A 144,179-nucleotide genomic window follows, 5' to 3' on the forward strand; every position below is an offset into this window, starting at 1 on the left:
AATGAGCTAATTCTGTGTTTTCAATAGAATCAAAGGCCCTGTTGGTATGCAGGACCCAGGTGTGAGGCCCATCCTTTTGTGGATGGGTGTGCCCTTTGGTTCCTTTTCCCATGACAGTTTTCTGTGGAATGGCTGTCTCACTGGGGAGGGTGCAACCTGCCCTCACTTGAGAAAGAACAAAAAAGAACAACCCTGGGCTACAGTCTTGCTGTGCAGCACCAGCTAGCTTGGTTGGGGGGAATACACATAATCCTTTAACAGCTGAGATGGGCCGACAGGGCTGACACATATGTGATATCACATTGATTTGGCTTGGATAAATATGGGCACTGCTAGCCATCACACCTCAAACTCAGGTAGGTATGGCTTATATTTAAAGTTTAATGTGCCACTAGAATAGCATTTGCATAGCTATGTCATTTTCGGAACAAAGGTGCATATTTTATGTTCAGCCCTTGCACTGCAGAGACTTGGCTGTCACTGAAGCTGTCAGATATCCACCTGTGACCTCTGAACCTGTTCTGTACCACTGGGGACCAGGTGCTGCAAATCAGAATACTTATATAGCAGGACACAGGTGTATACTTTGCTTTTAGTATGGAGGTTATAAAAGGAGAATCTGATTAGCACATTCCCTGCCTGGGATGGAATTACCTGTATCATTTCATTAATTAATAAAAAATGAAAAAACAGGGCTTCTACACCCTTGCCAGATGACATTCCATTGGAGGGGGCGATGTCGTGCAGGGCTCGAAGTGAAGTTAGTTGTGGTTCAAAGCAATGCTTGCAGAAGGGCGGATCATGAGGGCCACCAGGGTCACTTCAACTGCGAAGATGATGGTAACTGGGTGTGTTTTTCTATCTGATCGGTTAACTGATACATATTTTGAAGTGCGGATAAAGAGGGCCAGTAGGGTCAGTTTAATGGTCAGGTCAATGGACGGTTCAATGGCGAGGATGCTGGTGACTGGATACGCAGTTCGAGTTTGGTGGTTCAATGCAGAATCTGATGGTCTTGGTTTGGTGGGCCATTAGGGTCGGTTTGACTGGTGATATGAAATGATATTTTATTTATATTGCTCCCATACACAAGACTTTCAGGGCACGACGAGGCAACAGAGGGGTGTTAGGGAGAATTCTCTGTTTAGGCTGAATTTCCTAACCTAGTGAGTCCCCCAGCAGCTTTGCTGGATTTCTGGAGTTTTTTTTCCGTCCTGCCAAGAGTGGGACTCTTTTTCTCCCACTCTTGGACATGAAACATGAATGCCGTTAATTCCTTTGAATGTCAATGTGTTCTATGGGCTATGGGGTCTTTTACTCCATAGGGTCTCATATGTTTTACTATGTGTGTTACACCGCACCCTCCGTGCCGTAACACTGGGGCGTCCTAGTGGATCCCCACCATAGACTCCATACCCTGGGACTGACTACTGTCTCCCAGGGCATGTAAAGTCACCATTGGCTTTACTAGACCTAAATTTACTAACAGAACTAGTACAAACCATCCTATTGTGGACGTACCAGTAGGGGTAATTCGATTCCCCCTGGGTCTGTTATTTGAGGGGGCACTGTCCCGTCCTCCCTCGTCGAGTTTTGGCTGGTGGCATTGGAAACTACTTGTTATATTCGACCCGAATATAATTCAATGGGATTCTTCCCATTGTTGGGGACTAATACTTTTTCCCGTTAGTCTCTAACATACCACCGGTTTATTTGTCTTAAACAAATCTATCGGTTGGTATTTTCTGCCAGAACTCGGTTTTTAAAATGGCGTCTCTGTTCGTCTCTGTAACTCCGAACCAAAGGTTGAGCCCTTTGTTCCACTTTTGGTGGGCTTCTACACAGAAGCCCTCCAAAGTGGTGCCATTCTGTCTGGGTACCACAGGGGGCGTGGGAGGGTTTTAGGCACCCTGGACTGAGTTGCCTTGCCAACTCAAGTCACACTCTGGTGTGATGGGCCCAAGTGGTGAGCCACCCCGCTCACCACTTAGCGTGTTTTGATTGACAGCTAGGCTGAATGAATGGGGGTTTTCTGCATAAAAGCAGGGCTTTTGGGACTGGATCTTCAGAAGTCGCCACAGGACCTAAGAATCCGACGAGGGTAAAGCTGAGCCGACCTGCAACGACGACACCTCCGGTGGAGCCCTGCTAAACTGACTCACCACTTCCCAACGACAGAGGAGTTCTCCCCGCCGGAGAATCTTCTTCCCCTGACTGGTGGGCACAACCAGTCCCCTTTGCTTTTTCTTCGCTTCCAGGGCGTAGTGTTCGAATTGCCCGTGCTGAGCACCCCGGCAACCGGATAGCCACTAACCCGTACTGCGACCAAAAGGTGGTGCCCTGTGACGGAGCACTCCGCGGCTGGTCTCTTCCCTGGTGGTGCAACGACCTTCAACTTTCCTTTGACGACAAGATCATCTCTTCTCTTGGCAAAGCCCCGACTTGCATCCACCACCAGGAACAACTGCCCCCGCCGGAGCTGTCTCTCCACATATAAGGTACCGTGTCCGCCTGGCTTCCCTTGTGACGGTTAGAGCGAGGTGTCTTAATCCTTGCCTCTCCGTTGGGTCGCCTCCAAGCCTTCTTAACTTTCTGTTCTGAACTGGTCCAAATTTTCTGAGACAATTTGCAACAAAGACTCAAATTGCATTTCCACTGTGATACTTTTGGGACATATCGCCTTGCCTCTCTCCGGGTGGGCCTGGCCTCTGAACTTTGCGATCTACAGTAGACCCTGCCTTACTTCCCTTGCATTTGTTCGTAAAAGTGTTGGTACTGAGTTGATTTCATACCCTGCTTTTTCTCTCCCCTCCTAACGAATACTAGAGTGCCATCTAGGTTAAAGCATTCACCTCTGTCTGCAAATAAGTGGTGCCGTTGAACCTAGACTTGTCGAACTATTGTTAGAGGATTGAGATACTTATAGTAATTGTGATTGAAGTTGTTTGAAGTATTAGTGCCAGTGTGTTTTTCATAGATGTGTTTTTATAAATAAATAAGTATATATCTTTACACCGAAGCTCTGTTCCGTGTTTGCTTGTTCTACTGTGTCGATTGCCCTATGTTGTATATTCCACATACTGCCTAACTCTTCTTGAGAGAAGTCTGACTGCTCAGCCACAGCTACCAAGTGAATCTGTGTGGTACAGACTGCTACCAAGTGGGTTTACTGCCAAACACCTGTAGTCCTAAATCTTTTGCAGTGGTCCCAGAGGGAACTGCACAGGTTTCCGCCTAACAAGGGGTACAAGGGAGGAACAAAATAATTATTGACATTGAAAACCCGCAAGTGCAGGGGAGCAAGTGGTCATGAAGATCAGCAGTGAAGGTGCCGGTGGGTTGAACAGAGGTTCAAAAGTGGCAGATGCAAGTAGGAACTGGTGTATCGTGGAGGCGAACTGGTTCAAACATGAGTGCAAATGGCAGTTCTCGGGTTTTCTGATGGTTTAATACACTTGAGAGAGCTCAAATTCATGGCCTTCAGCAGTTTGAGGGTGGAAAATGAAGTAATCCTAACTGCCATGACTCTCAGGTGCAGTGAGTACCTCACAGGGGCGTAAGTGACAAGTGTAGTCCTTGTTCTCTAGCTCCCAATGCAAGAGAGGCTAGTGCACATTTTCAGGGGTCCTTCACCAGGTTGAGATCCTAGGCAGCAGCGTGACTGGCAGAGATGCAAATCTTGTTCCAGCAGCAGGTCACTCGCTACCCATCTTGGGGAAGGGTAGGGAACAGAGCTCACCTCTGCCTTAGACACTCAGAATTCACCAACAGAGGCTCTGAGCTATTTGTTACAAAGTGAATCAGTGATGGAGTGGTGGACCCCTTATGACACTTCATATGACTGAAGTAAAGCAAGCCTGCGTGACAAGTGGACTGCTTTCTGACATTATACCCAAAGTACTTTCTGTTATAGGAAGACGAGGGTACAGGAAGAGATATGAAGTGACAGAACAAGATGGTGGAATCTTCCCCCATGCCTACACTACCCCCGCCCCTTCCCTTGTTAATAACATCAGAGGCCCTTTTGATATGCAGCACACAGGTGTGAGGCTAAACATTTTGATATGGATGTACCTTTTGATTCCATATCTTAAATACAGACCCTGTGCTATAGGGACTTGGCTATCACTGCAGCTGTCAAGAGGGCACCTGTGACCCATGAACCTGCCCTGTGCTACTGAAGAACAGGCACTGCAGTATACAGTATTGATTCAGCGGTGCACACGTGTACACTGTGGTTTTGGCATGGATTTTGTGGAGATGGTGGTCTGGTTAACAGACCACCCTCTCTGAAAGAATTACCTGCATCATTTATATTTAATAAAACATTTTTTTTAAATCCAGGGTTTCTACACCCTTCCCAGATGACAATCATTCATAGTAGTGGTTGTTGCAGACAGCCTACTTCGGGGGCCCTTCGAGCACCGAGCACCTTTGAGATGTATACATGTGTCCTGTTAAAGTGGGCTGCTTTTGCCCTGGCATGCATACACCTCCTAAATTTGGGGGTTAGGAAGGGCATATATATTTTGTATCTACTGTGCACCCCTCCTACATCCCAAGCATTTGCGCCACCCAGGGGTTTCCGAGGACCTCTGCAGAGAGAGAAGCCTGTGATGGGCCAGGGAGCTTCATATATGCCCTCTAGGAATCTTCATACAGGTTCGTCCTCAAGCCTTGTAGGAGACGTTGCCAGATGCTTCTAGCACTCATCACCTAGCAAGGTCACGATTTCTCTGTGAGTGTGGACCATACAGTGAGACGGCAACAGCGAGGAGGCGAGTCAGTCGACTGTGCATGGAGTTCAATGTTAAGCACCGCCCATGTAGAAACAGCTTGGTGGGAAAAGGCAAAGCCTAAAGGCCAGTTTCACAAAAACTTCAATTTTACCTGTAAACTGCAACCAGTTCAAAATGCTGAAATGACTGATCATGAAATGGTAAAGTGAAATCGGAGAGGAAGGAGAATGTATGCCTGCAAGTATGAACATTCCTAAGACTGCATACATGATTTCTTTATAAGCAATTATGTGAAAAATTAACAAAATGTGTTCTTATATTCACCGGAGTTTAATTCACTATTTCCCCCAGGTTGGCACAGGCACACCCAAACCCCTGGGTAAACAGGGCCCAGCATTGGGGTTGCTCCCCTATGGGTGTTAACCTCGTGTACACTGTCCATCCTTGACAACTGGCCAGCTGGACCATGCCCAGTGCTTCCTACAACCAGGGTTGGATTGGGGCATAAAATGTGCTCCGGCACGAATGAAAAAGTGTCCGCAGTTGCAAATGGCAATTCGTTACTTTCGTGACAAACTGAATAGTACCCAAAGGGGAATTTTTGGTAAAATGTGTTGCAAATAGTGCATTTTAAGGAATACTTGTTCAGTAACAACGCTCAAAACTAACATCCGCATGATGGAGTACTTGATCAAATGGACCCACTTTGTCCAAAAAATGGGCCCACAATAAAGTTGGGCAGGGACAGCGCCAAGGCCTTTCAACCTTTTCAGTTGAAAGAGGCGTTCAGCATCAGGGGGGCCCACAGCAACTGCCCCATGTTGCCAGTCAGCAGTCTTATATAACACTACAGCATATTCCTTTCTATATTCCTTTTGTTATGGGGCTTTAAATATGCTTTGCTGTGCTCGTCTTAAAAGCTGAGTTTGCTGGAGCCCTTCCGGTTGACACTTTCCTCGCATATACAGAAGTGTTATCCCCTCACTTCCTTTTAACCCTGGTTCCTCCACATCAGGCACTTGCTGACAAAGAAGGATTTATAGCTTTTCAGCGGGCATTTAGTGTTTCAGCCCCTGCCGGCTGACCGTCTCTTGATAATCAGCAGCTATTCACCTTATCTTTGTCTCCATTATAATGTATGCACCCCACGGATGTCTCAGACTGTTTTGCGCTCTAAGCAAGGGGGGCCCCAATCATCTTGTTGAAATGGCCACCCACACAACTTCAGCCAGGCCTGATGTTGGCCATTGCACTTGGAACATTGCTTCAAGGCCCTTCAGGCCAGTCTGAGCGTGCCTACAACCACACTTCACGCGCACATGGAGTAAGTGATTCACTTTGTACTTCCATGCGCGATTTCCGCACGGGCATGATGGCCTTTTCATGAACCAAGTTCATTTGCGACCCCACACACCTTTGCAACGCGAACCTTTAAAAGAATGCCTTTGAAATTGAACTCAGTTGCGCCAGTTTGCTGTGATCATTTCCTTACCCTGACCGCCCCCAAAATGGGGTGAGAATGAAAGGCTACCCCCTCCCCCCCATGCAGCCCCACTCCCCCCCCCCCCGCAGATCTCTTAAGAAACAAACATCATTACATCAAACAGATGCGTGATTTATTTGGACTAACGCCCACACGTGTACTGGAAGGAATATTGTCTTAAGGACGCAGAGCAACGCAGCAGAAAGAGCTGACTGTTCTGCTCGCCTCCTGCAGCCGCGTGTGGCTCTCTGCCGGTGTCCCTGGAAATGTGCTGAGGACGTGTTTACCTAAACCCTGGGTTTCTCCCTCATTCCTCGGGCCACAGATGGCTTGGCTGCATTCACCTTTCTTGCCCGCGCCACAAACCACAGCCCATCCGGGGGAGTAAAATAAACGGCAGTATAAGCATGTTTACCGGGCAGTGACTACACAAGGAAGCTGTGTGGCATGTCTGCCCCCAGGTGACTCACAGACCTGCTGTATAAAAGTGCCTCTGTGCAGCAGCCTGCTATGCCAGAGGTTCCCGGGGCTCAAGACTCGACCATGGTGCCCTCCACGCTTTCCTGCGCCGCCTTCCTCCTGAGCCTGGCCCTTGCATGGCCGCTCCCTGTGCCGCACGAGGAGGACCTTCATGTGACAGATAAAGACCTGCGCCTGGCAGAGGTACTTCCTGTTTGAGAATGCTCCGTGCAGCCGCAAGGAAACGTAGGGAAGCTGAAGCTAAAGTCTTTTCCCCTTTGTCTTATTCCCTAGAGTTACCTGAGAACCCTCTACGTTGGCTCTGACCAGCATGCGGGCATCATGACGAAGAGACGGGGCAACCCCCTGGCCGCCAAACTCCGAGAGATGCAGGCTTTCTTTGACTTGGAGGTGACGGGCAAACTCGACGAAGAGACGCTAGAGTTGATGAAGCAGCCCCGATGTGGGGTCCCTGATGTGGGGGAATATAACGTGTTCCCCAGAAATCTGAAATGGTCCCACTATAACCTGACCTACAGGTAAGCGCGCCAGTTGCGTGGCGTAATCATGTAACCTGAGATGCGAGGTGGGGGTAGGGTGGGCAATCTCTCGTGGCCCGAGGGACTTCCTAAGGGTGCCAAGTAGAGGTGCCGCCCATGCGGATTTAGACCGGACTCACTGTATTTCCAGAGCTCTGTCCGGTTGTGTGGTTTACTCGTAATACATATAGATGTATATAGCTCCCATGGGATGGCAGGCGATTTTCAAGACTCAGGAGCCAGGGGTGTTGGGCCTGTGGGCTTCCTGCTGTGTTCCAGGGAGCTGTGAAGTACCGCTGCATTGTCTGATATGAGCTGCCCAGCAGACAGCAATGAATGGATGAGGGACATGACCTATTCACCTTCTGTGACCCCTTCAGGTGCAACATTCCAACTCTTCAAGCAAAGAACTAATGTTAGGGCTGTTCACTCTAATGGCCCATATGCATTTTACAGCAAAGTCCAAGCAACTGGTCTCACTAGCTAATTGGTGTATTTGTGAAAAAAAGGTAAACTACATATTTAAACACCTTTACAAAATTGGCTGCTTGTTTGAAAGCAAAAAAAGTACGTTTTTGCAAAACTAAACATTTAATGTACACCTATGCAGAACAGGATAGTGGATGCCTGTTTAAAATAATGAAAAAAAACCACAAGCAATGTTTATTAATAATAAGACCAACCCACATCAGACTTCAGACACATTACAATGTTGCAGTCTCACGTGTGAATAGGTCACCCAAACCTGCCTCCTTCTTTCAGACCCGCAAAGAGTTTTCTGCATGAAATCGAAACTTTTACGACATTAAAAAGCAAATTTAGTGGCACAAATATGTATTTGATGTAGTCTTTTTGCTTTACATTTTGTATTGATGAAGGGCACTAGAGAACTAGATTGCAAAAGGGGTAGTGTGTGTGAGGCTGCAAAGGAGCCAGATTGGCATTATTTGCTTTTTTTGTACGTAGTTAATAGAGTCCCAGATGTCCCTGGCTTGACTGAACATTGTTTGTTTTGCTCTACTTCTATGGTTTATTGTATGAGCCTATTTTATATTAATATCTTTATTGATCGTTCTCATTTGTAATGGTGCACATTTTTCCTCTCCATATTCTTCAATCCCCTTGCACTGACGCACTCCCCCCACCAACACCTCTGACACTTACTAATTCTCCATCGTAACATACACTTCCAAACCACTCACTCTGCCAATCATGTTCATACGCACTTGCTCTGTCACACGGCCAAGCCACAAATCGTACTCCCTAGTCCCTGCTATACTCTTCTTAATCGTGCTCTCAACTCACACCTGACATACCCAGTTACTCCTGCAGTCTACAATCCTTTATTCTTTGTCACTCCTTAATCTTGCAACTTTTCTCCCAGTCTACCACGTTCTTACCCCATCCTTCCCCCCAATCTGCAGCTTGCTCCTTCCTTCCGGCCCACTGCTCCCCCGCTGGCCCACCCTTCCTGCATTCTGGCCGACAACTCCCCCTCTCTGCTTTCTGCCCACGGCTCTGCCTCTGACTCACCGCTCACTCTCTGCTTTCTGGCCCACCTCTCCACCTCTCTGGCCCACCTCTCCCTATCTACCCCACTGCTCTCTGTGCTTTCTGGCCCACCGCTCCCCCGCTGGCCCACCCTTCCTGCATTCTGGCCGACAACTCCCCCTCTCTGCTTTCTGCCCACGGCTCCGCCTCTGACTCACCGCTCACTCTCTGCTTTCTGGCCCACCTCTCCACCTCTCTGGCCCACCATTCCCTCTTGGGCCCACCTCTCCCTATCTACCCCACTGCTCTCTGTGCTTTCTGGCCCACCGCTCCCCCGCTGGCCCACCCTTCCTGCATTCTGGCCGACAACTCCCCCTCTCTGCTTTCTGCCCACGGCTCCGCCTCTGACTCACCGCTCACTCTCTGCTTTCTGGCCCACCTCTCCACCTCTCTGGCCCACCATTCCCTCTTGGGGCCACCTCTCCCTATCTACCCCACTGCTCCCTCTCTTTCTGGCCCACCGCTCCCCCGCTGGCCCACCCTTCCTGCATTCTGGCTGACCACTCCCCCTCTCTACTTTCTGGCCCACGGCTCCGCCTCTGACTCACCGCTCACTCTCTGCTTTCTGGCCCACCTCTCCACCTCTCTGGCCCACCATTCCCTCTTGGGCCCACCTCTCCCTATCTACCCCACTGCTCTCTGTGCTTTCTGGCCCACTGCTCCCCGGCTGGCTCACTGCTCCCCATATGGCCCAATGCTCCCGCACACAGTGACTAGTTTTTAATTTAAAAAATGCAGATTGGTTAATTATGTTAAAAATTGGTATTTTTGCAAAAACTGCCTTCTTTGTCTGTTTTTTCAAACATGGCTGATTTTGAGGGTGTTTTTGTAAAACTACTGATTTCACAGTATTTTAAATGATTGCAAAATTGCTAAGGGAGCAAGATATCTATAATAGTGTTGTATGATATGCTTGTCAAGTGCATCAACAAACATAACATGGTAAGATTTAATAACAGGCCAGTATCTGTGAAAGGCTAGGCGGAACCGGGAGAAGTCAGTTGCAAGTCAATAAACCCGATCCAGCCTCTTAGCTCATCTGTCAAAACGAATCTGATTCTTGTAGAGAATATTTTCTGGCTGGATGTTATGACTGGTTTCTGCATCCAAAGGTTTGGTAGTGGTTGGGAAGAACCATCTTAATGCTGGATGTGCCTAGGCTAGGTTTTAAACGTTCATGCTCATATAAAATGTATTTGGTTGGGCAATAATGGCAAAGTTACTTAAAAAGTGCAACAGAACATTCTGTAATTGGTGTGCACTTTATACAGTGGTTAAAGAGGCACTCTCACCTTTACTCCCCGGGAGGTTCTTTTGGAACGTTGGCTTGGTGCGTTAATGTGCCCGCCGCAGTGATTCATGGGAAACCTGCCGCTAGAGCTCTGTAGCAGGTTCTTAACCCACTGAGTTATTCCAAGATTCACTGGCTTTCAATTATTATAGGAATGTTTTTACAGCAGCTTTTAACATTAATAACACTTTCACAAATTAAATGATCTGGCAAAATGGTCAAGTGGGTTAATGCACACCTCGTTATACTCTTAACCGCTTGCCAGTCACTGGATCAATTTTGTCAGAACCAGCTCAGCTTTTCAACTTTTCTAGGTTAGAAAATGTGTGGTATATAATTGAATAAAATGTATTTTCCGCCTTACATAATTATTTATTTTAATAGTGCAGATTGCTATTTTAAAAAAAAAGAATATTAGTACACTAAAAGAATAGCTGCAGGCATGATTTCTTTCTCCCTTGCTATTATGCTACAGTTTTAAAATGTTTAGAAGGGGCGTGTCCATGGAGGGGCTCACGCAAAATGGGCACGGCCTGAAGTCCGGTGTTTGCTTCAAGCAAAGGTGGCAATCCCAATGCAAAGTTTACAAAATGATTGGTGGGGCCCCCATGATCAGATGGTGACTACTGGAATCCATGTGGAGTCTACCGTGGAGGCGCGTGCAGGACCCCTCCTGTGCATGCCTAATTATAGCGAGGTGCTCAGGCCCCCACAGTGGCTCTGGGTTGCCAGGTGACGCCAGCCTTGCAATAGAGGTACATTACTGTAGAATCTTCGCCCGGGGAAGCATCTGCATTTGCTGGTTGGGAATATTTTTAAAGGGGGTTTGAGCTCTGACCATGGCCAGTGCTACAGGAAGAAAGAGCTTCACCAGAACGAATACATGGAACCATGACGCAGTGGCCTCACTTTGGCAGGGGATTTCAGTTGCAGTGACGGTGAAACGTCCGTTTATTTATCTAATTAATTTAATTTATTGTGACTTAGTTTACAATGAAACTTTACACATTAAAATGTTACCTAAATGGGAACAAAATTATGATGAAAAAACCATCAATAGTTAACAAACATTACATAAGATATTAACATGAAAGGCAATACATTAAATTCTCTAAATATACATTTCCTAAAAACCATAGAAAACAGCTTCATTTTAAGTTCACATTTACAATAGTTCATGGACCAGATCTAACCACATCCTACCGTATGTTCTCCATAAAAAATTTCAGATGGAATATCAATCTAATTTCAGTGTTGTTACAGTTCCTGTATAAATAGGGGCCTGTGTTAGCCAACAGCCCCTCGTGGGTTTCAGCGATGGCTATACATCAACTCCTCTTTATATCCGCCTAAATGGTTATATTAAGTCTTGTTTCCACCTTCAGCCAAACGTTGTACAGCGCCATCATGAGTCTTATACTGTTGGAGTTGATACAGTGATGCCAAAATAACTCCTCTTTAATGTAACCTTGGTTATGCACCAGCTGACCCAAGCCAAGCTTTATGGTACTTAACATTTTGTGACATTCAGTCAGTACATGTCTGGCCGTTTCTAGCTGATTCACTCCTTTGCATAACCGACAAATCCGTAATTCTGGGGGGATCATGTCTCTTCTGCCTGTTATCATTAAAGTAGGTAGTTGTTCTAGCCTTAGAAGTAATATGAATCGTCTAAGTCTCCTATCCGGGCATAAATTGAGATAGTTCTGCAGATTTTTATAGTTATACAACCTATACTGGACAAACTGATAGCTTTTCAGCTTCTGGAGATGAGCGTAATTCTCCAGCCAGTCCCAGAGCTCTATGCGTTTAACCAGAGCCCTTTGCATGTCTAAAGTTACATTGCCCTCTCTTGTTTGCCACCCAATGGTCGTCAGGAATTTAGACATTTGCTCCTTCAAAGGGCACGGGGATTTATCCTTCGAGATCTCTAGGTAAGCTGCCTTAAGTAGCCCATTTTTAGTCTCGTCCCTCATTCTCAAATAGAGTAGGGCTCGCTTTTTTAGTACAATCGCTTTCAATGAGGTCAGCCCCAATTCGAGTCTTAATATTGCCATAGGGATTCCCGGTGGTAGGCCCAGAATAGCGCGCCAAAATTTCCCCTCAATCACCTGTAGCCATTTCAGGTCAGAGTTGAGGAGGGCTTCAAGACCATAGGTGATCATGGGGGATAATACCTGCATGTACAGTTGTCTCGTGCCCCATATAGTGAATCCCCCCTGATTTAGTGTGAATCTATAGAACAGTGCAGTCAGTTGGGATGCCTTTACAATGCGTGACTGCTTGCAGAGTTCATAGTCGCCAATACTCTCAAATTCTATACCTAAGTAGCGGTAATGAGGAGAATAGGCAATGGTATCTGGGCCAACTCTGAGCTGTACACGAGTGGTATTCTTGTTGGTAAATCTCATTGCCTTTGTTTTTTCCAGATTAATTTTGAGGCCATTCCTCTCGGCGTATTCCCACAGAGCGGTGGCCGACCTTCGAAGCCCACTAACAGTGTGGTCTAGTATGACCAGGTCATCCGCGTAGGCCAGAACAGGGCAGATGGAGTCTCCTATTTTCGGTGGACAATTTGTCGCAGCCCTAATGGCCTCCGGGATGTCATATACGTACATATTGTAGATCAGCGGGGCCGTGACACAACCTTGTTTGACTCCCCTATTTTGTAGCACGCTTCGTGTAGTGTGTCCTTCCTGATCTAATTTTACTTTAGCAGATGTGTTCTGATGGAGTAATCTGAGATAATAGGTCAGGCCCTCCGGGCAACCCATTTCTTTTAACTTCCGCCAGAGAGCCTCTCTGGGAATGGAGTCAAATGCCGCTGAAAAGTCTATATAGAGGGCATACAGTGGAGGTTGCCCTCCTGATCTGGCTCGTGTTCTTAAAAGATCCAGAACCATAATGTTGTGGGCCGTAGAATACCCCTGCCTAAAGCCACTCTGGAATTTGCAGAGTATGTCAGATTGCTCTACCCAGTGCTGCAGCTCCTTTAAGAGGAGAGAGGCAAATATTTTGCCTGTGACATCCAGCATTGAGAGCAGTCTATAATTGCTAGGATCCGCTCGATCACCCTTTTTGAAGACTGGTATGAGCACCGCTGTTTGCCAGGATCGGGGTATTCTCCCTTCTTTTAAGATCTTATTGAACATTATAGCTAACAGGGATGCCCAGAATTCAGGATGCGCCTTCATCACAATATTTGCTAGGCCATTAGGGCCCGGGGCTCGGGAGGATTTTAAGTCTGAGATTGTGTTCAACACCCTTTGATATGTCACATTAAATGGAGGGTTTAACGGCCTATTAATCAGTGTATGGGGATCCTCTGTGTCTGCCTTGGAATTCCTATTTTCAAGGAAGGCTATCCATGTTTCAGCTTTAATAGGGTTAGCTAGTTTGTCTTGTACAGTACCTCGCGCATCACCCAGCAGAGCCCAGATATTACGCGTTTTACCTGTACAGATCGTGTTTACCAATCTTTGCCAGGCCGTGATTTTGTCTAATTTCCGTTTAGCCTTGATCATAGCTCTATATTTGTTTTTTACACTCCTGACCTTAGTAAAATATATGGCTAAAGGATAGGCTTGTCTCTTGGCCAGCCGGAGTTCCGCTCTACGCTCTCTCTTCAGGTTTCTTATAGCTATGTCAAATGGTGGCTTTTCCATACCACAGCTAATCATAGACCCCGTACGACAGACCGCATGTTTCTTAGCAAAGGAACAGATCCAGTTTTCAATGGCGTCGCTCGACATCTCCTGGAAGTTCGATAGTAAGTTTAGATCAATGTTACCCGTAGCTGCCACCGCAAGAGCGACATTTTTATCTGACCAGCTGATCCTAGTACCGGCTTTATTTGGCACGATGTTACCCAGGTTGATACTAGGATGGGCTTTTGTCCCAATGTTCAATTTTCATATGAGTGTAGCATGATCACTCCACTTGTTAGGGGTTATTTGCATATCCTCCACTATCTCATACAGACTAGGGGAAACAAAAATATAGTCTATGGTACTTCTTGAGATGCCATTGGACCAGGTATAATTACCTGGAGAGTCGCTCACAGTTTTACCATTAAGCATTTCAATGTCCCATAGATCAAACAAATGTTTCCATCCTTGGCCTTCGGGATCATTTTTTTTGGTGTGTTGCAAATAGTTTTTAATTTTTAACTTAGGGTTATAGGACTTCCCTATGTTACCACTCATATGGCAGTTGAAGTCTCCAACCACTATTACCCCAGTGTTCCCTGGATCGTTCACTTATTAGAGCACCCGGGGGATTATATAGACTAACTAGTAGCAAGTGATCCATTCCTGTCTGGTTATTATAGTCGATCTCAACTGCCATCAAATTACTGGGACAGTCAGTTTTCACTAATTTAGAACAAAACCTGTTAGCTACCCCTATGATAAGTCCACCATAGGGTCTTCCCTTTGTACCTTTATTGGCTGCCCTTTGATAGATGACAAAGCCATCCAGAATCAATGGCTCCGTGGCCCAAGTTTCTTGAAGGCAAAAACAGCTATGTTTATCTAAGATTTTAATAGAGCCCTCAGCTGACAACAAGTGAGCAAAACCCCTACAATTCCATGACAGAATAGACATATCTCATTGCTTTAGCAGCACTTCAGGTAGTGAATCTGCAATCCATTTTAATGCTTGTTGTATGTTTGAGATGTCCACTTTTTTCCCTTCAGTGAAATTAGGGCGGGGGTTGGATTCAGCTGTCAGATCTATCTTAGCGGGCAGTTGTCTTAGATCTGGTTCATTGAGATCAGCGTCAACCTCCACATCAACCGCTTTCAGTTCGGTCTTGTAGTTCCTTAACAATGTCGCGGTAGATAGGAACTTGCAATGCAATGCTGAGACCTGAGGATTAGGGCCTTTTAGTGGTTCCACGAATTGGAAATCATCTGACTTAAGGACCCTCAGTTGTGGCACATAGCTCAGTCTAGTTAACAGTTCTGAGCGAGAGAGCCATTTTGAGTTTTCACTTAGATACAAATTCTTTATAAGACATATACGATTTCCTTCCATGGTAGGTGTAGATTCAGTGGGACGAGTTATGATAGGTGTTGCTGATAACTCTAATGGACGCCCGATATTGTCCTTGTCCACCATCTCCGGCTCTTCCCTCGGATTCTCCTCCTCACATATATCCTCTGCCTCCTTGGGCTCAGTCATTTTTTCTCTATCAGAAATTAGCCAACTAGTCAAGCAGCCCTCACCACAGTTCTTCCTTTTCTTTGCTCTGGCTGCCCGTTTTTTGGCTTTCTTTGAGAGATGTCCGGCGGAATCCTTGACAGACTTGGAGATGGCCATTTCTTTAGCTCTTTTAATCCCCGTTGCTCTTCTGGCCATTCTGCGTTGCTTACGCGAGAAGAATGGTTCTTCGTTTTCTTTGTCTGTCACCATCCCCGGGCTTTGTAGCTCTTCAGAATGATATTCTTCACTTATGTCCGCCAGTTTTATGGCTTCCGATAGATTGGACTCTGCTGATTGATCAACTTCAGCAGTACCCTTTACTTTCTCTCTCGTGGCCATCTCAAAGGTTAGGGCATTTGAATTATCCAGAATTCTCCCCGTCATTTTCAGTAAAACCTTAAGGGCGAATTGCAGTGATGCCACTGAGGACTGGATCTCAGCAATCTCAGTCGCTCCCGGATAGGTATCAGCCAGGCATTCAGTTTCAGCTATGGGGCTATCTTCCATAGAAGCCATCGCCAAATTTGGGGATGCTGATAGTCTGCCCATGCATTCCACTGGAGTGGGAGATACTAATGGAGTATTCCTCTGCTTGTTAGCATTGGCGCGGTCCATGTTGGTAGGTATCGATCCTGGGGCAGGAGTCATTTTCCTTTGAATATTAAGACATAGTTCCAATAGTGAATTGTTGTCAATATCATCGTAATTAGAGGCACATAGGGATCCTTCATTAGTGGGCACGAGAACCAAGGCTTCCTCAATCGTGGTAGAATTCGTTTCAGGAAGTGGGTTTTGTGGAAAAAACTCAGTGATCCTTCCCTGGTCTGCGGGTATTTCGTTCTTAGCTTTCTTTCTGGGTTTTGCCCGCACAGTAGGATTGTTCGAGGGACTCTTAGCAGTCTCCATTCCCTTGGCTCCTCTAAGATTATACTTTGACTGTGTAGATCTCTTCTTCGGAGGCATACGGGTTTTCTCAAATTAGCGCCCTCCGCACTTAGATATCACAAGGGACAATATTGCGACAAGGTATGGTGACTGCCGGAGAAAGATTATCAACCCCTTCGCCCCCGAAAAAATGGGGATGGATTGGCCTCCGTTATCCAGACAGTCCCTCTCACCTGGGGCCAGAGAGAATACTCAGCACTCCCAATAGCACAACACGCCCAGGATCAAAGGCCTAGGCCCGCAGTCTCCTGAGCGTATGGTCTTGAGGCCCGATTGCGTATTTAGGGCAACACTGGCCCCAGTACTCAAATTACCAAAAAATGGTATCAAGGTATGGATATGGGAGCCCAACAAAACTCCCACAAAAGCCCCACTGATCAAGGTAGGTGGGAGTTTGCGCTCGGCTAGAGGTTAATGGGGCGCAAATACTCTGCACCAGATTGTTATATTAACACAGTTAGCACTCTGGTTTTACTGTGCTGACAAACGCAAGCATGGCGCCCAATGAACCTCAATGCTGGATATATGAGGATCAGATGCGGAGAGCGTAAGGTGTAGCCCAGGGATATGCCTCACAGCTCACCACTCACCTCCAATGATCACAGCAAAGCCCTCAAAATGCTGTATCACCATGATCCATGTTCCATATGTATGGAAGTCGGCAGGAGAGAGCACGGTACCTCACCTTCTTAATCCGCTCCGGGACTCCCCTCGCAGGATACGTGGTCACCGTCCCCGTCCTTTTGCCTCTCCGCCTCTTTCACCTATACAGCGGCTCCCGTAGGCGTGGGGGGACCGAGGACCACACAGTGACTCCTCATGCAGTCACTTGTCTGCTGCCACGGGCTTCGGGAGCCCCCATGTAGAACCAGCCGCACCTCCGCACCTCCTTCGCTCTCCTTCGCTCTACCGCCGCTCTTCGTTCCGTTAGAGGAAAGGACCCAGCGGCGTGAGGGAACGTGCGTACTCGAGTAAGGAAATCGTGTCAAGCCGCACCTCGTATCGGGCTCAGCGTGTACAGTGCTGCGCTGCACTGCGTTGTGAGAGGCCGCTTCCGACACAGTCAGCACAGCATAATGCTGTGAAGGAAGAATAGCTCTAATGCTAAATAGATGTATGCATGCTTTTTATAAGTGCTAACAACGTACTTGAGACACATGGAGGGGAAACATTTTGCTCAGTATCACACAATGCGGTCATGCGTAGAAGCCATGATTAGAATCCGATTCTCCTTAATTTAAAGTTGTCATCAGGTATTAGACCACACACTTTTCCTGTGTCGATTTGATCAGCATTTGTCCACCTGCAAACTATGTTTGCACACATGCCCATGTGCACAAACACGCACAATGATTAACTTGACCACCTACATCCCCAGGTGCAATTTATATGTGGGGGGTGTAAGAAACAGGGACAAGTGAGGACACGTGTGTCCTGGGCCTCTCACACAAGAGTGTTCCACAAATTCTAGGTTTACATTTTCCATACAGGGGTCTTTCCGGGCCTTTGAACGTTTGTATGGGCCCCTTACAGCCAGATTAACTTAACTCCGATCGTTTTGGATTGCTTGCCAAGTGATATGCTGCCTGGCCCATTCGCTCTTGCCCAACAAACACACTGGCCAGTGGCTGCAGGGCAGTGGCGCCCTCAGAATGTTTACATAGGGGTGGCCACACTGGAAATCTTGGGGTGGCACACCAAAACAAACACACATAACAAACAGGGGGGGGGGGATTAGCATTTTTATAAGGGTGGAGGTGCCCCCCCCCCTTGGCCACCCCTTGGTGGTGCCCCTGCTGCAGCGATGCAGGGGGGCTGCTCCTTGCGAGGACCGTCACCGCCATTGAGCTGGCTGGGCTTCAGCCCCCACCCCCACCAGGCCCCTCGAATTTGAGCTGCGAGGCGGGGCTTTTTGTTACTCGGAGAGGGGAGAGAAGCCTTTCCTAAAACCGGCGGCTTTAAAGTGTTACTGTATTCTTGGACAAATGCAGCAAAACTTGAAAGCTGCTAGTTTCAGGAAAGGTTTCCATCACTGCACTGCCTGGCACAAAGGAAATGCACGCATCAGCTCCCTCCCAGCGGATGCAAGCAAACATACAAGCACGTTATGTGCTCTTTCACATCTGAGGGGAGGGGGCGGATGCGTGCACTTGCTTTTTGTTATGCACAGAGACGAGCGAGGCCTTTTTTGAAAGTAGCAGTGTTAAGGATGTTGCATGCTAGTTTATTGTGTATGGATGCATGTGTGTAAGGAGTGTGTATGTAATGTATGTGTGAATGAGTGCATGATGTATGGGGGCTGGGTGCGCATGTAAATGAGTGAGTGTATGGTTAATGGGATGTTTAAATGAGTGAGAATATGTGTAATTGTGTGTGCACGCTTATGTGTAATGATGGGCCGAGGAACAGATTCTGGCAGATTGAGGGTGGGAGGTGGCGGTGTGTGGTGGTTGGTAGGAGAGGGACGGTGGCGAAATGGGGATATATGTGCTCCCCGACAGGCAATCCTTGGAGTGGAACAGAGGGGGGAGCCTCCAAGTTTGCCGCGCCCAATTTCTGAAGTAGCCATCACATCACCAGTTAGCCCCCACGCCCCCAAAATGTAGGTTCCGTTGCACTCCTAGTGCCCACTGTTGGATAGTGAATAAAAAGGAGCCAGGTGAGCACACACGCCTGCCCCATGAGGATGACCGTGAGGCAGGTGGGTGAGCACACACGCCTGCCCCATGATGGTGACAGTCACTGCTGCGTGCCCACTCTTGGACAGTGAGTACAGAGGAGCCAGGTGAGCACACACGCCTGCCCCATGAGGGCGACAGTCACTGCTGCGTGCCCATTCTTGGACAGTGAGTACAGATGAGCCAGGTGAACACATACGCCTTTGAGGGTCATGGGGAGGGGAGTTGGGATACACACTCTTGAGCGAAACCAACCACTCAGGGAGGAACCAAGCACAGCTAGTAACTGCTGAACCCATATGCATGCATTAGTATTGGCCGAACCCCAAACCCTCTCCCGTAATGATAGGCTCACAACTTGTGTCAAGTGTCGGCAATAAAAGGCCGTAGGATTTTATTGTACAGATATGTGTTATGGCAAATACACAATATCACATATCATGATGGTATCATACTTTTGGGCACCGGCTCCTGAGGTTACCCCCTCTGACTCGTGCCACCTTCTTGTGTCCCATGACTTGTTGTAGGCACCGTACAGTGCCTTGTACTTCTTTTTGTTCTTCTCCCCTTTTTGTAGGGTGGGCGGGTTCTGTGGTAAAGAGGCAAGAAGATTTGGAAGACACTGAGTAAACAGTGAACCTCCTGTTTGCTTGGGTCCCCGTTCAGGGTCCATAAACAAATTGTGTTTACTCTGAGCATGCTGCTCTCACTTATAGGACCCAGGGAGGCCCTGGGACTTTGTTGTGTATGTGGTGGGGGCTGCTGTTGTCACAGCCCCCGGCCGGAGAGCCGACTGTCTGGCCCCCTGGTGGGGGCAGATCTTTTGAACCTGGGCCCTGCCTGACGGTTGTTTTCCTTATGGTGCTTAGCACCTTGCTGTTTGGAGGAAGGGTGAGGTGACAGTTCGCACCTTACCCTTCCGTGGCTTTGTGCTTCCGAGACTGCGTGTCTCCGTAGCTGGGAGGAGGAGAGGAGCAGACACAGAGAAGGTTGGGGCTGCCCCTCTCCCAGCTGCCGATGGTAACAGCAGTTACCCTGCCTCGCTTGTGGGATGCCCATGCAGCATTTCCCATAACTGCTGAACCCATATGCATGCTTTAGTATTGGCCGAACCCCAAACCCTCTCCCGTAATGATAGGCTCACAACTTGTGTCAAGTGTTGGCAATAAAAGGCCGTAGGATTTTATTGAACAGATATGAGTTATGGCAAATACACAATATCACATATCATGATGGTATCATACTTTTGGGCACCGGGTCCTGAGGTTACCCCCTCTCACCCGTGCCGCCACACACGGGCAGGTTGACGGCTGACCGTGTTCCCCCAAGACTATGCCCTAGAGACAGCCCCTGTGCGCAAGTGTTGCGTTGATTTTACGAAAGAAATGCTCCAAGCCCTGGTTAGACAAATGGGTGCCGTCGTGGAGGAAGAGGTTTGGGTTGCCCAGTGTAATGGCTGGGTGTTTTATGAAACCCAGTCCTCTTGTCATACAGAATCTCTGTATCCCCCTGTTCAATTTTCTTCTGGATATGTCTATAGATTTGTAGCAGTTGGCCCCTAGCCATTTCTTTCTTGGTAAGATGGCTGAGAAGTATATTTCAGTACCCCTCCAGTTGTGCGAAATGCCTCCTAGGGAGGAGCAGATTTCTTCGCATAGGATACATCTAGCCGTGTTGACTAGGTCGTTGGCCCCTAGATGAATGATCGGGAATTCAGGGGGGTCCCTGTATGCCACCAATTCTGCTAGTGTTTCGTGGACGTCGGCCCACCGTAGGCCTCTGTATCCCCACCATGAAGTAATGGTGTTTCTGAAAGGTGGCCTTTCTTTAGTCTCTTCTGCCCATCTGCCTGTCCGGAAAACGAATGAGTGGCCAACTATCCATGCTGATTGGAGTGTGGTCCTCGATTCGCCTGTTGTTTCTGTGGTGGTGGAAGAGAGGGGAAAAGAAAAGAACATTTGAGGGAGGATGACTATATCAGTTGTGATCTGATATATCTTTTATAAAAGTCTGACTTCCATCCCCCTATGTTTTTTAGTTGTTGCGGTGCTAGGCCTCCCTGCCATGCTGCAGTGGTGGCACCGCTCCTGAAGGAATGGGTGCCGAACTGTTTGGGGTCCCACCCTGCTTTGTTGTTTGCTTTTATCAGCACTCCTTTAAATTGGTAGCGGCTTAGAGCTGATGCAACCTTGTGGAATAAAAAAAAAACTCCCCCCCCCCACTTTTGGTCGTTGTGCGTAATAGAGGTTGGTGATGCAGACCGGACAGTTTGTTGCTTCATCAATGCAACAAATGTTGATGGTTCTTTTTGCACCCGTTTCCGACTGTTGCATTTCTATGTTAACACTCTCCTGTCTCACCCTGACTTCCATGACACCCAGGCCGTTTGTGGCCTTGGTGCTGGAAGCGATGAGTTCTCCTACCCGGAAAGCCCCAAAGTAGGCTAGGCAAAAGGCTGTTTTAAATAACATTATCTCGTATGGGTGCAAACATATGGCTTCCAAATGGCCTGCTATCTGCACCAGCTTGCTGAACTCAAGGGGTCGGCTGGTGTCCACTTGGGGACCCTCTATTCTGCCCCATCCCTTTGTTGCATAAGAGATGAGGACATTCTGGGTGGGGTCTGAATCGCCCCGTATTTTTGTAAAATATGAAGTTGCCACCAAGTGTCTTTTAGCTCAATCCCTTTTGAACCCTTGTTCCCGAGCCCATTTTAAAAATACTTCTATATCTTTAATCGTTATTAATTCTACGTGGTTTAAACCTGTGGCCTTAAATACTGTTTGCAAACACTTACTGTACTGTGTTGCCATAGTGCTTGCCACCGCCCTCTCTGCCTTCTCCGTTAGGAAGCCTTTGAGGTTGTTGGCACATGTTGATGATGTGCCTGATTCTTTTTGGGCATCCCGGCCTGGGCTCTCTGGCACTGGCATTGATGCCAATGTGTTGTTGGCACCCGTTTTAGCAGTGCCTGTTTTGTATTGGTCATCCTGGCCTGCACTCTCTGGTGCTGGCGTTAATGCCAATGTGTTGTTGGCACCCGTTTTAGAGGTGCCTGTTTTGTATTGGTCATCCGAGCCTGCACTCTCTGGTGCTGGCGTTGATGCCAATGTGTTGTTGGCACCCGTTTTAGAGGTGCCTGGTTTTCATTGGGCATCCGGCCTGTGCTCTCTGGCGCTGGCGTTGATGCTGTTATTTTTGTCTTCCCATTATTGTCCAGCATTCTGCTGGTATTTGCGTCATCTGCTCTTTGGCGTGTGGCGCTAGCTCTCGGAATCTTGTCCACTGGAAGCCAGATAAGGCATCAGCAATGTTATTATCTGCCCCTGAAATGTGCTTCGCTTTGACTACATTGTTTTCTTGTAGTGTGACTGTTGTAATGGCTCATAATACTTTCAGTACTAAAGGGCATTTCGTAGACCTTCTGTTTATGGAGCCCGCTACTGCCATGTTATTGTACCAGATCAAAAGTTCCGTGTTCGCTAGTCGCCTGCCCCAGATGTGTAATGTTAGCCAGATGGGAAATATTTCTAGTATGGTGATGTTTTTTGTCCACCTTGCTGCTTGCCATGAATTGGGCCAGTGTCCTGCCACCCATTTGCAGTCTAGTATGGCTCCAAACCCCTTGCTCCCGGCTGCGTCGGTGTATAGGACCCTGTTTGACCAGGTTTTTAAAGGCGTTCGCCAAAGTAAAGACCCGTTGAAATCTCTGAGGAATTTTCCCCATGTTTCCAGGTCTTGTTTCACCTCTCTGCCTAGCCGGATATGCAAGTGTAGTTTAGTGAATGATTTGATTTTGAACTCTAGGCTTCTGCAAAATATCCTCCCTTGAGGTATTATTCTGGATGCAAAATTGAGGCTGCCTGCTAAGGATTGTATTTCCTTTACTGTCCCCTTTTCTTTCGTTATCGGGTTTTATATTTTAAACGGAAGTTCTGCTATTTTTATTTTGGGGATTCTGCAGGGCCCCTTTGCTTTGTCTATTTTGATGCCCAGGCAAATTATGTTTGTGTCTGGTTTGGTGTTTTTTTCCTTCGCTAGAGGAATTCCCCAATGTGCGGCCATGTGCTCAAGTTTTGCTAAAGCCCTGCCACAATTCCTGGGAGTTTGGTGACCCCATGACCATGAAATCGTCTAGGTAATGCACTGTTTTTGTCCCTGGTCTCTGCTTTTTAGGAAAGCCCATTGGAAAAAGGAACTGAATTGCTCAAGTAGGGCACAGGATACTGTGCACCCCATGGGGAGGCATCTATCTACATAGAATTTGTTGTTAAAAGTGAAACCTAGCCACTGCTGTGAATCTGGGTGGACTGGCAAAAGTCTGAAAGCAGATTTGATGTCCAGCTTGGCCATCAGGGCATTTCTGCCGCATTCTTGTATGAGCCTTACCGCCTCTTGGAAATGTGTGTAAGGTACGGCGGATTCTGTGTGTGGGATGCCGTCGTTTAAAGACTGGCCTTAGGGGTAGGAGAGGTGATGTATTGGCCTAATTTTCCCGGGTTCTATTTTTGGGGACCAGGCCTAGTGGAGATATTAAATAGTTCTTTAAAGGCATGCCGTCCCAGGGACCTGCTATCCTGCCTTGTTGCATTTCTTTCTTGATTTTGGTTTCTACTACCTGGGGGTTATCCCTGGCTGATTGCAGGTTCATCGGGATGGTGTGTGACCCAGAGCCCTTAAATGGGATGGAAAAACCTTTGGTGGAAACCTGACATAGTATCCTGCTGGTTTCCTTGTCTGGGTAGTTGTTGAGGGCGTCTATAAAGTTGCCCGGGTTGATGGGTGTTCGTCCTGGTTCTAAAATTGGGGTATCATTCTTTCTTGGCTGGTAGTCTGGTGCAGTTGCTTGCTGCATGGTCGCCGTTTGCAGTTTGTGCAGGCGTGTTTGTACCAGCATTCTTTGCCACATGTACACTGGTTTTTCCCAAAATTTCTGCATGGGATGTTGGATTTGGTAGCCTGCTGTTTGTTCTGTCTTTGGGCATTATTTTTAGCCACCCGAGGCTGGTTCTTCCGAAAGGGCTGCTCCCCTTTTTTGGATTTATCATTGTCATTGGATTTGTTTCCTTGCACATTTTTGCTATTTTTGGAAGAAGAATGCATGGCATCTTCTTCCTGGGGAGGTTCGGCGTTGAGGGTGTATAAATCGTTCTGGACTTCATCCCACTCAATGGCCGGCCTTTCTGACATGCTCCTCCTAAATCTGATGTCATATGCTAGCCATGTCTTCCCCCTCTGTGTTACTTTTACTTCCCTTATTTTATCAACGTATGCCCAGAACCTCCTACCATCCATGGGGAATTTTTCTTCATATATTGTTGCTAAGATGGCAAAGGCTTGTAACCAGTTGTTCCAGTTTTGTTCGACCTGGGTGTTTCTGGCAATAGCTTTTTCTTCTATCTTTTTGGGGTCTCTGAAAGCGTCTTTCCCTTTGCGTTGGGCTTCTATTAAGGAAAAGATTTCTATAAATTCCTTGGCCCATATGGCTTCTTTGATTGTGGTATCAATGTTCCATGCCAGGCATCTTTTGTATCTATTTAATATCTCTGTTTGGAAAGATTTCATTTTTTGGTCTAACTGTGCATTACAGATTGTTACAATGTCAGTTGTATTGCTGTTGGGTGTCCCTGTCATGCCCGTGTTGTCTGCGCTGGGGGTTGCCCATGCTTTTAGAGCACCTGCTGAGTCTGTTGCTGGAGTTGTGGAGGCTGTTGTATTTATAGCTGTGGGTGCTACTGGCAACTGCCGTACTTGTTGTGGCGGGATTGCTGTCGGTAGTGTTACGGGTGGGTTGACAACCGTTATTGTAGGTTCTACTGCAATGGTAGGGTTTGAGGCCCAGGTTCCCTTTGGGCGGTGTCTGTTTCCCCCTTACTTTACCATTAGTTGCTGTAATTCAGCTACATTCTCGCATAGTTTTGACAATTTTTTGTTACCTTTTTTGGCACCTTCAGATACTTTTCTCCTTTTTGATGGTGCAAAAACCCTCATCTTGGCTGAGTGGGCTGGTAATTCCTTCCCTGGGTAGGCCGTACATGTTTTCTCTAACCCATGCCCATCCGTAGTGCTCTGCCGCTTCAATGGCTGCTAACAAATGTGGTGATTTGGGCTTTTGCACCGGTGTTGCGGGTGCCCGTGCTTTTCGTTTGGGCCCCATGATCTTTTATGCTTGTTATAGGAAAAGGAAAAAAGTTTTATCAAGGAGTTAAAGCTGTTGCTATCGGCGAGCTCTTTGAGTATGTTCTATTTGTTGCCCATGCTGGGTAACTGCTGGCTGGTGCCCTCTTGTTGCGGCCTGTGTTTTCCGCTAGCTTTTTGCTAAAAGAGATATATCTCCTTTTGTTAAGTCTATGTAGGGTTCAAAGAAAAAATGGTCTCCTAGTGTCCACCTTGTGCTGTGTTTATTTTAATAAATGGGCAGCCCCCAAGACTTGTTTTACTGGTATTTAAATAATTGGTTTTGCTGTGAGGGCGTCTATGCAAAATTACAGAAAATATTTTTAATCTGCAGTATTTGGGCCCACCGAGTTTGAAATTGCGTTCGCAAGCTCTGCTTGGATGACAAGAAACGAGCTCCCTGCTCGCCGTGCTACCAGGCTGGCTGTGACTGCCTGAGTTTAAAGCAGGCTTGTGTTATCTTGCACCGCCTGCCTTATAACGCCTGGGCTCCGGTCCACTGTAACAAATTGTATCTCTTCCCGGACACCAGTGTCTATTTTTCCTCCCTCGTAGTCCCAGCGCGGTGGCTCACCTGTAAGTTGTTGAATCGGACGCCGTCCGCGCTGGCCTGTTCGGGTGCCTCTTTCTCCTTCGTTCGCACTGGATTAGGATGATTCCCGCAGCACGCGTCTTTGTTTGTTTTGTTTTGGACACGCTCGCCGCTCGCTTTTCCTTTATGCCGAGACGTTGAAATTGACGCCGTCCGCGCTGGCTGTTTCGGATGCCTCTTCTTCCTTCGTTAAGGCTGCAATGCAATTGCTTTGAACAGTACAATGTTCAGGAAAGGAAAAAGACGCTGCGATGTACAGCGAACTTCAAGATTTGCTAAAGAAGCAAGAAGATTTGGAAGACACTGAGTAAACAGTGAACCTCCTGTTTGCTTGGGTCCCCGTTCAGGGTCCACAAACAGATTGTGTTTACTCTGACCATGCTGCTCCCATTTATAGGACCCAGGGAGGCGCTGGGTCTTTGTTGTGTATGTGGTGGGGGCTGCTGTTGTCGCAGCCCCCGGCCGGATAGCCGACTGTCTGGCCACTTGGTGGGGGCAGATCTTTTGAACCTGGGCCCTGCCTGAAGGTTGTTTTCCTTATGGTGCTTAACACCTTGCTGTTTGGAGGAAGGGTGAGGTGGCAGTTCGCACCTTACCCTTCCGTGGCTTTGTGCTGCCGAGACTGCGTGTCTCCGTAGCTGGCGGAAGGAGAGGAGCAGGCACAGAGAAGGTTGGGGCTGCCCCTCTCCCAGCTGCTGATGGTAACAGCAGTTACCCTGCCTCGCTTGTGAGATGCCCATGCAACATTGCCCAGCACAGTTCAAAAGCTGGAGACCACTTCCATTCAACACACACATTAGCACTCACCGCCTGGCGTGGAAACATGTGAAGCGCATCCCGGAGTCGCTGCTCCCCGCTTCTGGCAGGATTCACAACGCGTTTGTAAAAAGGACCTGTCAGCAATTCTGTTATTTCTTTTTATTTTTTATTTTTATTGTTTTATTGGTTAATCATAGGTAAACCTTTAACAAACCTCAAATAACCTCAAATAAGAGTCCAAGAAACAAGAGTCCAAAGTTCCTCTACTAAAGTATTTTTGAGTTCCAATCGGTTTAGTTATCCTTCCAATGGAAGCCTTTTACCGTAACAGATGCACCCAGTAGTCTTTAGGGCTCCTATCTCTCCTCCATTTCCGTTTCTTCCTGGTCCAGATTTAGGGATTCGACAAACTTTAGTGCGTCAATAGTACGACCCACCTTATCCGCTGTTAGAAGGCGTTCCCAGTATTCTTCTTCTGTTTCCATCGTGATGTTGTTTATATAGTTGCCCAAAAACGCTAATCGCTTTGGTATCAGAACCGGGCATGTTAGCATCACGTGTCGCACTGATTCAAGTTGGTCCTTCATTTTGCAGAACCTGCAGATTGCTGATGCTTTTCCAATGAGCCTTCTTCTCAGCTTAACCTCTCGGGAATGCCAGATATTTAATCTACATCGTAATAGCAGATCTCTATAATGTTTAGATGGAAACTTCTGAAGATATGGTGGGAGAATATTTAATGCTTTGCGTTCCCAGACGATGTTGTGAGCCCAGTTTCCTGCCAATTTAGTGACCTGGGTTTGTCCCAGTCTTTTTCCCGCAGGATTCTTTTGGCCTTGTCAGGATTGCACTTTAGAATTTCCAGTGAGATACCTAGATGTTCTAAGGTATCCTCACATCTCTTCTTCCATTCTTGAAAAATTATATCTTCATTGGGCATACCAGGTCTTGCTAAAACATTAAATGGCTGTGCAGGTTTGTCCAAAATACACTTCCGAAATAATGAAAGAGATTTCCACACCGTGATTGAAACCATAGATTGAAGTCTAAGTTCCGATCTTATCAGAACTAAGGGCAGTGAATTCGGAAGATCTATGATCCTTCGCCAAAAGTAGGCCTCGCACAGATTCCAGCTTTCCCATCCCAAAGACAAAAGTGCCTCAGCTCCATATCTGTTATTTCATAAAATATAATTTGCTTAAAAATACTGTATATTTGGCGATGTTCAGTCTAATACTACTAATCAAATACTACTTTTACCACCACTCATTCTGTTACAAATACTACTTTTACTACAGCTATGCTCCTCTACTGCTTCTCCTACTACTACTGCTGCTACCACTATTACTACCACTGCTGAAGCATTTCATCCTACCGCTGCTGCTACTATTATAACCACGGGTACTGCTGGTGTTCCTAATGCTACTAACATCACCACCCCTGCTATTAAACATTCTGCTACTGCTATTAGTATTGCCACTTCTGTTGCTACCAATACTGCTGCTTCTCCAACTACTAAAATGACTGCGACTGCTGGTGCTGCTGTGGATGCCACCAATCACAGTGCCACCATATTACCAGCACCACTATTACCAGCACCACTACTACCAGCACCACTACTATCACCACCACTGCTACCACCAACAATACTACCAGCACCACCACCACTACCACCACTACTACCATCACTACTACTACTACCAGCACCACTACTACCACCACCACTACTACCACCACCACTACTACCACCACCACTGCTACCACCAACACTACTACCATCACCAATGCTACCACCAACACTACTACCAGCACCACCACCACTACTACCATCACTACTACTACCACTACTAGTACCACCACCACTACTACCAGCACCACTACTACCAGCACCACTGCTACCACCACTACACCACCACTACTACCACTACTACCACCACTACCACCACTACTACTACCACTACTACCACCACTACTACCACCACCACTACTACAACCACCACTGCTACCACCAACACTGCTACCAGCACTACCACCACTACTACCACTACTACTACTGCTACTACCACCACCACTACTACTACCACCACTGCTACCACCACTACCACCCCCACTACTACCACCTACTACCACCACCACTACTACCACCAACACTACACCCACTACTACCACCTCCACTGCTACACCACCCCTGCTACCAGCACCACCACTACCACCACTACTACCACCACCACTACTACCACCATCACTATTCCCACCACTACTACCTCCACCACTACCACCACTGCTACCAGCACTACCACTACCACCACTACTACCAGCATCACTACTACCACCACTACTACCACCACTACTACCACCAATACCACTACTACCACCACTGCTACCACTGGGCGTACTACTACTTTGACTGCTGTTGCTGTTACATTCAGTACTGCTACTATCCCCGATTACTACTCATGTTACTTCCACTCGTGCCACCATTACCCGTGACTGTTTCTGCTAGCATTACCACTACTCCTTCACTATTATTGACTGACACTACTAATGCTACTAGTTCTGTTAGTCTTACTGTTAGTTCTGGTGCTATTTTTTTTACTACGGCTTACTTTATAACATTGATAATATTAAATAAAACACATTATGATGATAACAATATCAATAATGGTACTCATAATAGCAATAATGGTAATACTAAGAATACCATTACTACCACCACTAATAATACCGACTGAATTGAGAGTGAGCAAAACGGAGGGCCACAGATGATGCATGTTTAAATTCCACAGTAGAAGCACATGCGTCTGACCCACAGCGCCCCGGCGTCCCCAGAGCCCCCCTTCCAGAGCCCTCAGATACCCACATTCCGTGCACTTTTCTCCGTAATTGGGAAGTGGTTACAAAAGCCAAGAACAGAATGTTTGAACATCAAAGGGTGCTCGTGCTGGCCCCGCGCATTTTTGCGGCAGCCGTGTGATCACTGCGAGGCAGACAGGACGTTCCACGTTCCCCAAAGTTCGCATGCAATATTGCGTCTCGGCAAATGAGAGCCTACACATGTTAATTCCAAACAACAAGACGCATTCAAAGTGCATAACTGCAGAATGCACATTGCACAAGTGTGCACGCTCATCCTGTACAGATCACATACGTGCAGTGTTCGGAGTGTACGAAAAGAAGTAGTGGGACTATGTACCCTACTGGCCTGCCCCTGCTCCCCACAACCCCCAACGCCACCCCTCCCTGCCTCCCACGCACACTGCAGACCCCACAAAACATGCACCTGCTGTTTATGGGAAGTGCAGTGCAGTTTCAACTTCTTCCTACACTTTTATTTTAAAATGAAACCATTCCAGAATGGTTTCTTTTTCAATTAAAAGTATAGGAAAAGTAAAACTGTATTTAAAAAAAGTAGAGAAGCACCACTCCCAACCGCTCCTGCCCACTTCGACCACGTCAGAAGTGCAACATTAGTGTATCTGGGTATAGCTAGTGTGTGCCTGATATGATTTGTCTAAATGTGCAGCATGCAACCTGGCTACAAATTCCCTTTCATACTGTTTACAGAAAAGTATTTTCAGAAAACGCAAAATGAACTGCAAGGTTTTCACAAATGTGCCACGTGTTACCATAAGGGCAATTTCCCTCTTGGCAAAATTTCAATGTTTTTATTTGAATATCTGATTTGCTGAATATTTGCACATTTTCATGTTTTGCATCTGCGTCCTTCAATGATGCTCCTCAAAGAGTCCTGTGGGATACAGCAGTTTGCCACCTATGAGGTCACCTTGGCACTATATGAACACAGCAACACAGGCCCAGCAGGAGGAACAAGCGACCCCAATATCCAAAACCCTGCAGGTGCGTCCACTAGAGAGGACAGCTTCACCAGTAGTCACCAAATACGGAAATGACGTCAACCAAGGAACCGGGCCTCAGCCAATGAACGCACTTCACCCCAGGCAGTCATTATTAGGAAACGTTTCTTAATTCAGGCTCCTCGAGCTCACACACTCCACAACCCTATAAGAAGAACCAATCCGCGGATACTCTGTGACATCTGGAACAGAAAGCATGGCCAACAGGTTCCGCTGCCGTACGGCAAGACGCAAAGAGCTTCACTCTTCAATTCGCCTCCATTCCACTTCGCCATCCCCGAAGCATTCTTACAAATCTGTGTTTGCCAGATGTTGATAAGGGACATGATGGGTGTGGTAGTGACAAACAGACTCTGGCCCTATGGTGGGAAGACAAACATCTCCTCATGATCCCTAGGACAAATTGTGTTTCTAGAAGAGATTGTGGTCTTTGGGCCCAGATAGTGGAACAGCTTCCCTCTGAACTTAAGAAAATCAAACTCGCTCCTAACATTCTGAGCAGGATTAAAAACATACCTCTATGCACTACTCCTATCATGTGATCGGCGATTATACTTTGGTTCCGATGTTATATTCGACTGCACCAGGATTCGATTTGGTTTGTTGTGTGCGCGTCTACAAATACCTCAATCAATCACAAACTCCCTCCACAGTTCCGGCCCCCTCTGACCAGGGGAGTTGCTAGGTCTGGTAAAGACCCGGGGCTACGCTGATGTCGGAAGTGTCGGGACTGGGGGCTAGCTAGTCTTTTGGCTGTAGCTCCTGAGATTCTATCAGGGGCTACAACCAAAAGACCAGGGGCTATAGCCCCCTTAGCCCCCCCTAGCAACGCCTCTGCCTCTGACTACCAAGTCTACCCCCTTTCCGACCGTGTCTGCCCTCGTTTCCCTCTCAGCCGGGCAGGCTGTGGCTATCACTGCTGCGGTGCAAAGCAGCGCTGCACCGCAAGCACCTCCATCTCCACCGATCATGGGCTGTTGGCGTAAGGCTTCGGACTCACCCTGCTTTACAGGAGGACTCTAGTCGAAGATGCAGAATCTGCTGGCAGCCTAGATTGGCTTCTTGGTCACCGATGAAGCGTCTATGTGATCTGTAACACAGTGGGCATCAGTGTAGCATAGGGTGACCAGATGTCCCAGTTTTCCAGGGACAGTCCTGGGAAATCGCCCTCCTGCTGGGAGTTTTTTTAATTTTATAAACCCCGTCCTGGGTTTTCAAGGGTGGGTGGCTATGGTCCTGGTTTTTGCCGGGTCCCGGTGCAACTCTTCCTGCGCAAATTGTCTTATATTTAAGTGGTGCTGCCGTATTGGACCTTCTGCTGAAAGAATCAGGCAATGTGCTTCTTTTACTGGCCTGTTTCTAAGGAATGCTTAGATCACCGTGTTCACCAAGAGGACACGTGCATTCATTGGGGGCTGCCAGCCCCCTGGCACATCAGTGTTCTGAGCACACTCCTGACACTGACGTATGATTGGCTCCCAGAACCCAAATGGGCGCTGGGAGGGAGCGTATTTCCCAGTGAAGGACCTTAAAGGGCCTGTCATTGTGAAATGCGGAAAACAGAAGCATCATTCCTAGCCCTGTTTGAATGATAGAAATGCCAGAGGAACAGCATCAGAGCATATCACAGATTTCCCATTTAAAGAAAAATGCTGAAAGTGTCAGAGATGACCCTCATGTTATGCACACCCCCTGTACCTGTTCCAAAAAGGTGCTGAAGAATGGTTTCTTTTTTTTGCATTTCAAAGTGCACGCCATTTCCCATTTTAGGAGGCGCTTTGAAAGGCATGGAAATGGCCCCCTTCCACTCAGGATTTAATTATTTCACACAGGAGGAGAGAAAGGCCTCTTGAATGTGTGTTTCCAAGATGCACACACTCAGAGGCCATTCGGGTAAAGGGGCCACGCGTGTCTCGTGCAAATAAAGAGGGGTTTTAAGTGCATGCTCTTCATTTGTGCCGGAAACACGATTGAGAATCAGGCCATTGACTTGAAAATCCACCCTCTCTTCCTTTCCTGAGCATTTTAGCGGCCTGGTGGTGCAGCACCCTGTGGAACAGCTGCCCTGCATCCTTGCGATGCACACAGTGGTAGCACGTGGGCATCGGTGCAGCACCCTGTGGAACAGCTGCCCTGCATCCTTGCGATACACACAGAAATTGCACGTGGGCATCGGTGCAGCACCTTGTGTAACAGCTGCCCTGCATCCTTGCGATGCATACAGAGGTTGCACGTGGGCATCGGTGAAGCACCTTGTGGAACAGCTGCCCTGCATCCTTGCGATGCACACACTGGTTGCACGTGGGCATCGGTGCAGCACCCTGTGTAACAGCTGCCCTGCATCCTTGCGATGCACAGAGAGGTTGCACGTGGGCATTGGTGCAGCACCTTGTGTAACAGCTGCCCTGCATCCTTGCGATGCATACAGAGGTTGCACGTGGGCATCGGTGCAGCACCTTGTGTAACAGCTGCCTTGCATCCTTGCGATGCATACAGAGGTGGCACGTGGGCATCGGTGCAGCACCCTGTGGAACAGCTGCCCTGCATCCTTGCTATGCACACAGAGGTTGCACGTGGGCATCGGTGCAGCACCTTGTGTAACAGCTGCCCTGCATCCTTGTGATGCATGTGGGCAACGGTGCATCACCTTGTGTAACAGCTGCCCTGTACCCTTGCGATGCACACAGTGGTTGCACGTGTGCATCAGTGCAGCACCCTGTGTAACAGCTGCTCTGCATCCTTGCGATGCATGTGGGCAACGATGCAGCACCTTGTGTAACAGCTTCCCTGCATCCTTGCGATGCACACAAAGGTTGCTCATGGGCATCAGTGCCACCCCTTGTGAACAGCTGCCCTGTATCCTTGCGATGCACAGAGAGGTTGCACGTGGGCATCTTGAGACATCTGATTCCAAATGGTCCTGGGTTTATGGTGATTACATGTCATTCCTCACTCGAGCCGAAGGCTTCAGCTTGGCCCTCGGCCTTGTCGGACATTAACCCTTTGGTGACTTCCTCTGTATTTGTCCTAAAGGTTCTGTGTCAATCATCCACAACCAGCCTTCAATGCCCTCTTTAGACTTGTGTGATCCCCAGACTATGAGCAGCTTTTTGTTAGGATTTTGTCCTTTTGAATTTATTGAATGGAAGACCCTGACAAAACATGCAAGATCCAATATATTGCGAATGTAATTAATGTGACGAGCCTTGTGATCTGGGGGGCTGCAATCAGCAGTGTTCTTGAGCACTCATCTCATCCCTCTGCCTTCCACAGGATTGAGAATTACACTCCAGACATGACGCACGCCGAGGTGGATCGAGCCATCAAGAAGGCCTTCAGAGTGTGGAGCGAGGTTACGCCGCTGAACTTTACCAGACTGCGCAGCGGCACTGCTGACATCATGATCTCCTTTGGAACCCGAGGTACGACTAGGAATGGGTGGTGGTTATCCAATGAGAGAAGGTTACATTCTATTGGTGGAAAAAAGAAACATCTCCCCCAGGGCGCAAGTGCTATTGAAAGATATGGCGGCACTCGCTGTCATTTCCTGATGATTTCTCTGTGAGGGCCACTTAGTCCTTGCTTTGCCTTTGTGTGAATGACTCAAGCTGACATGTTGCGAGACCTTAGCTCCTCAGTCAAACAACAAGGTGGCCATTTTAAAGTTGCTTTTGTGCTTTCATTTTCTGCTCCAGCTCCTTCTCTTGCCGTCCTGAGGTACAGTGGGGCAGCACATCGGAAACCGCATCTCTGCTTTGCTTTCCTCCTCCATCTCAGGAGACTACTTGGTTTTGTGCTTCATGACATTTTCCTGCATGCAGGCATAAAGCGAATGGTTTCCAATAGAACACGCCTCATATGAGAACCTGCTAACCGGCCAGCCGATTCCATTGGACTCCATTATAAAACACCTCCCACAAAGCATATTTGCAGGTGGAGTTTTATTTCGCCCAAAGAGGAGAGTAAAGGGAAAGAGTTAAGTCCATTTCGACTTTGCTCTTTACTTTACTCTCTGCTCTGAGAGTGCTGAAGGGGAGCAGCAACATGTAGGTGTAAGCCTTGGTAGTCCCCTGCCTGCATTTTCCATTTTGTACAAAATGACCCCCTAAGCGTTTGATGTTCCATTGACTGGCCACTTGAGTGGTTTTTTCACCTAAACAGTATTTGGATGACATGCAGTTCAACATTTTTCTCTTTGGCCCATTGCCCTTTCCTGGTTTATTGTGAACGTTTTTGTATGCAGGGAAATCTCTCTTTCTTGAGATATGTTCTGAATCCCAATTCCTGCCGGCCACACGCAGGTCTATGAATCCAGATTCCTGCCGGTATCATGCAGGTCTATGAATCCGGATTCCTGCCGGTAACACGCAGGTTTATGAATCCCAATTCCTGCCAGCCACACGCAGGTCTATGAATCCCGATTCCTGCCGGTAACACGCAGGTCTATGAATCCCGATTCCTGCCGGTCACACGCAGGTCTATGATTCCTGATTCCTGCTGGCCACACGCAGGTCTATGAATCCCGATTCCTGCTGGCCACACGCAGGTCTATGAATCCCGATTCCTGCCGGCCACATGCAGGTCTATGAATCCCGATTCCTGCCGGTAACACGCAGGTTTATGAATCCCAATTCCTGCCAGCCACACGCAGGTCTATGAATCCCGATTCCTGCCGGTAACACGCAGGTCTATGAATCCCGATTCCTGCCGGTAACACGCAGGTTTATGAATCCCAATTCCTGCCAGCCACACGCAGGTCTATGAATCCCGATTCCTGCCGGTCACACGCAGGTCTATGATTCCTGATTCCTGCTGGCCACACGCAGGTCTATGAATCCCGATTCCTGCTGGCCACACGCAGGCCTATGAATCCCGATTCCTGCCGGCCACATGCAGGTCTATGAATCCCGATTCCTGCTGGCCACACGCAGGTTTATGAATCCCAATTCCTGCAGGCCCCACGCAGGTCTATGAATCCTGATTCCTGCCGGCCACAAGCAGGTCTATGAATCCCGATTCCTGCCGGCCACACGCAGGTCTATGATTCCTGATTCCTGCTGGCCACACGCAGGTCTATAAATCCGATTCCTGCTGGCCCCACGCAGGTCTATGAATCCTGATTCCTGCCGGCCACACATAGGTCTATGAATCCCGATTCCTGCTGGCCACATACAGGTCTATGAATCCCGATTCCTGACAGCCACGCGCAGGTCTATGAATCCCGATTCCTGCCGGCAACATGCAGGTCTATGAATCCCGATTCCTGCCAGCCACATGCAGGTCTATGAATCCTGATTCCTGCCGGCCCCAGGCAGATCTATGAATCTGATCATAAAAGTCTCTCATAACATTGTACTGGGCAAGAGACTAATCGTGCAGGCATGGAAGATCGACTATAAATGTGAGTGGCCTCTGTATAAACCCAATGGAATATAAAATGGGCAGATTTATTTTTAAACTGCTTTAACAACATGGCTTTAAAAAACATGGATGACTAAGACTGTCCTGTATATTTCATAGCAACAGAATAAGGTGCCCCAATAATGGAATCACACTATTGCACAAGGAGGAGGTGGGTTGCATTGGGAAAGTTGTATCCTTGAAACCAGGGATATCTCTTAGGGCCCGATTCATGGAACTTTTAGCACAGTGAAAAGTGACTTCGCACTGCCAACAAAAACCCAGATTCACAGAGCGGTGCAAAGTGTATTTTTGAAGTGTGCAGTGACCTTGCACTGGTGCAAAAGTGATGCAAAGCCACTTTGCACTGCAAACATACACTTTGCACAGCTCTGTGAATCAGGGTGTTTGTTGGCAGTGCAAAGTCACTTTTTACTGTGCTAAAAGTTCCATGAATCAAGGCCATTGTGTTTAGAGGGTTCTGGCCTCGAATGTGAGGTGCACGTTGGCATGCTTTGTATTTTTCACTTTGCATGAACGTCATGCTGAAGAACTGGTAAAGTGGGCAGTCATTGGTGCATGCTTGTGATCAGAAATTCTTTTGCTGCAAGCAAATTGGGAGAACTTGTACTATGTTTTTGTTGCATCAACTGCAAAAATGTATACAAGCCTGTGCAGTCCTGGGATTTAAACCAGACTTAGCTAATTGAGCAAACTGTGTGATCCTGGGCATATCTTCTCGTGATTAAATTCCACTATCTGCTTAACTGAGAACACGTGGAGCTCGGCACCAGGCCAGTGTTACAGTAAGCTTTGATATATACAAAACGGACAGATATTTACATTTGGTTACGTTTCCTTGGCACTGGCTTTAAAATGTACCTGTGTGCAAAATTAAAGTATTAAAGAACAGCACAAAGTATGGACATATATCCCATTTTGTATCAAATCTGTTTGGATTGAAAGCAGCTTTTAAGCTCACCCAGTTTACTCCTGAGTAACTCAAGTCTAAGGAGGCAAAGCCATTCACCAAAGTGACTACTAATGCTGAGTGGTTGGGGAGGTTCTTAGGCTAATGGCTCCAGAGGCCAACCTGAGGACCACTGACCCACAACCTCTCCATGCTTGACGCCTCTGGAGGTGGGGCGGGTTGATACGCATGTACACTGTGTATCATTTCTGCAGGTGTTAGCCAGGGCTGATATGCAGGGCACATTGTGCGAATGCTTTCATGCCGCCATGTGAGTGGCATTGGCCCGCCTTATCCATTTCTCAATAATATTTTGTGCAATGAAGAAATGGCGACCGTGGCCTGGGGCCGGCCACTGCCAGGCGCGCAAACCAACTCAGCCCACTGCTGCTGCCCGTCACAGATGCAGGCAGGCTTGGGCAGGAGGCAGACAGCGCCGTGTTGTGGGCGGTTCTGTGATTTCCTCGAGATATTCTTTGTGGCCATTTTACCGCAAATGTACACCGGGGTGACCTCCCACGCTCCCCACACCCTCTACGTGTTTATTATGCTAACCCACCCTCCCACATACATTTGCGGTAACCTTCGTTGAACAAACTTTAATGATTTCTCCCTCGATGGAAAACCCTGCAATGGAATCCTCCTATCCCCTTGTGGGCATGCATATCCGAGATGTAGGTGCACCACTGGGCTTCTGTGAGGTAGGAGACGGGTGTGGCAGCGCAAGTGCTGGCAGTGGTAATATGGGTAAGTGTTTACAGTCTGCACCACCACAGGCTGCTTGTGCCCCAGATGCCGAGAGAGTATGGCATGCGCCCTGTGATCAGCGTGGCATATCTGGTATAGTCACTACCACGTTTGAGCACTTCTAGCGCATTGACAAAAGAGGAGAAGGAGGCGGGCATGCAGTGCAGGTTGAGGGCAGCGGCATGCCCCACTGCCTGAACCTATTGAATTTTCCAAGGATGGAGGTGTTCTCAGAATCCGGTTTGGAGCGTGGTTATTAGATCCCACTGGACAATCTAGAGCTATTGATCTGTTGAGCTAGCTGGTCAAGTGGCACAACGAGTAGAGCGCTTGCTTTGACATCCGTGCAGAGCCTGCTAACGCAGGTTCGAATCCCGCTAGGACCAAACTCAGCCTTTCATCCTTCCGAGGTCGATAAATGAACACCACACACCGTGGGTAATAAAAACGCTCAGATACCTGAGGGTTCATAACACTTTATAAATGCCAAATTATTATTAATTATTATCTTCCAATGAGAGTGAAGTGAGTTGTTTTTGGGTGTGACCCCCATGGAACTCAACGGCCGGGTGATAAAGGCAGTGAAAACTACCATTGAATGGACCCCCTAACCCTCCTTACAGCCATCCAGCCCGCGTTGTTTGCAGCAGGGTATACGACGGCACTGTGGGCGGCAGTAGTAGTGCTTGGCTCCAATTGGGAGTGAGATTGAGAGTCAACAGCGGCTTGCTAGGGCCTTGGGCCTTGCTGTTTTCTTTTCAAAATAACACTGTAAAACACAGCTGTAAAAACGTGATCAGCAATCCCAAATGGTTACCGCTGAACCATCCAGTTCTGCACTCTGCCATTCCAGGCAGTCTCGCAAGGACACTTCCTGTGGGACAGTGCTAGTGTAGTTATGTTATCTTTCTGCAGCACAGTTAAAGCCATGACTATGGTATCGCAGTAAAGAATTGAGCCCTACTGTTCAGAAGCACCGAAACTAGATTGATTCAGAATACAGCACAGGTCAATTTATGAGCATGTGGTTTTCCACTCTGGGGTGCATCGAGATCCCTCCTTATTTGATGTAACCTTACTTTTTTGTGCATTTACAGAACATGGGGATTTCTATCCATTTGATGGCCCTGAAGGTCTCCTAGCCCACGCATTCCCCCCTGGTAAAAGAATTGGAGGAGACACACATTTTGACGATGATGAAACCTTCACAAGTGGATCCAACGGTAAATTGTTCTGCTGGCATTTTAGTTTGTGATACTAGACTCCGACACAATGAATGCGCAAATATGTCTGCCATTTTATAGATTTAGAGCATTTTGTAGCTTAGAGGCCAACTCTCAGCTCCTGAACCTCTGATGCTCTCTTTCTTTTTCCCAGGCTACAATCTGTTCATTGTTGCTGCCCATGAGTTTGGCCATGCCCTGGGACTGGATCATTCCCGGGACCCCGGATCCCTCATGTACCCGGTGTACTCATACTTAGAGCCAAGCAAGTTCTTGCTTCCGGATGACGACGTCCAGGGGATCCAGTCTCTCTATGGTAGGTGCTCAGCTGGGATGGGTCGCCCCACTAAAGTATGCAATCCTGAGCAACCATGCCCAGGTGGCCACATCATGTCTATAAATGCAGATGCTTAGTCATTATAAACCGAATCAGTGGCAAAAATCTAGTAGGCTCGACCTTAGGGGATCGCTTGACTCTGATAATCAAAATCCAATCAGGTCTTGAAAGTAGGGATGGGTGGACCAGCTGGAATCGGATGAAGGAGGTTTTGAATGAGCTCAAATGATTCAATGCATTTCCTGCTGAAATTGAAAATGATTGCAAATATTTTTAAGGTCTCGAACACAAAACGGTCCTTTTGATTCCACTTGCTTCCAAATTTTGGCTGCTGCTTCTGTTTCTAGTTAATTTTTCCAGATTTATTTTGATTTTATTTAATTGTTTCTTGTCTTTAAACTGAATTTAGCCCTTTATTCACATTCCAATCCGTTCATCCTCATTTAAACCAACAGGCACGCGCTGATTCACACTGATGCAAACCCCAAGCAAGCCAAACCCACAATTCGAAGGCTTGTTTCGAGTCACTTCTTTACAGGTTCAACTGATTTAAACTGATAACAAATATTATTTTAATGATTCGAACCATGATTTTGCCTCAAATACATAAAGGTTATCCCATCTCTACTCCAAATGCATTCGACAAACATGGCATTTACATACATGTGGCCATCCAAGCAGCCAAGCAGAAGCAAAATACCACTTGGCCATTGAGGTTCTGCATTACATTCATACACGTAATGTATATCTAATTACCGCAATCATCATTTCAGCTAAATTGCACATATGCCAAGAGTCTGTATGTCCGGCTTAAGTGTTATTTGAACATACACAGGAAGAAGAGTGAGTAGAAGCCCCATCACACCAGAACACGTTCCACCGGTCCCCGGATTAGTGAAAGAATCTGCTACGAATTAGGTTATGCAGTTTAAGGTCATATTATCCACCCAAAAACTCCCCATACCATGATTGTGACACAAAGATCAACTTGCCATGATCCCAACATCCATTTTATAATTAATGGAACGTTTAGCGCGGAGCAAAGTGACTTTGCGCTGCCAACAAACACGTTCCACCGGGTCTAATTCACAGATTGGTCAAAGTGTATTCTTGTGGAGCAAAGTCACTTTGCACTACAAAAGTGCTCTTTGCACAGTGCTAAAAGGGCCTAATTAACACCTGATTCATGGAATATGTGCACTGCTGAAAGGTGACTTTGCACTGCCCTGATTCATGGAATTTTTGCAGTGCAAAGTCCAGGCAAAGTCATTTTGAACTGCAAACATGACTATGCGCTTACTTCGCCCGGACTTTGCACTGCGAAAATACACTTTGCACGGTTACATGAATCCGGGTTCGTGTCGGCAGTGCAATGTCACTTTTCAGCAGTGCAAATTCACTTTGAACCGGGCAAATATTCCATGAAGCAGGGCCTAAATCCGCGCTACTTCGCTTGGTGTGGCAGTTCCTGTCCCTGTAGCGAAAATCAAACCTTGGTTCTGTCCCACAAGTGAAAATTGCAAAGTTGGCCCCCATAACTATCGCTGCCTGCACATGTTCTATGCAGTTCCATGTAGATGTCTTTGTATGTGCATAGTATGTAAAGTAGAAATGTGGTTACAGATTTCTAATCACTCCTGCATTAACACAGCTGGCAGGCCTAGCAACCTCTGGAACCACAGAGCGGTTCACAAAGCAATGAAGCGCGCTGTCATCCAGCCATTTGCAGCTTGCCCTTTTTTAACCCTTTCCTCTGGAATCAATGCTTTCCTCGAGCTTCGAAAAAACGGTTGACACAGTCATCTTGCCATCTCAGTCACTCTGGAGATTCATGTTTTTCTGTGTGGCCGCGTTTTGTCTACTGCACAGTGGGGCCCAGTTTGTTAGTGTGGTGACCGCTGCACCTACAACGCAAGGAGCAATGCCCCTAAAGGACACACAGGCAAAAGAATGGAGACAAAACTCTGTCACGTGGTGCGGTACGTCAGCCCGCACGCCTGCGACGCTAGCGTGTCATGTCACAACACTAGCCATATGCTCACTATAGTAACTTTTCAGGAAATGTACAATGACCAACCACCCAGAGCGGGAATGCATGCCCAGAAAAACAGTTGTGCCAGCCTTACTTTGTAAGTAGTGCAGGCAACAAAGAGACTCAAGCAGCAGGTGCGTTATGGCCAATCTCTCTGAGGAGCGCTGTGCTCGGTGCAGAATCAACCAGGAAGAACCCCGTCAAGGCTGCGGTCACAAGCAAATATAGATTCCCAGAACAGCGGTTTCCCGGCATGCCATTGTAAAGATGCCCTCGCTTGACAATAAAAGCACAGACACATTCTCAGCGGCTCCATCTGATTTATGTTTTAGGTCCAGGCTATCGGGATCCAAACCCCAAGCACCCCAGAACACCAGAGAAGTGTGACCCTGAGCTATCCATCGATGCAGTAACTGAGCTCAGAGGGGAGAAGCTCATCTTCAAGGACAGGTGAGAACAGCTGAGCATGGATGTGATGCACATATGTGTATATGTTTTCCACGCAGCCGTGCCCTGATTCACTTCAGGCCAGGGATGTGATGTACATATGGGTATACATATTTGTATATGTTTCTATATGGTCATGCACTGATCCACATCAAGCAGGGATGTGATGAACCTATGAGTGTAAAATGTGTATATGTTTTCCATGTGGCCATGCACTGATCCACATCAAGCAGGTATGTGAAGGACATATGTGTATACATATGTGTATATGTTTCTATATGGTCATGCACTGATCCACATCAAGCAGGAATGTGATGAACCTATGAGTGTAAAATGTGTATATATTTTCCATGTGGCCATGCACTGGTGCACATTAAGCCAGGGATGTGATGAACCCTAGGCCAGAGCACAAGCAATGGGCGAGTGCAGTGATTTGTTGAGCACACAGTGAGCGCTGAACAGCCTCATGCAACAGCACCGAATATCCAGCACCAGCACCCGGTACATGCAGCACTCGGTTCTAGTGCGGAGCATATGGGGCCAATGCAACGTCACACGCTGAATCCCTGCAGAGCCAATGCAGCACTTAGACTTCCAAGGTCCATGGACTGGGTGCCGTTAAGCGGAGTAATAATAACTGCTACTATTGTAGCGCTTAGAAGTGTGAGGTATCTGGCATGAAGTGCTATATAAAGACATGGTTATATGATTTGAAATATATAAAATCTATAAAATGCAGTCGATTCCAGGGACTGCTCACATTTGAGCGATTAACCCCATTCTATGTGCATAGTTCTCAAAGCGTCCGTGCAGGTCAAAGTGAAAACCACAGCAGAACTTGGCATTTATATAGCGCTCTATATATCATTGGTATGACCACAAAGTGCTGGTAGGTTCAACGCCCTCAGGAACCGTAGTTCTGGTCAGTAGAGAGAGAGAGATAGTGTTGTAGGGTGCATGGGTGCACCAGATATGTGTGCAGCAGATGTAATTGCCGGATGGTAGCTGCATCTTAGCGTTAGGTGTGGTGCTGAAGATATCAGTTGGATGTGTGCAGTCTGGTGGGTGGACACCCAGAGTGGGCTCTGGCTGCGTTAGGCCTGAAGGACGCATATGCGGGCGACTAGGCCGGAATGTGCTCGGCTAGCTGCGTTCTATTAGGGTGACGAGGTGTTCATGGGGAGGTATTCGTATGTGAACAGCTAGGCCAAATTAATCAGGGGTATAGCTGTGTTCTAGTTGAATGATGGTGTATAGTAGAGAGTAAGCGTAGATGTGATATGATGGTTATCGTTAAAGCGCCCAAGACCCGACACGTGGACAGGATGGCAGGGAACAGAGCGACACACGGACACATACAGACAGGGGTTGGGCTTACAGTGACAGGAGGGGGATACGGATATATAGAAACAGCATGGGGAACAGGAAGGCAGGGTACACAGTGATGCATGTGTGGGGCATATTTACATTTACATTCGTATTTCTATCCAGATGCGATTCGACTAACGTTCACAGCTCCAAGTGTGGGACATGCCAACATTTGAACTTCCATCCAGAAGCGACTCATGCAACATTCACAATACCGTCAGGATCTGGCGCAGGCCAATGTTCACAGTTCATCCATTCTATCCCCCCCATCCACCCCATCCACTTTATCCACTCTGTCAACTCCATACATTTCATCAATTCCATCTATTCCATCTGCCCCATTCATTCCGTCCACTCTGTCCATTCCATCTGCCCCATTCATTCCATCTATTCCGTCTACTCTGTCCATTTCATCTATTTCATCCACTCTATCCATTCCATCCATTACACCAATTCCATCCATTCCATCCGTCTCATCCATTCCATCTGTCTCATCCATTCCATCCATCTCATCCATTCCATCCATTCCATTCATCTTATCTATCTCATCCATCTTATCCGTCACATCCATTCCATCTGTCTCATCCATTCCATCCATTACACCAATTCCATCTGCTCCATCTGCTGCAACCCCTCCAACCGATCTATGTACCCTACGCACCCCACCTCTATCTGTTCCATCCTCTCCATTCATCCTCTCCATTCACTCCATCCGTTCGCTCCATCCGTCACTCCATACATGCATCCACACCATCCATTCCATACATCCATTTCATCAATCCATTCCCTCCATCATTCCATCCATCTATTCCCTCAATCCATTCCCTTCATCCATTCCATCGATCCATCCTAACCTGTGGGTAAGATCAGAGGTCATTGAACACATGGTGGAGAGTCTCATTCTGTATTTGGTCATTGGGTTGTTGGGAGTTCAGACATATCTTTGGGGTTGTTGTTGGTGTTATGGAAAGAGCCATGTTTTTAGTAATATGCGGAACGTCATATAGTCTTGGGTGTGTCGGATGTGAGGTGGAAGCGAGTTCATCAGAGTCGGCCCCAATGCTGATAAAGAGGATCCTCCGATCCTGACAGAGTTGGTGGTTGGGATCACTAAAAGGAGGGCAGAGCTTCATCTTAGGGTGCAGGATGGGAGGTAAGGTTTTAGCTTGTCTTGCAGGTATATCACAATTGAGCTTATTGATTGCAAGGGCAGTTCAAATCGTATTCGCTGTATGGGGAAGTATTTTGGCAAAGTTAAGATCTTTCGCCAAAATATCGCCTCCAATAAATCCCATGTCTTTCAATGTAAATTTAACATAGATTTGCATCCATAAGTGAGGATTGCTACAACTTTTTGTCTGTAAAAACTAATAACGGCCTTTAACAAAAATTTGCCATACTTTCTATGCAACGTTAAGGCTTGCTGAGCCAAGGCTTCCGTTTCATTCGTAGTTGTTCCACCCATTCCTTTTTGCATATGCTTTGATTCAGCCAAATGCCCAAATATTTGATGCCTTTGACAGCATCAAATTTCTTTGCATTTAAAAAAACTGCAAGATTCCTCTGTTTTATTTTCGTTGATAGGTCAATGACATTGAGTACGACTTTGATATGTTCTTCTTAAGGTCATTTACTTCTACATAAGTTTCTAGCGCAGAAAGACGTTTCTGTAGCTCCACTTGTGTTCTGTCCAAAAGGACAAGATCATCTGCGTACATCAAGCATGGTACCAGCACTCCATTTAGGACAGGTGGATTAGCGGCTGGTAAATTCTGTGATAAGGCAAGGTCTGAGGTATAAAGGTTAAATAAAGAGGCTGCCAATGACTGGATTGGTTTAGACAATGTTCCATTTTTTGCCAATCTTACTCTGACAGTCGTGTTAGAGTACAAGGCCTTAATTGTTTCCAGAATGCCCAGCGGGCAGTTCCACTGTTTTGATTTTTGCCAGAGTTTATGTCGATTAACACTGTCAAATGCAAGCTTGAAATCTATAAATAAAGCCAAGATCTTTGTAATGGTCTTAATAGCATCCAACTTAAGTAGGTTTAGGATCAAAAGGTTAACGTGTGTCCCCACTCCTTGTATAAATCCAGCTTCTCTAGGATCTCTTCTGTTGTTAGTTTTTTCCCACTCCGTCAAGTGTTCTAGTAAAAAGGAGGCAAAGAGTTTGCAAAGGGGATCTAGTAGCTGACAGTCTCCACAGCTTCTATTTGAAAGAAAAACGTGTATGCTGCCACTTTGCCATGGGGGTAGGTGTAGCCTTTTTGTGGGAGAATCAAAGAAACTCCCTCCAGGAGGTCCCCTGGGAATGATGCTTCAGAGGCAGTGCTGAAAATAAAGCCAGCCACACACCAGGGTGCTGATCACTGGAGACCCTTTGAAGTCATCAGGCATGGGAAGGGAGAAGAGTTAGAGTAGCCAGAGAGGGAAGGTAGGCATGGGGAAGAGTCCAACAACCTAGATTTCTGTTTGGACTCTTCCATTTTCCTGTCCCCTCCATTTCCTGCAGGGCAAGGCACTCTAGGTGTGATTATATAAGGCAAAGGGCACATGGTCCAACAATAGGGATTGGACCCCCTACAGCAGGCTTCAATTTGACCACTCGCCTGTGGCATTTTGCCTTTGACAGGAGAGGTTCATCTGCCCCCTCCTTCTTGGATTCATCTTTGGGCTTCTACAAGGACAAGGAATAATTCACTGGACCGCTGTTGGAAGAACTGGCCAATTCAAAGTGTTCTGCCATAGAGGTGAAGGCATCCAAGGCAGAGGAGAGCTCTGTACCCTCCAACTATCCCCAGTGAACAGTGGGAATGACAGCTGTTGTACCAATGCCTCTATATTGGCTGCACTGGAACCAAGCTCCTGTTCACGGGAGGTGAAGGATTCCCTATAGATGAAAGCCAAGCTCTGTGCAGTTGGAGTGCAGAGCAGAAGACTTCACTTGTCCAGGAACCCCTGCAGTGGGACTCCCAGCAACTGCAGAACCAGGGCTCTCGCTGCTTCTTTGAAAGACCTAAATGCCAGTTTGGACACCTTCGATCCTGTCCAAGCTGCTGCACAGGAACCACCGGAGTCATCCTGGACCTCAAGGTACAAACCGTCTCTGCATCTCCAAATTCGATCGATGCCGACGCTGTGACATCTCTGCCTCTGCGACCTGCCGAGAATTGTAGGGTCCCAAACTCGGCACCTCCACCTGGTCGCCAGCATTGGAGCTTGAAGTCAAAGCCAATGCAGTGACCCGACACTGTGTTGAGTCAGCCGAGCCCGTTCACTGTCAAAGGCAAGTCTCCATTGTTTCTATCCCCGAGCCACTGAGCCTTCCAGCTGCGCCGACCCAACACCACCTGCCATATCCAGTGTCCTCAACCCACAATCTGACCACATTATTGGGACCCGCCTTTTCTGCCCTGTAATTCGACCCTGCCCGGCACTGCACCCAAACTCCAGGTTTGACGTCAAAAAGCCTGGCTCAATGGCGTGGAGAACCCAAGGACATGAATTAAGGTACTGTGATTATACCCTGTATCCCAGTCCACTTATAAACACGCCTTTGCCTAACCTTTTCCTTCCAAGACATTTCAGAACATTGACATTGTGCACATTAAGTACCTGGACCTCCCCCCTTCCCCGCTGATCTACCCAGAATGCCATTGTGCAACAGTTTCATTTTCTGTGTTTTTGTTACAGGGGTGAGTTTTTGCTATGGTCTTTAGCTATTTAAGTATATTTTGTTTGATTAAAATATTATATATGTATAGACCCTTGGATTGGGCATTCTTTAGTTTTGGAACCATTGTACAGAAGTTGTTTGGGTTGCTATTCTTAGAAGCTGGAAGCCCTTTTGGCGATCTAGCCTGCAATACACCACATGGCACGAGGGCGGTAAACCTGTTGGGCTGTGTCCATTCCACCTTTAAGATTGGGATAGTAGTAGTGTGGAGCAGAGTAGGTAGTGTAGCCGCTACTCGTCCCTGTCCCCCTGTGGAGCAGCAGTCATGCCATCACACGAGGAGAGAGGCTTCCCCAGGGTGTGAAGTCCCCAATGGCATGGAGCGGCACACAGAGAGCAGTCTAAGATGGCGTCAGGCAATAGAGCCCCTCAGTGTCTTCCCGAGATGACAAAGAAATGCACACACTTCCCCAACCGTAAACCACAGGTGAAGCCTTCTCCCTATCCGTGATGTGCACAGAAATATTTAGCATCTATGTCTGTAAACAAACCCCCCCCCCGTGCCCTCTAGTTATCTAAACAGGACTGACCAACTGTGGCCTCATGTCAGATGTTATCAGGCGTTTCACATGCAGAGCCTTCAGTATCAGGGCTGGAAACTGAAGCAGATTATGGTGTTGCAGTTACAGATGTTTGATAGTGTGTGTGTGTGTCTGTTTGAGGCGTTTGTGATGGCAGGATAGAGCAGATTGGCTATGCTGACAAAAGTGACACACACACACATTCACACTCCCAATCCGCGCCCTGCCTCCTTTAGTGACCCTGTACCGGAAGCTGGGCCTGATTCCAGGATGGCAACCATCCCTTTTTTTGCGGGACTGTCCCGATTCCATGTGCCGTGTCCCACGTCCCGCACATATACGGTAAAAGTCACAGCTTTACGCCTCTGAAGTGGGATCAGCTGTCCTAAGCCCTGCCCCACCACAAATACATCTGCATGCTCAATTAAGAATTACAATAAAAAAGAGGTTAGAGGTTGATGGCCTAGACACAGAAGTGAGTGGTGCCTTGGGAATTACTATTGTCCCCTCATGTGTGGCCAGTGGGTGATCATTAATGGGAGGGGAGCATAACACTCAGTCTTTTTGAAAAGACCCAACCACGTGACCTTTTGTTGCATTTTCTTTCACTTTGAATAGAGTTTTACACCCCAAAGAGCATGTGTTTAGGCTTGCAATACTTTGCATGCTGCAACTGTGGTCTTCCATTCAGGATGGGGAAAATAAAGCTATGACCGTAATGCTTTTGCTTGGCATGTTCCTAGAACAGGTTAGTTTCTTATGTGATGTGTATACTTTTTAAGGCATTGCTATAAAACACACTGTTATTGGATCTCTGTAAAACCCAAGCCTTAGCAAATAGTTATAGGGACACTAGTTGGGAAGATATCTGAAGTGCTTGCATGGCTCACTTCTCATGATGTTAACATTTATGCAAATTAGGGGGGATCTGCACGTCTTTTGCTGCACAGGGTCTTGGAAATCCCAGAGCAGTCCGTGCCCTGCATGCATAACCGCCCCATATTCTTGCTATTGTTTGTGCCGTGTATGTGTTCAAATGCTTTTTCCTAATTTTTGTATGGAGTGGGGGCACAGGTTATGGGGACAAACGATGCCACGCGGAGCTGTGCGGGCCCCAAACTGCATGCATGCCAGCGCATCTAAAATGTATTGCAAAAACCATTTTGTAAAGTTGGCCACCCAGGCCTGATTGAACCGTTCAGGCCAAAAACACCCCAACCATCATCTTATAATTATTGATGGTACTGCACCCTCCTCTCTACTTCATATGAATGCACACTTTCCCCCTTATCACTTTGCTTTGCCATAAGGGTGATATTTGCAAATGGTGAGACCGCCATTATAGTGTATTTATTTTTTACATTTGTATAGCGCACAGACACCCCTTGGGCATCAAGGCGCTGTTACTTGTGAGGAACTTAGTTACAAGGAAATGGTAGTACAGATTAGTCATATACATAACATACCTTTATACATTCTTATCTTGCAGTCTGCACAATCAGCACGCAGAGAGACAGAGTGAGGACATTTAAAAAAAAATGTATGGGGTATTTATATTGCACCTATACACAATGTGTTTCAAGGCGCAACATACTGATTTTAATTATGACATAGGGGTCGTTATTGACCTCCTCTCAGCCAATCAGAATGTTGTGAAGGAGTGCAGTCAATAACTACTGCTATTGATTGCATTCTGAGCATTCAGTGTTCAGAAGAAGAGAGGTAAACAAGAAAGCAATTTCTATGCAAGATTTTTTTCAACATAACACTTCCTCTGTGGGAGACCCCTGAGAAGCCGTTTACTTTTACATGACCCCTAGAGTTTGCTCATGTCAAACTTGTTCAGTTCATCCAAGTTGCAATTCAAATTCTCAACTTATGAAGACAACCACGTTATTTAAATATTACAAAAGAAAACTGCATATAATTTACTAACTCATGTTGTCTATTTACTTTACTCACTCGTTAAGTAAAATGTTTTAGAACACTACCAAAACTATAAAACATGAATTGCTACCATGAAACCGTGAAAATGAATATGCACTGCATGGATTGCTGTGGGGGGCTGTAAAGACCGGAGGGGGGTGTCTGTACTTCTGCTCTCTATATGGTAGAGGAGAGGCACAGAGGATCCCAGCCAAGATTCTCTATTGTGGTAGCAATGGACGAGCAATCAAGGCCTAGCTTCTCGGGAGGTGATGCAGGCTGGTTCTTAAGTACACTGTAGTCCCCAAGCACCCACAAAGGAATGTCCACACACTGTATCAGTTAGAACACAGTCTTTATATAATTAATATTCAAGGTTATGTACACTATCACGATAACTCACTTCGTGCTCAGAAAATCAACAATGGTAAATATATACAGTTCTACAGTGGTACCACAAATATTATCAGATCTCATTAAAGTGCATCAACTATACTGTCAAAATGTCAAAAAGATTAATAAAGAGGAAACCAGCAGTAGAGAGAAGAAGGAAAGCAAGACGGTTGAACAATTGGTAGAATACCAGAATACTGGTCGCTACCGTTAAACACAGCTCTGTGTGGTGATCCCCCAACCTGGACAAGCTGTAAAGCAAAGATGTATCACAAGCCCAGTCCATATATTGTTCTACGAGTCTTATTTCCCTCTACAATAGTTCTACAGCTCCAATGTACCTGGAATTGTAGCATTTGTCGTCGAGGAATCGACGGCCCTTCTTGAGTGCCCTCCCTTTGAAGCAGGAGTCACGGGTCATCGAACGTCCGACGGATAACTGGGTGAACAACAGCGGTGAAGTGGCAGCTTCTTTCCTAGCGGTGCTCGTAGACGATGGAGCGTTGGCGTCCTGCAAGGAAGAGGCATGCGGGGCGGGGCACCTCAGTGTCGATAGTTCTGGACCGCAAAGAGTTTGAAGAACTGTGGCCCAGCAAGGGCGTCGAGTCGTCAGCGTTTCTGTGGCCTTTGGGTGGCGGGAAACCCATCGGCGGATGCTCGTCGGCGCGTCGACGGTCAGGCCTTCTCCAGCAGGATACAGCGGCGACAATGCGGACGAGGGCGTCCTTGGATTTGAAAGTTCTTAGACAAAGGGGAGCACGGCAGCTCCGGTCGGCGACGGCAGTTGGCGACAGTGGCGGACAACAGTCCTAGCGCTTCTCTTTGGGATTCCGCAGCAGTCCCCGTCTCGGGTCGGCAGCCTGTCGAAGGTCTGTCTACCAGGGAGCTTTGGCAATGATCAGCTGGTGCACGATGGTCCCTCGTAGCTCGGGAAGAGGGTGCCTTACCAGGTCCTCTCTGGGTCAGTCCTTGGAGACACAGCAGCTTTCAGATTGCGAAAGAGAGCAACAGCAATTCTTCTCGTCCAGCAGGGCCTCAAGGTTAAGCTTCAGTTTCACTCCAGTTACTCTTCAGCTTCTGAACACAATTCCTAGCAGTGAGAGGTCCCCAGATATACTGTTGATCTCCCATTCATTTAGCTGGGTCGTACTCAAGCATCCAATCACGACTAAGGGCATTCATGCAGGCAGGCAGCCAATCAGGCACACAGTGCATTCAGGCCATTCACTTCTCTCCAGACACTCACAACAAGTTATGTGTATTCGGACAAGTACCCAGCCATTCAACACTCCACACTGCATTCATACCGGTTTCGGGCAGGGCTGTCTCAGTCATTGTGTCAACCACCAGATACTAGACACCCACAACATACGGTCGTTGGGAAGGCTCAGCCAGTCTGGTCGGCACTTCCCCACACTACCATATATGAAACTTCCACCCAACAGCCAGTCAGGGGGAAGGGACAGAGTCAGGGCTTCCCGGGACTTCGGGAAGATCATGGTAACAGGCGATGGAAGGCAAGAGGCCACAGGGAGCATTTTGTCTCCATCAGGAATCTACCAATTCCAATGGCAGGGCCTGGGCATCCCAAAATGGAGGACGCTCAGGGCACCAGTCAATTCAGCACAGAGTTGCCGCCAGCCCGTACCGTGCTCTGTGGGTCACACACAGGTGCCCAAAAACATACACTAGGGGCACAGGGTTGCACCCCTACCCATGGGTGCCATAAGGGTATCCCATGGGTCTGTTCACAAAAACCAAAGGAGAGAGCTGCACCGCCAAGAGTCCCACATGAACTCCTGCGTGGAAAACACGACAGAACACACGATAAAAAGCAGTAAAGGACAAGGATACGGAGGCTCTGTCCCTCCGATGCATTTCCAGCATCACAGGGGCCTCCTCCCTGGGGGGAAGGAGAGAGCAGCGTGTGCTCTTACCATATTAACAGTGGAGTTGTTCTGCAACCATGAATGTGTTTTTAGTAAATTATCCAACTTCACAAAAACGTGTTAAAGATGTCAGTGAGTGGGTACTTCAACGTCTGGTAGCAATAGCTGATACTTGAATGATTCCCTGGGTATTTTTTTGGTATCCCCAGCAATGGTTTGCATACCTGGATGTTTGCTAGCACAACCTGACACTGGTGTGGCTACTTGGATATTGATGCCAGCAGTTGACATATAATAGCAAGAGCTGTCGATTAATGCGAGTGCCAGAGCAAACAACGTTAGTCTGAGGACTACGATGGCAGCAGCAATGCCTATACAAAAATCATAACTACTGATTTTACCAATACTCGCTGGTGCAGGAAAACAAAACAAAGTTTTTGTGTTGCAGATAATGACGTTTTTGGAGATCTGCCTTGTCGTGGTCTATGGCAAAGTACAAGGATATTCCGTCTGTCACCACTGGATGGAAACAAACTCAGTCTCCGGGCACCTATTTGTACAAAGTCTGCTACTTTAGAACAGAAGTAACATGATAATAACATAAAACAATTGGTATATTATTGCAATGCCCCGACCATACGTTTATTATATGAGCCTGTCCTTGATTTCACAAGTAGCTCTAATGAGTGGGTTACAGTGATGTCTGCCCGAGCTGGCAGAGTGTCAAAAGCATCTACCAGAGAAAAACACCACCTGGCACCACATCATTTCATGAAAGCGGGGTCTCCCTTTTCAGAGTTCCCTAGCCGAACATTCTCTTTTTCTCTGACGTGCTGTTGGAGGCCAGAAAAGGATGAACCTACGTAGCCCGACACTTTGCAAAAACAGGGGTCCACATTTGCAGAGGGAACCTACATTACACTGCTTCATGCATTTAGTTTGAACACTTTGCAGACCGCAGATCCCACATTTCATTATGCAATGCTGTTCCCGGCCGTGCCTTGAAAAGGGGGTTCCATGTATTATACAGAATAAAGGACTTCCAGCTATAGGTAAAACAGACAGTGTAAGGGTTCTCAGACTTCTGCCAGCTTGTAAAGGCCAGAACTCCACAGGGACAGGAACTATAGAACACACAGTAGGTGGTACTTCAGCCACTATAGACGGGTATCTAGGCCACCAAGGGGTTCAAATTGGCACCTGATAGATACATCGAGTTTCACCCTTATTGCCCATGACGTCACTCAAAACTTAATATGAACAGAGCGCTCGAGTTCTTTCTGTTTTGCGTGGAATTCTTGGACGTGGGAAACAGGACTGGATGGCCTCGCAGGCCACAGGAAACTTGAGAGCTCTGGGTGAAACGCATCCCGAAGTTGGAAGCGACCCATATATAATTGTATGTTCTCTCTGCCCCTCCTGTGTCTTTTTTTCAACACCTGCCTTCCCTTATGGGTCAGAGTTGTAGAGTGGAGGCCTAGATCTACAGGGCACTACAGACAATATGTTAAAAAACGAATAAAACACAGGTTTCCTCTCCCTTCGGCAGACATCGACCCAAAAAGAAAAAAACAGCCAGCAGAGAAAAATCTGTTTCCCCTCCGTGATGTCACAGCCGGCACTTTATGAATCCGATCATTCTCGGCTATGACGTCACTGGATACAGCACCCAGAAAGGGAAAGAGTTGCTCGTGGCTTCCTATGGACGCATTTCTCATATAGGGTCTATTACCAAAGTAGTGCACTGGGCGGGTGGCCCCAAGGACCCCCCACCATAGAGTCCAAAATGCCCCAGTTCCTTTCAGCAGATGCTAGTTCAGGCCTGGGATGAACGTTGAATTCTGGAGCTTGCAGTCTTGGGTTTATGATAGGGAACCCAGGACTACTGGTTCCAGAATGCAAAGTTAAAACGAGGACTGGCCTGCCCTCTCCTGCAGGGAACGGGGTATGTGTGCATGGGGGGAGGGGGGGGCCTGTCTACAGGCACAGAGGGGTTGGGGGGTGAGAGAGATGCACTCCGGGGTCCTCTCTGTCCTAGCCACGGTGCCTCCCTAAGTGTAAACCCCCTTATTTTTCCCCAACCTTACCCTCCTTTTCCCGTTCATTTTCCGCCTCTTCCATGCGCCCCCTCTCATTCCCCCTCTCCTCTAACACTGCACAGCCCCATGGACCAATCTGAAGGCGGTGTTAAGTGCTCTACAAGGAGCCCACATAAATACATGCGAATGGACCTCCGAGGGGTGCAAGGCTTCCCCTGGCACTTGCATCTCTCAAACAAACACATTGACCCACGAAGCCGTCCTACCAGACAAGCGGTTAGAGAAACTTCCATTTCGCCAGCAGAGGACACGTCTCATTTCAGAAGCGTGCACTCTCACTCGCCCCATTGCAAACACGCAGCAAGTTTCATCAACAAGCACGCGATCAGAAAAAGAATCCTAAGAGAGTAAAACCTGGGTCAGGTTAAAACAGAGTTCTCAGGTTGCACATGCATGAGGTTATACAGTTCTGTTGTTTTGCCCCTTGGAATTATGGAACATGTAGTTTTCAATGATATAAAACAGGAAAGAAACAACTGCACGTTCCAGTATTCAAGGGCAGGAAGCGGACTGGAAGGCCTTGCCATACATGGCGAGGAGAAACTTGACAGCTCCCGTTAGTACATATTTTGTGGGCGAGCTTTTGGAGCAGCACCACCATGCAATGAGTTTGGGGTACTTTGCGGCGTGGCTTCCATTGTGGGCGTGGCCTAAAAGTGCACAAATCATAGTAAGGTGCGCAAACAAGTATATAAATGTATTTGAGCATTTATATATTTGTATGCGTACTACTATGGTTTGTGTATTTTTCAAGCCTTCTTTTGTAAACATAGCAATGTTACATATTTCTATGTTTATAGAAGATGGCTTGAAACGTACACAATTCAAGGCATCTTTTATATAGCTTTGCCGACGGAGAAAGGCCCCTCGGGCTCCGTGATCTCTGCTCAGAGCAGATGAATCACAGAGCCTGAGGCGTCTTTCTCCTTCTGGGAACCCGCCGGCTCTGTGACTTAATCTGCATGATCACGGAGCCCGCGAGGGTCAGTGACCTGGGGAGGGCAAACAAAGGGACAGTAGAGGGGTCATCGGAGGAAGTTACAGTGACTGACGGAAGTGCCAGCCAGCCTCAGCGACGCTGTGCCTGGCTGGAACTTCTGTCAGCTTGCCTGATGTTAAACTGGTGGGCGCATGGCCCGTTGCGGCTGCGACGGGATAATGCGTCCCACCAATGTTGTGTGGGACCTGCGGGCCCCAGTAGGGCCCCAGCTCAGCCCCACTTTTTGGAGGGGGCCGGGTCCCCAGCAGGCCCGGCCCACTTAAAGCACTGCCTGTGCATCAGGGGCCCGGTTCCACCCAACGAGTGAAATACGTGCATCCCAGGATGCACTGGGGCAAATGCACAAACACAAAAGCTGAGAAAACAAGCTTGCGAGACAAAGAAAAAAACCTCAGCATCTATTTCTGAGAAGAGAGGACTGATTAAACAACGAATGTGATTTGGAGCAGGTCAGCTGCCGCTAATGCATAGTGATTAAGTGCACCGCCCAGAGTAAACAGGCATTCCCCCCCCCTGTAGGGAGGGAGCCACCTTCCCCGAGCAGGGGACGTGCTGGGAAAGGGGCGGCTCTGCAGGCCTCCCGGACATGGTGTGCTGCAGTAGATCCCCGCTAAGGAGGACGCACAGTATATCATTCAGAGAGGCGGACTGGCCAGGCTGTAATCCTTCACCCAGTACTAATGGAACTGTCCCTGTTCTTCTGAGCCATTTTCCGAAACGGTTACATTAATTTCTCTACCCTGCCCCAGCAAGCATGCAGTGTGGAAATAACACCATCGTGTGGCCACTAGCAGCACATGCGCCAAACCTATCTGTGGTGACCGTGAGACCGAAAGTTAGGGTGACCAGACGTCCGGGTTTTCCCGGGACAGTCTGGGGAATACACCCTCCGTCCCGGGGTCCTGGGAGTTTTTTCATTTTTGAAACCCCGTCCGGGGTTTGCATGTTTGGGGGGCTACGGTAATAAAAACCGTAATTATTTTTCACAACACTTTCAGCATTTTGAAGTTGGGGTTTTGGCTCAAACCCCCAACCTCTCAGGTACAAGTCAGAACACTTACTGACTGTGCCGGAGACAGGCTTGCAAATTGTTGTCCAGCAGGCGATGTAATATCAATTAGAGCTAACGCTCGTCTTGAATTAATATGCCACGATTCACAGACAAAACTGCACAAATGAGATTATGAACAGTTTATAGAAAGGAGAAGTGCTGGAAATATGGTTGGGGGTGGTTGTGCGGGCGTGTTGGAGGAGGGGCGGTAATTGGTGGGCTGAGATGGGGTAGTCCCTCTTTTATGTTGTTGGCCGTCCCGTTTTTTTGTTTTGAAAATCTGGTCACCCTACCGAAAGTGCAAGCGGGCCACTTTCACCCACCCCTGTCCCGCTTGTGAAATGCACACGCTGGGTGTTTCGCGGCGGAAATCACACACCATCGAATTCTAGGGAGCTTTACCAAGGTCTAAAGTGTAGAGCTCGGGGTGAGTTGCTGCGAATAGCAGAGCTCTCAAGTTTCCCGTGGCCGTGCATGACAGGGCCATGCAGTCCGCCTCTTCACTGGGATGGATCTGTGAGTACCCTGTGCCGCACCTGGGGCTCGTACTTGCACTGTTCCCTAGCTGCACATCTGGAGGGCAGGTCTGCTAAGGCACAAGACCATGCATGTTCCATCGTATGCACAGGCCCTGGGCCAGACTGTGCTCTCTGTGCAGCCGAACCTGCCTTTCTGGGGATAGCCATCAAATGCCTTCACAGCAACACTTAGGGGAAGCAGGCCCTAGATCTCATTTTAAAATGTCCTCTTAAAATGACTGAGAAACTGAAAATCCCCACAAGCCTCTTCTTCAATGTCTAACAAGTATGACGCGAACACCAGGCCACTATGTCATCATCCTGAGTGCAGGCTGCAGGGGCGATGCTCAGAACGGCTGCTGTGCACATATTGGTAAGAAACATATCTGCAGCCATTTCCTACGTCATATCGAAAAGGCCAATGGCTGCTGGGTGCAAGAGCACTGCTGGGGTCTTGAAGCGCTTCAGGGGTGCAGACTCCTTTCCTGTCACACTTACAATTGTCATGTTGGTCGCAAAAGGTTGTTAGAAAAATGCAGTCATGTTGTCATCAATCTGCTGTTTGTCAAATTTAGTATAGATTTAGTATGGTTACCCCCTGCAAGCATGCTTCATATTTAGGATAGTCTACAACACCTACAAAGCAGTCACAACCAAAGCCCCAAGCTACCAGGCTGAGAAACCATCTCCGAGATCAGGGCACCCCGGAAGCCACAACATGGCTTTTAGAAATAAAAGATGGCGGGAGCAAACAGGAAAGAGGCCTTTTCCTGTTATGTGTCCTGTCTCTGCAGTAAGTTACCAATGCAGACAGGGCTGTCTCTCTGCATCCTACACTCCAGGAAGGACCTGAAGACTCGACTCTCCCACAAACATCTCACCAATAGCTGACCGTGCCACTGAACCCCCCCTTCCCTTCTAGACTAGAGCTCCACCCCGCTCCACCTACCCACCATCCCAGCTCCACTGCTACCCTTCACCCTACGTGTAACCCCCTGGATACATCCCCTATGACCAGCCCCAGTTGGCTTCTAAGCTAGGCTTGACATTTCTAAATCCCATACACGGATATGTAGAATCAGCCTCTCAAACAAATGCTCTACGCAGCAGCTGACCCAGTTTCCAGGGGGGACCTGAATGCACCATCCTGACCTGGCAGGAACAGGCGGTGTGCTGTGATCATTTCTAGAGACACAGTTGCCACAGTGGAAGATCAGCAGCTCAGCATGAAGGTGGGCCTCACTTGTCCACCAGGCCACTTCTCAGTAACAAGGTAAGAGTCTCGGCCCAGTGCCTGGCCAGGCCACTTCTAGCAGGCCTAGAGTACAATCAGGAGGAATGGGGCCTCCTCTATTGAGATTCCTCATCCAGGTGTCAATATCGGGAGATGCGGAGGTGTCCACAATACACACGCGGAGAACGACCATGGAAAACGCCTGCAGCCTCGAGGTCCAGCCTGTCATGCTGCTTCTGTCAGAGGCATGGTCAAATTCACCATAGCAACTCATTATTGTTACCCTAAGAAGGAAGGGTGGCGAGAGGTGACGGCTCCAGGATCAGGTACAGCGTAAAAGGAGAAAGTGGGACCAAACACAGCAGTGCCTAGATCGGAATCAAGCAATCATAGTAGCGGATCACAGGCTGCTTCAGGGAATGGCTGCCTGATGAGGAGTGGCTGCCTGGTGAGGAGTGGCTGCCTGATTGGGGGGGGGGTCAGAATCAATGGTCCCCAAAGCTGTCTGGTCCTAAGACGAGCCTACCAGCGATGGGTCAACAGCATCTCTTAAAATCCACTTCACAAATACCTGGACTCCCTGACTTCTTTGGTCATATTAGGGCAGCTCTGGGAAGAAACAGCTACCTTCCCATTGCTCTGGTGAACATAGACTTACAGTATCAGGTCAGGCAACCGAGAAGAATCATTCTTTATGTTTAAACGACCTTCATCGTATCAAGTCTTGTGGGTGCAATTGGATTTTGGAAAGGTCTGTTATGTTGGCTACAGAGGAGGATATCAACAGACTGAATAAAAACATTGTTGCTTCGAATAAAGTGAGTCTCAAATGAGTCTATATAACTTGATTTGATGAAATTAGTCTGTTTCTGTATATTTGAAGAAGTGAGTCTGTTTTAGTTTATTTGAAGAAGCGATTGTATGACATTTAAAGTTCTCTACGCTCAGAATTGCAACTACATCAACATTCGTCAATGCCTTGCGTTCCACTGAAGTGAGATTTCTGAATGTAGTCACTGATGGAATGTTGTCCCCTCCCTTCAATCTTCAGGTTCTTCTGGCGCCAGCATCCTCAGATGACGGACGTAGAGTTGGTTCTAATTAAGAATTTCTGGCCAGAGCTTCCAAACAAGATCGATGCTGCATATGAATACCCGGAGAAGGATTTGATATTCATATTCAGAGGTAATGTAGAGCATACGTCTCTTCGTACTATGTGCATAACAGGAATCTTTAGGTGAGATCCTTTCTGGGCTGGGCGGAGGCAAGGGGATTCCCTCTATGGGTTGCACAATGGCCAGTTCAGCATGAGAGCACAACACCTCTACGGACGTCCCGAACCTGGTGTGAAATTGGGATGGCTTTCGGCAGTAGATATCATGAATCATGTACAGAGGGTGCACACAGAAGGGGGGCTGAGTGTACCCTTGAGGGTGAGTGCAGATTCTTAGTGCATCCACCCACTTTTGGTCTCCCAGGCACTTACTCCAAGAGTAGTAGCAGAGCCAAGTTGTGTGACTGGGAGGGTAGCTCAGGGGCAACGTGCTCGCCTTGGAAGCAAGATGTCACGGAGCAACACAGGTTTGATCCCCGGGTCAGCGCTTAGAAACCTCTGGGTATTAAGCGCGTTATTAATAATCTATCATATCATATCCAGGCACTTTTGGTCTCCCAGGCTCTTACTCCTAGAGTAGGAGCAGAGGCAAGCTGCGTGACCCTAGCTACACTATCTGGTTATGCACCAGATAAGCCCAGCCTCGGCATTTCCTGGCATAACAGAAGCCACCCCTAGGGGTGTATTCTGTAAAGTCATCATCTCAGATGGTTCAGGGGGGATTGCTCGTATGCCCCCCCACCCCGCCATTTCCCAAGTCACCTAGAAGGTTGGCAAAGCGTAGACCTCCTGGACAGTTGTGGAGGTAGGTTTTGGTACCAGAGGGGCGGATATTAGGGTGCCAGTGGGAGGCTGGGGGGCACACTGTGCACCGGGGAGGAGACAGAGGAGGGGGCTCGGCCACTGCTCCTGGATAATCCACCTCATCGACATATGTCTGACGGGTAGCCGTTCCACTGCATGCTTCGCGATGGGCCCCTACGTTGGCTCGTGCATACACATCAGGCTTTGGGTGGGTTCATCCCATGCAAATCAGGTCCTTCTTCTCTGTGAATGCCCGCCCCCCTGCTTTTCCATTGGCTGCACATGAGGTATTCCGGAAGGGGCTGAAAGACATTTTAGATATCAGCGCAACACTTTACTATGACAATAAACTATCAGTAAACGTCCACTTTTTGGACATTCATTCTGATTCTGTTTTGTAAACTTTTTTGAAACAGGGCGAAAGTTTTGGGCTCTCAATGGATATACCATTCTGCCAGATTACCCCAAAAGAATTCAAGAACTGGGATTTCCAAAGTCTCTGAAGACAATTGATGCTGCTGTTTCTAATCGCGTCACGGGCAAGACCCTCTTCTTCACCGGAGACAAGTACTGGAGGTATGTGCTCCATTCAAAAGAAGGGATCGTAGTCAGGAGTGAGAATGAAGGAAGGGTTTCCTGTCAGAACAGAGCAACCCATCGAATAGCAGGCTTCAGGGGGGCCAATAGCCCTTCCATCGCAAGCGAAGTGGGCGATTTCAGGGGCGGAGGGACTGGTGCTGGGGCTTACCCGCACCAACCCATCATTAGAAGTTCAGAAGCCTTCTAAAAAATGTCAGGGAATTGATATTGCAAGGAACATGTCTGTTAACAATGCAACAAAGAGTGAAACCCTTTTGTCACTGGGCTGAAATATCTTCCATATCTAGCCTACACATGCAGTAGCTTCTTTGCTAGCATTTCAATAATATGTTTATTTTTATTTTTTATGAATGATGAACAGTAGGTTACAAGGTGATTGTGCTGGAATCCAGTACAGGTCTTGCTAAAGAGATCTTTAACGCTCTTGATGATTTCAATCAATAAAGCTACTTATTATTTATTGGTTAATGGCAATCGCCCATAAATCAAGAGGAGAAATAACTAGTGTTATTGTTAATCTCTGCATTCAATAATGCTGCACAAATTTAAGCATTGGCAAAGGTCTGGCTTAACGAATGCAGTCAATTAGACTTGATTCATCCTGTGGGAGCTCTACAAAAAAAGGTCTATTTTTGCAAACGTGATACCTATTGGCTTTACCAATGCTTGTAATCACGGCCACCATGATAGATTGAGGGCATCGTACAGGTGTGTATACAAAGGTCGCAATGTGGGTGATTGAAGAATGTGGAAGTGATTAATCATGGCCACATTCTTCACACACACACACACATAGCGGCAACCACAAGAATTGGTAGTAATAATAACGATCACAACAAAAATAACACACACAATGTAATGCAGCACAAAAAGGGAAACGCGCATCGGTGTAGCAAGCAGCATGGAAGCAAAACACGCTCTTAAAAATAACCCTCTTCCCAACATACAAAGTCCCACCCGCTTCTACAAAATGGATGCCACTATTCGAGAACTTTCCATCACAGAGCAATTGCTAGACAGAAGGAAAACAGAGTGTCAGTACCAACCCCCTTCCCTCTCCCATTCATTTACCCCCCCCACGCCCCCACCTTACTCCACAGTGCTTTCTCTGCTCCTTGCCAGCAATGCAAATGAACTCTGATAACTGAGGGAATAAAAGCAGTGTTGTACTTGTTGGAAAGGACTTCATTCAGGGAAGTTTCTTCAGTTGCACTGCTCTCAGCATTCCCAAAAAAGTGCTAACATAATTCAACAGAAGTAAACAAGGGCACAATATTGAGGCACTGTACAGTAAACAGGGCGAAATGCAGCGGTCTGTGCCTATATCCTGAATAAGAGTGTGCATATACCTTTTGGGTATACCTTGCGCCTCATCACAGAATATTTGCACTGGTTCAAGTACAGATGTGCACGGTGTTAGCGCTGGGGAAAAATTGCTCTAGTGCAATCATGTATTCATTCAATGCATTTTTGTAGCCCCAGGGTAAAGTTTTCCCTGGTGCTAATAGTGCACAGTATTAGCATTACAACCCACTGGGCATCATTACACGGTAGGCGGTAGCCATGGCGCTATTAGCGGGGAATCAGTCCCATCTTCCCCTGGGGGAGCCACCCGGCTATTCCGGGTCCGTGTTCCCGGAATGGGGACTTAGCAGGTCATTCCGACCTTGGAGGACCCGGTAAATCCCCATTCCAGGAACCATTCCCCATTCCCATTTGAGCCCCCATAGGGCTCAATAGGAATGGGGAAGGAGCTAATAACGGGCCCGCTATTAGCGGGACCGTTATTAGCTCTGAAGTCCCTCAACGGGTCCCCTCCTTAACTCCTGGTAAAACCAGGCGTTAGGGAAGGGACCCGCTAAGGGACCTTGTAGTAGGGCGGTAAGGGATTACCGGCACCGGTGCCGGTAATCCCTTACCACCTACCGTGTAATGAGGCCCACTTTGTCCTGTTGAACAAATGCATTAAAAGAATACATCTTTGCACTAGGGCTATTTTTTACGGTTGTCACTGGTTGGCATTATATTGTAGCCAAAATACTGTGCAACATGGTTGCTCACATGATATTAGTACTCATATATGCCAACTTGTGCATACAGTTAAAACTGCCTGGGCAGAGGGGTAACAAAAACGAGGAATGCGACTGTGTGAAGAATTGCGACACCTGTTGTGCATAGTATCCAGGAAGCACATATTAGCAAGGAAGAGGTGCTCAAGAAGACAAACAGACAGGCCCCCACAGACTTCTCCAACTGCATGTGTATCCCATTCATCCCAAACAAATCATACCCTTATCTTAAACATGTTAATAGGCACATGGATTTTGTAATGTGACACACTGTGCACATTCTTTTGTCACAATGGGATTAGAATAGGGCACGTTTCTTAAACTATATTGACATAACAGCTTCCTGAAAATATTCAGTGAAATCCTTATGTAACTTGATCAAATGTTATTTGTAAAATTGCTGAGATAAAATGCTGTAAGAACAATGTGCACCAGCTCTCTCTGACATATCATATGTCAATCTAGCAGATCCCACGCTCTCTGGATTTGTACTCTCAACCACGCTGCCTTTAAAAAAAATAATACATTAAAGTTTGAGCTGCCTTCTTTTATACCATACTGCCATCTACTGGTCAACATTTGTCACTGCCATCATTTTTTTAAATGGAAATACTAAGCCTTTTTAAATAAATTGGTTTCAAAGAGCAACTATCATAGAACTTGAGACTAATATGAACATGCAAGGTTCAGCGGTACCCCACAGTGGGTGGCGTAGAATAACCAATAGTTTCCATAAATTCTGTATACATTTGCATGGCATTTAAATATGTGTGATATTCTTTCCTCCTCAAGCTTTGATGAAGAGAAACAGATGGTGGACAAAGGCTACCCCCGACTCATAATGGACGACTTTCCAGGAATTGGCGAGAAGGTTGATGCAGCTTATCAAAGAAATGGTAAATTGCTGTGTGACATTTACAACTGTCTAGGTTATTGTTTAAGGTTTAATTCCAATACGTGAACTGTAAAGCAAATACAGTGTAATGATGGCCCAACGACGATAGGGTGCGCTTTATTCTGTAAGAGTTAGGAATCACAAACACATGTCTCTTTTATCTACAGCTCCAAAACCGCATTGCTTTAACTGAATTACATGTTTATTTCCGGTACTTTCAGCATAAGTCTTTTGCAAGTAAAGAAGTATGCATGACTACAGTACACGCTGATTGCATAGTGAAAAGGGAATATAATTAGAGAAAAAAGTCTTGAACAGTGCAAGTAACTTAAAGTGCTAGGAATGAAAACGTGCTGTGAAGTGTGCACTTTATATTTTTTTTTAGGACTGGTGGGAGAGTTCCATTAATATAATGCTAGAGTGGGGGGGACTGTTCATTTGTGGAATTGATTTCACAGGAGAAATCAGATAACTACAGTTCTAATGTCAAGTCTATGAGGCCACCAGCGATATTACGTGTGAGAGTTTGCGCTGACGTCACAATGCCTCTTGCTCTGCCTCCACCGTCTTCAGTGTGCATCCAGCATGCGCTTCCTCCGTGCAAACCATTGACAGGCCACGTGTTATTGAGTCTGAAATCAGCTGTCTTTATCATGCGTACAGCAGCGCTTACTAATTACTCCAATGTTTTTTTTTTCTTACTAGGATATATTTATTTCTTCAATGGATCACTGCAGTTCGAATACAGCGCCTGGAGCAACAAAATCATGCGTGTTTTGCGGGCAAACTCAATACTATGGTGCTAGGAGCCGCCGGCTGATGGCGTGTGCATGACTCTTCCCTACTGTGGAGCCGCCCGGGCTGCAGGCCATAGGCGGTGCTGATGCCGGTGCTGAGATCTGCCGCGCAGTGCTACAGTGAAATGGCTTTTGGGATGTTTTCAGGTGGAGCACAGCCAGAGAGACAGACCTATGAGAGGCCAGCTGGATCTGCGCATGTGCCGGAGGCTGTGACTGGCTATGCCAAATCGACGCGTGTATAGGTTTCTTTTGTAACTTTTTTCATTATACGCATCAGTCTGGAACTGATTTAAATTAATAGGAAACAGAGACAACGAGACAAACTCGTCAGGAGTTTACTAAATGTTAATCCAAAGAGGGTGGCCTGTGGCTTCCTTAGACAAGTGCATTAATGTATATACGTTCATTGTTTTTTATGTGGGTATTTTTCTGAGCTGTGTATTTTCATTAGCATATCGTAGAGACGACGAATTGAATGGGTAACGTTTTAGTTTCATTTTGTAGTCAGCAGGGCTAATGTCGGTGAACCTCAGATACGTCTTTACTTTAATCAGACCATTGGCGCCCTCTCCTGGAAATCAGGCAGAACAGCGTCTCATCATATATTGGAAGTAAATCAATTTCCTTTGTCTGATTGACCTTTAGTGGTGTGATTGAGGCTCTAGTGCTCTGTAATGTGCCAGACTTAGAAATGCCCAATCGCAAGGCAATGTGCACGGCTCACTGCATTTGTCACTCGCCACATACCAGCAGGGCAAAGAGGCGATTGGACGAAGAATGGCTCATGCTTAGCACAGAGATGTTCAGTCAACTTTTGCAACACAACGCTTTTGGCTTTATGAAATCAGAAAAGTTTTGTATATTGTTCTGATTTGTAAATTCTAAGTTCCTAAATTGCTGTCTAATGAGGCCATTGCATGAATGAGACTTATCAAAACGACGCTCCAAAACACACCACAGTATTAAACCTGCCATAAAGGTTTATTAGGTTAAACTAGTGTGCCCCTTTGACTTAGGGAAGAGGGATATTTAAAAAAGGAAGACTTTCACGTCTATTATCTGCCCACTAAATCCCAGAGTTAGAACTTTTATAAGTATTTGGCTGAGAGTGTGCCTTGCCTCAAACAGATCGACGTTGTCATTGGCTCTGAAATTCAGGCAAACTCGTCGTCTTGTGATTTTAAAAAGTGCCCCCTGTGATTGCTGCAATGGCTGCATAATCCCAGTGCCCCAGTTAGGTAGGCTAGGACCCGCACTGCCCCGTGCCACTCTGTCCCCCGCTCAGGTGATGATAACGCAAGCATTCATTAGCTGTGATCCTTGCAATGCCGCTGCGTTCTTCCCCGTGAGCACTACGGTGGCCTTGCAGGTCTGCCCGGGCGCATCTCGCAGGTGCTGCCGGATTCTCCCGGTTTCCTCCCCTGTGCATCTTGCTGAATATGGGACAGGGCGGCCCGGGCCTCTCCCGATCTTCTCCAGTGCACATCTTTGCGGACCTGGGATGGGAGAGCGTGGCCAGGAGGTGCCGAGACCTCCTAGGTTACTCCAGGGCAAGCGTTTGCATGTGTCTGCGCAGCTGCAAATCAAAGGCGTGGCACATTCCTTGTTCAGGTACTGGAACCTAAGATGTACCCCAGCCCAGCATAATGCACCTATATTATTAGGGTCAAATAAATAACGGGTACACCTTCATCCAGGGTCACATGTGAGACTTTAGTTGTAGTTATCAAAGCTTGCAACAAAGCAACATGTGTTTTGGTATATTAAAAGATGGGTTTGTGTACATAATGTAGGGTGACCAGACGTCCCGGGACAGTGGGGGAAATCACCCTCCGTCCCGGGGTCCCAGGAGTTTTTTCATTTTAGAAACCCTGTTGGGGGTTTGCATTGTTGGGTGGCTACAGTAATTAAAGCGGTAATTATTTTAAACACCACTTTCAGAATTTTGAAGTTGGGCAATTGGCTCGCACCCCCAAGCTTTCAGGTACAAGTCACAACACTTACTGACTGTGCCACAGAGACTGGTTCGGAAATGATTGTACAGGAAGCCATGTACTATCAAAAAGAGCAAACGCTTGTTTTGAATTAACATATCAAGATTCACAGACAAAACTGCACAAATGAGATCATATACAGTTTATAGAAAGGAAAAGTGCTGGAAATATGATTGGGTGGTGGTTCTGGGGGCGTGTGGGGGGAGGGGCGGTAATTGTTGGGCTGCGATGGGGTAGTCCCTCTTTTATGTTGTTGGTCGTCCCAGTTTTTCGCTTTGGAAATCTGGTCACCCTAACATAACCTCACGTTCGTTTTCTGAAAAGTGGGGACTTAATAGGGCGCTTTAGGGTCTTGGGGCTCAGATGATGAGCTCGTTCGAACAGTGAGGGGTACTTCTCAGGACTGCCACGCTGACTTGGTACACAGTGAGACAAACTTCACGATGCAAAACCAAGCTTCTTTTCCCCTGGGCCGCTTCACATTCAGCATTTCCAGGCCCGGCGGCTTTGCCCGGGGTACCACCACCTCCTGCAAGCACGTGGCGCCACATTTAAGGCGTCAGCTGATGGCTGATTGGTGTCTCAGGGTGCACACAGAACAAAGGCACACATACCTCCAGAGGTTGAGGCCTCATCTCCTACAGCCAGTCCCATTTGTAAAATGGACTGGCGACCGCAATGACGTGCCTTGAAAGGCAACATTGAGGCATATGTCATTTTCAATGGTCTGCAATGATTGTTGTGTGATTTAATAAAGTTTTTTTTATAGAAATGTGGTGATTATATTGCTCCTTTATTGCAGCATCAGCATAGTCTGTGTTCAGTGAGTGCAATTCTTTCTACTGTGATTGGACTGCATTTAATAGGTTGATTACTACACATTTATGTTTGTATAGTACACGACATGTGCACAGGTCTGTTGTGCACTATTGGCGATGCACATGTTTGTGTCTGCTGCTTTGCACGTGTGTTTCAAAAAACGTAGACGATGAAATAACTTCTGGACTTTATTGTGGGAGGACGTGGCGACTTGCGGAACAACCAAAAATACAACAGGGACCTTTGCTTGCTTGATGCCTTTGGATGTAAAGGAAGGGCATCCCACAATGCATTTAACACAGGGGCCTGCAACCTGTGGCTTTCCAGATGTTTTAGACTACACCTACCATGATCTCTCTCCATTGGAGATGCGGGCTATGGCTCAAGGGAGATGTAGTTCAAAACACATGGAGAGTCAACGGGTGCAGACCTCTGATCTAACAGAAAGGTTTGCAGCAGGCGAGCAGACATCCCACTGAGGGATGCTAAAATATGTGCAACAGAGGGAACCGCTGAGCTAGATCCAGAGGCTTAACCGGGCAGTTAGTGAGGTGACATCAGTTATAGAGCCTCAACGGGGGCTCAGACCTGTAGAGCTGGACCTCCTTCCCCTCCTGTATTTCCAGCCTGTATCCACTTTCCCATATCATTTTTTTCTCTACTCTTTTTGCCCTTTCAATTGTATCCATCATACTGCACCCTATTAATGTACCCCTGTGTACTGCACTCCGCTGCCTCTCCACAAGGGTCACACATTCTAAAACCCAATACAAACATACACACCTACATCTAGATTCCCTTTGTCACATAAATAGGGATTGGCACTTAGCAGTTACAGATTCACAAGTAACTTTGCATTGGGGCACCCAGAGTGTGATATACACTGTTAGCTTCCACCTGCTTGCAACAGGAGATTTGAGAAGCATGTGCAGCCAAGGTAATACCTTGACGTTTTAGGAAAAAAAGGAAACACATATGCTGTTGCCGCCATTTTACAACATTTGACCTAAGTGCGGATTATGGAATGCCACATTTTCAAGAGGATGTTTGAGTGTGTGATTAAGAACATTTGCATTGCGCGCAACACAGATGAGCGGTCACCAGGTGCTAGGTAGGTTGTGTGTCACTTGTATACTATACAGCATTAAATGGGACTCATTTTTTATTTTTTTTTGGTGTGCCGACACTCCCTGGGTAAACCTGACTTCGCATGGCCTGAGGTACGGGGCGTCTTGCCACTGTAAGCGACGAGCTGTTCCAGGCAGGACATTTGGACTGTCCGCCGTTTAGATCCCCATCAGCCAGGCCTTGACTAGTATGAATAGCGACTGTCTCCTCCCACACCCAACTCAGAATCAAGCGACAACAGACTGTGTGTGGTCGCTGCTTGTGATAATTCCTGGTCACACAGCGGACTCAACTCTCATACACATTGCAACGATCACTGGTAATGCACAATGCCTACGTGAAGGTTGTGATTAAAGTAATTCCTGAAAAAGCAATCCTTACCTACCTCATAGCATAAAAACCTCAAAGGCTGCTGAGGACAAGGCGGAAACAAAGCACCTGCCATGGTGTACGTTTTCACCAGCGGGCGGTATAGGTTTATAGTCATAATGTAGAAACCAATAATGCGAAAGTCATTTTTTCGAAAAAAAAATGTAGAAAAAAATAAATGTCGATTTTTTTTTATTAATGCATTTTCTTTTCGAAATGGGGGGTTCCCCCCAACGCCCTCTTTTTAAATTTTTTTTTGTTTTACCCATTTTTTTAACCCGAACCCCAAAATAAATATATAATTAAAAAAATGGAATTCGAAATTTTTTTTTTCGACATTATTTTTTCGAAAAAATTGTCATTCGACATTATTTTTTCGAAAAAATGACCGACCACCGGCGGTATCCCATTCTCATCTTTTCTTACAAGAAACCAGCAGTTGCCCCGATACTAGCAAGGATAACGGCACATGTTTGGTCTTGCAAGATCAATTTCCGTGTGTGTGCACTCATGTTTTACATCAAAGCTCCAGCAGTCCTTGTCATGTAGGGGTAGGTCAGGCACTCTCCCCTGAAAAGCCTAAGCAGCTTCCCTGTGATAGGCCAGAGCGGCATAAGCTTGAATCATCTGATCCACGCACATGTCCCCATCACGTGCAAGCCCGACAAGGCCATATATAAAGTCACTGATGGTGTTGATGTCTTGACGTTAGGCACCATAATCTGGGAACCGCGTCATATTCACATGCAGCCATATTTGAGCTTGCGCCCAGTAGTACCAGACATGAGCTTGATCAATGCTGGGTAATAGGTGACACAACATCTACATATGAGTGCATTGGTGCTTGCTCACGGACGCCACACACTAGTATTGTCGTTAGAAAAGAAATCAACGTCTTAATCCCAGCACACCATTGGTTATCACCCAGGCACTGCAGTTCAGGGAATGCAAGGTCTTGTGCAGTGTTCTGAAACTCCAAAACATCCCTACTTGAATCACGGGTCGCAGCACCGTCAACACACCAAGTGCTCTATACAAACTCTACAAGAGTGTACGCTACACTAGAAAGCTCCTAAGAGAAGGTCAAACATCGCCTCATCCTAAACTAATCAGGAGGAAAACCGGATCAGTGATTGAGAGGCTCGCTCAGATCAGCCTTAGGCTTGAAAATACCTCCTTCCAAATCTAGTGAAGAGGACTTAGAAGCCTGGAGACTTTTACATTCCACAGTTAAGCATGTAGGTCCCAGTATAAGCAGGGTTGACAGCACTGCTTATCAAAGCCCCCCTTGTGTATGAAAGCAAGTAGAATGTTCCCGACCTGGCAGGCCTGCGCAGAACCAGACACCATGCAGGCAAGCTCACAAATCATCTGCACATTGGAGCTGTATACATATACCATACATCAGTCATGCGGACATATTGGAAAAGTAAAACATGAAAGCCTGGCATTATAACATGATCACTTCCTAATATATAATAAGAAGTGCCCCAATACATCTGTTGTAAGGACACCTTAGGTTCAAACATGTTAATCCCATGAGTACTTGTGTGGGATCAGGGGCACAGGAGGGGTTACTTGATCGTCCTGTCGGTGAGGGATGGTATTATGATCTGTTGGTACAGGGGTGGGCGCCCCCCTTCGAGGGCCATTCACTTGGGTGAACGGGAATACCAATGGGCCGTGGGGGGCATGTAACCGGTGCCCGGGAGATGGTGGGATTTAGGACCAGGTAGCTCGTAATTCATAGAGTCATAGAATCACATAAATGATATTGTTCAAAAACACTGTAGAAAAATACAAAACTCCATCTTATTTATAAACATTCATGGATAAAAGGGACATGCTGGGAAGTGAAGTAACCTGCGTAACCATCAATCTCACAAGTACAGAATGACAAAGAGAAAGGGGAGGCAATTCAACATTCTTTTTATGAGCATTGCTACATCCATTGCATTCTTTGACATGCATGTCTCAACCCCTTTCATACATGTAACACTGAGGGTATTCATTAGAAAGCTGATTCATCAAAACCTATTCAGGTAGATATTTGTGCATAGGAATAATTTGTCTTGCAAATTAAACAGCAACTTTTCAATTACATGAAGTAATACAAAGACCTTACAATGTTTCTCAATAATTCTTTGCACCGACCTTGATGAGTAGTTGGTGCTCTGGCAAAACAATGCTGCAACGACTCATTTTTTGCCATCTAGCCATATACAATCCAGGGTCTGTAATGTCAGGAGAAAAATGTAGTCCATATGCCCTCTACTCTGGTCTATTAAAAGACCTGGAATTAATTGGACATACCCTTACTGGTTCTAAATAAAAGATATCAAACTTTATTCAAAACAATTAAAATCATACCAACACCCAATTGGTATACATTATACATAAACACATAGGATGATTTAGTGAATTTTCATCATACAGAAATCATACATGGTATTACATGCCGAAACAAAAAAGACTCAATATACTGAATATTAAATATTCTTATTTTTTTTAATTGAATACAGTTATGTTGGTATCCCACTTCTGTATTCCTAAAAGCCCTACATGTTTCTGTTCTCTTCTTGCAGCCAAAAGCTGGAAACTCCTCAGGGGCAATAACCATTGATAAGTGTGATAAATGGTCCAAACAAGTGTTTTTGATTCTGTATTTTGAATGTAAGCGTCCCCCAAAAACGCACCCCCCTTAGTGAGAGGCAATGACGGACACACGCCAGGAGGGAATGAGACCAAGACCAAGTGCGGGGAGATCAAAAGGGTTTTTATCTAAACCAATATAGGGCATGCAAAGGACTCTGCAGACTCCGAGGGCGCTCTGTCTGACAAGAGCAAAGACAGTCCTACTTATTACAGAACTATGTCACGCGTGACACAAGCTATAGGGGGCACATAGTCTTAGGGATTGGGTGGTGATGGCTAGGTGGTATATATTGTATACAGTTGCTTCTCCAGGATTGGCGGACGTCCGTGCGGTGCCACGTGGGGTGGATGGGTCAGCTGGGCTCATCGGGGTGGAGTGCTGGGCCAGACATGACTTGTAGTGATCATAAGTGGTGATTCTGATACTTTTCCCTTGTGGTCCAACATTCACATTCATTCATCATGCTATACAATTTCAGTTGTCTTGTACCTCTTGCAATACATTGACCTCAGATCGAGAATGAGACAGGGACATTGATATATAATAAGAAGTGCCCCAATACATCTGTTGTAAGGACACCTTAGGTTCAAACATGTTAATGTGTGGGATCAGGGGCACAGGAGGGGTTACTTGATCGTCCTGTCGGTGAGGAATGGTATTATGATCTGTTGTTACAGGGGTGGGCGCCCCCCTTCGAGGGCCATTAACTTGGGTGAACAGGGATACCAATGGGCCGTGGGGGGCATGTAACCGGTGCCCGGGAGATGGTGGGATTTAGGACCAGGTAGCTCGTAATTCATAGAGTCAGGCTGTGGCGGCCTCTTGACATGGGGGAGGTGGATGCTTGAAGTGGGTCCAGAAAGATTGGGAGGGGAGGCAAGCCTGTGCTATTCGAACACCAGCAATCCCCGGCGAGCCTGGGCGGGAGGAGGGGGGAGACGACCTTGCAGCTCTGAGCCTGTCTCCCTGCACGGTGCAGTGTATCGTACCATTGGCAAGGGGCAGGTGGCAACACTTGGGGGCATCTGGGTTGTGCACATATATTTACATTAGTGAGAATATAAGCTGGGTGACTTTGTCATTTGGCACAATTTCATAACAACAGTTGACTTACGAACATGAGGTAGTGTTAGATTGGTTGATGTGCAAAAGAGGGTAGCACATAATATACCATGATACAGTCTGGCTCCAGTCCCTTGGTGGGCTTACATACATTTCAGCGGTTCATTATTACACTATGTATAGGGGCTGTCAAAAAGCTATCACATATCATATGGCCACTCTTTTGCACAATAGCAGCAAATGTTAGTCAACGCGACAAATATCACAAAAATGGTTACCACACAATACAAGGTGCCTCGGGGGTGGGTGGGGGTGAGGGGTGCAACACAGTCCAACTTAGAAGGCTTGGTACAGGGTCAGGGCATGCAGGATTGGGCTGGTTTTGGTTGCTTCCTAATGAGCTTGGTCACGACGGGGACCATGATGTACTGCGGAAGGTAAAATGATACAGTGTTTATTTTGTTGTTTGTTCATGTCTGGTTGCTCGTGAGAACAAGCTCTCAGAGGATCTACCATGAGGTGGAGGCCGGGAGCGGGAAGTGCAGGCCTCTGTCAACGCGGTCAAGCAGGGGTCAGGCTGTAGCTTTCTATGTGTGCAAGTTGTTCTGTCTGTGTTAGGTTTTAGCGCCTTTGACAAAATGGAGTTATCTAGTACAAAATGGTGCCTGTTTTGTGCCATATATGTGGTCGTGTATGTTGATCCGCAGCCACCTCGCCTCCTGGGCCCTGGGGCGCGGGGACTGTCGACGAGTCATGAGTCTTCACCTGGGTAGGAGATGTAGGCTAGAGGGGGGTCCTATTGACCTGCCCTCCCCTACATTTCCCCCATTTTGTTACTTAAGTAACGAATACCGTAATTCCCCTAGACGCTCGCGTTCTTTTTTATCCATTACTGCCTCTTCCCATGCTGGTGTCCCCTTTATTGGCATCCACGCTCTACATACTGCCCGGAGGCTTTCTCCCCTTCTAGCATACTGGTCTGGCGTGCAGGTCATATATATACATCCCCATCTCCCTCCAGGTCTACCCATACTTCTGGGTACCACTCTAGTTCCAGGAGCTCTTTTATTGTTGTATGATATAACCTATCTACTATATCCCCATCATAGTATATTGGCACCATTATGAACTTTGGCTCAGAGTGCTCACCATCTGTACGTGTACCTCCTGTTGCGTTTGTGCCACTCCTCTAGCGTTGCCCATTGTCACCATCATCATTGCTCCATCGGGGACTGCGCCTGCGCAGCACTCAAGACCCAGCTGGCACACACAAAAAATCAAGAGAAAAAACACGATGAGGGGCATCAGCATTTTGACGGCGAGTCCCATCCAGGAAGGCACCCATGAAAAGATGTTGTCGAACCATGTGCTTGACTCCGCGCCGCCTTCTTTCTTCATACGTTCCACAAAGTTGTGCACTGCGGTGATAACATGCAATAGTGTCCCATTATCTGCGTCTTCAGAAGGCACGAATGTGCAACATGCGCTCCCGATTTTTCGTCAAACACCTCCATCCATCGCCGTCAACAGGTCTAGGACATACCTGTTTTGCATTGTCATTAGTCTCAGAGCCCTTAGCTCCACCTTGATCACATTGAACCCTTCTTCAGTGTCGTTTGCCAGTTGGATCAACTCCTAGCGCATGATCTGCAGCCACTTCGTGTTCGTTTGTGCCTGGATGCTCGGGACAAGGGAGGCGAAAAAGGTCTCTGCTGAACTGAATAACCTGTGCCTGTCGGGGATCTGTGCCAACAGTTCTGAGGAGGCTTTTGATATATAGTTTGACGACCTTTGTTTTTTTCCGGGATATGCCCCCTTCGATGAGACCCTCCGACAGGGCACACAGCGGTGGCTCCTCAGTGGGTGGGGCATTGGCTGCTAATCGGACCACTGTCCTACATCCTTCTCCAATGTGGCTCTCCGGGATCACCATTAGGGCTGAGTGCAGCGTTGCCAGGGAACACGTGCCCCTCCATGATGGTGGGAGGTGCATGTACGCCCGTTTGCCACAGACCCAGTAAGTGTCCATCAGGGCGGCTGTCCCCTTTTTCATGTCTGGTATCATGAGTGTTTTATTGCAGTTCGTGTTTCTTCCCAGATCATTTTTTCCTTCTCCCAGGAAGCAAAGTTTATTTGAGATTTCTTTCTGCAGCTTGAACGGTTTTTCTATGGCGATCATCCACGTCAGTTTGGCTATGTGTTCTGTCCAGATTGTGGTACAGATTTTCTTGACCCATTGTAGTTTTTCGGTTGGAAATCCTCGCAGTACTTCTGCCTTACATGTTATCACGTCATCCTTCCACTTGTTTTTGGAGAATAGTGTTCCTTTTATGATGAAAAATGGTTCTTTCAAGCATACCACTCCTTTGGCTTTTGAGTAGCAGGTCTTCTCATTTTGGATCATTTCGAACAATACCGTGTGTGCCAGGAAGGTGTTCTTAATTCTACACAGAGTGAGATGAAGGAGACATTGGGCATTTGTGAGAGGCAGTTCTTGTGGCAGCAAGTCCTTCGGTGTGCCTGAAGCATGGGGAATCAATGAGCACACATAGCAACTTTCATTAGTTGTTTGCTTAGCTGTGGAGCTCATGTCTGCATACCATTTATTTGATTGGTGTGGGTGTCTGGGATCCTCTATTGTGTCCAGCCCCAGGCCAGGAGTATTCATCATATTTTTTCCTACCCACTTCCCTCCTCCTTCTACTGCTTTTAAGGAATTTTTCGCATTCCTGGCTGCTTGTAGTAGTGTATCCCTTACCCCTGCCCCTCCTTTTCCCACTCGTCATACAGAGTCATGAAGTTATTAGTCATTTCTGCATTTTCTTTCATTCTATCTGTGATGTAAACATTTTCTATTGGTTGACTGGTTGCTTGTGTGAGCAGGGTAGAAGTGGTGTCATGATGATATAGCAGAGGGATTGCGATCATTTAAATCATATACACTGACATTTTTTGCATTGAGTTGGGACTCTGGGAGTGTAGTTGGGCTGTTACTGGTAACATTATGCTGCTTAGCCTGGTTGGGGTGAGGGCCGTACCCCCATTCTACCTGGAAACCATCCCATATCAAATAATTACCCTCCTTAAACGGTTTCGTTGCATTCCCCATAATGGTTCTATTACCTCCCGCCTCATTTATCACAATGGAGATAAATGCAACGGCCCAGCAAGTTACGAGCCCAAACATGGTAAAAAATAGAATTGCACAAACAGTCAAACCACATTCATACAAATAAGTCCGCAAATCAAAAGTTACATTTCTATTCCTAATTTCCCTATCCCTATCCGTTGCAGGCTGCCTGTTCGTTGCCATGGTTTCTCCTACATGTTCAAACATAAAAGCATATTATACATACAGATACATTGAAATTCACACTTCTCAATTTCTGATAGTACAGGTAAGGAGTGAAAGATGGGAAAAAAAGTGAAAGAGAAGGCGCGAGAGAGAGAGAGAGAGATTACATTTATTTACATTTTCCTTTTAAATTTTGACACACGTTAAATATACTTGTCATATATTGTCATTCAGTATTCCTGCACATCACGCAGAGACATTTAATGTGGCTATTTTGTCATTGTTCTACTCTTGTGCCTCTAGTACATTTTCACCTTCTGTGCTATTCACCTGTGTGACGCTGTCATAAGCCCTTCGGAAGTCTGTCAAATGTATCCAATACCTCAGGCCCTTCACCTTTACAGCCGTGGGCATGCAATACACCACCTCGTATGGGCAATGAAATCTTGGGGCATTCCACCTACATACATAACTTCTGACATAAACCATGTCTCCTGGCTCTAGCTGCCCTGTTGGTATTTCTTTTTCTGTATTTGATGCATCTGATTCTCCCTCGCCTGTGAATGGTGGTGCGAGCTGCCTTGCTATCATGCGGGCTGCTTTAGTAAGTTTTGTCAGATACTCATTAAATTCTTCCCCCAGTACAGTTGCACTCCTGTGGGCGTCAGAATGTGTGCGAAGGGGTGAGTTTGCTGTGTGCATTCGTCTTCCTATCACAATCTCATGGGGTGACAGATGGTGGTCCTTGCTGGGCTGATTTCTCAGATCGAATAGGGCCAAGGGGAGACAGTGCACCCAATTCTTTTTAAGAGTGAATCAAAGCTTTGAGAGTCTCCCTTTCAACAGGCCATTTATTTTTTCCACCATGCCGTTACTTTGCGGGTGATAAATCGAGCACAATTTGTTTTTATGCCCAACATTGATGTTACTTTATTAAAGAGATCATTAACGAAGTGTGTGCCATTGTCTGAGCGTATTACGTCGCAAATTCCCCAGCGGGGGAATACCTCTCTCACCATAAACTTTGCAGCGCACTTCGCATCAGGACGTGCACACGGTCCTGCCTCGACCCACCTTGAGTATGGACACACTACCACTATCATGTACCTAGCTCCATTCCACGTTTCCCCCATGTCTGCATAGTCAATATGCAGCTCTCTGAATGGGCCTATTGGCTTGGATATTGTCCCTCTTAGTGTTCTTAGAGTCATGCCTGAATTGTATATCTGGCAGATTGTACATTCCATTGCCAATTTTGAAAGTTTTTCTTGCAACCCAGGGACGAACCAGTGTTCTTGTATTTCTGCAGCAATGTGTTGTTTTGCATTGTGTCCGGGAAAATGCAATTGCTAGAATGCCACTTCTAATAATTTAGTGGGCATGATCACCTTCACTGTGTTGTTTTGTCGCCACAATAAATCAGTTGCTGACTGGCTGCATCCCCTATTTTCCCACAGTTCTTTTTCCTCTTCTGTTGCTCCTTCTTGCACCACTAATATTTGTGATATGGGCATAGTGTTGTAACCGTCTGGGAGGTCCTCCACTGTTTCCTTCCTCACTAAGTACTCACCTGTCCTTTCTTTTACAAAATAGGATGCTTCCTTGGAGGCAGCGTCTGCTGCCGCGTCTCCCAAAGAGACGAAATCGTTGTTGGTAGTATAGGCTTGGCATTTCACTATTGCCACTGCAGTGGGATCTTTCAAGGCCTCCATAAGTTCTTTCAGGAGTTCTGCATGTTGCACCGGGGACCCATCAGCCCTATTAAATCCCCTTCTCCCCCACCTTGCAAGTCCCCCATGTACCGTTGTGGTCATGTATGCTGAGTCTGTGTAGATTGTGACTGCACACCCCTTTGCAGCGCGCAGCACTTCAATCAATGCTGAGCTCTGCCACTTGTGCTGAGAAATGGGCGGGCAGGCGCTGCTCTATTAGCACTTCGTACTCACCTTCTTCCAATCGCACGACAGCCACCCCTACATGTTTTTCTCATGTTTCTGAATTTATGGAGGCTGACCTGTCTATGAAAAATATTTCACCTTCAGCTAGTGCGTTTTCACTCACTATTGTTGCCCCACTTTCCTCTCCTTGGAATGTCACACAGTCATGTGCTTGTATGTCCGCCACGGTGCAAGGTTCTGAAATGAATCTAGCAGGGTTGACCACCTTACATCTCACTACATGTATGTTGGTGCTAGATAGGATTACTTCATATGCGGTGGCTCTTTGTGTGGTCAGTGTGCTTTTGGATCGTTCTAGTATGGCAAACAAGGATTGTTCCACGTACAATGTCACTGAACACCCCATTACTATTGTGGCGCTTTTCTCAATGGCGAACGCGTCAGCTGCGAGGGCCTGTTCGCACGCGAAGTGTCCCTGCATTACTGCGTCTAGTGTTCCACTGTAGTATGCCAAGGGCTTGAGCCCCAATGATGTTTTTTGTGTTAAGACTGCTGTCATGAGCGTTCCTTTGCAGTGTGAGAACAGGTAGAACTCGAGATCATAGTCTGGGTTCGCGAGTACTGGTGCACTTGATATGAGTTCTTTGAGTGAGGTGAATGCGTCGCACACTTCTGAGTCCCACTGGATCTCTATATTTTCCTTCTGTGCTTCTTTGAGTGCCTGAATCAAGGGGCGTGTGTATGACGCATTATCTAAAATCCATGCACGGCAGTAGTTGCACATCCCTAGGAATTTTTGCACGTCCTTCACTGTTTTTGGTCTTCCTACAGCTGAGATGGTTGCTACTCTGTCTGGAATTATTCTCTTGCCATCCTTTGAAATCAATTGCCCCAGGTACAGAATTTCACGTTGACAGTATTGCAACTTTTCTCTGTCTACCTTGTACCCCTTTTGGGCTAGCAATGTCAAGAGGGCAATGGAGTCTTTTCTACATTCGGCTTCGTTTTTACTGCAGATCAGCAGATCATCCACGTACTGAATTATCGTGCTGTCTGCTGTCATGTTTCCAAGGTCTTCATGCAATATTCTGTTGAATATGCTGGGGCTCTCACAATAACCCTGGGGCAATCTGCAGTGTTTGTACCTTCTCCCCCCTAGGGTGAATGCTGTCAGGTATCTACACTCTTCTGCGAGTGGTATTGAAAAAGAATGCATTCTTCAAATCCACCACGGTGAAGTGAGATGCATCTTTTGGCATACTGCATAGAAAAGATGCAGGATTTGGGACCAAAGGGAACTCTTTCTGAATGACGTAATTAAGTGGGCGTAGATCTTGGATCATCCTCCATGCCCCTCCCTTTGCTTTTTTGATGGGGTAAATGCATGTGTTACATGGGGAGCTTGAGGGTACTATTATCCCCTGTGTCAATAGTGCGTTGATTGTTTCCTTTATCCCTTCTTCTGCTTCCCGGGACAGTTTTACTCAGGGCAGTATGGCTCCAGGTTTAAGGTTAATTTTCACTGGAGTGACCCTGTGTAGTAGCCCTACGTCATGTGGACCTGCTGTCCATAACTAGCAGGGCACCGATTGCATGTCATCATTGAAAAACAATGGTGGGCCCCCACTACCATCATGAGCTGTACTGGCACCTGTCTTTGCTGTATCATTATTTCACAAGGGATCGCTATCTCCATTATGATTTCTCCATCACTCTCTGAGTCTGTGAAAAGCTCCTCGTCTGACAAATCTTGAAGTGCAATGTTGGCGTTTATGCACAACACTGTACGCCACTCGCACCCGTGTATGTCCATTGCAATTACAGCTATTCTCTTGCCCGAGACTTGTACTGCTTGTATGTCCAGTGACATGACCGTCCCTGGCACTATCTCTGGGCGGGCTATTGGACGAAAAACAAATTCTGCTGGCACCCTCCACTCTAGCTTTTTTAACTCTGGAACCACCCGGGCCAATGTTTTTAACCCATGGAGGAACATATCTGGGTCCACCGGTATGCCGTGCACCTCTGGGCATGTTGCTCATGAATATATCACTAGCATTACACGCATGGAGCACATCCCTGGGGTTGAGCAAACAATCCCTCCTCTTTTGGTAAATGAAATAGTCATGTCAAGCTTGCTGAGGAGGCCCCTCCCCAGTAGGTTTAATACGGGATTGCTCACAATACAATAGAGGTGCCCTTACTGTTTTTCCCCCTACTGTTACATCCAAATCTTCTGTGTAAGGAACTTCGACCAACACCCCAGAGAACCCCTGCATCTCCAATTTACGATTAGATAGCGGAAACCGGCCTTCATGTATACATGACTTCTCGGCTCCGGAATCTACCATAAAGATGAATTGCTTATTCCCTATCTCTGCCCCTATCAATGGTTCCTCAGTTGCATTGAAGGTTGTCGATAGGATTGGACATGCAAGTGCTCCCTGTGGGCTGTCCTATGCTGGGTGTCTTGTTGTTCCCCCTTGACTGAAAACATTACCTAACAATACCGCTACTCCTCCATATGGGCCAGGTGCACCATTCGATGTCGTGGTGAAGGGGTTGTTTTGTGTGTAGGGGAGGTGTTCTCTACTTTGTGGGTGTTGTTGAACATTATGTGGTCATTCCCTATTTTGCTCTTGCCCTCTGTATTCTTGTTGTTCTCTCCCCCGTCCCGGGGCAATCCGTAGGTGCTCCCTGGATGGGGGTGCCCGCAATACTGATCATCTTGGCAGGCTGGGTTTGGTGTGCTTCTACTCTCCCGTGAGAAATGTCCTCACCTCCCACAATTCCAACAGTTTCCTTGGTTCCCTCTGGGACCTGGTCCCCCATTTCCGCCATTACCTCCATATCCCTGTCCACCTCCTCGGCGCCCCCTGTACCCATCTCTCCTGTTGCTGGGGTGCCACACTTGCCACTGCTGCCCTCCTTAGTCCTCCTGTCCCCGTAGTCCTCCTGTCCATTCCACTGTCTTTGCCCATTGTCTGCCCAATTTGCAGCCATCCTCCCCTGTATTGCTACCAATCCCTCCTCCTCCTGTGCGTCTCTGTCGTGGGGGAGTGCTGCTACAGCTGCAGCGACCTTCACTAGTTTCGTTTGTATTAGTTTAGCTTTATCTGCCAGCCTTTTTTGTACCACCTCCTTCTCCCTTTCTTTGATTCTTTTGTAATGGTGACTATTATACTCTGTATTTCTGGCCTTCCCTTCACCTCGATCCCTGCTATTTTATCAAGTGCTTTTTGGACTTCTTTCGGGAGCCCCCTCTTTATTATGAAGTAAAATAAGGATGTTGATTGGTCATACGGCGTACCCGTTTCAGCTCTCCACATCTCCTGCTCTCTGAAAATGTAATCTATAGCCTCTTCCCCATCATTCATGGTGCATTGCATCACTGACTGTAAATCTGGCGTGTCCGGGAATGTTTGCCTCAACGCGTCCCAAACTCGCGCTCGCACTGTATTGAAAGCAGCGCCATCATGTCTGTCACTGTCCAATGTTATTCCCGGGAAACCTGCTTTTGCCCATACCCTGTCTGATTGGTCACCTACTGCTGACACAAGTAAACTCTTGACATCTCCTATGGCAAGGGGTACTCCCGCGGTTTGCTTCTCGAAGGCATATATCCACTTACTGGCTCTTCCGGATAGCGGGGGCAATGATCTTAGTAAATTAGCCTTATCCATTTGTGCCCAGGGTATGTAATTTGGTCTTCCCGCCCCCGATGTATCAGTGGGAGTTCTAGGCGTCCCTTGCTTCCTCTCCCAATACTCACATTTGACCCTTTCTTTCCCACCAGGGCCATCCTTCCCATCCTGTTCCTTAATCTCCCTGTCCTTTCTTGCTCCATTGCTCTTCCCAATGGGGTCCCCCCAAACTCCACAAAATCACCCCCTGTGGCCGCCCCTAATCTCCCAGCTTCTTGCTTGTCCTCTTCTATATCACACCATAGCTCTTCTCTCCCTTCGTCCGCCACTTCTTCCCCCTCTGCACTACCTCCAAGGTTGTGTGCTCCCAGTTCTGCTATCCTTGTGGGCTCCTCCTGTATCCTGAATAGTATCTCCCCCTTTTTCCACCCCTCCTCATTTGATTTATCATTTATTATTAAATGCCGGTAAGATAGCTCAGCGGGTTGAGTGCTCGCTGCTACGATCTGAGTGTGACCTGCAGGTCGCAGGTTCGAATTCCGGCAAGGCCAACTCAGCCTTTCATCCTTCCGAGGTCGATAAATGAGTACCATTTTCGGTTGGGCGATATTGTATGTAAATATGTGCTCTGTAAAGCGCTTTGGATTAAGGTGCTATATAAATAACACATCATTATCATTATCATTTATCTAGGGGGTGAGATCGGGACAATCACTCTGATCATGTCGTGCCTGGCTCACTTTGTTCACATTTGCTTTGTATGCTTGATAGCTCTTCTCTAGCTATTCAGAGTCGTGTATCTAAGTCTTCTGTTAGTTTACATATGTTCACTGATGGCATACTCGCCTGCCCACTTGTTCGGGGGCAATCATATGGTGGTGGTGCTGTTGGTCGTGTAGTGGGGGCAGGGGCGCTGATGGGCACATATGTGGGGTCACTATAACCTTCAGCAGGTGCAGGCTTATTCAAGAGTGGGTACAATTGGGTTACCTCTACCGATCCCTCTTTTCCCCCGTCCTCCTTACCACCTTCTGCTCTTGCTGATGGGGTGGCAGTGAGTGCAGGTTGATCGAGTGTGGTGTCTATTTTCTTAGGTGGGGATATTTCCTCGAATAATCGCCACAGATCTAGTATTTCTCTCCTGTTATGAAAATGTTTTCCTTTGTATTTTAGGAATATGCAGGTGGCCACCATATCCAGAATGCTCTTATCAAAGGACCCTCCTTGTGGCCAAACCTGGGGGAGACCCTCCCCCTTCAGCTCCATGACCCACTGGTCATGGTACTTAGTTTTTCATTCCGCATGTCCCGGTAAACTTTTACAAATGTGTGCTAAGGGTGTCTCCGCCCCCATTTTTAGACCTGTGTTACTCTATTCTCTTGAGTCAATCTCCGCTATCACTATACATGTGTAGCAGTATATGTGGGGCTCTGCTCACTGTCAGCTCCTAACGATCAACTTATACTTTTACTCAAACAAAAACATTTCTTTGTCAAATCGTACCAGGTCACACTTACATTGACCACATCACCTGGAAATCACTTAAATCAGTATTAATATATAGAGACAATCGATTGCAGAAAACCATAAACACACAATGTGCACAACATATGACAGACATTCATCATACGTCAGCATACACGCATAGCATTTACCCTCCCTGCCTGGCCCTTCGCCTTTCCCTACGGCGACACCCCCTAACCCTCACACAGCTTCTTTTGTTTATATATATATATTTTTTTTATTCCCTTATGCGAACTTTGTTTTATCCCAAATAAGAAGAATAAGAGAAAGAAAGGCTAGTGCTAACGTATTTACCGTGTCTCTTTACTTAGACACCCTCAATTTATTTTTCCATTGTTTTACTTATTCCCAGCACTAGTCGAGATAGCACTACGGGGCACCGCCTTCTACCCCCTTGCAGAGTTAGGTTCCCGTCCTCTTTCCCCTTTTTCACTTTTATATCCTAATGGCCATATGCAAAGAAAGAGAAAGTATTATAAATTGAAAGTCCCCTCTATGTCCTCAACTTATTTCCCCTTGTTCTCTCGATTATTTCCCCTTTTAGTATCGCTCGCACTTAATACTCACGTGCCTGTCTTGATCCGAGACTCTCTGCACTTGGTCCGTCCAAGCGGCATGGCCTCGCACTCAATGGCCCCACCCGGCTCCAACGAGCGGTGCTAAGGGTTTTTTCAAACAGGACCCACACCCTCTCGCCATAACTGCGTGTGCACATCTCTGCGTACCAGTTGCCGTAGGTGGGTGGCTCTGTTGAGCGGGTGCGTCGTGCGTCTCCACTGTGACCGGGGCCGTCTCGTGCCAAGGGGACAATTATTAAAATATATCATGTCTATGGGGTCACCACTGAATGTAAGCGTCCCCCAAACATGCACCCCCTTAGTGAGAGGCAATGACGGACACACCCCAGGAGGGAATGAGACCAAGTGCGGGTGAGATCAAAAGGGTTTTTATCAAAACCAATATAGGGCATGCAAAGGACTCTGCAGACTCCGAGAGCGCTCTGTCTGACAATAGCAAAGACAGACCTACTTATTACAGAACTACGTCACGCGTGACACAAGCTATAGGGGGCACATGGTCTTAGGGATTGGGTGGTGATGGCTAGGTGGTATACATTGTATACAGTTGTTTCTCCAGGATTGGCGGACGTCCGTGCGGTGCCACGCGGGGTGGATGGGTCAGCTGGGCTCATTGGGGTGGAGTGCTGGGCCGGACATGACTTGTAGTGATGATAAGTGGCGATTCTGATACTTTGCACTTGTGGCCAAACATTCACATTTATTCATCATGCTATACAATTTCAGTTGTCTTGTAACTCTTGCAATACATTGACCTCCGATCGAGAATGAGACAGGGACATTGATATATAATAAGAAGTGCCCCAATAAATCTGTTGTAAGGACACCTTAGGTTCAAACATGTTAATCCCATGAGTACTTGTGTGGGGTCAGGTGCACAGGAGGGGTTACTTGATCGTCCTGTCGGTGAGGGATGGTATTATGATCTGTTGGTACAGGGGTGGGCAACCCCTTCGAGGGCCATTAACTTGGGGTGAACGGGGATACCAATGGGCCGTGGGGGGCATGTAACCAGTGCCCGGGAGATGGTGGGTTTTAGGACCAGGTAGCTCGTAATTCATAGAGTCAGGCTGTGGCGGCCTCTTGCCATGGGGGAGGTGGATGCTTGAAGCGGGCCCAGGAAGATTGGGAGGGGAGGCGAGGCTGTGCTGTTCGAACACCAGCTATCCCCGGCGAGCCTGGGAGGGAGGAGGGGGGAGACGACCTTGCAGCTCTGAGCCTGTCTCCCTGCACGGGGCAGTGTATCGTACCATTGGCAAGGGGCAGGTGGCAACACTTGGGGGCTTCTGGATTGTGCACATATATTTACATTAGCGAGAATATAAGCAGGGTGACTTTGTCATTTGGCACAATTTCATAACAACAGTTGACTTACGAACATGAGGTAATGTTAGATTGGTTGGTGAGCAAAAGAGGGCAACACATATTATACCATGATATAGTATTTTGGAATCAGAAAAAATACAATATTAAGGCTTTTACACCATGCAAAAGGAAAATACACCAACACGGGCTTGTAAAGATTCCCAGAATCTTTATTACAAAACTGAACAGTTATAAAACAAAGTACACAAATAGCTATTTGGCCGTCAATACATCACAGAGACCACCAGCAGGGTTCAATGTGAGCAGTGAGCAGGGTTTGCTAGCTGGACATCAGCGTATTTATACATTTTCGTTATAACGATGTCCAGCCTCTTTCAAGATAATCATGTACTGGGCTAGGGTCACGCCAGGTTTGTTCCTAATTTACATATCTCGTGCATGCGGTTTACTTTTTTAATACATTTACTAACAAACATTATTATTCTCTAGTTTAACGTTACACTCTTTACACATTGCTTTAATACAGATTAAACAAATGTTTCGCATGTCGTATTTGGATAGCGTTATTGTTCTTGTATACTTGTAGGTTAACATCGCTGATTCAAGTAATCCCCTGATCCCGAGGTCAACAAAGGACAAGGTCTACATGACCCTAACATGTAGCCTGAAGGCAGGTTGGACACTAACTCTCCTACAGAGGTTGAAGAGGTTAAGGCAAGAACAAGAGCACATGAGACGGACATTTTAGACTACAGGGTGACTTTGTACAATAAACTAAAATGGCGGCTCTAACCTAAAATGGAGGCTTGATTCACTTGAGGTCATGACCTTGTAATACAAATTTCCTCGCAAAGCGACTGGGCATAGGCCAACATATACAATGAGGTCGAAACAATATTATATCAGTTCTAACAAACCCTCCTTTTGGCCTATGCCAAGCGCTAAACTACCTTCAATCGTTTTGCGATTAACTCCACATTTCAACGTCTATACACCCCGAATCATTGTCGGACATATCTATTGCCATTAGATCAGACACTAAAGTTTCTTTCAACACATACTCTTTGGAAACCTTATCTGTGGCGTATATTCTATGCCCCAATACACTTGTTGCTTGCGCGCAACACCCCCCTAATACTGAACATATACCAGGGAGACACTGTATACAACAACAAAGGAATAGAAAACTTCCCAAGATAATCCGCAGGGCCAAAAACAACTTCCATCCCCACGACTGTAGGAGGTCCCAAAACCATGCACTAAGTTCACAGTTTCCCTCAGGAAAATGCACTTCTGAACTAGGAACATGTAGATTTTGGATAGCCCTAAAGATCGTTGGAGAGGAGTCTGGTACGTAAATGCAGCAAGCGGACCCCACTAATTTACATACTCCTCCACGCTCAGCCAGAATGACATCTAATGCCATCCGGTTCTGAAGAGCTACTAATCTTATCGCTTTCTGTTCAACATCATATTATAGAGTATGTCAGTGGTTGATGGTTCTCTCCAATACTCACGCTAGTCCCCTGATATATTCAGAATGTGTAATTTGCCTAAAAAATGGCACAAAGGATTTCATGATGTCCCCTTGAGTTTGCGCTGGAGTATCCCCTTTCACACCTCGTCGTGGACGAGTTTTCGAAATTTCTGCAGTACTGGCAATAAATACCCCAGGTAATAGAATCCCTAAATAACAGGTTCCTTGCCAATCCCTGGGCTACCATGGAAATGCCACATTACCGCAAACAAAATAGACAGGTTCGCCTACGTACAGAGGTCTGTTCTCACTAGTCAAATTCGCAACGTTGGCGCACTTTCTAAAATTACCCATTGACCATGCTCCATTCCTCTGTATGCAGAAGGATACTGAATCGGGGCTATGATTAACAGAATAAGATGGAGGTGTGGCATCCTTATTGCCTATAGGAGCCATTTTGAAAGAGATCAAAGACTGAAAAGGACGAGACAATCTATCAGAGGGTTTAACAGAAGCAACGTTCGGTTTACTCCTATTTGCAAACAGCAAGCATCCCAGGGGCATCAAAACACGTTTTTCAAAACTGTTCAAATTTGTACCATCAAAGTTCCCTGAGATGCTGTCATTCCTTTGGCCAAAGAATAGTGCTCTAAGAGAAGCGTAATAGGCAGTTGTCAAAGGTAGGAGATGAATATACCAACCTAGCCCCTTATGCCCATGTTGCGGTAGATGTGAACAGATCCAGCAATTGGTTCTATTTAAAATTGCATGAGTGGCATTCATGATTAACAAAAGGGTATTATTCTGATAGTTCCGTCTATGCGAAGAATCTCTAGGTGATAAAGTATGCAATTGCACGGAAGGAGTGGGGATAACAGATACATTTTCGATAGGTAAAAAGTCCTCTAGAGGATATGCTTCCTCCAGATACCATAACCCAAAACCAACAGTTACTAAAAATCCAGTTATTATTATAAAAAGGCAACAATACACTTTGGGGGTCCCATTGCATGCTTGATCATTGTCTCTGCTAGTCACATATTTATCTAAAAGTTCGGTACGAGCGGTAGCGGGTGCAGGCATTGTAGTCTTCAATCGAAAAAACACCAATTGTTTGTTTGCTGGCGACTCCAGTCGTGCATCTTCGTAATGTCTTTCCCACAACCCTTAGCCAACATTATCCTCCCGTCCAGTCGGGCCAAAAGGCAAGCCCTCAAATGATCTTTCCTCAATCGCACAGTCAGACCGTGCTGTACGTCTATTTCCTTGGACGTAAATTATATTTCACAATACTGGAGGTGGCGAGTGAACGGAAATGGGATCACAAAAGGATTGATCCGGAAGTTCCACTGTTGGAGAGTACGGAGACAAGATGGCCATTTTGTCTGGCCTTTCGAATTCTGGAATGGTCTCCGATACTCTCTTGTCGGTTAGTTAGTGGGAAGGGATTCTGTGTCTTCTGTATCATATGGCACGGGCTGCGGGATCCGTTTGGTGTGCATCGCATGGATCCAGTTCTGATGACCCGCTACCCGCACAGCAGTCTGGGTGACTAGCAGGACTTGGTAGGGACCCCTCCACCGAGGTGCAAGGCAAGACGACCTCTCAAAAACTTTCGTGAGGATCCAGTCTCCCGGTCGTAGACTGTGACCAGGACTCTCGTACCGTACAGGTAATGGATCTTGCACCTGGTGAAAAATTGATTTTTAGTCAACTGGTTACAGTAATCTGAAAGAAGCACATTTTCTATATCCATCAACGAACTGCTTTTTGGCAAACCCCAAATATTAGCAGGTCTCCCCATTACCACCTCAAAGGGAGAGAGCCCAGTCTTAGTTTTAGGGGTTGTTCTCATCGACAGCAACACGATCGGTAAGGCGTCTGGCCAATTTAACTTGGTGCCAGCACACGTCTTAGCGAGCTTGTTCTTTATAATGCCGTTATGCCTTTCCATTAATCCGGCACTTTGGGCATGTCTGGCCGAATGGAACCGTTTATCAATCTGTAATCCTTTGCATATTTGTAGGATTACAGTAGCGATAAAGTGTGGCCCATTATCCGACCAGATGACTCTCGGCAGCCCGAACCTAGGAAAAAACTCTTTCAACAGAGTAGTTGCCGTGGTTATGGCCGTTGCATCTCTAACCGGGAAGGCCTCAACCCACTTACTAAAGGCACAAATGACAACCAACACATATTTACGATTGTGGCAACGTTCCATTTCAATAAAATCAAAGTAAATAACCTCAAACGGAACAGAAGGTGGAGCGAAACTTCCTCTAGGAGTCGAGATACCTTTCCTACATTATGCTGTAAGTAGGCCATACACCCTTGGACAAAGTGCTCCGCAGTTTTGAAAATCTTATCATTGGCCCATACACTGTGTAGCATTTTAGTCAATTTACGCACACAGACATGTGTCGGACCATGAGCCATAATAACCATCATTGTAATATAGGCGTCAGGGAGTAACCATTTTCCTTCAACATTGTCCACCCAAAACCCATCATCATCCAGTCTTCCTGCACCCTCGACCCATCTCTTAGTTTCCTTCATGGTAGCATCTGCTTGAATGTATTTTACAGAATCGATACTTTCACCCAAAGCGCAAATATTTACAGTTTCTCTTACATCATACATTTCTGAACTAAAATCAGTGGCAGTTTGTTTAGCTATCTGATCAGCGAAAGCATTCCCTTTTCCTACATCATCTGTAACCTTTTGATGTGCTGCACATTTTATGATAGCTAGCTCAACAGGGAGTGCGAGTGCCGAAAGTAATCGTACTATTAAAGTGCCATGCTGAATTTTCGTTCCATGCGAGGTCAAGAAACCTCGTTCTTTCCAAAGTCTACCAAAGTTGTGGTCCACCCCAAAAGCATACTGACTATCGGTGTATATATTTACTGTAAGCCCTTCAGAAAGTTCACAAGCTCAGGTTAACGCTATAATTTCTGCGGCCTGTGCGGAATTATGCATAATTCTTTTGGTTTCCACAATCGTGCTTAAAGTAGTAACGGCATAAGCAGCCGTGGATGTACCATTCAGAAGTTTCAAACAAGAGCCATCACAAAATAGCTCTCCTTGTGCGCTATTCAAAGGCGTGTCTTTCAGATCGATTCTACCTTTAGTCTCTTGTTCTGTCGCATAAAGGCAATCGTGTGACGTTTCGTCACTTTCAACAGTATCTTGCGGGACCGGTAAAAGTTCAGCCGGATTTAATACACAACACCTCTGAATTTGAATGTGGGGGGGCAAACAAGATTAGTTCATATCTTGTCAATCGTGCAGAAGTGAGGTGTTGCGTTTGAGTTCTATTCAATAAAATATCTACAGAGTGAGGTATCATTAGGGTTAACGCATGACCCAGGACCATTCCCTCACTCTGTTTTACAGATGCAGCAGCAGCAGCAACAGCTCTCAAACATCTCGGCAAAGCGCATGCAACAGGATCAAGGGCGGACGAGAAATAGCTGCACGGCCTATTCTTCCCTCCATGCTCCTGCGTTAACACAGCCAAAGCACATCCATCACGTTCATGCACATACAACACAAAGGCCTTGTCATAATTCGGAGTTCCTAAAACCGGCGCTGAGCACAGCGCGGATTAGAGCAAATCAAATACTGTCTGGTGTTCCAAAGTCTATGGCAATGGCAAAGAAATGCCCTTCTTTGTCAAAGCCAGCATTGGTTTAATCGTTAACGAAAAGTTAGGGATCCACAATCTACAGTAAGAAGCCATAACTATCAGGGCTCTAACTTCCTTCTGCGTATTTGGGACAGACATGCCAGAAATAGTCTTTATTCGTTCAGGTGTCAACCGTCTTCCCTCCTTTGACAGGAGATAGCCTAAATAGGCGACCTCCTGATAACAATATTGGAATTTTTTGAGTGAAGCTTTGTGGCCATGTTTCGCTAGATGACAAAGCAACAACACAGTGCCTTCTTTACAGGCACTCTCAGAATCAGCAGCCAAGAGGAGATCATCTACATACTGTAGTAACGTGCAAGTAGTAGGCAACTCGAAAGTAATGAGCTGCTCTTTTAATGCCCTACTATGAATACTTGGACTCTCAGTGTACCCTTGTGGTGCACGAGTGAATGTGAACGAGCGTCCACCTAGGGTAAATGCGAACAAATACCTGCTATCCTTGTGTTTGGGATTACTGAAAAACGCGTTTTTAAGATCAACAACGCTAAAATGAGTGGCAGAAGCCAGAATCATGGTTAGTATCGTTGTAACATCAGGTACAATAGGAAATTGAGGAGCCACAATTTTGTTAATAGCGCGTAAATCAATTATAAACCGAAAGGGAATCGCATTATCACCTTTTTTGTATACTGGCAAAATGGGGCTGTTACATAGGCTACCTGTAATTTCCTCAATTACTCCACGATGTACAAAATCAGAAACTATACATTTCAAAGCCTGCTTGCCTTCAACTGAGATCTTATATTGCGGGATGCGAGGCAATTTTACTCCATGTTTCAGAATAATTTTAACAGGTTCAATTTGAAGAATGCCCACATCATCATCACCAATTGCCCATAAGCATTCCGGAACATTACTGAATTCTGGCGGTAAAGGTTGAGTCAAAAGCTGAGAGGCGAGTGATTGCTGAGCTGAAATTGTTAACCGAACTCCGTCCAGAGAACAATGTATTACTGTATGCAATGCCTTAAACAAATTTAACCCCAGCAAGTTCTCCCCACAGTTTGTGGTAAGTAGAAATGGACACTGTTCCGTGAAGGGACCCAGTGTTATCGGTACCGGCAAAGAGACCGGACAAACTACAGGTGTGCCTGAAAACCCTATGGAAACGTTGGACTGCCCTCACAAGGGAATATTTGGAACACGTGAATGGTCAATGGAACATTTTTGTGCTCCCGTATCTACTAAAAATGGGTGCTTCCTATTTCCCACCGCCATCTCAACGTAGGGGCCTTCTTGATGAACAGGAATAGGCGTCGGTTCCAAATCCTGCTTCGAGCAATCCTAGCGAAACAGAATATTATCAAAAGGAAGCTCTTAAGAGAGGTACGCGGCAGAAGGGTGATCAAAAATGTTTCTATTATCCACATTCTAAACTTGCTTATCTTGTGAAGGAGGTTGCTGTGATTCTGGTGCAAACTGACCTCTGCCAGGGCCCCCTGCACCTGGGCGACCTCTGGATCGTCTACCCATGTTCCCAAATGACCTTTTCTGCAAGGTCGGACATTGTGCGCGCCAGTGGCCTTCCTGTCGACAATAGGCACACTGGTTAATGGTTACCGGAGCCAGGGGCGTACTTCCCTGTGGAACGTACTGACCTCTAAATTGATTACCCCCTCTAGGGTTTCTAACAATCTGTTGTAATAGGACTTTTGTTTTCAGGTCACCCTTTTTTTTCTCAAGTTTTTCCTTTTCATTATTTATATGATTTTCATAGTACTGAGCCATAGGCAGTACTTCTGATTGAGACTTCGCCTGCCAAGCGCTTTCGGAAGACATAATCTGTAACTGGATGTCAGGCAGCAATCCACGTACAAATTTGTCAACAAACAGCCTTTTCCCTGACTCTGTGCCTAAGTCTTGTCCACTGAAATCTGAAAATACCTGTTCAAACCGATTGAAGAAATCGGTAGCACCCTCAGACTTTCCTTGGACACAGGCCGTAAGCTTGTCCCAAATGATTCTTTTTTCAGGAACTATGGTTTTCAATTTTACAATAATCCTATCAGGCAAGGTTAATATCACTTGAGGCGGTCGCTCGCCAGCTGGTCTTTCTCTATCTAGCCTAACCATGTTATCCCATGTATCTCCTAACCCAGGTACATCATCTACAGTCCTAATCTGTTTCCATATATCAACTGGCAGGAGTACAGGAAATAATAAATCAATATCACTTAAGGTGAATACCGACGACTGTAAGACCGACTCTATTTCTTTATAGAACCCGGTCGGATTCTTTCTTACATCGGGAATAGATTGCTTTATGGTGTTCACTTCCTGTCTTGAAAACGGGACGTGAACAAACTGCGATACGTAATGTGCAGGAATTTCCCCCGCGAGTATTCCTCGCGCAGCATCGGCTGCAATCTAAACTTTCGGGACAAATGTCGGAGGGACCTCTCTCATAGGCAACTGAGAAGTAGGCAGCTCCGAACGCTTACTAAGCAACAGAGCCAAATCAAGCGCTAAGGCAGTCGAAGAAGTATCAATCGAAAAGGCTCTCTTATAAACACTCAACAATTCTGCGGGACAACAAATCTTTCTTTTTACACACTCATTCTGCAGGTATTCTACCATCACCTGTATCACCTTCTTTTGCATTTCTAGCGTATACTGACTATATGTGTCATATACTTCATCTGGAGTTATCAACATATCTGAAATCCACCTTATCGCATCCTTTGTACAAATTCGCGCTTCCTCACCTTTTAATTCACGGCGAGGAGAAAACCGTTTCTGTAAGTACATAATACCTAAACTACCACCATCTACTTCCTCATTCTGTAACCCTTCCAACTCCTTCCTATACTCAAAAATCCTCTCAACATGCTCATATACCTTCTCCGCAGTATCTCTGGACAATGCTAAGGCGTTCAAATCCTGTAACCCTTGTGGGAAATCTACATTGTTTAATCTATTCCACATTATACTCAAATGAGTCCCTCGATTGTGGAAAAAACATCAGCTTGTTCACCCTTCTCCATACAATGTTTAGCCCAAGCGATCAATTCATTCTTTTTCTCTGGGGACACAGTATTACGAGTCACAACCCTTGGTCATGCACACTCGTCTACTACAAGCGATGCAGAATCACTTGGAAGAGGAAGAGTAGGCACATTCTGAATATCAACAGGTGGAGGCAAGGGGGCATGCAAAGGAGCGACGGCTGGAAGAACAACAGGAAGAACAGGGAGGACCGGAGGAACTATAGGAGGAGGAATAACAACGGGAAGGGGCAAAACACCAAGAGGAAGGACGTACGGAGGGGGTGCGGAGGCACCAGACCTTTGTTCATGCAAAAGTTTACTAATCAATTCATCTGACGTTTGAAAATCTTTTGAAGGGTACATTTTCTGAATGCCTAATTGAAACGCCCTGTCCGTGTTCCTAACTGACTCCAATTGTTTATTTTGATCATATAACCGTGCCTTTTCGACACTTGTCATATGTCTACGCATATGTTTCTCTCTACTCTTTTGTTGCTGCAAAGCTTCTGTTTTCCAACTATGCAATGCGTCAAATGCTGCAGGTCTAGCCTTTTTCTTTACTAATACAGACTCTAACAGTATGGCTCCAGTCCCTTGGTGGGCCTACATGCATTTCAGCCGTTCATTATTACACTATGTACAGGGGCTTTCAAAAAGCTATCACATATCATATGGCCACTCTTTTACACAATAGCAGCAAACGTTAGTCAACGTGACAAATATCACAAAAATGGTTACCACACAATACAAGGTGCCTCGGGGGTGGGTGGGGGTGAGGGGCGCCACACAGTCCAACTTAGAGGGCTTGGTACAGGGTAAGGGCATGCAGGATTGGGCTGGTTTTGGTTGCTTCTTAATGAGCTTGGTCACGACTGGGACAATGATGTACTGCGGAAGGTAAAACGATACAGTGTTTATTTTGTTGTTGGTTCGTGTCTGGTTGCTCGTGAGAACGAGCTCTCAGCGGATCTACCATGAGGTGGAGGCCGGGGGGGGAAGTGCAGGCCTCTGTGAACGCGGTCAAGCAGGGGTCAGGCTGTAGCTTTCTATGTGTGCAAGTTGTTCTGCCTGTGTTAGGTTTTAGCGCCTTTGACAAAATGGAGTTATCTAGTACAAAATGGTGCCTGTGTTGTGCCATATATGTGGTCGTGCAGCCTCACGTGTCGATCCGCAGCCACCTCGCCTCCCGGGCTCTGGGGGGCGGGGGCTGCCGACGAGTCATGAGTCTTCACCTGGGTAGGAGATGTAGGCTAGAGGGGGGTCCCATCGACCTGCCCTCCCCTACAATTTGAATACATTCACAATGTTATTAATTCTTCAACATCACAAATTGTGATGTTGGGGCACACATGCTTATATTCAATTGCAAGGGAGGGAGGCAGAAGAGTTAGTAGGTGGGTGGGGTTGTGAGTGTGTGTTGGTTGTGGAGGAGGTATGTGGGCTGGGATGTGGTAGTCCTCTGCAAGGGGTTGTCTTAATCTGTGAAGGAAGGAACAGGAAGTTTGGTTGTGTGGCAGCTGGTGATAGGGAAGGGAGAAAAAGGGAGAAATGGTGTGGATAAAGAGGGGTCCTCAGAGCGGTGTCTAAGGAGGTTTGCAGCATGTGAGGAACTATTCCTAGCATTCACCAGGACTATCTTACTGTGGTATCCTGGTATGATTGTAGCTAGTGCTTGTGTATGAAAGGGCATCATAGAATGTTAAAGTGGAGCTGAGAGTGTTGGAGGCATGGGGGTTTCAGAGAGTGCCGGTTGGGACTTGGAGAAAACTGGGAACCAGGCAGAGGCTTATCACTTACTTTCCTACCTTTCATTGACTATGCTATGTAACCAAGAAGAATAAAGCCTGTTTCCTTTTACACTTACCTGAGACAGCCTGGTTCCTGCTACATGTCATTCCTGACTCAGATACATCATTTGGCGACGAGGTAACCTTGAAACCGGAGCAAGGTGGGAGAGCCAAGCGGAGTAGAAGTGAAGGAGAGAAAGCCAGATGTCAGTGCACCAACTGGGAGAAGTGCTGCCTTGGAGAGATGGCGCTGTGGAGTGTGGTTGTTGCCAAAGTGAGAAGTGACTGTGGCATCAGACAGGCTGTGGATGAAGCCTGTAGCCCATCCGTGGGGCAGGAAAAGTGTCAGGCCTTGATGAAGCTTGGGGGCCGTGTGGCAGAAGGAATTTCCACAAGTGAGCAGTGTTCGAGGTGCTGGTGATCTGAGCGCCGTTGCACTCACATGGAAAGAGAGCTTTTGGGACTTGCAGTCCGTGGAGGATTCCACCATGGTGGAGGCAATGAAAGAAAAAAAAGGACATGGATTAGGGCGCTTCTGGAGGGTCCCTGGGGGCCGTGGGTGGCGTGAGCCCATTTGTGCCCCCTGCAGTCCAGCCCTGCCGTTGGCTGGAATGCATGAGAAATGCCTGCACCATTTGTTTCCCCGAGTTCGGATCACCAGAGTTGTTTACATTAGGAGGCAGCATTGAAGAAAGGCCCCAAGGACGTGCAGCAATGTGATGACATACCATCAGGAAGCAGGAGGTGCCATGAGATCTGCGTGGAAGACATTCGGTGTTTGCAGATTAACAGGAGTTTCTGATCGGAGTTTCAGAGAAGTGTCTTTATTGAAAAGGAGGTTCACGCACAGAGCTACAGTAAGAGCATTATTGCAGGAAAGAACGCAGTGCTCTATAAATCTTTTAGACATGCTGGCATTCTTTGTTCAGGTGTAAGAAGCGTACTGCTTAGAGAACTATGGAGTTAAAAGGCACTGTGATACTTTTGCTCATGGCTACGGCATCAAAGAGAAAACATGACATTTTTATGGAAGTTCGTGCCCATCATTTCAGGAACAGCTGGTGTTTGTTTACTGAGCGGAGCGCCCTGTGTGTCAATGCTCTAATTGGACAGTGCCTGGGGGAAGGTGGCACATTGACTTGCAGAGCACCGAGCTTTGAAGTTGATTTGTGGACGTAAGCTATTGCATTTTGCTACAGCATGTGAAAACGAAGCATTTTGAAAACTAAATTCAAATTGAATGAGTAGTTTATGAAGTGTGTACGGTGGTGGGATGTGTCGGAATGAAGTGATATTGTGATAAGTAATGTTTGCCAACATGTTTATATTTCACGAGGACATTTATATTCAATGCTGCAGTGTAACGAATGCTATGGGAATAGCAATGTTATTTTTAAAGTTGTTTTATTAGAAGTTAATGCCGTACTACGGGCATATGGAAGTGATGGGCATATGGAAGTGAAATGAAATTAATGGGGACGTAAATCAAATTTTGGTAGGCATAAGTTTATGTGGCAGCGCATGTTTTATAATAGTGCATAATGCATTTTGAGCACAGCAAGGAGGCGGACTTCACATGATTTATATTTGGGTAACGATGACATTTTTTTTTATATGGAGTTTTATGAAGTTTGTGTTTCAAAATTAAGATGCCCACAGAGTAGAACATTAGAAATTATGCGATTATGCAGGGATGATTGAAATGTGGAGAGAGCCCAAATGATGGGCATCAAATTAGAAATCACTTTGATGTTTTTAGTGATTTTTACCAGCGCCCCCAGCATGGTGACTGATCACCACCATGGCTGGTGGCGCAACACATCCAAATTTAGGAAATGTAAATTTCTGATGCATTTGCATGTAGTGTATATGTTGTGTGGATTGTAAGTTTGAAGTTTGCATTTGTGAGTGCAAGTTTGTAGTAGTTGTGGGCATGTGATGTAGGGGTGTGCACATGATGAAGTATATTCGTGTATTGTTGTGTACGTGTGTGACGTATGTGTCTACACATGTGGAAGCATGTGTGTTGTAGTAGGTGTGAACGTGTGAATGGAACACGTGGTAGTGGAGTTTTACTCGTGTATTGGAGTTGTATCAATGTTTTGTGGAGTGGCTCTCACATGCCGGCCGGGTGTGTTTGCCTTTATGTTGAAAAACCTTTTGTAGTAACCTCAGAATTATTTTTGGGGTGTTTGGACACTTTAGATAGTGCTCCAGTTGAGGTTAACCCTTCAGTAGGGTAGATATGTAGACACCAGGGCATGGGGCCCTTTTTTGTAGTTTGGGGGTCATGTGTATGCATTCTGCATGGGAGTTTTGGGCAGGAGTCCCATTTTGTAGGTATGTGTGTTAAAGGTGACCACACATGGTGGTGTCTGTTAGGAGTGGGTAGACTCCTGGAATGTTGTCTGTAGTGCCAGGTGGTGCAGGGTAAATTCTGTTGTTTAGCACGCCAGTTGATTTTCATGTCTAATAGGTTTTTGGAGTGGCACACAGTTTGTAGGTCAGTGTTAGATTTGTTGACTGTGGTTAAATTCTTTTGGATTGTAGTTGTGGTCGGTGGAGGACCAGGTTAACCACACACTGGCAAATTTGAATTGTTGAAAAATTTTAACATCAAAGGTTTATTACATTTTACTGGGAGCTGTGGAATTTAGCATGACATATTTTTTTGTTGTGCTTTAATAAGAATTCCAGCATTTTTCATCCTATGCATACCGTTCATTCCATCTGTGTAACGGTTGTGTTACTGTTATTTTGCATGGTTTTTACGGTGTTTGGGTTTATGCACCATTTTTCTTCCTTTCTATGGTTGCGTTTTGCTTTAATTTTAATCCTTTTCTACTTTTTCTTTAGGGGAGAAGGGATAAGGAGTTGAGGCGTGTTTGTTTTGGATACTGTTGGTTTTGTTGTTGTTGGCATGTTAGGATTTTTGTTAGGCCAATTGTGTACGCTTGTTGGGCTACACTATATTTTGGAAGGTATGTTGTTCTCTCGTTGAGACATGGTTTGTGCTCAGGTGTGGCAGATTTGAGGCCAGGAGTGGCAGTTCTGGCAAAACGTGGTAGGTTAGGAGGGTTTATGATGGTAGTTTAGTTTTTATTGTCCATGTGGCAAGGTATGCGCTCGGTGGTGGCAGCACTGAGACCTCGGTGTGGCAGGCCGGGATAGAAGGTGTTTTTGTTTGGTGTTTGTGATCCTAATATGATGGTGAGGGTATTCTGTTTCTTGTAGTTTGTTTGTTAAGGAGGGGGATGTGTGGTATCCTGGTATGATTGTAGCTAGTGCTTGTGTATGAAAGGGCCTCATAGAATGTTAAAGTGGAGCTGAGAGTGTTGGAGGCATGGGGGTTCCAGAGAGTGTCGGTTGGGACTTGGAGAAAACTGGGAACCAGGGCAGAGGCTTATCACTTACTCTCCTACCTTTCATTGACTATGCTATGTAACCAAGAAGTATAAAGCCTGTTTCCTTTTACACTTACCTGAGTCAGCCTGGTTCCTGCTCCATGTCATTCCTGACTCAGATACATCACTTACCTTCTGATGACAAAGAGGTAAGTAGCAACTCAAGATGGTCACTGGCACAAGGTGCAGTGGGGGTCCGGATGCGTACATCTGAGGTCAGAGGAGCTAGAGTCAGCCTAGGCATGTGAGACAGCACACAGATTGTGTTTGGGCTGCAAACAGATATTTGTTTAAATTGAGCCAGTGCAGGTATTGACTGCAAGCTGGCTTGAGGTGGTTTTAGTGGACCAAGTATGAACACGGGGCTGAAGTCAGTGGCAGTGGCCTGCCAAATGAGTGCTTGAGATGCAACTGGATCTGAATGCAGCGTTAATAGAGCAGATGGCTGGATGACAGATGGGAGGCAGAGGCAGCGACAGGTGTGTGCAGCGTGTGGGGCATAAGGATCTGCTCGGCCAGATTGCTGACGGGGTGTGAACATGACTGCATGGGCAGAGTGCAGTGCACAAATGTATCAGATGCACTGATAAAAGCACAGTTAGAAGCAGAGTCGGGAGTTGGAGATGCCTTACCTCGTGTAATGGCAAAGTTATTGACTGGAGTACTTTCAGTGAGGCTTCAGCTTGTATGCTGGTACAGCATAGATGGAGACAGAGTGGGGAAGAACCCAGGAGCGAACAAAGGGTGGAGGCATGCTGCGGACAGGGCCACACAGGGATGTATGGCTTTGTGATGGAGTTTTTGGAGGAGGCCGGCTTTGTCTGCCGGCTCCCCAGGATTGGGCCATTCATTAGGAGAATCAGCCAAACTGCATCTAGCATAGGCAGAGGTTGGGTCAGGCAGCCAGGGTACAGGACGAGGTAGCAGCAGCCCTTTTAACAAGGAGCTGGCGCTCAGGCGAATTCAATGCAAGTGATGATTAAAGCCCAGCCGGACATGCCTTACAAAAGACACATTTAATTGTTTTCATATTGGATGGCATCAATGGGCAAAATAGATATGCAGGATATGATGATGTGAGCCCAGCATGGCTGACTTTGGAAAAGTCGCACTTCATAGTCCCTGCATTGGAATGCATCCATGGGCAAAATGGAGATATGTGAATCCTGGGCAAAACTCCTTGGGCTCGGGTCACCAATACTCGCCATTCTGGATTTCCTTTGTCGAATGTCATTACAAGGTGGAAAGGCAACCAGAGAAACTGACTTAGAAGTCGGCATGGTGACCTCTCGAGATGACCTCTTTGAGATGGGCAAAATAGATATGCCGAAAATGATGATGGATTTAAATGATTCTTAATCTATGGATTTGTTGAATCCTGGCTCATTATGGACAATTAATCCTTGTGGTAATGCATGGCTCTTTAGGTATTCTAACATTATTGCCCCGTGTAAGTCTGTGCCAACAAGCCTTTTTTGCATTTTTTTCATTTCATCCCACTGATCATTATTGATTAAAGTTGTGCTTTTGCCCTCATTCCCTAAGAAAGAGAGTGAGTGCAGATGTTTCTGAACATAGTCCTCAATGTAAGCTAGACAATTCTTTAAGTGGGTAGTCACTGTTAAATTAATACTAGGTACTGGTCACATTTTGTGAAATGCTGGCAGGGCAATCAGAACACCTCTGGGACAACTCTGCCCCTAGATCATTCTTTTTTAAAGCGGTTACCTCAGATGCCACATGTGAGGGACAATGGGCATTTCCTATTTTCCGGGTACTAATCATATGACAACATACAAAGGAAAGACATTTAAGCACGGTTACTTAATATAGTCAATATGCCCTCTACCCTGACTTATAAAAAGTTCTGTAATTAATTGGAAATACCTTACTGGTTCTAAAAAAATGATATCAAAGTTGTATTCAAAACTATTACATTTCATACCAACACCCATTGACATTACAATATACATAAAATGATAAGAACACTTTGGGCCTCATTACGAGAATGGACATAATGAAAAAAGGAAGGCGGAATGGTAATACCGGCATCGTTAACGGGTCCGGGGCATTACGACCCGACAACCTGCCAATACTGGTACCGTCCGTACCGTGCCCTTTCATACCGGCATGGGCGCGTACACGCGCCCCTTCGGGGAGTAAATACCGGCATGCCGGTAATAGGAGGACATCACAACCCATGCGGGCATGCAAATACTGACATCCCGAATGCGGTAATCAGGGCCTGCACGATGGCGGCCATACAGGTATCGCGGACCACCCGTAAACAGCAATCAGCAATCAAGCCAACTGCCACAGGTGCACACAATCACCACAGGTGGACTCAATGGAGCCTGGCCCAGTATGAAAGGAGTACACCCACACACCACACCCCTTCCTACACCCGAATGATACCACTAGCTGTTGCAATCATGGTGCTGGAGGACATGCCTTTACTGCTACAACTACAGCAACAACAGCAACTACACCAACAACTACAGCAGCAGCAACAGGCAGCACAGAGGAGACGCAGGAGGAGAAGGAGGGTGAGACAGGCCCAGCAATTACCACCAGTGCAGCCAGTAGTACTTCATAGGCAGCCACCAATCCCTCGCATCAGACCCAGTCCATTCAATCTAACCCCTGACCAGATCCATACCCTGTACCGGTTGGACCGGGACACCATCACCACCATAGTGGACATGATAGGCAACAACATTGCCAGCCTCATAGAAATACGCACTGCCATGCCCCCGCTACTAAAGGTGGTGTCTGTGCTCCACTTCCTGGCCACAGGCACCTACCAGCACACAGTGGGCTAGCTGCATGGCATTTCGCAACCACTATTTTCACGCATGCTGAACCAAGTACTGGATGCCCTCCTGAAGCACGCTAGCACCCACATATCCCTACCACGGACTGCCCAGGAGATAGCCAACACCAAAGTAGGCTTCCATGCACTGGCAGGCATGCCCAAATGTGTCGGTGCCCTGGACTGCACCGATGTGGAATTGGTAGTCCCCCATGCCATAGAGGCGGTGTACTGCAATCGCAAGCAATACCGCTTCATTAATGTGTAGATGGTATGTGACTCCAGCAAGATCATCACACATTGCTGCGCCCGATTTCCCGGATCAACACATGATGCCATGGTACTGCGCAACTCCACGCTACCCGTCACATGGAGCGACATGCTGGACCACGTGCCTGGCTGCTTGGTGAGTTGCCTAACTGGCCCATGGCAGTGCTTTGGGGCAGTGATGTGTTGGGATGCATACTTCACCTGGGTGGGAAAGGGTGAGGATGTATACTCCACCTGGGTGGGAAAGGGGGGTGGAATGCATACTCCACCTGGGTGGGAGAGGGGGGGATGCATACTCCACCTGGGTGGGAAAGGGGGGATGCATACTCCACCTGGGTGGGAAAGCGGGGGGGGATGCATACTCCACCTGGGTGGGAAAGGGGGGATGCATACTCCACCTGGGTGGGAATTGACGGTGAGTGGAGAATGCACGCAGAGCTAAACACTCCTGACCTGTACCTCCCAAGCCCAACATGACACATCACTGGCACACATTTGACCAATTACACATATCAATGACAACATGTAAGACGCACAACCTGGCCACCATGGGTATGTCAAGCAATGCATGAATGAACAGGATTGCAACTGTGCCAATGTGGCTAGTGTGACCATGTACAGTGTAGTATACACAGCAGAAATGGGAGGCAAAACAAAATCCTACAACCACAGTACATCCGCATCAGCATGCATGATTTCACCCTGCATCATCTGTACAATGCCATCCAGACTACCACACCATATTGCAGTATACAATGCATCTAAACAATATTCGTACATACCTACAGGGACATGTGCAGGTCGACAGCAAATAGCTGCAGTGGCAGCTCAGAGTGACTCACCTAGACCTATCTGTATTCGCTTGCAGGTGATGGAGGATATCCCTTGAAGCGGTGGCTACTTGCCCCTGTGTGGAACAGCCATGAGGAGGAGTACAATCAGGTACATACCCTTACCCATGTTGTGATTGAGCAGACCTTTGGCCTGTTGAAGGCGCGGTTCCGCTGCCTAAGCCGGTCTAGTGGAGCACTCCTCTATGCGCCTGAGAGGGTGGCAAAGATCACCATGGCCTGTGTCATGCTGCACAACTTGTGCGTCCGGAGAAATGTACCACTGCCATCTGACATTGACATGCATGCACCGGGTAAGGATAATGAGGATGAAGATGGAGGGGAAGCAGCACCCCTGCCAGTATGTGATGCACAGGATGGCCGTGCAGTACGCCAATCACTGATTGACGAATACTTCTGACCCACAGCGACATTGATGGATATGTGTCAGTGACACTTTGTACACTGTGTCCATGTGGACATGCACACAGGGAATGTGTGGAGTTGGGCACAGTACACCGTCATTAATTAAATGGATACATACACGAAATGAACAATGTCCAGCCATTTAATGTTTTTTAACACAACGGGTGTATTGATAACAAGTGGAGAACGTCCAACCCCCAGTGAACTCCCAAAACCCCCCCAGTAAACTCCCAAACCCCCCCAGTAAACTCCCAAAACCCCCCAGTGAACTCCCAAAACACCCCAATGTACTCCCCCTAATACTCCCATTCACTGCCAACACCATCTGACCCACTCCCATAGTTCTCCCACACTATTTCCGGGACTTCTTGCTGACCGGGGGCGGCATTTCAGGGTGCCTCGGACTGTGCCTTGTTTGACGCACAGGGCTGGAGGGTCCAGGGGAAGGGGGGGCAGAGGAAACAGATGTGGTGGATGGGGAGGAAGCTGTGGTCATTTGCACGCCTGGTGCGGGTTGTGGCTGCTGCAGGATGGATGTGAGGACCTGCGTGATGGCCCCCAGACAGTCTCTCATCAACAATGCTGAGGTATTGACGGCAGCTGTGTTGGCGGCTATGGCGGCTATGTTCGCCGCTATGGCGGCTGTGGTCCCCGCTATGGCCTGGGCTATCCCATGCCTTGCGTCCTCCCCATCTGCGATATATTGCCAGAGCAGGTCCAACATAGAGTCCTGCATAGCCTCCACCCTCGCCAGTCATGCCTCAAGGCTTATGGTGGGAGCAGCAGTGGTCGAGGGTGCTGTGACGGGGCCTGCAATGGCAGTGCTGTTCTTGTGGATGCTGCTTATGTCTGAATCGTGCAGGCAGGGATCCGCACTGCTGCAGGTGGGTGAGGACTGAATGTGGGGTGGGGGGGTGGACACGGGCCCTGGGGAGTGTGGACATGCCACATGCGTCTGTCCTTCCTGGTCCACATACTCCTCCTCTGCATCATCGGTGTTGGTCAGTGGTTCTACGGCCTCGCCTTCCACTGGTGTAGGTGTAGGCAGCTCAGTGTCCACGGTGTCAGGTGCACTGGGTGTTGGTGTGGGCAACGAGGCTGCCCGGAGGTGGTGTTGTCGCTGGCCGTTGTCTTTGGCCGGGACGTGCATGCCCTTGTGGTGGGATCCTGGCTGGCATCTTCTACATTGGTGCCTGGGGGGGTAGAAGAGATGCAGGGCATCAGTGATGGTGTTACATGCTAGATGCATTATGTGGTGCTGAGGAGTATTTCATTTATCATGCATTCATATCTTACAGGTGTGTCATACAGGGTAGTATGGAGGGGGCATTTTGGCGTTTGCTGCATGGCAGGTGGCATGCCATTGTATTGGGGTTTGTTTGATGTATTACATGGGCACGGTCCGTGTGTTGGCTGCGTGTTGGTAATGGGATTGGCACTCAGCATGCATTTCAGTGTGGCAGGGTCTGGCCCTCCATCTGGATAAGAATATGTTAATGTGTGTGTTGGGACATGCATTGCCTTGCCTAGACTCTCTTCCACACCACTTGTGATACATCATGGTTTCCACTACAGGGATCTGCAGGGTCACTCACCTCCATCTGCAGATGCTGCCGCACCCGTCTCCATCTCCCAAATCCCTCGATGGACTCCATCTGGAGGAACGTGCTTGCCGTCTCCTCCCAGCTGGTCAGTTTGGCAGGAGAGTGGGGACCCCCACCTTTAGCCATGGCCTCCCTCCTGTTGCTTGCCAGGATATTACGAACCCTGAAGCGGAGGTCATCCCACCTCTTTTTGCAATCCTTCACTGTCTGTGGGGTGGTTCCGACAGCCGAGACCTTGCGGGCTACCTCCTCCCAGATCTCCTTTTTGCGCTGCTGCGCCTCACGCTTCAGGTTCTGCTGATTTATCTTGGCAGCATGTGCGGCAAGGGTGTCTGCCAGCATATTAAGTTCTGTGTCTGAGAAACGCTTTTTGCGCAGGCGGGAGCTTGTTTTACGGGTAGCTTTCAACATGGTGAAGGGATTGCCACTGGTCTCTCCTGAATGCAACTGGTGGTTTGGGAGGATGCCAATGGATTGTGTTTTTAAAGATGGCCACCAGAGCCTTTCCCATTCCGACGCGATGGCGTTACTTTCGGGTCCGGTATTACGAGCCCGGTATTAGCATGTTGTTATTACCGGGTCGGTATTAAGGGGTGCCTCCTAGGCGGAGGCGGTATCGGCAGGTCCCGTGATGGCACTATCGGGGGGTTGGAGGGCCTTTAGCGGCATGCTAGTACGAGCACGGAACCGCCAGTACCTCCATGCCGGTAATGGCCCCGTTTTTACCGTGCTCCTCGTAATGAGGCCCTTAATATGATTTAGTACATTTTCATCATAAAGAAATAATGCATGTTTACATGCCGAAACAAAAAAAGTCTAAAAATACCTAATATTAAATATTCTCATTTTTTAAATTGAATATAGCTATGTTGGTATACCACTTCCTATATTCCTAAACGCCAAGCATGATTCTGTCCTCTACTCGCACCAAAATGCTGGACATTCCTCAGGGGCAAAAACCATTGATAAGTGTGATAACACGGTCCAATCAAATGTATTTGATTCTGCACTGGATTAAATTCACAATATTATTACTTCTTCCACATCACGCATTTCATATCTCATATTCCATCCTATTTGAAACCCTAAACAAAGGGAGAGAGGGACACAATGTTAATGTTGGATCCCAAATGCTTATATTCAATTCTAATATAGCGAAGTCCCTAAACATCATACTAGCCATTTTATATTACCTGGAGAGACTGTCCATGAATACTCCTCATCCTCAATTCTGACCAATGGGCTTATGACAACCACACTACTTACTATGCTACCCTGAAGCAATCACTGACATCTGTCTCTGGATTATAGCTCAGCGGCAGCATGCTCGTCTTGAAAGCAGAACGACACCAAACAACACAGGTTTGGTCCGCGGTGCGTTATAAATATGCAACTAAGACATATTTGGTAACGGCGCCTCGATGCCCCGGGCTATGTGAGCGCTTTAAAAATGCAAATAAATACCACGTTTTCGGCATGCTACACTGTATAGCGGCAGTCACGATTGTTACCCCTGGGAGATTATTGTTTAAACCTTGGTGGTGACACACTCCATTTTATGAACTGCTGAGTAAACATGGCGGTAAGATAAGACGTAATGAGGACCACCCTATTCTCTAACCACAGGCTCTCTAATAAGGTTCAGGGGCATCAAAAAGGACTAACAGGAGATGATCTCTTTCATTGGCTTTATCCACCCTATACATGGCACAAAGTAATACACACTTCCTTGAGGGTAGCATAGGAAGTAGTGAGATTGTCATAATCTCACTGGTCATTTTTTGTGATTTATTTCAGATGAGCCATTTTTGGCATCCTTCAATAAAGGACACATTTATGTTGTCATAAACAATAAGAATTGATAATTAGTATCATCCATGGACAGTCTCTCCAGGTACTCAAACAATTCTAGAATGATGTTTAGGGACTTCACTATATTATAATTGAATATACGCATGTGGGCTCCAACATTAAAACAGTGTCCCTCTCTCCCTTTTTTCAGGGGTTCACATAGGATGGAATATGAGATATGAAATTTGTGATGTGAAAGAATTAAAAACATTGTGATTTGAATCAAATACAGAATTGAATAGATTTGTTTGGACCGTGTTATCACACATATCTATGGTTCTTGTCCAGAGGAATGCCCACCATTAGGGTGCGAGTAGAGGACAGAAACATGTAGTGCTTTTAGGAATACAGTAACTGGAATACCACCATAACTGTATTCAATTTTAAAAACGAAGAATTTTTAATATTCAGAATTTTGAGACTTTTTTGTTTTGTTGTGTAATAACGTATGATTTCTTTATGATCAAAATTCACTAAATCATGTTATGTGTACTTGTGATTTTATGTATTATGTAATGTCAATTGCTTGTTTGTATGAATTTTAATAGCTTTGATATACTTTTTTGAACTAGTAAGGTTCAATTAATTATCAGACTTTTAATAGACCAGAGTAGAGGGCATATTGACTATCTTTCCTTTGTATGCAGTCATGCGAATAGTACCCAGATAGTTGGAAATTACCAATGTCCCTCACATGTGGCATCTAGGTTAAACGCTTGTAAAAATAATCCAGGACCAAAATCTGCCATTACAGAAGCCTGATGGCACAAACAGTGCGATTCTTCAGCCCTCTGGTCCCCAAACCATAGTGCAATGGCCCCATTAAAATAAGTCCCTGTGTGTTAACAGAGCAAAGCTCCTTCTAGTGGGAAATTACTTAAGGAAGAAAATAAATACATTCCAAGTTATATTAGAAGCAATAGTATATGTAAATGCTTACACACCAACCTGAGGGCCTACTATTATTGCGTTCAACATAGGCTACGTACTACCCAGTGACCAACTGCTGTTGTATATTGTAAAAAGCAGACCCTCCCACATGCAAGGCCGATAGCTTGCTTTGCCAGTGTTGTTGACAAATAACTAAGTGTGGCTTTCTTTGTGCCAAATATAATTGGCTTGTCTTGTTTTACGTAACATAACACGTGCTGGATCAAAGCTGCACAATGTGCCTATTGTGTTTTGCATGGCTTGTTTTCTAACTTGCAAAACATTCGGTATTGATTCATATCATCTTTTCATCTTCAACTGCACACTAAAAGAGGTCTTGCTGAGGCTTACAGGTAAAATCAAGCCTTCTTTCTACATGGCCATTAAACATACAAAGGCATGTTATTTACATCTGAAAATGTGTGAAATCAATTTATTAGGCCTGCAGCTGTGGCATTTTAAAAGAAAATATTCATGTTTTTTTAGTCTTGCTACTTGCCAGTACAGTCCAACAGCTGTAGAGTGTCCTGAAAATAAGAAGGCCTTGTGTATATTCAATGTACAAGAAACAACATTGATTTTAAAAGGGTTCACTTCAATATATTTGGGGTCTGGAAATATGAGACACGGCTGAGGCTTAGGACTGCTTAATATGCAACACTGCATTTTGCAGTGAAACACAGTTGTAATGAATACTGTTTACATTTCAGAAAGTACAAAACAAACTCCAACTAAGAATAATACTTTGTATTGAATTGTATTTATTGTGTGTTTTAACATTGCATTATCAACAAAAGGATCAGGGATACCCCTGGTCCAACCTGATGCTCACAGTTAGTAAGTGCTTAAACTTTCATGGTGCTTTGATATGACAACTCAATTCTCTACAAAGTACAATGAGCAAACTCAGTAAATATTGATTTCATCTTTTCAGAATGCTTCAAGAATGCTTCAGAGCTTATGTATACATTTAACACGGAACAACTTTTGCATGTTAATTACTAAGTTATCTTAGCTATGTTCACTGTTAGGTGCTACACATCACGCCTTTTGGGTTTGTTATCTCTACTGTTAAGCGACTTCAATTCAGTACTCCAACTAAGTCAGTGTCTAGTCTGGGATGCCCAATGAAGCCCTTATTTATATATTTTTATGACAAGTTCATAGATCTGGATGATAAACCCTTGTATAACGCCCCTCTCTTTGAATCCCCCTGACCTCACTGAGCCAAGAAGTAGGTTGGTTTTGCAAATTAAAAGATTTATTTGAAAAATTAAACAAGATATATATCACACTTTTATAAATAAATTGATATTTGATAGCACACTTCTGAATATGACAGTGATCAGCAATGGATAGTATTATACTAGCACACTTTTTAATTACTTAGGAGTGGGCATAAAGAGGATAAAGTAGCTGAGAATGCTTTTATGGGTTCAAGGAAATGCAATGATGGAAAACAATGCTGCACAGAAATAACTGAGATGGTTTCCACAAGAGATAATATGATCACTTTTTCTTTTGACAATTCACTCCCCCCCCTAAGCAATATAAGGAGATGGAAGAAGAGCACATGATTTTCAGGAATACAATCATATGCAGTACCAATGCAGTTCACCCTAGAACGCTTAGAGCAACAGGGATGATTTTAAAACACAGGCAAAAATACTTTAAATGTGATTTGCAAAGAAGTGAAAATATGCTAAAAATTTAAAAGCAGTTGCAAGCAAAAGACAGCAATTTTGACAGGTGGAGAAATTTGATTCAAATTGCAATTCGCTGCACTTTTTCCGATACGGACGATTTTGTGGAGGTAGATTTTCAGAAATGAAATAATGATTCAGAATGGCAAATGACACTTTCACAGCTTTAAAGTCACAGAATGAACACACAATTTCTAATGCAGTTCTAGGCAGGTTGAATTGGATGGGATAAGCTTATTTTAAACTAATAGATGACAATGCACAATTCTGGCTGGGTACTCACACTATAAATTTGAAATAGGCAGTCAAGATCTGGTCAGGTTGGGACTGGACTTCCGGTGGGTGGTTCTGAAGTCACAGCTATCTGGGTCAGCTCTGCTTTGCTGGTCTGGATCTCTGGTTCTGACAAAAGTCTTTGGCACTGCACAGCGGTCTGGTCTGGGTCTCTCTGGATACAGTACTGCTTTCTGGGTTCTGGCACAGGGTTCTAGCCAGAATCAAACAGCACAGCCCGGCTGTTGAAGAGTTTAGTTAGGTTGCAAAAGATTTTGAGGCCTGATATGAAGGATTCAGCTTGTGGACTAGGCCTCTCTGCTACAAGTTCTGAAGTCTGGATTCTAAGTTCTGGATATGGTCCTTCTGGATATCGTCTGGTCCGGCAAAGCGCTTCGTAAGAAATCAGTTTAAAGTGGAAAGTGAATGTGTCTACCTGGGTTTCAGTGGTCCTTTTTATGTCTTTTGAAAGTGGGTGGGAAGGCTGACTTTCTATGCACAACACTCTGAAGATCCTGATAGATCCTGATAGGTTAGCAGATTTTCTGTGCTCTCACTGGAGAACAGAGTTGTCAGTAATCCGGTGTCATTTTTATGGCCACAGAAAGAACACTCCCCTTGTCACTTTGCACACAAATCTATTTTTGATCCAAATGCGTATTTATCTATGTACAATTTTTCTAATATTATATGTCCAGTTAACATATTTTCTGTAGCGCCAAACCATCCGATCCCTGTCTTTGTAAGATGCTGTGTTCACTTCTGACAGAATTCTGCCCTTTTCATCCAGAACACAACCTCTAAACTTTTCCAGAATTTACACAAATGTGCGTAAGTAATATGGGCATCAGATGATGAAGTGTCAGATTTGTAACATACATACATTTGGAGTAACACCCTATTTTCCGCTACTACTCCCCAGAACATACCACAGAGTCCTAACACCTTTTAAAATGTGCACAGAAAAATCACAGGAATAATGATATTATTTACATAATTTTGACACTTCCGTACTATGAATTATACATCTTTTTAAAATTATGCTCTGGCCCAGATGGGTGTGGTTTAGGTTCCAAAGCACATGGGGGAATTTCTGTCTGTCTCCGCCTCCAGCTCAGGTGGCTCACAGAGGCAGCGCCCCTCCCATTTCCTTCCAAGAGGAAGCCATTTACGACCCCCTGATTTAGCATTTGCCTGAGCCAAGGAACGTTCATTGTTCTGTTTCCTGCAGTCCCAGGTATTCCTCCCCTAATTCAATTAAAGAGGTGTGATCTCCGTTTGGTGGGAACAACAGAAGGCAGCCAGGCCTGTGAATGCAGTTGCTGAGCAAGTTTCAACTCCTGTCGGGGGTAGTTGCCGGGCAGAATTCAATCTCTTTAAGCCAGGCTTCAGCCAAATGTCACTTTTGTTCCAGTTTATCTTCATTCAAATCAAACTTACAATTTTGACACATGCAGCTAGAACGCTGAGTTCAAAACTATGACATTTAAACAGTTGCAACCTGTGTGACACTCCAAAGTAAATCACTCATTTATTTTAAACATTTCAATTTTAGTGGCTTTAAGTCCAATTTCACTTAAGCTGCTGACATCCACAGCTCAGCCAGTTTTCTTATGAACATTATTTTAGGCTCTTCATCTTTCCAGATTTGGTATGCACACAAGACTTCATTCTACCAGACGTCTGCTGGTGTTCAGTAAGATTTTTGAATATCTTGCAATGTTTGAAATAGGCATTTTGAGCTTTCATTCAGAGAAACAAAGGTGATTTCAAAGCGCTTTTTGAGCTAACAGGCACTGCTGTTTTTCCTTTGGCACCACGTTTCACTCATGGCGCTTCTGACCCATCACGCTCGCACTGGTGGGTGGCAGGTCAGGCGACAATTTTGGTGTGCGCAAAACTGCGCGGTTTTCCTGGATTCTGGCGCAAATGTGGGCTTTTCGGCCATCTTGGATGTTCTAAGCCCACAGCACCAAATGTTGTAATTCAAACGTGGGTCAAGACACCTGACAAGCCCCCCGCCCGACTGCACTTTGATTTCGAGTCGAGGGGGAGTCGGGTGCAAAGGATGTTTTGATCCACGCGCTGGGATGTCCGCATCATCTTCTTCTGATTCCGCAGATGGCACAGTTCAGCATCTTTTCCTCCATCAGGGTGGTTCGGTCGGTTCTCCTCGCCGGTCCTGATGGGAGTTTCGGGTGGTACCCCGGATCCCTCGGATCTTGGCTCCTGGTCCCTTGGTCGTCCTTCTTGGGCAGTCTCCATGGTTTATCTCTCTCTCTTCTCACCTAGAATGACAAAGCAAAGCGGCAGAAACATATTCGTAGACATTTCCCCACCACTATTAATGGTGGGGTGAACATATACATTTTATACATCAGGAGACATTTGCATTCTTATCATAATATTTTAGAGAATATATGTGGAATATTTTAGGGTTGGACTTGTATTGCCCTGGATCGGCCCCCCTCTGGGATTACAGAGGACTCCTCCAGTTGCTGCAGAGTGTGCCTGGGATTGCAACAATTTAGCTAATTTATATGGACCCACTTGTCTTCCCCTTCCGCCAAACTACCTTTGGGGATGCGGACCTTGTAGGTGACTGGGGAGATCTTGTCTACAATTTCAAAAGGTCCCTTCCATGTAGGCAAGGATTTCCGCTGTTTGGCCTGGTTCCTTTGGAAATTGTATAGATAGACCCGGTCTCCTACATTGTATTCTTTCCTGGTAGTCTTCAGGTCATAGTGAGTCTTCATACTCTCGGCTGATCTTTCTAGATTCTGCTGAGCATAGGCAAAAGCATGTTGGAGGTGTTTCCTTAAATTCGCAATATACGCATGAGTAGTCGAGGCATTGATCAATGTCTACTCTTGGATCCTGTAGAGCAAATGCTGGGGAAGCACCATCCTGCGCCCAGTCATCAGCTCAAATTGTGACATTTTAGTTGCAGATGAAGGGGTAGATCTGATGGTCATTAGGACCAGAGGTAATCGGATATCCCAACCTGGCCCAGAATCTGCCACAAACTTTTTTAATATGCTCACAATGGTTCGGTTGTAACCTTCTACTGCACCAGAAGAGGCTGGCCGGTAAGCAATGTGTAGCTTCCTTTTAACCCCCAGTATCTCCCACATCTTTGTCATTACTTCGCTGGTGAAATGGCTACCTCTGTCTGACTCAATCCTTTGGGGTAGACCAAAAGGCGAAAAGATGTGGTTGATCATCAGGGCAGCTGTTGTCCCTGCCTTACAGTTTGTGGCCCGGAGACATTCCACCCATTTAGTAAATAAGCATGTCACCGTCAACATGTACTTATTTCCCCGAGAGGAGCGAATCACAGGGCCTATGAAGTCGACTTGCAAATCTGACCATGGCAGTGTCATCCCCCTCTTTTGGAGAGGTGCACGTTGTGTAAGGGATGTTGGCTGAAATTGTGCACACACAAGGCACCCATTCAAGTATTGGTCGAGGTCCTGCCCCATGTGTGGCCAGTATGCAACCACTCTTAAGATCTCAAGTGTAGTATGAAACCCCCTATGACCGGCGGTGGCCGCATCATGGGCGTGACTTAACATCAGGCTTCGGAATGAGGTAGGGACCACCCACTGATCATGGCCAGCTTGGGATGTCCTTACCAACAAACCGTCTTGGATTCGGAACATTTTTGGACATTTCATCAACACTCTAAGGTCCTCTTTCCCAATGTAATCGCTATCCGTCAGGGGACAGTTCTCAGGGTCCACAATGTGTTGGTAAAACTTACCAATTATTGGATCCCCCTTCTGAGCCGTAATCAAATCAGCATCTGGGTTCTCCTTACTCCATTGTGCAGTCGAAAGATCATTGTGAGCATTTGTCTGGGACCTAGTGATAGCAGTGACCTGGATTTCCCCCAACAGGGACTCAATCTCTATTAGATCCCCTTGGATGGCCCTGGTTTTGGACAGCTGATCAGCTAAGTCATTTCCAGTTTTGTCTGGTCCGTCTACTTTGGAATGACCCTTGATCTTCTTCCAGTAGATGGTCATCCCATTCACGGTGACTAGATCATCAATGTTTTGAATTAACTTCCCATGTTTCAAGGGTTTGTTATTAGCACATAACATGCCTCTGGTTTTCCAATTAACCAGGTGCTCCACGAACCCGTTCCATACAAAATCTGAATCTGTGATTATGACCAGTTCGTGGAGTTGATGTTGGACAGCAGTGAGGATGGCCTGATGCACAGCCATCAACTCTGCCACCTGACTACTTTGGGGACCAATTTTGTACTCAGCGGGGGGTTCTGGGGACTCATTGACCCATGCATTCCCTACGCCGGCCACAAGTTCTTTTTCCCCGTTGTTGTCAACATGGCAAGAGCATCCATCCACATAGGCAGTGGGCCTTCCCACACACTTGTCTTCTTCAAAGACTTTGTGGGGGGAATCAAGGTATGCCTCCATGTTGTCCTTGATTTTTATACTTTCGTTCTCGAGACAGTTTTCTCTGGCACAATCATGCAAGTCAGCCAGACCTTGCACGAGCAGACTCTTCTTGTTTTGGCCGTATCTGACCTCCACAGGAAAGTCTTGCATTGACAGAATCCAGGAAGTAATTCAGGAATTACTCACATTTCCGGCCCGGATTCTGTCACTTTGGAGATATTGCAGAGGCTGGTGTGGAGTCTCCACTATGATGTGTTCCCCCTGGATAAACAGGCGGTAATTCTTCAATGCCCACACCATTGCCAGGAGTGCCTTGTCACAATCGTTGAATATTTCCTCCACAGAGGATAAAGTTTTGCTCGCATAGGAGATCACTTTATTGACCTTGTCATGCTTTTGATATAATACTGCAGTCAAGCATGTATTAGAGAACTCTGTCTCCAAGAAAAACTCCTTGTTTCTGACAGGGTAAGCTAGGCAGGGTGCTTGTGAGAGGCTTCTTTTGAGCTGTCTTACTGCCTCGGATTGTTCTGGACCCCATTCCCGCTTGACCCCCCCCTTCAACAGATGAATCAGGGGTCTGGTGATCTCTGCGTAGCCCTCAATGAATTTACTGCTGTAATTAGTCAGTCCAAGGAGGCTCCTTAGTTCCCGCAGAGTTGTGGGGTCTTTCAGTTTCTGAAGTGCTTCCACTTTCTTTTCCTGGGGACAGAGACCCTGAGAAGTAATCTCATGCCCCAATAAATTAACACGGGTTCTACACCACTGTGCTTTCTGAAAGGAAAGTTTTGCTCCGGCTGCCCTCAACTGTGTCGGAACATAACAGATCTCCGCTATGTGTTCCTCCACAGATGAACTTTTGATGAGGACATCATCTACATAAGCCAGGTTACCCCTTGCACCCAGGTCGGGCATGGCCTTGTGTAGGAAAATGTTGAATTCATTGCCGGAGTTGAGGTATCCGAAGGGAGTCGGCTCCATGTGTACTGCTGGCCCCCAAAGGTAAAAGCCAGCTTGTATTCGTCCTCCCTACTGACAGGCACAGTCCAGTATCCATTTGTCAGGTTTATTGCAGTGAATACCTGTGACCCCTGGATCTGGGCCAGCCCTTGGTCAATGTAGGGAAGAGGCCATCGGGAAGTATGGACCCATTTGTTGAGCTCCCTAAGGTCGGCGCAGAATCTCCACTGGCCGTTTGGCTTCAATATTCCCAGCACCGGATTATTGAAGGTGCTGTGGACTGGACGGATTATTTCCCGAGACTCAAGGTTCTTAATTATTTCAGTAAGGGACTCCATGGATGCGAGAGGCAAGCGATATTGCTTCACAAACACTGGAGTCATGCCAGGGTCTGTGGGAATTGTTGTTGTGTGAATGTCGGTGCGACCACAGTCATATGAGTCTACCGCAAAGAGATCTTGAAAATCCAAGAAAACTTGTTTCAACTTTTGCTTCTGTTCCAGAGTCACACAGGCATCAGCTAGGTTGACTCTCTCTTCCACCATCTGCCTGAAGCCTGGAAAGACTTCTGGTTTTGCTATCTCAGCGGCCTCCTCTAGCTGGGTGGAGAAGTCCCTGGTCAGAGTGCTGATTTGGACTGGAGGCTTCAGGTGGGAAAGGCAGCTCTCATGGACCTGGAAAATCACCTCATCCCTTCTGAAGTCACAAGTCACATCTTCCTTACCATAAGGGCAGAAAGTGTACACCAGCAAATTCCCCCCCTGCCGGGTAAAGATCCTGTCTTGTGTTGTATTGTTATCACTGTCTCTGTCAAAACAGCCCTTGGGGATTGGTCCTAACAGTGCATTTCCTATATCAATGGAGAAATGTTGGTCATCAACCGCCATTCCAATAATGGTGCCTGCGGCTAGAGTAATACTCTTTAAGTCGCTGTTATCCACCTCTATTGGAATGGTGTCATGTTCTATGTTGACTAACAGTGTTCGGTTTACCCCTAACTCTTGCTGTTGGAGAAAAGCATTTAGATGAATATAAGCATCAGGGTTTTTCAGTTTTTGTCCTCTTTTAACTTTCACTTCCAGGGAGAATTGTCGGGTCCTTTCTGGGATGGTGACTTCCTCTTTAATCTTAATTTCAACTGCATAAGGTAGCAATTGAGCTGACCTAAATGCTTTTTCTGGATCATCAAAGCCCATAGGATTATCCATTAATCGGGACCAAGCTTTGAAGTTTATTAGGTCCAAACTAATGGCAAAGCGATTGAGAATGTCACCGCCTAAGTAAAAGGCAGCAGTGACGTCTCGCACGACCCAACAATTATGGACTATGCTCTTGTTGCCAATGGAGATTTTGAGCATACACCTGCTTGGCAGGTGATGTTTGGAATTGGGTGTTTCCAGATCCATTTCCCATTTGAATATCAGTTTGAATGTGGGAATGGCTGGATATTTTGGGAGTTGGCGGAACATGGCTTCCCTGATGAAGCTCTTACCGTTGTTCACACACACTCTGGCAAGAACAGAGTCCTTCCCATCATTTAACTGAACAGGGATGAACAACTGCTCTCCAATTTGCTGAATATCAGCCAGGCTCTGAGCTGATTTCACATCTTTCGTAACTATTGGAGTGGGAATGTCGGATTGTGGATTAGTAAAGAATTTCAGAGTGTTTCCTTCCAGTGTGGAATACCACCTTAAACTGGAAGGAAGGTTGATTTTCAGAAATAGAGAGGACCCCCCATCACCAGTCTGTTGTCCTACTGCTATTACTGTCACGTCTGGAATTTGGTTGTTCTGGAAGTGAAATTCTACTTGGTCAGATTTTTGTTCAACCATGTGGCAGGTGCCGTTTAAACTAACATGGTTGACGCTCTGCTTTAATTTTATTGGTCAGCTAGTCTGGGTCCAGAGGACCTTGTTTATACAATCTATTAGGGGTGACAACCTTCTCAGGAGGTCATTCCCTAGTAAACAAGGGGTGCCATCTGGAGTCACTACAATGACCGGGTGTTTCACCTTGTGTCGCCCAATTTTAATGTCCAAATCTGCAGTCCCCTCGACGGGAATTTCCTTCCCATCAAAGTTCTGAAGTTGTCCAGGAAGAGAGGTGAGAGGAATTTGGTATTTCTCCCCCCTACCTGAATTCAGTTAATCAAAGGCCTTTTTGGACAGAAGAGTAGCTTGGGATCCAGCGTCCACCAGTGCCAGAATTGCACCCTGCTCCTGTACTTGTACCGGGGCATAGTATCTTCCCTCCTTCTCCTCAGGGGGGCACAGATAATGCACATTTTTGGACAACTGGCAGGCTAATTTTTTAGTTTTGGACATTGCGAGAGAAGAGATATGGGGGGAATTCTGTGGAGAATCATGGGAATCTGCAAGAAAAAGTTGGCAACTGGAAATCAGAGCCATTGTGGGTTCCCCTGTTTCCGGTTCTGGGCTGCCCCCCCTTTTTGGAGGCAGTCACTAGGATGGGTTTGAACCAGGGGATTTTGATGCTGTTGGTTCTGGGATGAGATGATGGGCGGCACTAGCTCAGTCCCCACATCTACCCAGTCTAGATTTGAATCCCTTGGGACCCATTTTTCTTTGGGAGGAGTTCCCCCATCTCTGAAGGAGAAGATCCTTTTCCCAGGATCCTCTGAGGATCTCTCTCCCTCAAATTGGAAGATCTGTACCTCCTCCACAAACTGGGTCCGTTCCGGTCCTTTGTTTCTCCTACCTCCTCTCTGCTCCTTGGGTGGCAGACTTTCAGGGGTAGGAGATTTTGTTTCCGGTTCCTGGGTTTCCAGGGGCTGTTTACAAGTGGGGAAGGAAGCTTCCTCCAAGGCTTTACATGCCCCTTCCCCTTGTGCCTCCTCCCTGGGAACCTGTGGGTTATCGGGGTGCTGCCCCCGTCATTGTTCTGGAGCACCAGGCCCAGAGTTTGGGGCATTCTGTGCCGGCATGCTCATCTGCGGGTTCTGTTGAGCCCTCAGCATGTGACCCAGATCCCGTGCCATATTTTGGACCTGGCGCTGTAACTGTGAAACCCGCTCAGGCTGATACAGGGTTTGGTTTTCTCCCCTGGGATGATCCCGGGAAGGGTAGCTATCCCTTCTCTGGTAGTACCCCGGGTTGGGAAGATTTGGGTACCCCTCCACCCTTGGCCTCCCCTCTCCTGGATTAGGTTGTCTGGGCTCAGGGAATTGGGGAAAGAAGGATGGATGGTTTTGGGGCTGGAAGTTGGGTGGATACCTGGGGAAAAAGTTCTGCCCAGGGTTTGGTGAATTTCTGCCCTCCTGTGGGAAGTTAGGAGGGAAGTTCCCTGGGTTGGGTGACTGGTTGGATTCCCCCCTTGGGCTGGAGGAGTCCACACATACCAGGATGGGTCGGTTTCCCTTGTAGCGGGGACTTACATAGTCAGGGGAGCGAGGGACCCCATTTGTGGGACTACCTCCTTGACTCCCTGTCTGTGACTGGCCTGAGAGCCTTCTGGGCTGAGAATTATTCGGTGCAGGCAGGTTTTTAGGCCCCCCCATCTCCAAATCTAAAATGGGGGCAACCTTTACCTCTGCCACCTTGGCAGCAGCAGGGGTGCTGGTCGATTTGGGGCTTTTCTGAGCGTTATTTTTATTTTCTATGGGCTTCTGCACCTCATAGATCCGGGTAGCCTGTTCAATGACCCAGTCTAGTGACCTTTTCTTATGAAAATCTCTCACTAGCTGGGTCATTATGTATTTGGGTAAGGCATGGAAAAACCTATTTACAAACTCTTTACTGTCTGCGTACCCTTTTGGTAGTCTGCGCAAAGGCACGCTTCAATTCCTGCACAAATTCTTGTGGGGCCTGATCCTCCCCACATTGCAAATTGTAGGCTGCCTTGCGAGCCTCTTGGGGATTTCTGTGAACAGAAAAATGTTTCAAGATGGCCGCCCTATATGTGGACCATCTTGAATGGTTTTGGTCCTCCAGCCCCGCAAAGAAACTGGAGTATTCTGGGGAGAATGTCCATTTGACATACTGAATGCAGCTACTGCTGTCCTTCAAATGGAAAGTCTCCATCATTTGCTCATAAAGCTCCAAGTGCTCCCAAACAGAATACTTGGCATTCTTGTGATAAGGGGTGATGACACTCCTTATTGCCTTAATCTGTTTTAAGGGGTCCTTAAGCAAGGCCCTTTTTGCCTTATTGGCCTTTTTGGTTCGGGTAACTCTGGTCCATTCATCCTCTGACTCAGAAGCACTGCTCCCAGAGGTGCCCATCTGATCTTCCAGGTTTTCCCGGATTTTGCGAGCCTGGGAATGGCTGGCAGAATGTGGGGACCTGGTCTCCTGTGTCCTGTGACGCTCAGAGGAGTCTTCAGATTCCTCCTTGCTGCCATGATTTGATGAGTACCCCCCCACTGACGTAACTGGGCAGAGGTTTTCAGGATGACCTTAGTAGGCCTACTCTCCTGGGGTTCCCCACTAAATTGCACTGTACTTAGGTGCCCATACCCGGATGCCCTCCCATCCATTCCTGGAAGGTACTGGCCTATGAGCCCCATACTTTTGGCTGGATAGTAATCTGCCATCCCCGTGGCCCTGGGCTCATGGGCGCCATGGGACATGGGGGTGGCAGAGTCCAAGGCCTGGGAGAGATGAAGGCCTCTGGTACTAGGGCTCCTGAGGTTATGCTCAGGTGTTTCCCTTTCCCAGCAAACCTCATCTCTATCAGCCCCTGCTCCCTGTTGCCATGCAAGAGCCTGTGCTTTCAGTTGCTCAGTTAAGGCCTTACTAGACTCTATCAGTCTCTCTTGCATGGCTACCTGTTGCTGGAGCCTATCAATATGCTGACAGAGAGCCTCATTTTCTCTCTGTGCCTCTGGGTTGGTCCTGGAGTACTGGGCCAGTCTTTGCTGCAGGTGGGTTACCTCCCGAGTCCCCTCCCTACTGGCCTACTCCTTTCTTGCCAGAGCATCTTCCACCCTCCTGGTGTGCTCTAACAAGTTCTGATGCTCTTTCTGGAGGTCACTCAGTCCCTGGAGGGCCAAGTGATTTTCTTCAATTTTTTCTTTTAATTGGCAGACTTCCTGGCCTAAGGTGTCCCTTTCCTGACTAAGAGCCTGCATCTGTGCCACCAGGTCGTCCCTCTGCCTTTGAAAGGCACCAGGTTTCTGGCGTTTTTCCTCAAATTCTGTCTGGGTATCCAGGTCTTTCAGAATCAGTTTGTTGCTCTCTGCCTTCACTCTATCTAGATGACTTTGCAGGGTGGCTACCTGCTCTGTGCATGCCCTGTTGAAGTCTAGTTGTTGCTCCAGCCTTTTCTGGCTTTGCAGTAGGGGGTCCAAACCTTCTTGGTACTCCTTCTGCAAGGCCAGAAATCTGGTATCCTGGTCAGACTTTTCCTGTTGCAGGATACCCATATCCTCTTTTATTTTAATAATATACTGCCTACTATCATTTTCTGACTCCTGGCTCCTCTGCAGCCTCTGCTTGGAAGAGACCAGGTCAGATTGGGCCTCCTCTAATGCCATCTGTTGCCTATTCGCCAGATCCTGGCCTTAAGCACATTTGTCCTGTATGGCTCCCATATATGAATACAATTATACCGCTATCCTAACAATCTTGTTGTGCTTATCTTTGGCCTTATGGGCCATGTATAATTCGCTCAGGGCCACGTGTAAGGGACCCTGATCTTTCCAGCTGTCTAACCCAGTCGCATCGACCTGTTGTGTGATCGCCTGCAGCCACACATTCTGGACCTGTTCAGACCATTCACCTCTCACAAACAGTTTATGTAAGAGGTGCTCTCTAGCTAGCTTCATATCTACCAATGTCGTCATTCTGGAAATTGATTTCCTTCCTGATTTACAGAAGTTAGTATTTTATTTTGCAAAACAGACCGTCTCCTTAGAGTGTCCTTCTTTTGAGGGGTGATTTTACAGTGTAACACAGCGTGGTGATCCAACAGGATTTATGTATCCTGTCAGTTAGCACACTGTATTAAGCTGCACAAGTGGTAGATCTAATCCAGACGTCCCGGCTCAAGCCCCCACTCTGATAAGCAACTTCAATTCAGTACTCCAACTAAGACAGTGTCTAGTCTGGCATGCCCAATGAAGCCCTTATTTATATATTTTTATGACAAGTTCATAGATCTGGATGATAAACCCTTGTATAACGCCCCTCTCTTTGAATCCCCCTGACCTCACTGAGCCAAGAAGTAGGTTGGTTTTGCAAATTAAAAGATTTATTTGAAAAATTAAACAAGATAAATATCACACTTTTATAAATAAATTAATATTTGATAGCACACTTATGAATATGACCGTGATCAACAATGGATAGTATTATACTAGCACACTTTTTAATTACTTAGAAGTTGGTATAGAGAGGATAAAGTAGCTGAGAATGCTTTTATGGGTTCAAGGAAATGCAATGATGGAAAAGAATGCAGCACAGAAATAACTGAGATGGTTTCCACAAGAGATAATATGATCACTTTTTCTTTTGACAATTCACTCCCCCCCTATGCAATATAAGGAGATGGAAGGAGAGCACACAATTTTCAGGAATACAATCAAATGCAATACCAATTCAGTTCCCCCCTAGCAAGCTTAGAGCAACAAGGACGAGTTTAAAACACAGGCAAAAATACTTAAAATGTGATTTGCAAAGAAGTGAAAGTATGCTAGAAATGATTTTAATTCCCTATAGGAGATTCAGGGTAGGTGATAGCTACTTAAGATTGGTTCAGGTCAACACTATCAGTGATTCATGAGGGATTATTAGGTTGAAAACGGATTTCAGCAGTTGCAAGCAAAAGACAGCAATTTTGACAGGTGGAAAAATGTGATTCAAATTGCAATTCGCAGCACTTTTTCCGAGTGTGTCGAGCGTGATTACGGAAAAACTGTAAGGAGTAGAAAGTCAGTTTAGGGCTTATTGGAGGATCTTAGCTTTAAAATGAAAGTTAAATCTCGTTCCTAGCACGTATTGTTCAAAAGATACGGACGATTTTGTGGAGGTAGATTTTCAGAAATGAAATAATGATTCAGAATGGCAAATGACACTTTCACAGCTTTAAAGTCACAGAATGAACACACGATTTCTAATGCAGTTCTAGGCAGGTTGAATTGGATGGGATAAGCATATTTTAAACTAATAGATGACTATGCACAGTTCTGGCTGGGTACTCACACTTTAAATTTGAAATAGGCCGTCAAGATCTGGCCAGGTTGGGCTGGACTTCCGGCGGGTGGTTCTGAAGTCACAGCTATCTGGGTCAGCTCTGCTTTGCTGGTCTGGATCTCTGGCTTTGACAAAAGTCCTTGGCACTGCACAGCGGTCTGGTCTGGGTCTCTCTGGATACAGTACTGCTTTCTGGGTTCTGGCACAGGGTTCTAGCCAGAATCAAACAGCACAGCCCGGCTGTTGAAAAGTTTAGTTAGGTTGCAAAAGATTTTGAGGCCTGCTGAAAAGGATTCAGCTTGTGGACTAGGCCTCTCTGCTACAAGTTCTGAAGTCTGGATTCTAAGTTCTGGATATGCTCCTTCTGGATATTGTCTGGTCCGGCAAAGCGCTTCGCAAGAAATCAGTTTGAAGTGGAAAGTGAATGTGTCTACCTGGGTTTCAGTGGTCCTTTTTATGTCTTTTGAAAGTGGGTGGGAAGGCTGACTTTCTATGCCCAACCCTCTGAAGATCCTGATAGGTTAGCAGATTTTCTGTGCTCTCACTGGAGATCAGAGTTGTGAGTCATCCGGTGTCATTTTTATGGCATACAGAAAGAACACTCCCCTTGTCACTTGGCACACAAATCTATTTTTGACCCAAATGCGTATTTATCTATGTACAATTTTTCTAATATTATATGTCCAGTTAACATATTTTCTGTAGCGCCAAACCATCCGATCCCTGTCTTTGTAAGATGCTGTGTTCACTTCTGACAGAATTCTGCCCTTTTCATCCAGAACACAACCTCTAAACTTTTCCAGAATTTAAATGTGCGCAAGGAATATGGGCATCAGATGATGAAGTGTCAGATTTTTAACATACATACATTTGGAGTAACACCCTATTTTCCGCTACTATTCCCCAGAACATACCACAGAGTCCTAACACCTCTTAAAATGTGCACAGAAAAATCACAGGAAAAATGATATTATTTACATAATTTTGACACTTCCGTACTATGAATTATACATCTTTTTAAAATTATGCTCTGGCCCAGATGGGTGTTAGGTTCCAAAGCACATGTGTCGAATTTCTGTCTGTCCCCGCCTCCAGCTCAGGTGGCTCACACAGGCAGCGCCCCTCCCATTTCCTTCCAAGAGGAAGCCATTTACGACCCCCTGATTTAGCATGTGCCTGAGCCAAGGAAAGTTAATTGTTCTGTTTCCTGCAGTCCCAGGTATTCCTCCCCTAATTCAATCAAAGATCTCCTTTTGGTGGGAACAGGAGAAGGCAGCCAGGCCTGTGAATGCAGTTGCTGGGCAAGTTTCAACTCCTGTCAGGGGTAGTTGCTGGGCAGAATTCAATCTCTTTAAGCCAGGCTTCAGCCAAATGTCACTTTTGTTCCAGTTTTTCTTCATTCAAATCAAACTTACAATTTTGACACATGCAGCTAGAACGCTGATTCTAAGTTCAAAACTATGACATTTAAACAGTTGCAACCTATGTGACACTCCAAAGTAAATCACTCATTTATTTTAAACATTTCGATTTCGACATCCACAGCTCAGCCAGTTTTGTTATGAACATTATTTTAGGCTCTTCATCTTTCCAGATTTGGTATGCACACAAGATTTCATTCTACCAGACATCTGCTGGTGTTCAGTAAGATTTTTGAATATCTTGCAATGTTTGAAATAGGCATTTTGAGCTTTCATTCAGAGAAACAAAGGTGATTTCAAAGCGCTTTTTGAGCTAACAGGCACTGCTGTTTTTCCTTTGGCACCACGTTTCCCTCATGGCACTTCTGGCCCATTACGCTCGCGCTGTTGGGTGGCAGGTCAGGCGACCATTTTGGTGTGCGCAAAACTGCGTGGTTTTCCTGGATTCTGGCGCAAATGTGGGCTTTTCGGCCATCTTGGATTTTCTAAGTCCACAGCACCAAATGTTGTAGCATAATAATTCAAACGTGGGTCAAGACACCTGAAACTACATACGGATGTTTAGACGTTGTAGTGGTTCCAGCATGGCAGCCGACAACCTCCATGGGGGTACCGCACGAATCGCAAGCTTACCTTGCGAACTGGGTGGCCCAATCGGATTCCAGTGACGTAGAGCAGTACATTGACGTACATGACCCAGGAGAGTGTGTGTCACCCTGATCCAATCACGTGCTGCAACATCATCAAACAGGAAATATTTTTGCATAGCAATACGATCCGAGCAAGTTTCCCGACCAGCCAGTTACTGTTCGGCTCTACGGATCCACTCCGTTACATTTCGTGCAGTGACGCGGGTTCGGATATATGACTGCTTCTTTGAATCTGCTTTTGTATCCACACACTATCAATTTCACAGACTTCCATTTAACGGTCTTCTAATGAGACAGGCGATACAGACTGACACTTGCAGTCTTAACAACCTACGAGAGAATGGTGACTCTCGCATTTTATACCTCCTCTCACAGGCTTCTTATTTTCACACGTTACCTTTGCGGTTTTCCTTTCTAGTGGTCTTTAAACCACGCATGATGCATAGACTGACATTTGCAGCTACAGCCACTCTAGAGAGAAACGTGATCCTTTCACTTTTTTGTACAGGTTCCTGATTTCTACATGGGACCCACCAGCTCTGACCTTACCATAGATTAATGGCGAGATCTACAATTATTCCAAGATCAAAACTCTTCTAATTTATCCGGGAATTTACCCATGACTACTCCATGACAGGTAAGAGGTTTCTTCACCATTTCTCTATTTTTGCCATGTTTGAACAATCATGAGATTGCTATACAAACAATTAACAGCAGATTTATTAATTTAAACTAGATTGAACAGAGTCAATGAACATTACCCACGTCCTGGGTGCTTTTGGCTTTTCCACCATTTTAGAATTCATCACACTACGGATGCACAACAGTTTTTGGCAACCAGGTAGGCACCCTTTCCAGTTTGTCCACTCACTATGATCACTTTCTGGAAGAGTGAGGAAGGGACTAATTTGTTAATTCACCAATGTTGTAGATGAAGGCTTGTCTTGATTTTTTTGCCGTGCTGCAGCACGCTTGCTCATCACGACGGGGGTTTCTGTCAGAAACTTTGTCCTAAGTATCCCCCCCAGCATCCTTGCGGGTAGGGCTCTTTTTGGATAAATTAAATTTGTAGTCTTATTGGCTTACTATACAATATGTTTAACTACCCTATTAACTGAATATAATCTACATATAAGTATATTTAGTAATTCCACTCTTCTATGGTTTTTTAGAATTTCTTGTTTGTCTGCTTCCTCGTAGGGATCACTACTTCATATTCAGCCCCGAGGAAGGGGATTTTCTGACATTGACGGTCCTACAGGTGGCCCGCAGAAACGTAATTAGGTCTATGCAAGATGGAACTTTATGACCCTTGAAGTGACAGCCTTCTAGACCTTTTTGACACCAGTAATTGTGCAATTTTACATAGGCAGACCTGTGAATTCATATCATTGTGAATGTGTACTTATTTATTATTTCTTGTCATTGCTTGTTTAAACTTATTTTGATTTGTTCAATTAGTTTATGTGTTTCACTATTTTTTATTGCTTGTTAAAATGTGTGTGATTTGTGTGATGTGTTCCACTGATCTATGTGCCTTAATATTAGGACTGTTTATTTGATTTTCGGTTCATGTATTTTCTGAGTCTTTATCGAATGTCAAACTCTTTTAAGTCATTGTGCCTGAAGTCCTTTTCGACTTCAACTTCAAATCACTATGAATGTTTTTTTCAGTTTTTCCAAATTACTGTGCTGAAAGTGTTTTCTTGATTATACACTATCTTGATTTAGATTTTGAAGAGAGTTAAGCTTTCTATTCAATAAAATACAGAATTCATTTGAAATACAAACTCATCCCCCTACTCTCTTTCTTTCTTACTTCTTTAGCTTATATTCTGGTTTCCAAAGGGCAATTAAGTTAGCATATCTTTTGATACTAATATATGAATAAGTATTAAACTGAGAATTTTGGGTTAGAATTCACTTTATACAGTCTTTGGATTTCTTGTTTTTCATAGTAACGGACCCCCACCAGAGCTGTACCACTTTTCGGGCCACCCCCTTCTTTAGTATGTGTCTATTGAATACAATCAATGTATGTTTTGGTAGTGCCCACCAGCATCGTTTCTTCGATACTTAACATTGCATTATGCCATAATGTAGTATTTTACTTATCATTACAAGTGTACATTTCCTTGAGTAATTGTAGTGACATGCTGCATTTGCTTGGGTAGTCAAAATGAAAATGCAATTTTGCAGTTTTAACTTTTGCAAACACTTGAGCATATGGAGAACATGGATGACTGTTAATAATAATGTATTATTTTTTGTTTTGTGTTTTATCAAAATGTATTGATTTTACAAAACGTGTTTTGTGTTGTTGATTTGTTGTTTTTCTTGGTTCTCATTGAATGTTTGTTTCTTTACGATGCAGGGTTTTCTGTATTCGCACACTCCACTAGGGCTGCTTCCAAGATTTTTGTGGCTGCTATTGTCCAGCGTGTTTTTCTTCCACTTAGTAGGCGGCACCACCAGACATCTTCTTCTCTCGGTACAGATGATTCGAAGAGAGGTGTTAAGTATGCTTTCCTTAGGCTGGCTGTTTCTGGGCACGTCGTCAAAAGATGTCTTACTGATTCAATTTCAAAGCCGTTCTTGCATAGTCGGCAGACGTTAGATGTGGATAGGCCTCTTAAAGCTCTGATTTCGTTTGTGTGCAGAAGGTTGAGCCTAGCCCTCAGGAAGGTTTGTCTTCTGCGTTTGTCAGGAAAGCAGATGAACACTTGGTCAATCTCATTAAGTTTTTTGAGTTGGGAGGTGGGCCAGAAGTTTGTTTGCAGCGGCTTTGTCTAATGTTTCTATCCAGTCAAGTTCATTTAGTTTTTTCTTGACCCGTGTTGGATTTTGGATAAGGTCCTCCTCGTTGCAGCCAGTTTGCTCCAGTCGGGTTTTCTTCTTTAGAACCCAAGTTGAGAGCATTTTGCATTTACCGCCAGTTGATTCTTGTTTTATCATTTTGTATTGCGGGGCTGTGTCTGACATGATCACTTTTCTGAAAAGAGCCATTTATTTCCAGTCAACTGATGCTTTTAGCGAGAGGAGGCCCAGTTCCCTCCTGATTGCTGGTTTAGATGTTGACCTTGGCAGTCGGAGCAGTTCTCGTCAGAAATGGGCTTCGAGTTTAGGCCAAAGGGATGAGGGAATTATCGGCATGCCTTCTCCTCCACATGTCAGGGACGGGACGACTTTCCCTTTGTAGAATTTTATCACCGGCATCAGAGAGAAGCGACCAAATTTCCTGTCCAAAGCCTTCGCCTGAGCAGTGAGTTTCCGTGTTTTTTCCCAGAAGTTTGTCTGCATGCTTGTCTCGTTGCCAGAACTGTCGATCATGACCCCTAAGTACTTGAATTCTTTTACTTGGCCGATTTTGGTGTATTCTATCGCCCATTGATTTGGTTTTCTTTTTGTTTTTGTAGATTTTTCGAGCACCAAAATGTTAGTTTTTTCTTTGTTGATCTGTAGGTTATTTTCCTTTATGTAAGTGTCCAGGTTCTGAAGTTGGCGTTGGAGTACTATCAGCGTCTGGTCAATCAAGATGATGTCATCTACGTACAAGAGCCTTGGGATTTCCATCCCTCCTATTTTTGGAGGAAATGTTCTTAGGGTTTCACCAGAATCTTTAAAGTCACTGAGGAAAGCTGTAAAGAGCGCCGGTTCTAGAGGGCAGCCCTGCTTCACTCCTCTGTTTGACGGGATTTCTTCGGACAGGGTACCTTTCTGATTAAGCTTTACTCTAATCAATGTTTTGGAGTGTAGAGCGATGATGGGTTCCAGGGTCTGCTCGGGGCATTGCCAAGCACTCAGCTTCGACCATAGAAGGGCTCGGTCTATTTTATCGAATGCGTGTGTCAAGTCTACAAAGGCCAGGTATTCCTTGTTTCCTTATTCTCTTGCAATGCTTTTTATTATGCTCAGGAGCATGATGTTCGTGGCAGTCCCAACGTTCTTGGTGAAGCCTGCATGCAGTGGGTCGTTGCACGGAGATTGTTTGGCCCAGTGTTGGAAGCTATTGAGGAGGCAGGAGCCGTAGATATTTCCTATTGTGTCTAGCAGGGCTATGGGGCGGTAGTTTGATGGGTCGGTTCTTTTCCCCTTCTTGAAGATTGCCACAACTGTTGCTGAGGTCCAGGAACTGGGAATTGTCTTTGAGAGGCTGATCTCTTTGAACACGATACTGATGAATGATGCCCATGAATCTTGATGGTTTTTCAGGTCGATGTTTGTTATCCCGTCAGGTGTTATGCCCCGTTGATAGATTGGATCAGGCTTATTGGATGGCTTCTGAAACAGAGTGTTAAAATATTTGTCCAGCGTTCCTCGCTCACGGCATTAGTTGTAGAGGGACTTGCAGATTTTCCTGCCACTTTTACGAGGTCCCAGAATTTGCGGGAGTTTTGATCGTTGACCTTTCTTAGCATCATCTCCGAGTCTTGTTGGTAGAGAGTAGCTTGGTAGAATTTTAGCCAACCAGTATATCTCTTTGCTTCCTCTTGGTAATGTTTCTTGGTTGCTGGCGAATTTGATTTGTTTGTTTGGCATTTGAGTTTCCTGAGGCCGCGGCGTTTCTCTACCAGGAGTTTGTTATAGTGATGCGTGCCTTGTGGGGCTGATCCAGATTTTTTGGAAGCATCTGCTTGGTATGGGATTAGAAGTGATTGATAGTCGGTTGGGTGAGTGCTTGTGATGTTGTCCGCCAAGCTCAGTTTTTGTTTGTTGTGTCTGGATAGTTCCAGGATTCTTTCGTGTGTCAGTCGTAATAATGTGTACAATCATTTTTTACATTTGCAATTAAATCCTGCTTAAAATCTCCACAATTTTTGTTTCCTTTATAAATCCTGCCCAAAATGTCAATGATAATTGTTTTGATAATATTCTCAATAGAATTAAGACTAGAAGAAAATAGCCAGGAGGGTATGGCAGGTGTTTTACAAGAGGATCATTTTGTTTTTTTAATTACAGCTCCTAGGTTTAAGAGAAAGAGAGGGGATTAAGATTAGGGGCGATGACATGCCAGTGAGTCACTTCTGTTGTTTACATAATACAACGATATTAAGTATGTGCAAGACCAACCAGGACCTCAAGAGGAAAAATACACCATGACACTCTAACAAGAATTGGAATGTTAGTTATCATGCAATTTAGATAAGATCTGATTCAACCCTGCGATAGTACCCTCGTAAATGGGTGTATTTAACACAGAATTTGTTAGAACTCACAAGGCACAGACTGTATGGGGGGCAGAGATGATAGGACTGGCTTGGGTAAGATGTAATCAGCAACCATTCCAAAATAGAATTTCCTGGGCAGAGTAAATCTGCAATTTAATTCTAAATGATTAGCTTTTTGCCATTTTTTCAAAATTCTAATTGTATGCTTGTTTCTGTAGTGTGAAGCCTGAATTAGCCGCTTGAAAGCATTTTTCATATATTTTTTTCATTTCAATGGTCTGAAAATCAGGAAAGTCTTTTCAGAAATGACATACTGAGTAAATGTTGTATTTACCATTGACGTGGGTTACAGAGATAAGAAATTTTGGACAATTCATGGGATCTTGAACATTATAGTACATACAAAGCCCATCTTACTTTGCACAGCACTGCACTCCTGGGGTACCCTACACCAGGTAGAAAACACTGGATAAAGACTTCTGATGAAGTACTCTACTCACATGCCTACATGGCATGAGAGCGATCAAGTATTCAGCAGCATTCCCTTAAATACTATGTTGGCATACGTTACGTAAAATGTCAAGAGACCACAAAAATACAGCCCAGAGAATTGCTATCAAATTTTAAAATCTGCATCATAAATGTAATTTGGGTTGGGAACACTCCTATAGGAATAACCGCCGAGGGTAACTGACTCAGTCTTCAACACAGGCCACGGAAACTCCTTTTCGAGACTATACACTGGCATTTCATTTTTGTTTTACATCTTCAGGTGCTGCAAGAAACTGCATGAATGGCTGCTACATTCCTCATTGGTGAAAATAGGCATTTGCCCTAGCAGGTGGCTACCTTATCTTTAGAGACTTTGGAACATCACTCCCTGTTGTACTCACAAGAGAAAGCTACAGCGAGAACAGACGGAGCATTTTTTCAACTCAACTCAGTTTGCCAAAACCTTGCAACTGGTCATCTGAGTACAGATACTCCAGTGGCACCAAGGCTAGTTATTGTTTGCTCTTGAAGGTTTCTTAGTTAAATGATGGGCCTCCTGCAGACCACAATGCCAGGTGAAGTGGGAGAATGGGAGAAAAGACTCCCCCAATCTCCTCGCGCCCCTGGCCTAGAGGATCGCGGCCCAGACACCCGCCACGAGATGAATTCGTCTATCACCCAGACGACAAAATACCCTCGTACAAGAACATACGGATGTGCCCACCAGCCTGCCCGCCAGCCTGCCCTACTCAAGCCGACACCTGCGGCATGGATGAACTCGACTAAGCACTCAACAACAAGCACCTACATCGTTAGAGATGCCATGACGACCTAGCCAACTGTCAAGAACACACGTGCAACCATGCCCACTGGACACTCCCACACCAATCCACACGAAGAATATACTCAGTGCTATGACGTAGGTGACGGATACACCCACTGACGCGCATCTTTATTATTTTTCACATAGGTTTTCCGAAATGCCGAAACGCAAGACGCACAAAGCACTCGTTTACATGCTTGCTGACGCTTCTTCCGACCCTTGCATCGTGATGTAAATACAACAAAGACATGATACTGCCTATGAAGCCATGTGACACCGCAACATAAGTGCCGTGCATTACACATCCCCACCTATGAACCAGGCCCAAGTAGGCCGCAAGCAAGAGCCGCCATGGACACTGAATGAGCAAGAGTACAAGTGCTGACCATGCAGAACGAGCCCAGCGAGAGCTGGCAGCCAAGGGAGCAATGTTGCAACCCGTATGCTACCAGCCAACGCCAAGGTCACACCTGTAAGCAAAACCAGGCATGCAAAGGCAAATACAACTTTAAATGTGCAGAATTCTGCCTCAGCCACGGTCTCTCCTCACGTGACCAAGCCAAACCTGACAAGGTGCCAGACCCACGAGGGAGAAGTCGCCTGGGTCCCACGTCTGGGACACAGGCCGCAAAAATGAAATGACCCAATGGACACCTACAGCGATGGGAATGGTCTGCTCTCAGGCCTATGAGCAAATCCACGCATTGGGCCTCATTCCGAGTATGGCGGTAAGGGATAGCGGCCACCGGTAACGAGACCGGTGGCGGTGATCCCTTACCGCCATACTCCGAGTTCCCTTTGCGCCCTCACCCTTAACGCCTGCTTTGAGCAGGTGTTAAAGTCGAGGGCGCAAAAGGGCCTCCAAGCCAATAACGGTGACCGTAATGAACGGTCACCGTTATTTGCATCTTCCCCATTCCCATTGAGCCCTATGGGGGCTCATTTGGGAATGGGGAAGAGCCTTGGTGAATGGGGAATTACCGCCCCGCCAACCTTGGAATGGGGCGGTAATTCCGCCATCCACCAAGGCGCTGCCGGTCCGGGTACGGCGTCAACCAAGGCGTTAATAGCGCCATTGGTTAGCGCCGTACTCGGAATGAGGCCCATTGTCTGCACGAACACATAGTTACATATTGTTGCAAATGACAGGTACACCGCGAGCTGGGAACAACGATGGTCCCAGGCTGGGGGGCTCACGAGTGGACCAATCAGAACATGGGGGCACTCATCACTGACGCCACTAACATTAGCCAATCATTAGGGGTCTTCGTGTAACAATTTTCAAGTATCTAATAGAAGGGACAACCCAAGTATACCACCTGACTGACCCTCAACCACTAACAACTCTCTCTATATGTATGCTATACTAACCCTACCACTCGAGGAACCAATCCAGAGTGGCGATAGGTTTTTTCGCTAACTTTCCCAGGTGACGCAAGTAGCGTGTCATGCTGAGGCAAAAAGGGGCCTGCGAGCTCCACGAATTTCGAGAGTCTGGACGGACACGTACGATCCTAGACCACTCCCTGCCGTTGTTCAATAAACAGCAGAACCACCTTGCTTCTTGCGTGTGTCTCATACTCATTTTTGGGAAACGCGGGAGGAGTTGGGGCCTCCCAGCCCGGAGATCCGCGGACGGCCCAGCCGACCCCGGGAGAAACTCCCCGACAAGTTGGAGGCACTGCTGAGATCTGGTTACGATCTACCTTTTTATTTTTCCGAGTACTCTCGTTGCGAAGAGGCCCGTCGGCGTGGCCCCCTCTGCCGCTGCACCCTTTTTGAGGACTACAGGACCATTGCGGAACTGCGAGAAGACCGGACAGCGCAATCCGGATATTGGCCCTCGGGAGCCAGTTGAGAAGTATCCCGCCCGCGGTTGGCGAGTGTCCAGACGTGGTCCAGACGAGGGGAGGTGGCGAGCCGCTTGGAGGGGTGCACGCAGTCGAGCGGCCCCGCATCAAAAGAACTTGGTGAGTATGCCACACCCAACAAGCAATGTGAAATTGTGAGGGAGGGGGGAGGAATGGAATAAGGGCAGTGGGAGGTGTTACCAAGGTGTGCGGCGAAGATTTGATAAATTAGTGTTGGCGGTGAAGTGATTGGTAGCTGGACAAGTGCGAGAGCAGTCCGCTACGCTACGAAGAAGAGTGGGCGGAGCACGAAAACATCAGTGCGACCGCTCGTAGACACTGATTGGCTTAGGTCGCGACCACCTGTAAGGGTGTGTGGGTGTGCGTGTGTGCGGTTTCCTACGAATTGGCGATTATTGTTCAATGAGTAGATGAGGATCCCTATTGATCGAGCAGAGAAACTCGATAGATAGATGACGTTTTCCTGTAGGCGGTAGCGAACTGGTTGCCTAATTCGAAAGATAATTGGCTGGTTAAGCCCTCCTGTTGAGGGGCGTATCACACGCGAGGCGACGCAGTGTGCGCAGTCTGATGATATTATTGGTTACCTTGTTCCAGGCGTGACAAGAGGACAGCTGTGGGGTTAACGGGGATAAATAGCAAAACTTATTTCGAGCATTCTGAAGTGTGAAAAGAACTTACCAGTAGTTTTGGAAGAGGTTGGTGACGTCACCCGTAGGGCTTTCATAGGATACCTCGACCACACAGCATTGTTGAAGAGTGGTGGGGAAGCGAATAGTGGTAAGGGGGAGGGCACGGAGATCAACGGCAACGATCAAACTGGGGACCTTTCAAATCGGGCCAGGTGGAGAGGGGGACGTGACCGCGCACGGAGAACGCCGGCCACGACGAGTGAGGAAGGAGGAGGAGGGGTGAAGAAAAGTGGGACGGCTGTATAAGCAGGTCACACGGGGCACGCAGCCGCAGGGGGCTACGTGCGCCTTGGCCGTAGGGGGCCGTAACGGTATTAAGTGAGAGAAACAAAGACAGAGAAAAGACTACATACTTGCAAGCGTTATATTTAACTGTTTTCTTTTTAGCGGACGATCGCAAGTCCCCAAACTACGGGGCCAGGTAAAACATCTGCAATTGTAAAATTTGATAGAGTTTATTTTTAGCAAGGTAACGACTAATATATTGAGGGGAGCTAACAACACAGTGCTACCATGTCATACGGGATAGGATCGGGAGGGTGGGGGAACACCCTCACTACCCCGCTACAGCATATATGTAAAACACTGTCACCCCATAGGGAGAAACTAATTAAATACAGCATAGAATGGACACAAGGGACGGACAACACAATGACGACACCCTGGCCGCCTAACGGCAGTTTCGACCCATATGTCCAGCACTCGCTACTGACACATCTACATAACACATACAAGGGGAAGAAGTTGACGCACCATGTGGAGGCGTTTAACTTATGGAGGATGTTCCAGGGGTCCCGACCAGGACCGACCGGAATGTTCACTTTGGGGGAAATAAAGGAGGAGAAGAAGATTAAGGAGGAAGAAGAGAATGGGGAAAAGGAGGTTGAAAGCACACAGTGCGCAGTAAGAGGACAGGAGGGGGGGAGAAGCTTGGCAATGTCAATGAAGCAGAAATAAAAAAGGAGCGGACCGACGACATGCCCTTAGCGAAAGTAGTAAAAAAGGAGGAAGGGGGCTTATATCCTGTAACGGAACTACGAGAAGTGGTAAGGCAACAACTAACGGCGGCTGAGGGGTATTCGAACCCAGCATACAGCCCACCACCATATACAGCTACAGGTGGCTATACGGGGGGGGGTGACAAGTGCGGTAGGGCCAACTTATACGAAGATGCCCGCAAGGGAAGGGAAGACTAGTGAAGAACAAATTGCAGCCATAGGACACGATAAGTGGGTAGCTGCGCAGGTGTTATTAAAATTGCGAGGGACATTAACGGGAGAAGAGAAGGAGGTAGTAAGGAAAATGAACGAGGATGATGACAATAAGAGTGAGATAAAAGGGGAAGGAGGAAAAAGGAAGGAAGGGGAACTGTTACGAGAGGAGGAACGATTGGCGGAGTTAAGGAATGAGCAAAACGCCCTGATTAAATAGCTTGAGAGGGAGGAAAGAGAGAGAAGGAGAGAAAGGAAAGAAAGTAAGAATGAGTTAGATAAAATGAGGGAACGAACTGAAGAACGGAAGAGGGAAGCTGAAAGGATGAAGGCGGTAGCAGAAAGGGTATATCGAGCAGCACAGCGCGACAGGAAAATGGAGGAAGAAGAGAAAGAAAAGGAAATGGAAATATGGAAGAGAAAAATACTATCAGAAACCACAAAGAAATACAAGGAAGGGAGGGTAATAGAAAGGATATTAGAAAGGGAAAGAGAGAGATGGGAAAGGAGGAGAGAGGAAGAAAGGATATTAGAAAAGATGAGTAGTGAAGTAATGGAGGAATTAAAAAAGAAAAGAGAGGAAATAGGGGGAGAAATAATAGAGAAAAGAGAAGGGGAAAGAGGAGATAAGGAAATATGTATGCAGGGACACAGAAGTAGCAACAACATCAGCACAACGGGGAGCAATTGATAAAGAAGAAGTGGGAGGAAACGGATTTAATAGATTTAAAAACAGTGACGATTGGGGGGAAAAAGACAGATTGGGGGTTGTCGCTCCTGGATGATTTTTGCAGCGAGGAAGAAGAAGGAATGGGGGGAGAAGGAAGAAAGGGGGAGAGGGAAATCTTAGATAAATTGTACATCACCCGAACCAATAGGGAATCACCATGGGCTTGCAAAAGGAAGGAAGAGCTGGGGGGAAGTGAGGAAGGAGAGCAAGGAATGGCGGGAAGGCAAACACGTGCAGCTACACCCTCATCATCCCGTCCAACATGTCCACCCACACCCGCCCCCGAACACACACCCTATGCCGGCAGGCTTAGAGATCTCCCCGGACGCAGGCAGGAAGAACGAACACACACGCCCACATCAAATAAAGGAAATAATAAACAAAGGGGAAGAGATGAAGGGGAAGCAGCTATGAGCGGGGGAAATATGGACATAACTGATGACGTAGACGACACAGAAGAAGAGGAGGGGTATACGGACTCAACACCGCGACACCCGGGGGGGCAGATAGGACACAACCTAATGCCACTTTTGGAGAGAGGAGGGGTTAGACCACAATACGTCCCTTGGAAGCATGCAGACAAGGAAAATATAAAGTGTAGGCTCCCATCACTAAGTGGAGGAGCGGGGAAATGGATATATGAGATGGAAAAACACACTGCAGGACAGAAACTGGCAGTAGGAGACGTGAAGGGCCTACTAATATCAATATTAGGGGATGCAGCAGATGACATCTGGAAGAGAGCGGGCTTCCCCAGGGTCACAATAACGAACACATCACATGACGGGGCGCCATTTGCGAATTGCAGGCATGCATTATGGCAAGCACTAAGGGTACAATACCCAGACACCTCAGACATAGGAGCAATTACATCACGCAAGATGCGTGAGAACGAAGATCCTGTTGATTATATCCAGGAAATTCAGGAGAAGTGGCGTATGGAAACTAGAGAGCAGTGGGACAAGACACCGGCAATATTTTATCATATACTAATACAAGGGCTCCCGGAAGCAGTACAGAAACAATTGAAGAAAGTAGTGGGGGTGGAAGCAAAGGCTTGGCCGGAAATACAACTGACAATAGTACACCATTGTAGGACGTGGCAAGAAAAGATGAAACAAAAGGAAGAAGATAGAAAAGCAGAAGAGGCTAAATTAGTGCAGAAAAAACGGACTAAGTACACAATGGAAGGTGCACTAATAACTACACCTACAACAATGACACCAAACCCCACGCAAGTAGTGGCCGCACAAGATCCCTCCCAAATACAATCACCACAAATTATAACACAACAGCTGCCACCACCCCCACCATACACGGCTAACATGGGAGGAGGATACATGACATCAGGAACTGGATATTATAATAACAACAGGGGAAGGGGAGGAATGATGAGGGGGAGGGGATATGGCTATCATGCACAACAACAAGGGGGAGGATTCAGAAGCTTCTACCCCACTGAACAACCAGTATACCAGGATAATTCAGGAAGTTTCCCATGGCAGACCAGGGAGCCACCTGTATGTTGGATTTGTGGAATGTTAGGACATATGTCACGCACGTGTAGAATGAGACCCTCCACACCAGCATGGGGGGAACAAGGACAACAAGGGCCTACAAGGGAGCAGCAAGGTTACCAACAGCTGCAGGGGCCACCACAGGGCAGCACGCAGCAACAGTTAGTAACACAACAACAGCCACATACATATTCACTACCACAACAACAGGTAGCAATAACACAACAACACCAAGTGCAGCCAGTGCAGCAGCCCACTCAAATACAGGACCATAAGACAACCTCCACCGATACACAGTTACAACAAACACAATTGGGAAGGGTGACTGTCCTGGGACACAACCCTTACACAGGAAGTGGTCAATCATTATACCCACAATAGGACAGCCCACAGACGTCCTTGGTGTGTCCCATCCTGTCGGTAACACTTAATAGTGCAGAGGAACCACGCATTGAGGTAACGATAGGTGACAAAAAATTTTCATTCCTTGTTGATCATGGGGCAACCCGGTCTTGCATAAGGGAAGGTAAATTTAAGATGTCAGGTGAGGCCATGAACACCCAAGGATTCTCTGGGGCTAGGGGGTTGGTTCCCTTTACTGATAACATCTCTTTATCTATTGGAGATTATGACATGTCCGTCCCACTCCTGTACTCAAGGGAGTCGCCAGTAAACATACTTGGGAGAGACATAATGAGCAGGCTAAATATGACAATCTCCTTCACGGAGGACGGCATAATTTGTTCCACTCCAGGAATAAACATGCTCACTGCACAGCAAATTCTGCAAGCATACTGTGGACAGACAGTAACTCGGGCTGAGCCAGTAGATGGCGAACTGTTCCAGTACGGAACAGACATGGCATTCGCATGGATGCCAGGAATAGAAGGGAAGATCTGGAGGAGGCCAGCAGCATATTTGTTCAGACCTGAGACACCAGCCAATGAACCGGAAGGGAAGGTGATTTCAGTGAGCATCGAGAGTATCATAGCAACTGCTGATTATATTGCAGTACATGCCCAAGACCGGGAAGGGAGAGCATGGAGGGCAGTGATAGCGCTGGCTGAGGGATGCAGGCTCACCCAGGTGTCGGATGAGGAGCTCTTTTCAGAAGACAAGGAAGAGGGTGAAATGGTATTCATGATGAGTGTGGATATATGGCTAAGAGTGACATATAAGCAAGTGGCACAGAAAATTGCCATGGCACTTGAAGCACCCGCATCTACACCAGTTCCCTTTTACGAGGAAGATATGGCAAAAGTTCCAACATCTCTGTGGACCACCAGTCCCTATGACGTGGGCTGCATAAAGAGTATCGGGGGAGTAAGAATACAGCTGAAAAAGGGTGCAATACTCCCTAGAGTAAAGCAATACCCACTATCAAAAGAGGCAGATGAGGGCATATACGAAACAATAACGGCCCTACTAAATAATGGCATACTGGTACCATCAGAATCACCATGTAACACGGCCGTGTACCCAGTGCGCAAAGCTAAAGGAGGATCTTGGCGTTTTATCCAGGACCTCAGACCCTTGAACAACATTGTGGAAGCAGAATACCCCATAGCAGCAAACCCGGCCACAATCTTATGTGGGATTCCAGCAGAGGCCTCACGATTCACCGTGATTGACCTCAAAAATGCCTTTTTCTCAATACCCCTGCATCCAGATTCACAAGACTTGACAAGCTTCACGTACAGAAACACGAAATGGAAACACACCAGGTTACCACAAGGGTACTGCGAGTCACCCTCAATTTTTAACAGAGTAATACAGATGGACTTGGGAAACGTCGAATTGGAAAGTACGGTGCTGCAATATGTTGATGACATAATAATTTGCAGCACAAGCGAGAAAAGGTGCAGGGAGGACTCACTGAAAATGTTGACAGTATTGGCGGAAAAAGGTTATAAGGTAGACAAGGAAAAGTTACAGTACTGTCAGGAACAGGTATTATACATTGGTCAACTAATATCCCAACACGGAAGAAAGATTGCACCACAAAGAGCACAGGCTATATCAAACAAGCCACTGTCACAAACAGTGAGGGAGCTGCAGCAGTTCCTGGGATTGTGCAACTACTGTAGAGCATGGGTTTTTGATTACAGCTCATACATAGGACCCCTACTTGAAGCATTGAGAGAAGTAAACAAAGGGGACAAAACATTGGGGTGGACAAGGGAAATGAAGGAAGCATTTGACGAGTTGAAGAACGCAATATCAACTGCTCCGGTACTGGCCACCCAGATTATGAACGTCAGTTCTTTATCTTTTCACATTGCGACTCAGCGGTAATGAAAGCAGTACTGGCTCAGAAAACAAGCATGGGACACAAGCCAATAGCGTTCTACAGCGGTCACTTGGACCCTGTTATGTTAGGCCATTTCCCTTGTGAACAGAGTCTCACTGCAGCTGCATTCGCGGTAGAAAAATCATCATCTATTACAATGGGGTGCCCAACCACACTATTCGTGGAGCATGCACTATTTGCAATATTGAACACGCCTAAGTCCACACTAACCACACACAGGGCGTCAGGGTATGAGATCATCTTGTCTAGACCAGAACTATCAATTGTTAGATGCAGTACAGTTAACCCCGCAAGGTTTATAGCGGAAGTTATTGAGGAAGGTGATTATGCTCACGACTGTACGCAGACTATCGAAATTTACTCATGTACTAGAAAAGTTGAAGAGGATGCGCTCAATGGTGGAGAGCTCTTGTTCATTGATGGGTCATCAACAATAGACCAGAGTGATGGGATAAGGAGAACTGGGGCAGCAGTTGTAAAAATAACAGAAGATTTGGTGTGTGTCCCGGTGAAATGTGTACAGTTAACACAGCATTATTCGGCTCAAGCAGCAGAATTGGTTGCACTGATCTTGGCTTTGAAGGAAAGCGTTGACAAAAGAGTTACTATATATTCTGATAGCGCATATGTCACGTCAACTGTCCACTCAGGGTTGAGAAAATGGCAGAGAAGGGGGTTTAGGAGAGCTGATGGTACACCAGTACAACATGCTCTCTTGTTAGCTGAATTAATTGAAGTAATCAATGATCCCCAAGAAATAGCTTTGGTTAAATGTATCGCACACACTAATGGAGAAGACCATATCTCAAAAGGAAATGAAACAGCAGACGCACATGCCAAACATGCGGCGTATTTTGGTGAAATATGGAAACCCCAGAGTCAGAGAGTGGGAGAGGGAGGGGGATGGCTAAACAGATGTTGATGAAAGAAGGGTACACCCATCTCCCAGCCACACAGATAATGGGATTACAGGCGGCCGCACCAATGGCAGAAAAGGAACTATGGGTAAAAAGAGGATGTACGATGTCCCCAACTGATGCACTGTGGCGTCAGAATAACACTGGAAAGGTGGTCATGCCATTGGCACTGTTGAACACCGCCCTGGCCCAGCTCCATCACCCTGCTCATACAGGAAAGGAAGTCATTGCAGCACGAATTAGGGAAGACTGGTTCTGCCCCGAGTTAAATTCTCATGTAACAAATTTTATCATCAATTGCCTTACATGCCAACAGTTTACGGCCGGTCACAGGCTGCAAGCGATAAAAGGTACTATACCCCGGCCAAAGGGACCCTTCCTGCACATTCATATTGATTACGTTGATATGATCAATGTATGTCAAGGAAATAGGTATATTATTTTAGTGGTATGGCAATCTCCAGGTGGATTGAGGCAGGACCCTGCTCACATGCAGATGCGTTCAGACCAGCTACATTTCTAGTAAGGGAGGTTTTCCCCAGGTGGGGTGTGTGTGAAGTGCTGCGGTCAGATAACGGCCCACACTTCGCTAATGAAATGTTTCAGCACATCACGTCTTTGCTGGGCATTAAGCATAAATTTGCGTGTGCATATCACCCACAGGCCAACGGTGTATGTCAACGCCTGAACGGCCTATTGAAAGAAGAAATAGCAAAGATACAGCAAACAACAAAGAAGAGCTGGTTGTATTGTCTTCCACTAGCTCTTTTTGAGCTAAGGAATAGGCCAGGGTCTGACCACCACCTCACTCCTCACGAGGTGGTGACAGGACGTCAAATGCACCTTCCTCTAACGCCTACCTCCAGAGCATTCACAGATTATGAAAACACTGCAACTGTTCTTGGTGATGAAATGTATTAATATGTGTCTTCTTTGATTACTAGTGTAGCATTTGTATCTCAACAGTTCGAGGGCACGCGGGGCGGGTCTAAGAGTTGTCAACAAGAAGACACCGACAAAGAATTGGGAAAAGAAGGACTAAGCAAAATTGCTAAAGGTGACCACGTGCTACTCCGTAACTTCAATAGAAAGTGGAACGGCCCACACTTTACTGGTCCTCATTTGGTAGAAGAGGTAGCTACAAGAGCGGTGAAGTTGCAGGATAAGCGTGCATGGAATCACCTACACGACGTGAAGATCTACAAACTCCAGACCCGCCCTAGCGTTACCGACAGGGCCATTGGAAAAACAGCGACAGCATCGGCTACAGAGAAGGAGACGTCGACCACAGCTGACGACATTAGTGTCACTACACCCGACCACCCCCCAGAGTGCCCTGAGACAAGTACTGAAATAGACACTGGACACTTGCCCACATCCCATCCCATGGTCACGAGATCGAAAATTAAACAGACTTCCGCCAATTGAGCCCCAAACCCCCTGCCCGCTAAGGTCACCCCCAATTGAAGGACATTGTTTTGTGCACACACACATGTAAACACGTGTATGTTTTCTCTTTTTCTTCTCTCGCACATGCAGGTACCGTGTGTAATTGTATTGTTAAGAAAATAAGTAACTAACAGTGTACATTGCCCCGGAGTAGATGCTACCCACGGATGATAACAACCCTGAAGCCCTATCACACCAATTTGTATATCATATAAGAAGGCCAAAGTACCTAAAAAGAAGGAGGGTACGCGTATATTACACCGCATTTGTTTTGGCTATAGAACAATCACTTCCCCATCTTCACCAGCACTTACCTGCTCTAAGAGTTAGATCACTAAGGTTGGCGGGGGAACAGCTCTTCGCCTGGGCACTGAACGACTACTTGATAGGGAGAGCTTGATAACAACAACTAACAATAATAACAAGCGTATTGAGAATTTTCAGGCGGCCAACTGTAACGTTGCAAGAATAAGCTGCCGGACTGCAGCAAGGTGAGAGAAAATGCCGGTGAGACTAGCTTTTGTAATAAAAATGATAGGAGTATTGGTCATCACTGGTCTATTGGCTGCCTCTGTATGGCAAAAAAGTTATGCTATCAATATTATGGCTGCACCCAAACCTAATATACCCCCTCCCACGGCTGCAACAGGTGTTATGTCAGGTGGTACTAGCAACCCTCCGCATAAGGGAAGTAGAGTTAAACGCAGCACATACTCAGATGATAAGGGTATTGATAATTACATAACAGATTCAGCACACGTCTCGAACAACATGTGGTACCAGCACATGACCCAAATAGGTAAGCAGACAACAGAAGACAGCTGTTATGTTTGCTCATTGATCCCATACGCCATGAGCGCTTCTCGAACATTCGTCGCCACAGAAATAGAAGAAAAGACGGCACGATGTATAGTATATCTGGCACTATTCCAAACGAGAGGGCGATTTCAAGGAACAGTGATGAGAATGGAGTGGAAAACAAGAGACACATACCCATACGAAAACAATTTCCTCAAGTCATATTTGAGTTACCACAAGAGTAGTTTGCATGCCGAAGCGTTCAGGTACATGACAAGTGGCCCTGAAAAGGGAGAAACGAAGAAAGTAACACTACAATACCTACCCTGTGATTGGTACGCCACCGAAGTTCCTGGTACACAAGGCTGTTGGGAAAGGCCACTGGTAACAATAACAGGGAAGGTATACATGAACAACGAATGGGACATAGGAGTGGTAGGTAGCAACATGGTAACAAGAGAAAATATTACCACCATAAAGGAACACAATGACAGATGTTGGACGACATGGGGCAAGTACGTACCCATGCTGACATGGATGGAGAAGGATGAAGACCCAATGAGCATACTACCGCTGACCGCGCCCAAGTTATGCTACCAACACAGAGGAGATGTGGAGGTGATATACAACACCAACTGTGGAAGCGTGTTAGAATTACCAGGGTGGGGTGCTGGAACGGCAGTGATAATGGATCATTATTGGGCCTGCGGAAATAAGGCATATCACACCCTGCCCCCGTTGTGGAATGGTATATGCACAATGATACACATCAATGTACCATCGCTAGTGGTGCCCCAAAAACATGTGAATATGGCTAACTTCCCCAAGATGGATGAAGGGAACAAGAGGAAGAATAGATCTGTACAATCACAGGAGAGAGAGAACAACAACAACAACAATAATGTCCTAAACAGGAAAAAGAGACAAGGAGAACCCCTAACAGGAAACTACCTGTGGGGAAGGTCAGAAACAGCACTCACTTCTATCCCACCAGAACACAGGTTATTTAGCAGAGCTGCTATGTTCTTCTCGTCAATAATACACCCTGGACTACAAGCTTATGCAAACGCTAAATGGCTCCAGATAACCCGATGGGAACTAATGATGACCATTAATTCAACAGTAAACGGATTCAATGCAATAAAAGAGGAACTGCGCGCGGTGAGAATGGTAGCACTAAAGAACAGATATGTATTGGATCTCCTCACAGCGATGGAGGGAGGAGTTTGCGCAAATATAGGACAATCATGCTGCACATTTATTCCTGCTAACGATGCCGATAATGGTACACTTACCGAAGCAGTATCACAACTGGCCCAGATGCACTCCAAGATGATGGAAGAAAGTAAAGGAGTGAAGAAGGATGATGGCTGGTTTTCATTGTTATGGTCATGGATGCCATCATGGCTGTCGGACGGGCTGAAGATTATAGTTGAATGCATAATACTGGCTGGAGCCGCATTGATTATAATAAGGTTTTGGAAGGCCAGGAAGGCACGCACCACAGACGAAATGATCGAAATGGTTGGTATGCACCCCATGATGCCAACTGATGATGACCAGCACAGAGACACCATAATAAAGGAAAGAGAAAAACTGCGCAGACAGATCATCGCCAACCACCTAGACCCACCATCCGTAAAGCTCGAAAACCCAAGAAACCCGAGGAGCTATATCGGAAGATGGGTATACTGCAAACCGGGAGGAAGTTGTGTATATATGTATTGGTCATTTAAGGACCATGTCAACCACTACGGACACCTGGGAGGAGTGACTAAAATATGGAGAGTAAGAGGAGATAGAGAAAAGGATATGTTTGTGGTCGACAAGTCGACCAGAGGGGGGACTGAAGTGGGAGAATGGGAGAAAAGACTCCCCCCAATCTCCTCGCGCCCCTGGCCTAGAGGATCGCGGCCCAGACACCCGCCACGAGATGAATTTGTCTATCTACCAGATGACAAAATACCCTGGTACAAGAACATACGGATGTGCCCACCAGCCTGCCCGCCAGCCTGCCCTACTCAAGCCGACACCTGCGGCATGGATGAACTCGACTAAGCACTCAACAACAAGCACCTACATCGTTAGAGATGCCATGACGACCTAGCCAACTGTCAAGAACACACGTGCAACCATGCACACTGGACACTCCCACACCAATCCACACGAAGAATATACTCAGTGCTATGACGTAGGTGACGGATACACCCACTGACGCGCATCTTTATTATTTTTCACATAGGTTTTCCGAAATGCAGAAACGCAAGACGCACAAAGCACTCGTTTACATGCTTGCTGACGCTTCTCCCGACCCTTGCATCATGATGAAAATACAACGAAGACATGATACTGCCTATGAAGCCATGTGACACCGCAACATAAGTGCCGTGCATTACACATCCCCACCTATGGACCAGGCCCAAGTAGGCCGCAAGCAAGAGCCGCCATGGACACTGAACGAGCAAGAGTACAAGTGCTGACCATGCAGAACGAGCCCAGCGAGAGCTGGCAGCCAAGGGAGCGATGTTGCAACCCGTATGCTACCAGCCGACGCCAAGGTCACACCTGTAAGCAAAACCAGGCACGCAAAGGCAAATACAACTTTAAATGTGCAGAATTCTGTCTCAGCCACAGTCTCTCCTCACGTGACCAAGCCAAACCTGACAAGGTGCCAGACCCACGAGGGAGAAGTCGCCTGGGTCCCACGTCTGGGACACAGGCCGCAACAATGAAATGACCCAATGGACACCTACAGCGATGGGAATGGTCTGCTCTCAGGCCTATGAGCAAATCCACGCATTGTCTGCACGAACACATAGTTACATATTGTTGCAAATGACAGGTACACCGCGAGCTGGGAACAACGATGGTCCCAGGCTGGGGGGCTCGCGAGTGGACCAATCAGAACATGGGGGCACTCATCACTGACGCCACTAACATTAGCCAATCATTACAGGTCTTTGTGTAACAATTTTCAAGTATCTAATAGAAGGGACAACCCAAGTATACCACCTGACTGACCCTCAACCACTAACAACGCTCTCTATATGTATGCTATACTAACCCTACCACTCGAGGAACCAATCCAGAGTGGCGATAGGTTTTTTCGCTAACTTTCCCAGGTGACGCAAGTAGCGCGTCATGCTGAGGCAAAAAGGGGCCTGCGAGCTCCACGAATTTCGAGAGTCTGGACGGACGCGTACGATCCTAGACCCATCCCTGCCGTTGTTCAATAAACAGCAGAACCACCTTGCTTCTTGCGTGTGTCTCATACTCATTTTTGGGAAACGCGGGAGGAGTTGGGGCCTCCCAGCCCGGAGGTCCGCAGACGGCCCAGCCGACCCCGGGATAAACTCCCCGACACAGGGGTGCCTATCGCAGGACTGACTTCTACAAGGAAGATGCCAAAGTGCATGTTGGTGCTCAAGCAGAAGAACATATTTACATGAGCAGCGCACTAGTCCTTCATCCTGCTCACTTAATGTAATAGTGCATGATGAACCTGCAGAGCCATACTCATCGGCCGGTTCCTACCAACTAGGATTCTATTAACAGCCACCTTTCTACAAAGCAGAATTTGCAGTGGAAATGTACCCTAAAATGCTCATTCATTAAGAACTATGGGGGTCATGGTGAGATGGGTAGTAAGTTGAAAAAGTGGCAGTAATTGAATAACTGCTACTTTTACCACACCACTCAATTAAGGGAAACTGGAAATGGGTGCTAATTCTACCAGTGGAATTAGCCTCAAAGGAATGACTGCA

The 144,179-nt window shown here is 46.5% G+C and overlaps 1 protein-coding gene across 1 annotated transcript; it reads left to right on the plus strand.

Annotated features, from left to right (window-relative positions):
* The first annotated feature begins 6,587 nt into the window (after positions 1 to 6,587).
* On the plus strand, positions 6,588 to 66,231 carry LOC138527747 (collagenase 3-like). The gene is made up of 10 exons (XM_069639033.1): positions 6,588 to 6,885; positions 6,976 to 7,220; positions 33,567 to 33,715; positions 38,508 to 38,633; positions 38,788 to 38,949; positions 41,335 to 41,452; positions 58,235 to 58,368; positions 59,518 to 59,677; positions 62,563 to 62,666; positions 63,371 to 66,231. The coding sequence occupies exons 1-10, from the start codon at positions 6,733 to 6,735 to the stop codon at positions 63,469 to 63,471; spliced, it is 1,452 nt and encodes a 483-aa protein (XP_069495134.1). The 5' UTR covers positions 6,588 to 6,732; the 3' UTR covers positions 63,472 to 66,231.
* Positions 66,232 to 144,179: the final 77,948 nt, after the last annotated feature.

This window comes from Ambystoma mexicanum, chromosome 7q (assembly GCF_040938575.1).
Source record: "Ambystoma mexicanum isolate Mex_15411 chromosome 7q, UKY_AmexF1_1, whole genome shotgun sequence".
In the NCBI taxonomy this organism is placed as follows: Eukaryota; Metazoa; Chordata; class Amphibia; order Caudata; family Ambystomatidae; genus Ambystoma; species Ambystoma mexicanum.

Bases quoted from the DNA above. Each gene is read 5' to 3' on its own strand.
- LOC138527747 (XM_069639033.1), top strand. From the start codon at position 6,733: ATGCCAGAGGTTCCCGGGGCTCAAGACTCGACCATGGTGCCCTCCACG. The intron at 6,886-6,975 runs GTACTTCCTGTT...CTTATTCCCTAG, and splicing joins AAGACCTGCGCCTGGCAGAG to AGTTACCTGAGAACCCTCTA. The intron at 62,667-63,370 runs GTAAATTGCTGT...TTTTCTTACTAG, and splicing joins TGCAGCTTATCAAAGAAATG to GATATATTTATTTCTTCAAT.